The sequence below is a fragment of the Pteropus medius genome, unplaced genomic scaffold (assembly GCF_902729225.1).
Source record: "Pteropus medius unplaced genomic scaffold, Ma_sr-lr_union100, whole genome shotgun sequence".
In the NCBI taxonomy this organism is placed as follows: Eukaryota; Metazoa; Chordata; class Mammalia; order Chiroptera; family Pteropodidae; genus Pteropus; species Pteropus medius.
In genome coordinates, this window is record NW_024354499.1 from 15,722,160 (window position 1) to 15,866,338 (window position 144,179).

Here is a 144,179-nt window from a genome sequence, read left to right on the forward strand (position 1 = left end):
CTTTGTCCCTCTCTCAGCGTTGGGAATCCTATTGACAGTTTTCTGTGAAGCTCATGGAACTTTAAAAGGAACATGCTTTAACTGAAGCATTTGATTTTACAGTTTTCTGTGCAAGGTCCTTATAGTCCTGGACAGGATTAAGGCCAAAAATTTGAAACTCTTGATCTAACAATTTAATGTGAAAATTATTTGTTGTGACCTTTAACTAGATGCATGGATTTAAAAGTCATTGGTGACTAAATGTGAAGGAGAGGTGGATTTGAAGAGGCCAGACCTTAACCAAAGATACTGAAATACAACATGTTGTCTTTCCTGCTCTAGACACATCTTCACTAATGGTGTCGGGGCCACATCATTGCTGACACTATGGGTATCAGCAGTGTAGGAGGATGTTCTTCATGTTCTGCCTAGAGCTAAGATTTTTTACAGTCAGACTAATTATAATTACATTGAAAACGATTTCAGAGTGGTTTCTTAAATTTCTCTGGGAACCATTTCTGTTTTTCAGCCATGGACTGAGCTAAACTACTAAAACCTTACTAGATCCTTAGGTTCTGGTTTAGCCAGAGCATCTATGCTTTCAAGTACAATCTGAAGTACAGTGGTTAAGGTTGTCTTTAAATCTTTTCTCCTTTTTGTGATCACCAGAGATGCCATTTCTATTGTTTTAGTGGTGGTGGTATGAGACTTCCAATGCATAAATGAACGGGTATTGGTGCCTCTTAATTTTAAAAATTTTGAAGAAAAGAGCCACCTCATATTCATAGAGTATGTCAGTATTTTGTGCGTGTATGAGCATTTAATTGAACATAAGAAAGTTATAAAGTAAATCTTTTGTTTTGATTTTTCTGTGGCAGCCGATGTATACAGAGACACTAAAACCCACACCAAATTATGTGGGGAATGAGGATCCTTTTTTCTCTCCAGGTAGTCCCACAGGTTATGCAGTTTACGTGCAGTATTCTTTATGCTGTGAGTAATTTCCACCTCAGTGGTTTCAGCCTTTGGGATAATAGATACTACAAAAACCAAGAACTCTTGGTTACCCGCACAAGACAAGCCGCTGGTAGACATTAGCCCTCTGGTTTTCCAGCTCAACCTCTGATTGAGTCAACTGCTAGTCCATCTGGTCAGTTCGCTTAGTCAGAAGACTCAGGTTATTTTCAGGGAAGAAATGGAAGCATAGTTTAGTTAATTTCATCACTAAGGTGTATAAGGTGAAGACAAACCAAATACCTTTCATTACTTTACATACACTATCTTTGGTAATACTGGAATGCTGTAGTCTTGAGGGAATGTTAACAAGGAACACATACATACCTTCAGTACTTTGTAAGCCTGTCCAGCTGTCGCAGGTTTTATCTGGTACTGCAGTGTTTACCATAAGCAAGTACAAACTTCATGGACTGTTTATTGAACTATAATTGAATAGATACCAAAACTAGAATGACAAATGTATTTTAGTAACAGATGAGGCAACTAGTTTTAGGGCAAGTTTTCCACTGTTGATTTTACTTCAAGACATAGGGAGAGAAAACAGAGTTTTGTTTTCAAGACATTTCCCTCTGTAGTTTTAAACTGTAGTAAGCATATGCTTCATTTACTTCCAAAGAGGTGGAAGAAGCTGGAGTTGACTTAGAGCACATGCTTTGTTTCCTGTTATGGGTGAGGACCTACACTTTTATTTTAGCAGTCACTTAACATTCTCCAACAAACATTTGTGGGATTCACTAGGATTTAGTGCCTGATCTTTTCTTTTGGGAAAGGGTGGGAGTGAATGTGTTGGGGGAGGGAGGGAAGCAGGAGAAAAAAATGGGAGCGTGAGTGAGTGTGCATGTCTTTGAAATTCACCGTTATCCCCACCTGTGTCTAGCAAGAAACAGGTATTTAATGTATTTTGCTCATGACTGCAGTGTGCATGTTTTTTCCCTCCTCCAAGTTCTCTAAACTTAAAGGATTCATCAAATCATCTTGATCAGATGGCTCAGGATTGTATTTCTTTTGCTTACCCTGTGCTCTTGGGTTCTATAGTATTTCTATAATTATGTAACAAGAATAGTGTTGCACTGTAATCTATTATATAGAGCTATATGTATGGAAAATTTTGATCAGTTTTTTAAGAAATGTATCCTGTTTGCAAAGGCACAATAAAGTTGCATATTATAGACTATAGGCAATAAAGCTAACAATAAACCTGATTTAACACAAACCATATTCTCTGTTCATTTGATTTTGGAAAAAGTTTAGAATATCCAGTAATTCCAGGGATTTCATTTTAACTTCGAACGTTCTGATATATTAGAGTTTTGGGGAACTTTAAGAAATGCTTTGTTAATGTGTTTTCCTTTGTCAAATGCATGGCTTCTCCTGTGTATGTTTTTTAAAATTAAAGAAAAGCACATCTTAAAAGTTTTGTGGAAGCAGTCTGTATAAGTGTAACAGAGGTAGGAGGGAGGGTGTATGGAGGTGCCAGTTGTGAGAAGAGAATATTGCTGAATGTACAGAAAAGAGAATTTGCTAAGAGTCTGCATGTAAAGAACTTAAATTCTTTGTCACCTTTTTTCTGTGTTGCTAGCAGTATGAGGAGGGAAGGTGGCTCCAGGGCACAGTCCCGGTTTTTAAGTAGGTGGTTTCCTTAGTGTTTCCACTAACTCTCCCTGTGGGTGGCCAGGACCCTGCTCTGTTCTCTGACCAGAGCGATTGTGTATTACTAGGAAGAGGAGCCCAAAAGCGCTCTACCCAGGTTGCCGGTGGAGCGGGGCTAACACTCAGCATGGCCAGGGAGGAACAGAGGGTGAGTTGTCTCTCCTACTCAGTGACAAGATAAGGTAATAGACTAAGAATCTGTTTGTGCTTCTTTTGTATATATATATTTTTAGAGACTCATCTGAGATTTTAGAAGGTTTCCTACCAATGGGAACTAGTGGGTACTACCCAGGTTCATTGAGCTAGTGGCCCAGGTGGTATAGACAGAGCCTGGCAGGCCAGGCCAAAGATCTCATCACCTGTCCCAGCAGCACTTGGCGTTCTCTGAGACTCAAAAGCGTGGTCAATAGCAGTATTGGTATCGCCTGAGAGCTTGTGGGAAAGGCTGAATCTTGGGCCTCAGCCCAGACCTACTGAATCAGAACAGAATCTTCATGTTCAGGAAAAAATTGGCTTTCCTTACAAGGAGACTCCTGGATGCTCCCTATTTTTTGAAGTATTTTCCCTTTTAAATGCAGCAGGGTAAAGATCACGTGTACCGAACATGAGGAGTACATGTTTTCCCTTTTCTTGACGACTAAGTCCTGAGTCATCAAGAAAAGTTAATTTAGTGTTGCTTTCAATTCTGTTTTAGCCCCCCATTATTTTAAAAATCATTGTATTCTTTTAAGCATCTAGGTAATTGAGGGAATTCTAGTTGCAGCATGATCAAATGCATTTTCCACCTCCTCTCCACCAAAATGGGGAAGGATGAGCACCAGAGGTGTAAAATAATGGAATTTTGTAATGGCAAATGCACTTGAGACAAAACGATAACCTGGATGCCCCTCACCTCCCCATAGAGGAGCTTGGTAAACATTATCCCAGCAAACAGAAATGTCACTCCCCAGAGAACTTGCTTTCCTAACTTTCTGGCACCCATTAAGAAATAAGTTGAATATCATAAACCTGTATACACATAGTTATATTTCTGAAATAAGTTTTACAAAATTTTAATCCTTATAATGTGTGATGCACTCTGATATTTTTCATCTCTTACTTGTTTAATTGATTTCATGACTCGCTAATGGGTCAAGATCCACAGTTTAAAAAACCTTGTATTAAGGGACAATGATAAAACAATCCATTCACAAATCTACTTTGACATCTCTGTCAGTATGTGTATGATAGGAAGTATTTTTTTCCTTCCCCACACCCCCCATCCCCAAAAAATCTGAAAAAGCTTTTCTTGAGGTGGGGTTTTTCCTATGCACTTGTAGGTCTTCTAGTAAATATATCTAAACACTATAAGTATTACCTATGTAAGAGTTCTTTTGTGTCAAGGATTCTTGAGCTTTCTTACCTATGCTTCCAGCTTAGAGAAGTGTAAAGTGCTTCAAGCTAAATGTTGGCCTGTGCAATGAAATCATTTAAATTTGAAACGTGTTTTTTAAGTGCAGAAAATGGCACCTTCAGCACCTTAATGGGATTTTTTAAGTGCCAGGCACTGAGAAAGAAGACAGAGTCGTTGGCCCCCAGGAGCTTATGGATTGCTTGGTGGTTACCCAAGAGTAGAGCGCCAAGACCCTGTAGTGAGGTTAATTCCACCAGTGACCTAACTACTGGAGGATGATGGGAGGGAAGAGAGGGGAGAGACGGAATAAGTTGTGTGTCTTTAATACCCACTCTGGCTACTGTAGGATGAAAAGTGGTTGGGATGGGGAAGAGGTTAGAGCCAGGGAGGCCAGTACAGTAGGCAATGAAGGTGAGTGGTCGTATTTGATGAGCATTGTAGGTCCTGGGGATAGAGTGGTGAACAGCACTGACTTGGTCTCTAGTTGGTCTCTACAACTCAGGTCAAGATAATCTGAGAGTAAGAAATGTAATGAAGAAAACACAGCAAGTTAATGTTTTTGTCTCAGAGCTAGTGCTCTGAACCTTTTTGTAATTTAGAGAAACATTAAGGTGTTATTGTCTCTCAACTGATGGGCTTCTGTCTTTTAAAATAGCTTCCCATTTCTCTCATCTAGGAGGGTGGATTTCTAACTTTACCATACTGTCTTAACTCATACGGGTCTCCTGTATTATGTGGATTTTGTAATATTATGCCAGTTTCCATTCGGGATTGATGTTTTTACAGAGATTGCTGTTTTTATGCCATTTGTCCGCATTCAGCTACTGTGCAAGTACTGTCATTCAAATAAAGGACTTTTATGTCATTTCCCTTCTAAAGCAAAATGCAGCCCTCAAGTCTAATCATTTTGAGAGCTTTTCCCTTCTGAACAGATTAGAAATGCATGTTAAGCTTTCTTTTATTCTTAAGCACAAGACTCTGTTGCATTTAGTTATTTTAGATAAGTGAGCTAATCAGCCCTAAATTAAATTTCAAAAAACTTTGAGAGGTGGTTCAGGAAATTTGGGCTGAGGGCCTTTGTCTTTGCTGGTGTGTACCAGTTAGTGGCATGTGTAGAGTAGGCAGTCTAGGGTTTTTATGGTGGCTTCATGCCTCAGGGGCCCATGTTCCCGTCTTTCTGCTCCACAGCCTTACATGTGGCCTCAGTTTCACCCCTGTCTAATTATAACTTTTCCAGGCAGGAAGGAGGGAGCGGGTGGGAAAAGAAAAAGCATCCAGTTGATTTAGACCCTTTGAAGAGTCTTTCCTGGAAGCTCCACCCAGTGGTTGAATAGCCGCACTTGGCTGCAAGGAAGTCTGAGAAATGTAGTCTTTTACTGGCCATATTGCCTCTTGTAATAAAATGAGGGCTCTGTTAGTGCGGAAGAAGGAGTGAATGATTGTGACGAAAGAAACCTGCAAGCTCTGCCACAGTTAACTTCCATTTCAGATAGAAAACCGATGACATTTCATTCACATAATGGAATTAAGCCATCAACACCAGCAGTTGCCTCCGCCTTTCACCTGATACATTAAACAAATAGAGTTAGCTACTGACATATCTTTAGCTGCATTTCTCAGACCCTGGCAGTATTCATATTAGAAGCAGGAGCCTCTGCCTAACTCCAGACAGGACCCCTGCTCCACACTTGCTGTAGAACATACTCTTTCCTATTTACTTCACGTCACAGCGGGTGATGACCTTTGTTTTCTATCTTGGGCTGCATAGGTAAAAAGTATCTTTGATTTTGAGGTACTAATAGATTATTTTAGAGAATTTTAAAATGTTTTATTCACCCAATTAAAACAGACTATAAAATATTCAATATAGCAGAGCTATGTTAGAGACTATAGAGTTTGGCCTTGGGAATGTGGATAAGTGGGCCATATACTAAACCTAACAAGCTGAAGGGAGGGCCCGCATGGTGGGTCTTATAAACCCAGAGACCAAAAGTAACCACAGGGTGGTCTGTAACGATTCCTAACTAAAAGCGGGTCATGGATGGGTAGTCACATCCTAGGCCTGTAGCTTCCTTGATAAAAGTCAATCTCTACCTTTGAAATTGTTGTCTTTGAGCATCTAAGATAACATACCTTTGAAATGTCAGAGTTTTTTTTTTTCCAGGCCCCTGGAAGGCACAACTGCCATCACCAGAGCACGAGACTACGTTGTTATCTTGTTGCCCACATACCATGTACTGTAAATGTTAACTATCCTGTATCTGCCAATGTAAAAGGAGTTGTGTCTCTCCATTTTTCTTTTATCCAGTCCCAGAGATACCCGTGCTTTGTTTTCTCCCACCTCCCTAATCAGCTATCAGTGAAGTTCATGTAACCCTCCTTACGTCTCCTCCTTTGATTCTAATGTATAAAATAAGCTGCCAAACTGCCATTCTCCAGAGCTTTTTCTCAATCCATTGAGATTTTGTCAACAGTTTGTCATCAGTTTGGCTCAAACTCTTATAAGACTTTTTCTTGGGCTGGACATTACTTTGTCAACAGACCTGAGTGTAAATCCTGATCCCATCAAATTCTAGTTGTGTGATCTTGAGCAAGTGATTGAAACTTCCTCATCCGTAAAGTAGAATGATAATAGTTCCTATCTCATAATTTTGACAAGGCCAAAGTGAGATAGGTAGCTGGCCCACAGTGAGTGCTAAATAACTGGTAGTATTATTTTATTAAGTTAGTAAAATGTAAGACATCACATCTGAAGGTCATGACTAGTTAAGGGAGAGCAGAAAAGGGGAATTAGTAACTGGCATGCAAAGGTGAGAAATGCCCAAAGTGATGGGGGCAGAGATGGCAGGATGATAGCATGTGTTTATCCTGCTCTGCCAGCCTTCTCCAGCTGCTCTAAAGACGGTAGAGCTCTCTTGTGCTGTGCCTATGTGCCGTGGATGGGCACAGCTAACAACAGCACAGTGGAGTGGTGGCACTCATGTTGCAAGGCTGAAGGGAGCTTCAAATGACGTAGCAGCTTTGTCCATCTGGGACTGAGTTCTTGTGAGACGTGTGAAGGGCTGTCCTGTGCACTGGGGCACTGGGGTCCCTGAATGTATACAACAGCATGTGTATCCATTGGGACTGGGTACCGTGTACCCCTGTTTAAGAATAAAAATGAAGAGAATCAGACACGGGGGCTACATTCCAATAATTGTTATGATGCTAGTTTTGAGAAATTCAGTATGAGTTGATTTATTCAGCATTATTTGTCATTATGTGCCAGGTGCTGTTTAAAGCACTTAAAACATACATATAAGACATATATTCCCACCAACCCTTTGAGGTAGAGATTATTATTACTCCCATTTTATTTTATTTTTTAATTAAGTTTATTGGGGTAACATTGGTTAATACAATTATATAATTTTCAGGTGTACATTATAATTTAACATCTGTATATTCTATTGTGTGTTTACCACCCAAAGTCCAGTTTCCTTCAGCTACCATACATTTGATCCCCTTTACCCACTTCACCCTAGCCCCCTATATATGACCCCCTTATTACTCCCATTTTACAAATGAGGAAACAGATATCAAGACATTAGGTCACTTGCCACAGAATACAGTTAATAGAGCCTGGAAGCTGGTTTCAGAGCCTGTGCATTTAACCTAATCTAAGGTAATCACGGTCTCCTTTAGTTCTCTTTGGTGAGGGAACGCTGCTCACACCTGCTTTTAGGAGCAGGTTTATGACACCTACCCAAAGTGGTCATAAAATTGTGTACAGGGAAGAATTTGCACATGGCAGGGAGTGGGGAGGATGGTGTGGGGACAGCTTCCTACCTGTAGAAAAGGGAGACCTATTCCTGACCTACTGGTTGAAGAGGTGCAGAGTGTAGAGTAGGCTCTCTTAAGAGCAGTTTAACAGCTGGAGAAATAAATCACAATTTTATCTGTTCCATTTCCTCCACAAATAGGATATGTTTTTGTTAAACGAACTACATTGAGGCTGAATTTCAGCCAGCTGATATTAAGTTTACGGTGCAATAGAGAAGTCATTTCTCTACTTCCTTTTTTCAGGGTCCAAAAATGTATTGTGGGCATCTTCCTCATGGGAATATTTGTAGAACCGACACTTGAGAGTAAATGTTGGCAGGTGAAATATTACTGTTGGACCTGAGGCTGCCAGCTTTGAACTGCCTGGTGCTCCTTCTGCATGCGTAGAGCAAAGAGTCACCAGCAAGCACGGAGCTGAAATTCACAGCCCATCTTTAGCATATTTAAGCCTCATGGCCTACAGATTGGGTTTTTATTTTCTCCCTGGTCCTGAAGGCCAATCTAGTACTTTTTCCTACGTTGATATTTTTAGACTCCAAATTATCATTTACCATTTTTTATTTGTGGTAAATGAAACCCTTTTTTAGGGGTATGGCAAAAAAAAAAGTAAGTCCTTAACTCTCCGAAGCCTCCCCAGAGTGGCTCCCCAGCTGCTCACGACCTGAGCTGCAGGTTGAAGTACTGCATGTGATGGGAATGCCCTTTTCCTATCTTTGCCCTGGGTCAGATTCTTTGACATTGGTGCTCCACAGCCATCCTCACAAGTTTCTCCATGAGGGGAAGAGTTCCTGTTGCAGGACGTTCCTCCTCACTCTTTGCAGGGAACCCAGAGACAGCCCAGAGCCCAGGCCCTGTTTGCAAATGAAGCCTCGGAGCCTGGAGCTTGCTGGGGAGCTGAGCTTCAGTCCCTGGGGGTGTCCCTTGGTTCTGGTCAGCTGGATAGATTCAGGGAGGAGAGAACAAGAGCAAGATTTCAACTCATAGGAAGTGTTAAAAACTTTCACAGCTGAAAGCTTTTCTGAAAGAAAGGGTTTATTGAGCCACATGCTAGCCAGAAAAGGACCGGGTCCTGGGGCACGAAGTCTGAACCACCAGCAGCATGGCTAGGTGGAGAAGACATGTCCACTGTCCTGGAGTTGACAGCTTTTTTATACATTACGTCTCGGGGAAGAAGGATGGGAGTTGTTTTGAAAGAATTTACATTGGCTATAGATAGGGGAAAAGGTGAACTGGGCACAGTTCTAGGATAGGTGCACAGTCTATAAGGAAGAAATATTTACTATTGCTTGGTCCTAGGCAACAGTCCAAAAAGTTCATGCGTAAGCAGGATGTGGCGGCATCTGGTGATCTGCTACTTCCATTTAGATAGCCATCTGTAAGTTGGCTCAAAGCTCCAAGATATATTCAGTAATGTGAGCAGTCATTTTGTTAGTTGGCCCACAGCTATTAACTGGGTAATTCCTCTTATCTCTCTCACTCTCTGGCCTGCTGTAATTTAAGATATCAGAATTTTTCTCTTGTCAGAAGTTTTTCACTTTTCACTTCTACTTTCTCACACTTGGGATACTTTTTCCTCTCACTTTCTGTTCTCTAAAAGTACCTGGGTTTTAAAAATTAAGGTTATGGAAGGCAGTTTCTGGAGGACAGGAAAAGTTCTATTTTGACCTGGTGCTGGCTGAGTGTGTTCACTTAATGGTGTCTCAGAGCTGTACACTTATGATTTGTGCGTTTTCCGGTATGTATATTTTACCCCAACACAAGATTTTGTCATTTAGTACTAGAGGAGTATCAGCTCGTTTGTTATCAAGAGAGAACAAAAGAAAAGGTGATGCAAGGAGAGGCTAATCTGTTTTAATTGATGTGAAAATGGGGAGTCCAAGGTGAAATTGGGGACTGACCCAGTCATTTTACTTTGGGGTATTTATCTTAAAGGAATAAAGATGTGTGCAAAGTTTTAGCAGTGTTACAGTAGTGAAAAATTGGAAACAACTAAATGCTGAGTAATAGTTAAATAAATGATGGCACAACCAAAAACAGAATATTATTTTGCCGTTAAAAGGTATGCCATAAATGTTTATTAAAGCCACTTATAAAGAGCATAATGCAATCCCGTTTTTTTTAAAAAGCAAAGTATATTTTTTACATATATGCATAGAAAATAAGCAAAAAGAATGTATACCATAAGATTAACAATGGATTATACCTGAGGTAAAGAATCGTGAGTGATTCTTATTTCCTTATCTATTTAAGTTTTTTCCTCCAGCGAGCACACATTTCTTGTACAACGCCGTGGAGAGGAAATGCATTTTAGGGCAGCAGCTTAAGCAATTAGCCTCCTCCCCGGAACAGACTCTTTTCTACCACATTCTCACAACTGCTGGTCGAGGGGAGGCCAGGGCTGGTGCTAGCAGCTTGAACAATTCTGCTTTTATAAACGAAAAAGGTATCAATGATCCCAGGAGCATGTTCAAATATGGCATGTCAAGTTTAGAGATTCGAGAGGACCTCTAACTTTACTGATGCTCAAATCATATTTGTAAAGAGGTGGCTTCTCCTCTTTCATGGGTCCCTCTTCAATGAAGTGTTGGAGAGCAATTTTGCCTCCACTTCGGGATTTCAGAGATTTCCTTTAGAGATCGAGTTATACATTTTCCAGGATTCAGTTTACCCCATCCACCTTATTTGAAGAATTTCATGCTTGTTTATATAATAACTATACAATTTCATGCTTGATTATTAAAAAAAAAAAAAGTCTGGTACCATTCAACTACATTATAGAACTCTGTGAAAGGCAGAAGTTTTCATATTTCATTACTGTCTCAGGGTTCTGTGTGCAGTAATGGGTCTATCACATGTGCTCAAGAAATGACCTGTTCCCTTGCGCTTTGAAACACAGAACCCCATGCTGAGACAGAGGCACCTGGAAGAAAGGCCTGAGCGGTGCGGAGGAACAGCTCTGGCCTTGCTGTGACTCTGGTCAAGCTTCTCCCAATCTCTGGACTTCAGCCTTCTTCTTTGTAAAATAGGTGGGAAAAAGATTTGCACCAAGGGGCCATGAGGCCCCCACCAGCTCTAACGGCCGGATTCCGAGAACACAGCCCTTTCCCCCCATACATGTGCATAATGGCATTGTAATCCTTCCGGTGTACTGTAGACATTATATAGTTTTGTTTTGTGTCAAGGTAAAGGCATAAAGAAAAAGTAATCTTTCCTCCCACCCCCACCCACGAAAATAATAATGAGAATGAAAACCAAAAGAAGACCGTTGCTCTCCTTGTAAGGGGAGTTCTCAGGTTGGAGTCTTGAACTGGCCCATCGCCATGTTAGACATATCTCTCTGAAGGGCTCGGCTTGCCTCCTGGTCGGACGACGGGCCTGGAAAAGAGGCGACCATCATTGTAGCAAGAGCCTCTGTAATGCAGTGCAGCATTTTTTCATGTCTACCCACCCGCCCCTGCCTCCCAGCACAGGACTGGCTGGCTGACCTCAGCAATCTGCCAAGAGCCTTATTTGTGCCATCTTGTTTAATGCTCGCAGCAACCTGAGGGATAGGCACTGGTAATGAGAGGTTAAAGAGTGTGCCCTAGGTCGCATAACCAGGAGGTGAGGAAGTCAGGATCTCAACACAGACTGCTTCTTGGAGACTTTGTCGAGGTCCCCATGGAGGTGAGAGAAGGAGGCTGATAACCAAAGTCATCAGCTGACCTGATTCTCAGCCCCTGGGAAGGTCGCAGGGATAGGGGAGGATGTAAGCAAACCACCACCATTGGCCATTTTCTTCAGTTACCAACCTTCTGCTTCTCTCCTAAGTCACTATGCTGACTCTCTGTCCCCAGGACTCCAGGGCCATGGCCTCTCTCTAATAAAGGTTCTCACCATCTGCTGCTTGGAAAAGCTAGGACCTGAACCCAGGGCTGCCTAAAGGGTTAGAAGACCCAAATATTATAAGAGACTCACCTGGGACATTTGCAAACACGTCTTCGGTTCCCTGGATAAGGAAAAAGAAGGAGTAAAATGACTGCCCCACCCCCAATGATCCCCAAATATGGTTTCTCTTTCCCATTTCCTGTTTCTTTAAGATTATATATGTATAACTCTTGAGAGCCCAGGTGAGGGCTCCTTTTCCATCTCTCTTTGCATAATTAAAAAAAATGCAAATACAGTATAGGTGAGATAGGTTAGTACAGTCACTTGCGTGGGACCCAAAGCCGGGTAAGGGGTTCACGGGGAGGGAGCCAAGAGTAAACCTCAACCCGTGGTGGTTTAGACCCAGCCCTCTTGGGCACTCACTGGTCCTAGGGGCCAGAGGCCCCCTCGCCCTCAGGCGTTTGTAATAAGCCCGGACCTGTGCTGTCACCACTGGCTGCTGCGCGGACGGAACACACCGCCCGTGCTGCAGCCTGGGGTTAGATAGGGCTCCGTCTTCCAAAATCTTCCCAGAGAGTGGAAAAGGGAAGGAGAGGGGCTTCCCCGCGTCTTGTCTCCAGAAAGAAATGAGCTGTGCCGGGGCGTGCGGTGCAGCTCAGAGTCCCAGAAATCTCAACCCCATGTGCTCTCAAGGGCTGTCCGGAGCATGCAGCGCGATGGGCTGGAGCGAAGCCAACTGCTCCCCACCGTGATCTCCTAGGACTTACTGTGATTGCAGATGATCGTGATGACCAGAGATAGGAGAAGGACCACGCAGATCCCAGCCAGAGGCGCCCAGATGTAGATAACACAGGCGAAGTGCAGCTCCCTCGTGTCCGCTGACGACACCGAAGACATCGACATTTAGGAGCAGGGTCAGATCCTCCACTCCACCCCGACAGCCCCGGCACGTCTCCCGGCTCCGGATCTCGGTTTCCCCACGACCTGAACAGCCCTCGGCTCTACCTCCAGGATCAAGGCTCCCTGGTAGGGCTCTTCCCGCGCTCTGCAACGTCCCTGGCCACACCGTCTCGGGACCCTGCGCCCGCCTCACCTGCGCTGCCCGCTGCCGGCCGGCACACCTCCGGGCTCAGGGACACTGGCTGCGATGCTTTGGTGGGCACTCGCGTGAGTGGTCGCGGCGCGGGCGTCGTGGTGGGTGTCGCTGCAGGCGCAACAGAGCGTGGTTGGGGGCCGGGCTGGGGATCTGGACGCTTACCCTCCCCCACTGCTCCGTGCGCCTCTGCCCTAAGGGACGCCTTCTCCCGGTGTTCCCCGGAGGAACGACAGACCGTCCCCCGCGCTTCACTCTGCTCTCAAGGCGGGAGAGATGGGATAGGGACCTCCTGGCTCAGCGCTGACCCCTTCCTGGCGGATACGGTAGCCTGCCGTGTCCCGGGCTCCACGAAGTGCACCCGGCGCCTACGACTGGAACGCGGGAGCCCGCTCCATCCCCTGCAACAGCCTCTCTCCAAGGTCCAGCGGTTGTTGGCTCCCTTGTGGGCTCGGGTTGAAATCTACATTTACTGACGAGCCAACGGAGGCTCAGCATTTAAGTACCGTACCCGGGGTGCACACAAACACCCGAACTCGAGCCCAGATCGGCAGGACCTAAAAAGCGATATTCTGCCGCACAAACTTAGCCTCAGTTTCCTCGTCTGCGAAATGGGAACAATATCTAAGCAGCCCCCAGAGGCGCCAAGAGGCTCCAAAGCGGGCTTCTATGTGAAAATGGGTTCAGAGGTGAATCCCAAACCCCACACCGAGAGGAGCCGCGCCCTCGGCGCCCAGACCTGGCAGGAAGACGGGCACGAAGGGGCTGAAGTACAGTATCGAGTTCCCTACAACCGAGCAGAAATAGTAGCCTTGCTCCTCTTCGCGGAAGTTGTGCAGGGTGAGGCTGAAGACGGTGTCCTGGATCCTCTGACCCGACATCTGTTTGCTGTTCAGCCCCTCGGCCGTCTTGATCCGGATTTTGGAGATGTACATTAGGAAGACAGGGCTGGTGGCGGGTCCAGGAGGCTGAAAGAGCCACGAGCAGCCCGACGCCAGGCTGGACAGCAGCACTTCGCAGCGCAGCTCCACCTGCTTCCCCAGGTGCGTCTGCCCTGTCTGCGACATCCGGAACGACAGCTGCCCGAAGGTCGTGGCAGCTTCTGCGGAGGGCAGGCGGAGAAGTTAAGGCGGGAGCCCCGCGCCCCCCACCAAGCCCGCCCCCGCCTTCCCCAAGGGTCGCAAACTCACGCAGCAGGGCCAGGGGCAGGAGCAGCCAGGTCACCGGCAAGGCCATGGCGCACCCCTGCGGCGCGGCTCAGCTTTCAGCTCAGACGCGAGTAGAACGCGCAGGAGACAACGAAATACGGAGCCGGGAAGTTGCGCCCTCCGGACGGCTGCCGAGTCCAATTTTGCGTTCTGAGGATGTGATGTCATCTATAGTCCCGCTGAGGATAGAGTCGTTCTCATTTTCGCGGTTGCCACCTTCCAGCCCAGTGAGGGAGCTGGGGCCCATGAATGGGAGCCATCCAGGCAACCTTGTCGGCGGCTGGGGGCAGTTGAAAACTGCAGATTTGAGAACCAGGGAAAAGGCTTGGAAATGGCCCTTTAAAATGGCACTCTTTGTGGGAGTGACAGAAGGATAAAGAGAGATTAGAGATTTCAAGATGCGAGGGCAAACAGGAAAGCAGAGAGGAGTGACCACTTCCTTTGCCCTCTCTCAAAGTGTCTCTAGCACTGTTACCTTGGAGCTTTGTCTGCAAAATGGGTGCTAAGGGCTGAGAAGGAAGAGCCGTTAGTGACTTGCCCACCTCCCAGGGAACTCAGTCGGAGTGGTCGGTGTTCACCGAGGTAGGATCTTCTGCCTTCTACTTAGGAGACTTCAGTGAGGCCGCAACCACCCCGGCCTTCTGTGAGGCTAGTGGTCCTCTGCTAACTGCACCCTTAGGGGTTTCTCCCAGTGGCTAAACCTTTGCTACACAACGTGGTTACTTCTTAGGGTCATTGCAACAGCGTGCACACCAGTCTCTTTCCTGTTCAGTCCTCCAACCACCGGCTGTGAACATTAGTCTCATAAAGGGATCCGATAGTGTCTCTCTTGCCACCTCCCGTGACCTGCAGGACTGGACAGATGCTTAAACTTGGCTTGGATCAAAGCCTTTGTTTGGATGCTGGTTTCGCCCAGCCTCTGCCTGGTCCCCTACTGCATTCTCACAGAGCGTGAGGTTGTCTAAACTCAGGGCTCCCCTTGCCTTTGCTATTCCCTGTGCTTGGAAGGCTTTCTGTTTAAGTCCTGAGGCCAGCTCCAGTGCTGTGGGACTTGGACCTCATTTCTCTGTATCCTTGTCTCTGAGTGCCCGGCAGGGATGTGAGTAGTTTGAGTGAACATGTGAGTGAAGGCAGTTTCCCTTGTCTGGCCTTGACACACATGTGTTTCCTTCCTTTTTGTCTGTTGCTGTCCTGAAACCTTCCAGAGCAAGTGGGTGCCTTCCCTCAGTTTCTTCGGGGTTCCCTGGTCTTCCCACTTGAATCTTGTATTAGGTGATCTTCACATTGCTTGGTTCTAGAGTCAAGCCACCTGGCATTATCTGTTCCATGTGTCTGCCTCACCTGTGAGTTCTGTTCAGTGGGGACTGTGTCCCCTGGATGGCACATCACAGCTTGGGCCGAGCTGTGTTTATGGAACTGCAGTCCCTCTGTGCGGTCTGAACTTGTGCTGAATGGGCTTTAAAAAAAAAATTACTTTGATTTTGATGCTCTCATACCCCTTCTCGAAGCATCTAAGGAGCTTACTCTAACATGGAACATTTAACATTTTTTATTTAGAACAGTTCTTTAAATGTCTTTTAATTTAAAAGAATTAAATATTCTTGAAAAACTTCAGACAATACAAAAAAGAATACAGAGAAAATTCTCTCAGTTTTCCTCCTCATCATCCATTCTCCAAAGAAAATCACTGTTACATTTGAGTATGTTCCTCAGATGTTATCTGTGCATAAACAAATGTTTATGCATAGTTTTTAGACGCATGCAGTTATGCTATGTATATATTTTTTTGCAACTTTACCTTTCTTATCTAACAGTAGAAGAAAAGCTTGTCATGTCAACACATTTAGAACTACCCCCATTCTTCTAAATGGATGCATTTTCATTTAAGCAGTTTCTCACTTTTAAGCAAGGCTGTAGTAGATATAATGCCTCTGTGTCATTGAGGACTTGCACCAGTATTTGAAACATTTTCAAATTAAAGCTGAGGGAGGTTGGGGAAGGAAACTCTTTGTAATGATAGTTATGAATGGATCCCCTGGCGTGTGTGTGTGTGTGTGTGTGTGTGTGTATCCTTGGTTATGTAGACACAATGCTGTGTCTTAACTCACATAAATGAAGGTAACAGCCAAGTCCAGACAGGCCACCGACATGGCAATCTTCATTTTAAATAGCAGCTTCCTATTTTGCATCATCTCTCTGTTCCCACTGCAAAGAGGAGTGTTAAATGGCTCTGCTGGCCAAAGGATGCAATCAGGAGGGTGGTAAAGAGGATGGACGGTTATGAAAGTATATTTTGCCTAGTGGAGGATGCATGGAGAAGAGCCAGAGTCAACTTGCAGATATTTGGATCTTGAGAACTATGCCTCTGAGTATGATGATGGTCAGATTTGGGAGTGCAATGACTGAAAATAGAGTAGTCCCATCTTAGTCTCCTGGAAGTGAGCTGCAGCTGGCTTGGAGGCTTTCCAGCCTTACAGCTAAGAAAAGTACCAGCCATGGGAGTGGTAGCCCCTTTGTACAGAGCACGACGAAGGGTGAGGGGAATGCCAAAGAAACATGTCAAACCCACCAAGGAGGTTTTGTGACCCCAATGATATTTTTCACAGAACTTGGTGGATTCTCAATGTAACCACAACGACATCCGCTCTGTAGCAGGCAGGAGAGCAGATGCAATTGCAAAAGTTCTAGGGATGCTTGCTTGCTCTAGGACCAGATGTGAAAAGGGCTTGATGAGGCTTGCCCTTCACCTCCAGGTAAGTTCCCATCTCCCATGCTGCGACACTCACGCTGGATGGTGTGTAGAAATGAGAACCACTGTACTCTGCCATGCAAGCTCCTTATATTTGAAAACATCCAGAGAGAGAAAGAGTGTAAAAGACTAATCAGTTTCTCTGCTGAATTTAAACAGGTCTTTATTTTTCTGAAGATGTTTGTTCTTAAAACATGGAAATAAAATAATTTCAATTGACATGTATTTAGAATGCATAACCGGGCAGGGCCATGGTAGAAAATTAATCAGGGCTCTGCGCCACGGTTCCTAAGATGCTCATTCAGAGACAAGCAGGAATCATGGCTGTGGAAGTTGCCTGCTGTCTTTCCTTGTCTAAAGAGTCAGCTTGTTTGGGCCTAGAGTTATCAGGCCTTGCTTTAATTCAATCACCTCACTTCTGCCACTCCCCCTTTCTTCTTCCCTGGGACCTCCAAGGTCATCTAGGCTGCTTTCATCGCTTGCCTGGACTTTTTCAGGGGTCTCCCAAACGGCCATCCAACTTCTTTTCTGGTCCCTTCCATTGCTTCTGGTCTCTTCCAGTGAAAACCTTGTCCTGCCAATTCTCTGCTTCCATCTGCAAGGGCTTTGCATGGTCCCTAGGAGAACATCGGGTAGTCCCCAAATGTTGCCTAAGGCCCTGCACACTCAGCTCTGCAGCTGCATCTCAATCCTTTCCTGCTTGCCTTCTTCACAAGTCCTAGGCTTGGTATCTCTCTGTTTTTGAGAGGGTCCTTGATTCTTTCCACCTGAGTGCCACTGAACATGCTATTCCCTCAGCCTGGAATGTCCTCATCTCTGCTTAGTAAACGCCTTTTCTTCAAGACCCATCTCAAGCATCTCCTCTCTCTGGAGCTCAGCTCCTTGCCTCCTCCTGCTCCTGTGCAGTATAAACAACATCCTTCTCAGTGTCACCTGGACCTTAGCATCCCTGGACAGGAGTACTTCTTCTGCACAGCAATGATTTGTTGGTTCAACCAGTTTGATGACCAGACCCTTGGTTCCTTGAGGAAGAGGCCTTGTCTTTCTTACGTATATACTGTAATGCCTAGCTGAGGGTGTGACACACACTTGGTCTTCAAGAAACCATGTTTGGTACATGCTAATTGAAGACAAAAGCAGGGAGGAGCCAAACAGAGGGGGGCAGAGATAGTTAATACCAGGTAAGAGTGGTCAAGAAAAGCTTTACAAAATGGCCGGTTTGAAGATAAGGTTAGAATTAGGAAAGAAGTTGAATTGGTTAGAATGAGGCATTGGACTCGTGGTCAAGATGGTGTCAGTACCATGTTTTAACGCATAGTCATGGTATGACAAAGAAAAAGAAGAGGAAGGAGAGAATGTAGATGCATTCAAAGTATATATATATATATTTAACTCAAAGTATATATATATATATATATATATATATATATATATATATATATATATTTAACTCAAATTGGGATGTGAATTCATTCCAGAAGAGATGCAAATTGTGTAAAGTCTAAAAAAAGTTTAAAATAAAGAAAATAAGAACATGTACAAAATGCAGAAATTAAGAAAGAACAATTGAATAGTGATATATACTGAGCATACTGGAAATGAAAACTTTAGATATAAACCAGGATATACTCTAGATTGGACATAGTTGAAGGGGTAATTAGTAAAATGGAAGCTAGAATTAAGGAATTCACAGAGAACATAAAGCAAGGAGATAAACACAGAAGCAGTAAGGACAAAAGCAGTTTGAAAAGCTGTTGAGATGTGGAATGTGAAATGCTCAGTACTATGAAATGTTTAATAGGTTTTCAGAAAGAAGAGAATAAAGGGAATGTGAAGGTGGAATATTGGAAAAGATCACGGCTGAAGGTTTTCCACAATTAAAGACACAAATGGTCTCAGAGTGTCAAATAGGATAAGTAAAAATATACATATCTCTGAGCATACTAAAGTGAACCACAAGGCATCAAAAGCAAAGAGAGGAAAGCATCCCAGGAAGAAGGCATCTCAGGAGGAGGGCATCCCAAGAGGAGGGCATCCCAGCCAGAGGAAGCTGGGACAGTTCGAATTATGTTTTGGGGATCCTTAGTCGAAGCTTGGATGGGGTAGAGAGAGTAAGAATCTTGTCTCACCTAGCAATAAGTAATATGACCTTAGGGATTCATTAACTAATTGAACATATCCAACTCTTTAAGAGTTGAATTTCCCCTCAAAGTTACTTCTTAATGAAGCTTCTTATTTTGAGATAATTGTAGATTGACATTGCAGTTATAAGAATAGTGCAGAGAGATCCTGAATTCCCTTCACCCAGTTTTCCCCAAGGTAACATCTTGCTTAACTATATAGTACAATATCACTAAATGTTACTTTTTAGGTTTAAAATTAATTTTCAAAATTTGTAACTTGTTTATGTTTTTTGAATAATTGTACAAGTTTGAATAATGGAGTAACCTAAATAACTTTTTAATGCTTAGAAATTTATGGTTACAGGAAATTAAAGTTTCACCTTTTGTACATTTTTGGCAGAGAAGAATGATCAATAAAAGATCTTCCAGCATATGAACCTATTCCATTAGAATACACTTCTACGGAGGAAGTGGGATAGAATTCATCAGTTTAAAGAGAAAAAAGAATGATGAAAAATTGCCAAAAGTTACAGAAGCACTTGTTCTTGTATTTTTTAAATAGGCGATGGTTGAAATAAAATTGATAGGTTATTTATTTATAGTCTATTAGAAACAAAAAGAGTGATGTATAGGTTTTACTTTAAAATATCAATACGACACATTGGAAATGACATGTTTTACAGCTATTAATGATGAAAAGTGTTTGATGTTAATTTAAAACTGAATGAAGAGCACACCCAAGTTCATAGCAGCGTTATTCACAATAGCTAAAACATGGAAGCTACCCAGGCGCCCACTGACGGCAAAATGAATGAATAATTAAAATGTGGTATATCCATATAATGGAATATTATACAGTCTTAAACAGAAAGGAAATTTTGACATGTACTACAACATGGACGAACCTCGAGGACCTTATGTTAAGTGAAATAAGCCAGTAACGAGAAGACACGTAGTGTGTGATTCTACTTATCTAAGGTACCTAGAGTAGTCATAATCATAGAGGTGGAAAGTAGATTGGTGGTTGCCAGGGGCTGGAGGTTGGGGGAATGGGGAGTTATTGTCTAATGAGTATAGAGTTTCAGTTTTGCAAGATAAGAGTTCTGGAGATAAATTGTATAACAATGTGAATGTACTGAACTACGACTGAATTGTACACTTAAAAATGGTTCAGGTGGTAAATGTTATGTGTATTTTACCATAATAAATTTTTTTTTAGTAAATATAGGAGTACATCATAGCCTTTCATACTGTGAGAGAGGGCGATGCAAGAACAATAAGATTTAATCATAACTGCCACTGTTTATTTATCCATTCCTATGTTGATGGACCTTTAGGCTGTTCAGTTTTTGTTGTCATAAACAAATGCTACAGTGACCATCCTTATACATATTCCCTAGAGTTCATGTACGAGATTTTCTCTAGGATGTCGGCCTGGAAGAGGAATTACTTAAGGAGGATGCTTACTCAAATCATATGCTTCTCTTCAACCCTGTAGCTATTGGCAACTTTCGCTTCAAAGTGGTGATACCAGTTCATACTCACAACAGCCGCGGATGAATTTCTATTTACCCATACGGTTTATAACTCTTGGTTTTGTCAGACTTTCCAATTCTGCCAATCTGATGGTACGAGTTGGTATCTTGTTGTTTAAACTTGCATCTCTCTAAGTTTGAGAGTGAGCATCTTGTCATGTGTTGGCTGTTCAGCTTGCCTCTTTCTGCAAAGTGTCTGTTTGCATTCTTTGCCCACTGTGTAACCTCCAGAACTGTCCTCAACCTACCAGAACTCACAAATTTTGTTGGTGCTTAGGGAACCTGATTTTTTCCCAATAATTATGCACTACTAATTTCAACAACCAAATGACCTCTTTTTGTTCATGGTGGGTGCTGAGTCCTGTTGTAGTCACAGTTAAGGCTCTGGCAAAAAAACATTGTGAGACAAAATAAAATAAATCTGTCAAAAGGTTCATTTCTTATCTCTTTCATTGTCTCCCTCCCTCCCTCTCCCCTCCCCCCCTCTCTCTTGCTCTTTTTAGTTTACCCCAAATAGAAACTTTAAGAAGTCAGTGGAAATTTTTCTTTTTATACAAAATGGTTCATTCTTTAGTGGGCGCTGGTTGAGGGTCCATGAAGTAACCTCAACTCAACCATAAAGCTTTTCACTCTCACGTTTTATAAACTGTGACCTTGCCGGTGGGAAGCCTCTCCCCTCCCCCTCCCCTGTGCTACTTTCCGAGGGGATCTGAGAGGTTCTCTGGTTCTCTTGGGTGCCTGTGGGGTGAGCTGTGGAAGCTGGAGGATGCGACAGTGGAAACACCGCAAGAGGGGAGGGCAATTGTTTCCATCAGCTAACCGCCCCCAGCCCGAGGGAGGCTGAAAAGGCTCCAATTTGTCCTGTAGCACGGTGACCCATATTAAAAGAGTTTTCTCTTCTGGGAAGAGGAGGAGGGGGAGATGTCACCCTGGAAAGAGGAAGGCAGAAAAAGCGGATCTTGGGAAGGAAAGGAAAGACAGAGAAGCCTAGGGCTCCCCGCTCTCTTTCCCTTCGGCTAGTCCTTCAGCTCCTCTTCTTCCTCTCTTTGGATGGGGATGGAATGAAGGGGATGAGAGGATTTCTCAGGATGGTTTTCACTTTTTCCGTTTAGCAAAGGAGAGAAATGAGCTGCTTCCTCCATACCTCAGACACTGAGGTGCACTGTTCATTGGGAATGGCCTTACATGTGTCCAGAGGCAGAGCCATGAAATAGGATCTCCCCTATCCTCATAGTCAGCTTCTTACTTGGACTGTAGAGAATGTGTTTCCAACCCCGTCCCCCGTACCCCGCCCGCCACCCCCGCCCGCGGGTGTGTAGTGGAGAGGAACTACATGGAGTTGGGGCGCAGTGGGATTTGCTGTTCGTGTCCTACTTCATGGCATGCTACTGCCCTGGGCACTGAATCCAGTTTTGCAGGTGCCAGCAATGGGGACAAACAAGGGAACACGTGAAACCACCCGCTGTGGGGGTGCCAGGATGTGGTGAGTGCAGTGAGGACAGGCACAAAAGGAGCCCAGCTCAGGTTGACACCCTTAGCAGAGGAAGGATGGCTGCGGAGGACGACCAGCGAGACTAGGACCACCGTGCCTAAACTCGATCTTAAAGGAGGCAAAAAAGTAGTCCTGGTGAAGTAGGAGTGGGGAGCCAGGCAGCAGGCAGGCATCATTGCAAAGGCACGATGGCCAGAAGCAGCGTAGTGTGTTTGGGAAACGAGCACCAACCAGGCCCATCGAGGCGGAGTTGATGGGGGGAGGGGGCGGGAGGAGATGGGGGCCGGTCCACAGCAGCCCATGTCAGGAGCTTCCCCTGCTCATTTGCTCATTCTGTACGATTCTCTCGACTAGCCCTGGCCAACTCTAAGATACCCACCCTGGTTGATCCAAGGCCTTTATCCCTTCCTCCATGTCTCAGTGCAAGTTATTTTTCTGTGCAAAGCAAGCCCCCCTTCCCCAGTTAGAGACAGTCAGCACTTTTCCCCAAGAAACAGTGGCCCGGTCCTGGTCTCACACAGCTGCACCCTTAGAGCACCCAGGTCAGCGTGCAGCAAGCACTGAGGCAGAAACTGTCGTCCCATAATGGAGTGGAGGGAAAGAGGGAGAACCTCCTGAGAGTTCCTGGCCGGAGGAGGACAGAGGAGGGATCTAGAAATTCGGACTTGGAAGTGAACTCAGAGAAGCTCCAGTTCAACACATTCATTTTATAGAGGAAGAAAAACGGAGGCCCCAGGAGAAGGAACTTTTACAAGTAACTCAGGAAACTCTGATGGAGCTGGGACTAGCTGCCCAGACGCAGCCTACCACGCCCGGAGCGCCCGCCCTGAATTAAATGAAAGCTCCATTCAGTCCAGCAGGCGGCGACGTAGCTCCAGTTTGGGCCTAGTTGGGGTCGGGGAGGGAATCGGAATTCAGTCTGCGCGGGACCACAAGCAAAACTGAAGCATGTGCACGTTTCTTCCCAGCCAGCTGCTGCCAGTCCGGTTCACGTCCCCACTGAGCCCTTCTCCTCCGGCTGCGGCTCCGGCCCTTGCCTTTCCCAGGATGCCCGGCTCCCACGGATTCCTTGTCTTTTTACAGGCTCCTTAGCATCCTACTCTCTTTGGCGACTATGGTTACCATTGGGCGTAGGGGTGAGATGTAGGGAAAGATTTGCATTTTGACAGAGGATCAAATGACTTTAATCAAAAATGCAATTTCTAGCCCCAGATAGAGTGCGGAATATTTCGGATAGACTCGTAATCTCTCTTAACCCCTCAGTATCTACTAATTAGTCTTAAACTGCCTGTGCTATGCACCGTCCGCAGAAATAGCTAAAATGTCAACGCTTTAATGATAAGTAGGAGTCCCCGGTCTGAGAACTCTTCTTTGGGACAAGCTGGAAGTTCTCCCAACTCTCCTTCCCTCACTCGTCAGGAAATGAAAAGGTACCTACTGGAGATCCAAGGACCGTCGCAGACGCCTGGAGCCCCGCGGGGGCTGACTGGGTCGCTGCCCGCGGGTTCCCTGGAGAGGACCGCTCGACCCAGGCGCGGAGGGGCCGCCGCGGGCGTTTCCTCGCTGGTTCGTTCGGCCCTGCAGCGCCAACAGAGGGCACTGCGCCCCGGAAAGAAGAGGGGAGCATCAGGCAGGAAACGGACAGGGTCAGGGGGCTCGGGGATGTCCTGGGAGCAGGTGGAGTGTACCGACCCTGGTCCGCACAGGAAGCGGAGGTCGCTTCGAAGACAAAGGTCCGGGCAGCGGGTCCAGTCTCGCGCGCCTTTGGCTCGGGCGGGCCTGGCAGAGGGGAAAGCCTCGCGGCATTCAAGCGCAAGGTAGGTTTTAGGAACCAGGGCCTCTCTGAGATTCCTTTGGTCCACTCACCGATTTCACTCCGTTCTTATTCTGGCCTTGGAGGTGCTTGGAACCAAAGCCTCTTGGTCAACTCGTGTTCCGCTGTCAGCCACTAACAAGCCATTAGGCCCAGCCTTTTTCTTAATGATATGAATCATGGATTTTGGTTCACAGAAGTCCTGAGATAATTAGACACAGCAATGGGAGCGGGGGTACGGTGTGTGTGTGTGTGTCGGGGGCGGGGGAGCGCAGAGTGGGGTGGGGTGGGGGACGGCGCTAGGAGGTGCAGTGGTTGCCCTGGGCCCTGCTCTGAATTTGTGATTATAGCAAACCCCTAGATTCTTCTCTGCCTCAGAAGTGTACAATTAAAATTTAACCTAAAAAAGTTTGCCTTCTTTTTTGGTTAAAAATATTTTGGAAAATAGAAAATAGAAAAAAAAAATCGCTCATAGTGCGAATATAGAACTACACTCACTCATAGTTAACATTTTAGTGTAATTTATTATGTACTATTTTTTGTCTTTTTTGTTCCAGTCCTATAGTTATGCATTTTTATTTTTTTCCCCATCATTGTCATCATATTTCCTATTCAGGTTTGCAGGCTGCTTTTTAAAATTCTTACATCATACACATTTCTTTTATACGTAACATGTTCTTCATGAGTCTCACCAGATACCTACATATTTTGCCCATTTATTCCTCGGTCATTAAGTCATGTTTACTTTTTTATTATGATACAGTGATTTCTAAGTAAAATGTAATTTTAATTTTTATTTCTTAACCACCTTGAGTTCTTAAAATGTGTTACAGTTTTTTAAGTGGGTTAGGTCTCCCCTATTTGCTTTTAATTTTATTGCCCTGTGGTCTGAGAATTTGGACCGTATTTATGTTTTTTGAAGTGTGTTGTGCTTTTGTTCAATGGTTGATTCTGTAAATAACTTTAAGCATAGTTCTAAATGAATGATGGAGTATAAAATTCTATATATTAGATCAAGCTTAGTAAACTATATTATCCATACCTGCTGTGTTCTTTATTTCTATCTACTTGATCTGTTAATTTCTGAAAGAACTGTAAATTTTCAGAATATGTTTGTGGATTTATCATTTTCTTTTTATATTTCTAACAAGTTGTGCTTTGCAGATTTTATTTATTTACTAAAAAATTTCCAGCTTTATTGAGATGTAACTGACATGTAACATTGTGTAAGCTTAACGAGTATACAATGTGATGACTCCGCATATGTATATATTGCAAAATGATTACCATAATGTTAGTTAACATATCTATCACCTCACATAGTTACATTTTTTTCTGTTTGTGTGAGTTGAGAACATTTAAGATCTATTCTCTTAGCAGCTTTCAAACATAAAATACAACATAGTCACCATGTTAAGTATAGTCAACATGCTGTACATTATATCCCAGAACTTATAACTGGAAGTTTGTACCCTTTGCCCATTTCATTCCCATATTTTAAAGTGATATTATAAAGTGTAAAAATCACATGGCCGTTAAGATGATAAATAAAAATATTGGCCTATCTATCTTTTTATGCATTTTGAGTTATTTTCTTGGACTGGATTTTGAGAAGGAAATGGTCTTTAAAGCCAAATTGGCCTCTTAAGGATTTGACAAGTGCACAGTGTTGGCTGCCACATGGGAGTGCTTGCTTCATTGAACTCTGGTCATCGGCAGGTATAAAAAACCAAACCAAACCAAAACAAAACAAAAAACAGAAAACAAGAAACAAACAAACAAACAAAGAAACAAGACAGTGTGATTTCAAGAGAGGTAAGAAATGACAACACTTAAAAAATATTTTTTTCTTTGATGTTTATTGAAGTTAACTTTTTTTTTTTCCTGTAGGTCTGATAATCTGTTGAGTTTTCTTGTGTGTGGATGGTCTATTCTTGTCATTTTGTGCTTATGTTTTCTAACTTTTAACTTGAGGAGGTTACTCTATTCCAGTTCTTACGTTCTAGGAATTATGTTTATTCTACCATAAAACACTTATTGAAAAAGAAAAAAAATTAGCCCATCAAACCAGATACCTCAAGTTCACCCTGACTGCCTTCCTTCCCACTGACCTGAGCAGACCATTCAGTGTGGCACACGAAGCAGGGAGGGGTCCCGTGGGGCCTAAAGCATATACGGTGATGGTGGTGATGGAGGGGAGGGCTTCTTTAACTCTTTTTTGTTTGTTTGTTTCAGAGTAGTGAACATGTAAGGTGATTGGGCTGAAATATAGGGAAAAATTATGCCTTGGTGAGATTACATTATTTTCTTATCCCTCAGATAAAGGGAGTGTGGTGGGAAAGGAGAGGGATGCTGGAGATCTTTGCTTTTTTCAGGACTAAGAAAGAGGAGAAATGGTCTAGCTTATCACACATAAGTGCCCCTTCATTGACAGTATTCCTTCAGTATCCTTTTAATGTCCATGTGATCTGTAGAGATGGACCCTTCTTTCATTTTTGATATTAGTACTTTGTGTCTTCTCTCTTTTTTTCTTAGTTACCCTGGCTAGAAAGTTATCAATTTTATTGATGTTTTCTAAGAACTAGCTTTTAGTTTATTGATTTTTTCTACTGTTACCCTATTTTAAATTTCATTGATTTCTGCTCTAATTTTTTTCCTGCTTGCTTTAGGCTTAAGTTGCTCTCCTTTTCTTGTTTCCTAAGGTGGAAGCTTAGATTATTGATTTTATATATTCCTTCCTTTTTAATATATCCATTTAATACTATAAATTTCCTTCTAAACACTGCTTTTATGACAGCCCACAAATTTTAATAAGTTGCATTTTCATTTTAATTCAGTTTTAAATTTCTCTTGAGATTTATTCTTTGACCCATATGTTATTTAGAAGTATCTTGTTTAATTGCCGAATTTGGGGGAGATTTCCAGATATTTTTCTGATATTGATTTCTAGTTTAATTTCATTGTAGTCTGAGAACATGGTTTGTATGATTCTTTTAAAGTTGTTAAGATGTGTGTTTTTGTCCAGAATGTGGTCTGTTCTGGTGAATGTTCCATATGAGCTTGGAAAGAATGTGTATATTACTTTTGTTGGATGCAGTATTCTATAAATGTCAATTAAGTCAATTTGGTTGATAGTGCTGTTCCAGATAATTAACTCATTACTGATTTTTTCCCCTGGTGGATCTATCAATTACTTAGAGAAAGATGTTGAAATATCCAACTATAATAGAGGATTTCTATATTTCTCCTTGCAGCCCTGTCAGTTTTTGTCGCATACATTTTGATGCTCTGTTATTAGGCGCATATATGTTAAAGATTGTTAAATCTTCTGGGAGAATTGACCCCTTTAACATTATGTAATGCCTCTTTTCAATTCTTATACTTTTTCTTGTTCCGATGTCTACCCTATCTGAAATTAATATAATGACTCCAACTTTCTTTTAATTATTGTTAACATGATATAAATTTCTTCATCCCTTTATAACCCATCTGCGTCTTTACACTTAAGGTAAATTTCTTCTAGACCACCAATGGTTGGCCTTTTTAAATAAAATCTGACAATCTCTGTCTTTTGGTTGGTGTATTTAGACCATTCACATTTAAAGTTATTATTGAAGATGGAGAAAAAAACTTTTGACAAAATCCAACATTTATTTACGATAAAAACTCTCAACAAAGTGGGTATGTAGAGGAAGTGTAGCTCAATATAATAAAAACCATATATAATAAGCCTACAGTTAACATCGTACTCAAGGATGAAAAACTGAAAGCTTTTCTTTTAAGATCAAGAACAAGACAAGGATGCCCACTCTTGCCACTGTTATTCAACATAGTATTGTAAGTCTTAGTGATAGCGATTAGGCAAGAAAAAGAAATAAAAGACATCCAAATTGGAAAGGAAGAAATAAAACTGTCACCATTTGCAGATGACATGATACTACATGTAGAAAATCCTACTAAAGACTCCATCAAAAACTGTTAGAACTAACAAATGAATTCAGTAAAGTTGCAAGATGCAAAAGCAATATACAGGAAATTGTGGTGTTTTTAGATACAAATAATGAACTATCAGAAAGAGAAAGCAAGAAAAGAATTCCATTTAAAATTACGTCAAAAAGAATAAAATACCTAGCAATAATTTTAACCAAGGAAGAAAAAGATCTGTATACTGAAAACTGTAAGGCATTGTTAAGAGAAATGAAAGAAAACACAAATAAATGGAAAGATATTCCATGTTCATGGACTGGAAGACTTAATATTGTTAAAAAGGTTATACTACCCAAAGAAATCTACAAACTCAATTCAATTTCTATCAAAATTTCAATGCAATTTTTCACAGAACTAGAACAAATAATTCTAAAATTTGTACAAAATCACAAAAGACCTTGAATAGCCATAGTGATCTTCAGAAGCTGGAGGTATCATTCTCCCTGATTACAAATTATACTACAAACTTGTAATAATAAAAATAGTATGGTTTTGGCATAAAAAACAGGCACACAGATCAATGGAACAGAATAGAGATCCCAGAAATACCTAAATATATATGAACAATTAATTTATGACGAAGAAGCCAAAAACATACAATGGGGGAAAGGACAGTCTCTTCAATAAATGGTGTTGGAAAATCTGGACAGCCACATGCAAAAGAATGAAACTAGATCTTATACCATTCACAAAAATCAACTCATTTCGATTAAAGTCTTGAATGTAAGACCTGAAAGCATAAAATTTCTAGGAAAAAAAAAGGTGTTAAGCTCCTTGACATCAGTGATTTCTTTTTTTTTAAAATATAACTCCAAAGGCAAGAGACACACAAATAAACAAATGGACTACAGCAAACTGAAAAGCTTCTGCACAGTGAAGGAAACTATCAACAAAATGAAAAGGCAACCTACTGAATGGGAGAAGATATTTGCAAACCATGTTGCAAACGGGGTTAATATCCAAAATATATAAAGAACTCATACAACTCAACAACAGAAAAACAAAAAACCTGATTAGAAAATGGACAGAGGGTCTGAATAAACATTTTTCCAAAGAAGACATGCAAATGGCCAATTGACACACGAAAAAATGTTTAACCTCAGCATTTATCAGAGAAATGCAAATCAAAACCACAATGAGATATCATCCCACACCTGTTAGGATAGCTATTGTCAAAAAGACAAGAAATAAAAGTAGTAGAGAGGATATAGAGAAAAGAGAACTTTTGTACACTGTTGATGGGCATGTAAACTGGTGCAGCCACTATGGAAAACTGTATGGAGATTCCTTGCAAAAAATTAAGAACAGAACTACCATACAACCCAGCAATTCCACTTCTGGGTATTGATTTGAAGAACTCCAAGATACTAATTAGAAAAGAAATATGCACCCCTATGTTCATTGCAGCATTATTTACGATAGTCAAGATAGGGAAACAACCGAAGTGTCCATCAATAGATGATTAGAAAAATAAATGGTACATTTATTTGGAATACTGCTCAGTCATAAAAAATAAGAAAGTCTTGCCATTTGTGACAACAGAAATAGACCTTGGGGGGATGATGCTAAGTGAAATAAGTCAGATGGAAAAAGACAAATACTGTATGATACCACTTATATGTGGAACCTAAAAAAAATATTGACCGACAGCAATAAAAACAAACTCAGAGATAACAGAGATGGGTGAAGAGAATCAACAGTATGGTCATGTCTGATAACTAAACTTACAATGGTGAACACTATGTAATGTATGCAAATATCAAATTAAATGTTATACACCTGAAATATATGTAATCTTATATATCAATTTTACCACAATAGAAAAGAAATCAGATATTAGAAAAGTAGTGATTATTGATTGATGTAGCTGGATTAATACCTATCAGGTTTGTAATTGTTTTCTATTTGTTGCACTTGTTATTTACTTTTTTCTCCTCCTTGTTACTTATTTACTTTTTTCTGCTCCATCCATATAAAGAATTATTTATTAATGTTTTCCCAACACTTTCTTGAACAACATTATGTGTAGCTCTGTGTGCAGCAAAATGTGCTTCCTCATACCTCTACACAATAAAGCAGGTACAAAGATATTCATGCAACACTACCTATAAAGTGAATTTTGGGAGAAAACCAATGGGGGAGTGGGGACTTAAATTATAATTCATTGACCTAAAGGAATACCATGTAGCAGTTAAAAGTAAGCCAATACATTCATACGTCCTGGAATAAAACAAACTCTAACACATGTTATTAAGTGAAAAATAAAGTGCATAACAATACATACATCATGATTCTTTTATGTGAAAATTATATGTGTATGTGTGTATATGCACAGAAGCAGCTCTGGATGGTGGGTTTGGAAAAGCAAATAACTATTAGTTACATTTATTTTTGACAAAATTGTATTCAGATCTTTATTAAGCTTTCAAAAAATGAAAGGAGCATAAAAGTGCTTTTTGTCAGAAGGAGAAGGTCACCTGACATAAGCAACCTTTTCTAACTTTAGTGTTTAGACTGCTCATCTGAAATGGGTGCACCATACCTGCGATGGTCCAGTTCCAGAGATGCAGGGAGCAAAGATGTTCCCAAGTACCTGCCAATCCCAGTCTGCCCTTTCTTCCATTCTCTTGGACTTCGGGCAAATTTATTCAGGGTGCACACTCTGTAGTTCACAGAGATGGGGGCATGGCTCTCCAGGGCAGAGTGAGAGCCTTCTAGGATTCCAGGTGATAGTGGCAGGGAAGGCTTTGGGGGTAGGATACTGGAAGTGGGGCGGAACCCCTGATGGGAGAGGGAGGGAATCTGTTCAAAGCATGAAAGCTCCATTCGTGTGGACCTGCTCTTTTTGCCCCTGATTCGCAGAGACCCAGGGTCTGAGTAGCTTTGGTGAGGTCACAGCATGGCTATACTTTCTCTGCAGGCATCAAGAGACCGGAAAAACTGAAATACCTTCCTCTTGAGGCCCTGCAAAACACCAGAGGACTTCAATATATGCACTGAGTTGGCAACAGCTGTTGGTTACTTGCTAGCAAATGACAGATGATTTTCTCTGTGACATAGTTGCCTAGTCAGATGTGTCAATTTATTCATAAAAAGAACCAGGGTTATGGCACAAAATAGGCCTAGGATTACAATGGTATCCAGCTCGTTTAATTCAAGACTTCAAAGCCAGAAAACTCTGTTTCTGTTTCTTCTGAATTCTCCTAAGAGGAAATCATACACACAGAATCACTTATTGTAATTATGCCCCCAAAGTAAGCAAGTTAATCTCATTTGGGTAAGTGAAGTGAGGGTTTTATGCCTCCCTCTTGAGCATCACTCTGGAGTTTATTTCTGTGGTTAATTTCAGGAGTGTGCGCCCTGCAAATTAGTTCCCTGTCATTTGGAATCAAGGATGTAAAGGTCTATCGTTGTAAGACATTGCCTAATGCTTTTAAAATTTCTCCCAAAAGAGTTGCGAGGTAGTTTGATATTGTCATTTGAGGTTGGAAGACAACCCAAATGTCTGTCCAAAATGTCAGTGAGTTTGTTCTGATGGAAACTTCCTCTCAGAGGTACATTTTATTAGACATGAAGACTCAGTTTCAAGGTGTTCAATATGTCAGTTTCCCCAGGTAATGTACCCATTCAGTGTATACTAAATGTCAAGCATATATTCTTGACAAGCTGTTTATAAAATGTATCTGGAAGTAAAGGACCAAAAATAGGAAAGTTAATTTTGCTGAAGGATAAAGGAGTGCCTGCTTTTACAAATATCATATTTTCCAAATATGATTTATAAACTATAATAATTTAAATGGTAATAGCTCAATAGAAGAGAGTAGAAGGCCAAGAAGAAATATATGAAAATGTCAGAGGTCTCTGTTAACAGCAGTGAGTAAAGGATTTGGTCTGTGGTGCTGTAATCATTGGCTTTTCATGTGGGAAAAATGTAAAACTTGACTTCTATCTCAAACCATTCACAAAAGTGTATTCCAGGAAGAATAGAGAGTGAATGTGAAAAGCAAAGCTTTAAAACTTAAAAAAAAGTTTTTTATGACATAATGTAAGGACAGAATTTCTTGATCAAGACATAAAAATGCAAATCATAAAGGTCTTATGATATGTTATCATATTAAAAAAATTTTAAATTTATTTATTTAAATTAGTTTCAAGTATACAGTACATAGGTTAGATATCTCTATAGTTCATAAAACGATCCCCCCAATTGCTCCATCCCTCCCCTGGCCCTCCACCCAGCCATCTTATTAATGTTTACTGCATTTCCTCTGCCATGTTCCCCATCCCCATGACCATCCATCAACTACTTTGTACTTCTTTAACTCTTCACCCCATTCTCCCAGCCTCCAACCCCCCTTTCCTCTGTCTGTCACCAAATTGTCCACTATATTTGTGAGTCTGTTTTTGATTGATCTGTTCTTTTTGTTCCTTAGATTCTGCATATAAGTGAAATCATATGGTATTTATCTTTCTCTGTCTGACTTATTTCACTCAGCATAATAACCTCTAGGTCCATCCATGTCGTTGCAAATGGTAGGATTTCATTTTTTTAATGGCTGAGTAATATTCCATTGTATATATGAACCATAATTTCTTTATCCAATCGTCTGTTGATGGGCATTTAGGTTGCTTCCTTATCTTGGCTATTATAAATTGTGCTGCCATGAATATTGGGGTGCATAGATCTTTACGAATTATTGTTTTGGTTTTCTTTGGTTAAATACCCAGAAGTGCAATTGCTGGGTCAAAAGGTAGATCTATTTTTAATTTTTTGAGAAACCTCCAGACTGTTTTCCATAATGGCTGTACCCATTTGCAATCCCACCAACAATGTATGAGGGTTCCCTTTTCTTCACATCCTCGCCAACACTTGCTGTGTTTTGATTTATTGATCATAGCAATTGTGACAGGTGTGAGGTGATATCTCATTGTGGTTTTAATTTGCATTTTTCTGATGATTAGTGACTTTGAGCATCTTTTCATATGTCTAATAGCCATCTGTATTTCCTCTTTGGAGAAGTATCTGTTCAGGTCTTCTGCCCATTTTTTAATTGGATTGTTTGTTTTTTCGTTGTTGAGTTGTGTATGTTCTTTATATAATTTGGATATTAACCCCTTACCTAATGTTTCATTAGCGAATATCTTCTCCCAATCAGTCGGTTGTCTTTTTGTTTTGTTGATGGTTTCCTTTGCCGTACAAAAACCTTTTAGTTTGATGTAGTCCCATTTGTTTATTTTTTCTTTTGTTTCCCTTGCCTGAGGAGATATATCTGAAAAGAAATTCCTGTTAGTAATATCAGAGAGTTTACTGCTTATATTTTCTTTTAGAAGTTTTATGGTTTTGGGTCTTACATTTAAGTCTTTAATTTATTTTGAGTCTATTCTCGCATACGGTGTAAGAAGGTGGTCCAGCTGCTGCTGCTGCTGCTGCTTCGTCTTCTTCTTCTTCCTTCTTCTCCTTCTCCTTCTCCTTCTCCTTCTCCTTCTCCTTCTCCTCCTCTTTCTCCCCTTCTCCTTCTCCTTCTCCTCCTTCTCCTTCTCCTTCCTCCTTCTCCTTCCTTCTCTTCTCCCTTCTCCTTCTCCTTCTCCTTCTCTTCTTCTCCTTCTCCTTCTCTTCTTCTCCTTCTCCTTCTTCTTCTTCTTCTTCTTCTTCTTTTTGCATATATCTGTCTAATTTCCCCAACACTATTTATTGAAGAGATTGTCTTTACCCCATTGTATATTTTTACCTCTTTTGTCATTTATTAAGTGAGTGTATAGGTGTGGATTTATTTCTAGGCTCTCTATTCTGTTCTTTTGATCAATGTATCTGTTTTTATGCCAGTACCATGCTGTTTTGATTACTGTAACCTTGTAGTATAGTTTGATATGAGGTAATATGATACCTCCAACTTTGTTCTTCTTTCTCAAGATTGCTGTGGCTATTCGGGGTTTTGTATGGCTCCATATAAATTTTAGGATTATTTGTTCTAGCTCTCTGAAAAATGCCATTGGTATTTTGATAGGGATTGCATTGAATCTATAGATTGCTTTGTGTAGTATGGCCATTTTAATAATGTTGATTCTTCCTACCCATGAACATGATATACGCTTCCATTTATTTGTATCTTCTTCAATTCCTTTTTTCAATGACATAATTTTCCGAAAACAGGTCTTTTACCTCCTTGATTAATTTGATTCCCAGGTATTTTATAGTTTTCGATGCAATTTTAAATGGTATTGTTTTCTTAATTTCTCTTTATGAACATTCATCATTGATGTATAAAAATACCGCTGACTTCTGAATATTTATTTTGTAACCTGCTACTTTACTGAATTCGTTGATCAGTTCTAACAGTTTTTTTGGTGGAATCCTTAGGGTTCTCTCTATATAGTATCATGTCATCAGCAAATAATGAGAGTTTTACTTCTTCCTTTCCAATTCAGATGCATGTTATCTGGCTTTAGGTCCCTGTGGACAACGCTCTTCTAGTGGCAGGACTGCACAGCTGCCAGAAAATGCCTTAGGCCTCGTTCTCAGTCATGTGGCCATGGTTCCTGTAGATAAACATGTCCCTTCCACTAACATGCTCCATAATGAGGAATAATGTTTCCTCGGTGTCAGTAAGCTCAAATAACTTTATGATATTCTGATCATTAAAGGCCTTCATGCAGAGAACTTCTCAGAAAACTCTGGAGGAGGCCTGCTGATTAATGACTTTGACAGCCACCTCTGTCCTAGTCAGAATGTGCTAGGCCAACCTCACCTTGACAAAGGTTTCCTGGTCAGTGGTGTTCAGGAGTTCGTAATGGCCAACATGGGGCTTCCTCATCAGCAGATGGCTGCAAGGTCTTGCAGCATGGTGACCTGCTAACTCCACTAACTGACAACACTAATAATGCTAACTATGCTTACTAACTCTGCTAACAAACAGCACTAACTCTACTGTGCTAACCAATACTAACGATGCTAACTATGATCACCAACTATGCTAATAAACAATAATAACTATACTAACCATGCCAACAAAGCTAAAAAAATTAAAGAAAAAAATGAGAAAAAAAAACAAAAAAAATAAAAAATGAGAAAAGAACAAAAGATTGAGAAAAAGAAAATAGAAAAAAGAGAAAAAGATGAAAAGAATAAAGAAAGATGAGAAAAAGAACAAAGAAAAACAAGAAAAAGGAAAAAATTAAAGAAAAATGAGACAAGGGAAAAAGAATAAAGAAAAATACACAAAATAGAAATAGAAAAAAAAAAAAAAAGAGTTAACCGTCTGGTGACAGGTCACCAGAAATCAGCTTCCTGGGTTATGAGGACAAAAACCTCAGAGGTCAGAGCAAGAAATGGACCGATCATGGCTGGGAATTAACTATAGCAGTTTTCTCACTTTTTGGTCTCAAGACAGCATTACTCTGAAAAAAATTTCAAAGAGCTTTTTGTTTATGTGGGATGTTAAAGACTCATATTTCCTTTATTAGAAATTAAAATCTGTGGGCCTTTTTATTTATAATTTGAAAATCTGTAATAATTTTTGTCTTTTAATAAAAGACCTCATAATATACTTAAAATATTTAATTCCTTTGAATTTCAACTTAACCGACATCAGGATACTGTAGGAAAATATTCTGCTGCATAAGACATGATAAAATATGTTATGTACATTTATAAAACTGAGAGAAAGATAGCTTTCATCATATTTTTGCTAATAAGACCATGAGCAGATTTTCATACAAAATCCTGGAGATGAGAGGGCAGGGGGTTGATGTATTCAAAGCATTGAAAGAAAATATCTTATATCTGATAGAACTGTCCTTTAAAAATGAGGGAGCAAATAAGAAATTCTGAGAGAATTCTTTACCACTAAACCTGCCCTGCATGAATGAAGTCCTTCAGGTCAGAATAAAAGGACATTGGACAGTAACTCAAAGCCTTATGAAGAAGGAGTTCTTTCAATAAATGGATGATTATAAAAGCTAGTGCTATTGTAAATTTTGTATAGCTCCACTTTTTTATTTTCTACTCGATTTAAGAGACTAATGTATTAAAAAAATAATGAAATGCATAAAGATGTAGTTTTGTGACATCAATAACTGAAAGGAGATGGGGTCAGAGCTCTGTAGAAGTACAGTTTTTATATCTTCTTGAAGTTAAGCTGGTATAAATTTACATAAGAGTTTTATAACTTTACAATGTTAAGTCATTCAAGTGACCAAAATGTATTTGTCATATGTATTTGGTCTTCATCATGTGTTCCTGGCTCACAGAACTCCAAATCCTGGAATATCCTGAGCAGTAAGGGCAATGGGAACATATTATATCACAATATTTGGCTTCTTGTCCTCAGTTCTTAAAAACTCTTCAGAGCCATAAAGGTGATATTGGTGTCTTGTTATTCATAACAAGTCCCTTTCTACAACAACTGGGTTTATGTAAATAAGGTGACTTTCAGAAAGCATCTAGGGATGAGGGCTGATTACCAGGAAAACAAACCATGAATAGAGGGTTGGAACTTTCAGTCCCACTGCTTGATTTCCAAAAAGAGGAGATGAGAGTTGGAGGTTGGATCAATCATCAATGGCCAATGAGTAAATCATTCATGCTCATGCAATGAAGACTCAAAGAAATCCAAAAGAAGGGGGTTCAAGGAACTTCCACACTGAGGAACCAGAATGCTTCCATGAGCCACCACGCCTGGCCCCAAATGCCACAGGGACAGAAACTCCTGTTTTAGACCTCACTGTACATATCTCTTCATCTAGCATCTCGTCATCTAGATTTGTACCCTTTAATATCCTCTGTAATAAACCAGTAATCTGGCAAAAAAAAAAAAAGAATATGAAACAAACCCAGTTAAGTACAAAGTTAAAGAACAAATCTCAGATCAGGAAAAGATATTTATAATGCATAGAAACAACAAAAGATCATTATTCATAATACATAAGAACAACACAAAGAAATAAGATAAAGACAAATAATTCAATTAAAATGAGCAAAGGATATGAACCAGCCAATATTCATATAAAAAGACACTAAACCTTATTTGAATAAAGGAAATGCAAATTAAAACAACTGCTATACTTTATAACCAGATTAACAAGACTAATTATATCAAGCATGAGTGAAGAAATGGCCAAAGAACTTTTATGTAATATAGATGATGTAAAAACTTCACTTCTTTAAAATGACTTTTCTCTTTTCTTTCTCCTTGATTCAGACTGGTTTTGTTTTTTCTAATAGCACCATAACTCATATGCTTTTTTTCTCTCCTTATCCTTCCATCTTTGCATGTACTGCAGGACCACTCCCTTAATTATTAAGCCCTTTAGACATCAGATTCTGGTCAGCATCAAACAATCTTAGGAACAGGGCCTCAAGTCTGTTGACCAAAGAAACAGTTTCAGTCAAACTAAAGATTTCATCTAGGCCTCGGCTACGTTTCAGCTCTAGACTCACGAAGGCAGAATGACCCTATTGATCACATCCACTCAAAACCAGACAGAACTATGCTATGACTGACATTAGGACCTGATGCCATTATCAACTGCCTCCTACTCTAGCTCTGACTAATCAGTAGAGCTCACAACTCCAACTCTCTTAGTTACCATGACTGATGAGTTTTCCCCTATATAACTTAACTCCTAGAGACCATCAGGGAGCCAGATCTTTGAGCACTAGCTTATTTGTGGCTCTGGGCTTGGCACCATGTCCTTAAATAAACCCTTAATTCCTTTCCTGCAAACCCCTGTTTGTATGTCGTTTGGCTTTGATGCATGTAGGCAAGTGAACCCCTTTTGGTTAGGCTACAATGGGAATATAAATTGTTACAACCACTTTGGAGACAATTTGGTAATATCTACTAAAAATAAAGATGCTCACCATTTCTCCAACTCCTCAACCCCAGCACTTCCACTTTTAGGTTCATTACTCAGAGAAATTTTGAAGTATAAGAATGTTCACAGAGGTTCAAAGAACAGAAACTGGAAATTTGTAATAACAAACATTGGAAAAAAACATAAATATTGAATAATAGAGGAATGAATAAAAAATAGAGATAAATGAAATAACACAATGAATGAGATAGATCCACAGGCATCAAAAATAAATCTCAAAAGTGTGATGTTCAAAGAAATAAGTAAATTTTTTAAAAATAATTTTTATTTTTCAATTATAGTTGACACACAATATTATATTAGTTTCAGGTGTACAACATAGTGATTAGACATTTATATAACTTCTTAAGTGATCACTCTGATGAATCTAGTACCCATCTGACACCATACATAGTTATTACAATATTATTGACTATATTTCTTATGCTATACTTTGCCCTCCCTTGACTATTTTGTAACTACCAATTTTGGCTTCTCAATCCCTTCCCCTTTTTTACCCTTCAAAACCTCTCTCATCTAGCAATCATCAAAATTCTCTCTGTTTCTATAACTTTGTTTCTGTTTTATTTGTTCATTTATTTTGTTTTTTACATTCCACATATAAGTGAAATAATATGGTATTTGTCTTTTCTCTGTCTTATTTCACCCAGCATCACACCCTCTAGGACCATCCATGTTGTTGCAGGTGGCAAGATTTCATTCTTTTTTTTTATGGCCGAGTAATATTCCATTATATATATATGTACCACTGCTTTATCTGTTTTTCTATTGATGGACACAGTTTGCTTCTATATCTTGGCTATTGTAAACAATGCCGCAGTGAACATACGGGTGCATAGATCTTTTTGAATTAATGTTTTGAATTTCTTCATATAAATACCCAGAAGTGGAATTACTGGGTCCTTTGTTGTCTCTTGTTAAAGCCTTTATTTTAAAGTCTATTTTGTCTGATATAAGTACTGTTACCCCAGCTTTTCTTTTTCATTTCCATTTTCACAAAGTATCTTTTTCCATTCCTTTTTTTTCAGTCTTTGTGTGTCTTCTGATCCAAAATGAGTCTCTTGGAGGCAGCATATGTAAGGGTCTTGTTTTCTTATCCATTCAGCCACCATAAGTCTTTTGATTGGTGCATTTAATTTATTTACATTTAAAGTAATTGTTGGTAAATATGTAGTTATTGCCATTTTATTATTTATATTTTTGATCTCCCCCTTCCTCTCCCCCTCCCCTCCCCCTTCTTCTCCTTCTCCTTCTTCTTCTTCTCAAAGAAGTCTCTTTAATATTTCTTGTAATACTGGTTTGGTGGTGATAAATTCCTTTAGCTTTTTCTTGTCTGGGAAGCTCTTTATCTATCCTTCGACTCTAAATGATAGCTTTGCTGGGTAGAGTAATCTTGATTGTAGGTCCTTGCTTTTCATCACTTTGAATATTTCCTGCCAATCCCTTTTGGCCTATAATGTTTCTTTTGAGAAATCTGCTGACAGTCTTATGGGAGCTCCCTTGTAGGCAACTAATTGCTTTTCTCTTGCTGCTATTAAGAGTCTCTTTTTCTCTTTAACCTTTAGCATTTTAATTTTGATATATCTTGCTGTGGGCCTCTTTGGGTTCATCTTGTTTGGGATTTTCTGTGCTTGCTGGGCTTGTGTGTCTATTTCCTTCAACAAGTTAAGGAAGTTTTCAATAATTATTTCTTCAATTAGTTTTTCAATTCCTCGCTCTCTCTCTTCTCCTTCTGGTACCCCTATGATGTGAATGTTGGTATGCTTGGTGTTGTCCAAGAGGCCCCTTAAACTATTCTCATTTTTTTTTGGACTATTTTTTCTTGTTGGTCTGATTGAGTGGTTTCTGCTATCTTGTCTTTCAGATTGCTGATTTAGTCCTCTGCTTCATCTAATCTACTATTGATTTCCTCTAACAAATTTTTCATTTAAATTATTGTATTCTTCATTTCTGACTAGTTCTTTTTTATGTTTCTATCTACATTTTTTATGTTTCCTATCTCTTTGCTGAAGTTTTCACTGAGTTCATCTACTCTTCCTCTAAATTCATTGAGCATCCTTACAACCAGTGTTTTGAACTCTGCATCTCATAGATTATCTCCATTTTATTTAGTTCTTTTCCTGGAGCTTTGTTGTGTTCTTTCATTTGGGACATGTTCTTTCTTTGTCTCCCAATTTTGACTACTTCCCTATGTTTGTTTCTATGTATTAAGTAGAGTTGTTATTTCTCTTGGACTTAGTAGAGTGGCCTTGTGTATTAGGTTTCCTGTGGTGCCCAGTGTCACAGTCTCACTGGTCACTTGAGCAGAGTGCCCCAGGTGTCTTCATTGTGTGGGTTGTGTGTGCCCTCCTGTTGTTATTAAGCATTGATTGTTTTTGGCATGTCAGTGGGAGAGATTGACCTGAGGCTGATTGGTTCTGAGGACTGGCCATGACTACAGTGGAGGAGATTTGCACAGGGGCTGACCTTATGAGGCAGGATTTGCTTTAGCAGGACTCTGGTGCCTGCTGAGTCTGCCCTTTGGATGTGTCATTTGTGGAGGTGGTTGAGTGGTGCTCTGTTGTAGTTCAAAGCTGGCCACGGGATGTGTTGATTCTGGGGTCTCTTGGGAGAGGCTGTGGTGCAGGTCAAGTTCAGCTGCTGCCTGTGTCCTGCCCAGGGCCACTTGGTACAAGCTACAAAATGATCTTCAGATGGTTGCCACTTGTACTGAGTTTGAAGGTGCCTGGGAGAAGCTGGGCTATCAACTGAGGGTGGCTCTTGCTACTACTAGGCTTGGAACTACTTAGCAAGGGGTGTGGGGCACACCAAGGCCAGATGCTGCTTGTTTGGGGTTTTTGAATCTTTGAGTGATTTTAGAAAAGTCTGCAGCTCAAACCAAGACAAGACATTTGTAAGAAAAAGCCAGTGGAAGTAGCTTGGGTAGGCCTGCAAGTTGGGTGGGGCAGAGTCTGAGGGAATCACCAGGGTGGGGCAAATGGTGTTAGCCAGGTTGATGGAGATTCAGATATGGTGGCTACCTGCATGCTTGGAGTGGGGAGGGCTCAAAAGAGAACCAATGCTTTCTGCCAGCACTTCTCTCTGAGGGAAAGGTTCTCCCCTGCTCAGCATTTATCTACTCCATTATCTTGACATGAAGCCAGCAAATTTCTTAAGTATACATGCAATCTGACATCATTTACAAAAAATAAAATGACATGTAAATAATGCTATATATAATTTATTATTATATCATTATTTTTAAGCATATACTTATATAAGTATTACAAGTGTAAAAGTATAAAAGCCTGGACAGGTAGAATCCACAAACCTCAGGATATGAATTACCTTGGTGGTGAGTGGTAGTGGAGGATGAAATGGTGATAAAGTAAGTACTAACATTTTATTTTTTATGAAATAAAAAACTGAAGAAAATTTGACAAAATGTTAAAATTTGCAAATCTGATAGTGGGTATTTGGGCATCTATTATATAACTTTTAGTTATATAAAGAAAATAACTTGTCTTTACATTTGACATATTTCATACTTAAAACAAAAATTTAAAACTGTCCTCTTTAGAAGATTAATAGAATAATTACATGTAATGAATACCTGCTGTATTCCAGGCAGGATTAAACTACTAGTTATACTTGGATTTCAATTCTGTGGGAGATTGGTGCCCTATTATTACCTGCCTTGTGCAAGGGGCAACAGTACTAGAATTTTGAAGATTAACTAAACATCTTTTGCTTGCCTTGAGTGAGGGTGAGATTTAGGCTATTCAAAAGTAACCAGGCAAATCATACATCCTTTAAGAGATTAGTATTCAAAATATGTAAAGAACTCATACAACTCAATAGCAAAAAACCACAAACAATTCTATTTAAAAACAAGCAGAGAATTGAATAGATATTTTCCCAAAGAAGACATACAAATGGCCAGGTATGTGAAAAGATTTTCAACATCACTAGTCATCATAAAAATGCAAATCAAAACCTCAATGAGGTATCACCTCAGAAGTGTTAGAATGGCTATTATCAAAAAGACAAGAGATAAATGTTGGTGAAGATGTGGAGAAAAGGATTGTTGTGGGAATGTAAATTGAACAACTACTATGCAAAACAGTATGATGATTTATCAAAAAGTTAAAAGTAGAAATATCATATGATTTATTACTTCCACTTCTGGGCATATACTCAAAGGAAACAAAATTGCTATCTATCTTGAAGAGATATCTGCATCCCTATATTAATTGCAACATTATTTATAATGGCCAAGATATGGAAACAACTTGTGTCTATTGATAGACGAGTGGATAAAGAAGGTACATATATATAATGGAATACTATTTGGTCATATAAACAAAGAAAATCCTGCCATTTGCAACAACATGGACAAATCTTGAGGGTATTATGCTAAGTGAAATAAGTCAACAAGTAAAGACAAATATTATATGATCTCACACGTGGAATCTAAAAAAACTAACTCATAGAAATAGGGAACAATTAGTGGTTGCCAGAGATGAGGGTGGGCGTGAGAAAAATAGGTAAAGGGGGTTAAAAGGCACAAATTTCCAGTTATAAAATAAATGTCATGGGGATATAATGTACAGCATGACAGTTATAATGTACAGTGATTACAGTTAACGATGTCATATTGCATATTTGAAAGTTGCTAAGAAAGTAGATCTTAAAAGTTCTCATCACAAGAAATAATTTTTTAACCATGTATGGTGATAGATGTTAACTAGACTTATTGCGGTAATCATTTTGCAATATATGCATACATCAGATTATTACGTTGTGCCCTTTAAACTAATACAGTGTTATATGTCAATTATATCACAATAAAACTGTGAGAAAAATTGCCAGGGTCACTTGCCCAGGGTCACACAGGCTGCCCAGGTCTATCAGGTACCAGTCGCTGCCCTAACTACTGATCTATCCTGTCTGCCCCATTTGCTCCTACCCACCTTCCCTCTTCTCCTGAACCACTCTTTGTAGCTGGGTTTACTTGGTTTGAAAGGGCCAACTTATTATTTTTTTCCCCAAATAATCCAATAACTCTGACTTTTTACCAGGTTACATAGGCCTTCCCCTATGCTTTCCTCCAAACTCACAGGCTTGTTGCTCCTTAAAATCTCAAGGAACAGCTGTGCTATTTCTGGCACCTGTGTAGGAAGTAGGTAAGGCATTGTTGTCAGGTCACCTGGGATTGAATCCTAGCTCTCCAATTTATTAAATTCTGTAGAGCCTCTCTGAGCCTTAGTGTCCTTACCTGTTAAAGGTGTCACTGATATTTGTTGTATTAGGCTGTTAAGAAAGTAAACAGAAAAAGGGATGGACAGCTCCCAGTATGGTGCTGGCACCTGGGAAGTACTTGGCAGATGGGAGCTTTATTACTCTTACGTCTTGTGATGAGGAAGAAGAAGGAGTCCAGTCCTGTCAGGCACACTCAAGCTAAGACGCAGCAGGGCTCTTTCACACTGTGGCCCAGGCTGGGATGCAGGGCAAGTTGGAGCCCATTGCAGCGGGGCCTGAAAGCAAGTAGAGTGATTGTTTTTAAATCAGCGTGGACCCCCAAGTGGAACATCTTCCTTCTCAAGGAAAACCCCTTCAAAACCTTTGGAAAATCACAGTTTCACTTTTAGCAAGCCCCTGCTGCAGTGAGGGAAAGCCCCCACAGTAACCAGTCTCCTCCAAAGGAAGCGTTCTCTTGACAGAGCTGTGCTTACTCATGCCTCCTGCTTCCTGCACCCTTCCCTTCCCACTGGTTAATTCCTTAGCTCCACCCTGTCCTGACTCCTTTATTCTGTTGCATTTCCTGGTCCCACTCCTCTTTCATTTGGGAGGGATGCACTTTGGGTACTGCTTTCGGATTCTGGATTATCCATTTGCTGCAGCCTGAGTGAGGGGCCTCTGCCTGGCAGCCTCAGTGAGGTCTCCTTTGCTGCCTTCCCAAGCAACTCTGTGCAACTCAGCACTTAGATTAGGGTTTCCGAATAAGCCTGCCCTAATATGCCCCAGGCACGTGGTAGAGATGAAACAGGTACCTTATCTAGGGTTTGAGTTCCTGCCATATTTATAGCATAAGCTGTATGCTTTATCTCTATAAACACAGCTGGCAGGTCTGTGCACTACAAGGAAAGATATTCCACTTGGGAAACATAGAGTTTTAAAAGGCTGCCTTCTTCTAAGAAGTGAAAGAAACGATTGATAAATTGAACTTCATTAAAATTAAAAGCTGTTGCTCTGTTAAATCAATGTCAGGAGAATGATCAGACAAGCCATACACTTGGAGAAAATATATGCAAAAGACACATCTGATAAAGACACAAAAAGCTCAACAATAAGAAAACAAACAAGCTGATTAAAAAATGGGCCAAAAGTTTTAACAGACACCTTACCAAAGGAGACACACAGATGGCAAATAAACATAAGAAAAAATGCTCCACATTATAAGTTATCAGGGAAAGGCAAATCAAAACAACAATGAGATACCATTATATGCCTATTAGAATGACCAAAATCCAAAACACTGACAATACCAAATGCTGGTGAGGAAATGGAACGACAGGAACCCTCGTTCATTGCTGGTGGGAATGCAAAAAGGTAGAGCTACTTTGGAAGACAGTTTACTAGTTTTTTACAAAACTAAACATACTCTTATACGATCCAAAAGTCATACTCCTTGTTTTTCATCCAAAGGTGCTGAAAACATATAGCAGCTTTATTCGTAATTGCCAAATTGGTAGCAACCAAGATGTCCTTCAGTAGGTGAATGGGTGAATAAACTGTGGAATATCCAGACAATGGAATATTATTCAGTACCCAAAAGAAACGAGCTATCAAGCCATGGAAAAACATGAGGGAACCTCAAATGCATGTTACTAAGTGATTGAAGACAATCTGAAAAGACTCTATACTGTAGGATTACAGCTATATGACATTCTGGAAAGGACAAAACTGTGGAGACAGTAAAAAGATCGGTGGTTGTCAGTGATTAGAGGGGAGGGAGAGATGAACAGGAAGAGCATAGAGGATTTGTCTAAAACCATAGAATGTACAACATCCAGAGTGAACCCTCAGGTAAATTGTGGACTTTGGGTGATAATTATGTGTCAATGTAGGTTCATGTATTCTAACAAATGTACCACTCTGGTGGAAGATGTCGATAATGGGGAGATTACGCAAGTGTGGGACCCAGGAGTTTATGAGAAATCTCTGTATCTTCCCCTAACATTGCTCTAAAAATAGTCTTTTAAAAAATGTGGCAATCTTCTATTACAAAATCATATCAATGCTTACCAAGTATTTCCCACCTATAACCCAGCAAGGGTTAAAAAAGGTGATACATATTGTGGGTAAAAGTGGGGTAAAACTGGATACAAGCTAGTGGCCTGGAACGCAATTTGATATCAAGTATTAAAAGCTATAAAAATGTTTACACCCATATGCTCAGTAATTCCAACCTGGAAAATTTCCCCAGTCGATATAATCTTAAACTTGGCACAATGTGGTATGAATAGAGATGCTAAATATTGGAAGCAAGTGAAATGTTAAGAAATAAAGAATTATTTAAGTAAACTCTGATAATCCTTTCAATATAATTTTAAGCATTAAAATTATAAGTGTTATAATTATGAACCTATGTAGGAACAAGAAAAATACTATGATATATTTTATAAAAACCTACATTCAGCATGATTAAACTATGTAAAAAATGTTTTGAAAACATTAGAAGAAAATACATGGAGATGCTTTTCGTTTGCTCTTTTTTTCTAGTTCCTAAATTTCTTCAATGTATTTTACTGCAATTATATTGCTTTTACAAATGGAAGACTTAAAAATAACTCACTTCCCTTTCAGGGGGAGAAATGCTCAGTGCAAAGACGCATTCCACTGCAGACAGCCTTCAGAACTGGGCATTTTTCTTTTGGGGGCTGAATCAAGCAGTGTGTGTGTCACTTTTTGTCCCATACTATCTATGCCATTTATTTATATGTTGTCTCATAATTCTCCGGGTTCATGTATTTATATCTTTCTCCACAACTATTAAGAATTTTTAAAATTGTGGTAAAAGAAGTAACAAAATTTACCATTTTAACCATTTTTAAGTGTACATTTCGATATCATTATATATATTCACACTGCTGTTGCAAACCATCAGCACCATCCATCTCCAGGACTTTTTCATCATCCCCATTTCTCTTCCTCCCAGCCCCTTGCTACTACCATTCTGCTTTCTGTCTCCATGAATTCGACTATTTTAGGTGCCTCATATAAGTGGAATCATACATTTGTATTTCTTCCATAACCATTTTTAAAGCTCTCTGAGGATAAGGACCAGTCCCTGATTTGTTTTCATTTTACGATGTTTATTTGCTCATCATTGTGATATTTATTGTGCTAGGCCGGTGGTTAAGCAACACTCAAGAAGCATATGTGGTCTCTGAGACTGACAGAGTAGCAGAACAGAGATAACAAGGAAAACACAGAGAAGAAAGAACAGAGTGTGATAAGCTCCTAAGTGTGGTGACAAACAACCCCGTAGGGCCTTCTGGAAAATCTGAATGTTTGTAGGATGCACTGGGGAGTGGTCCCTCAGGAGGGTGAAGAGGAGCCCTGGGGGCCCGGTCAGAGGGAGGGGAGCACAAAGCCTGAAGAGGGAGAGGCCTTCTTGCAGTATGTGCATTTGTGTGTGCATGCATGTAAGTGTGGGGGGAGTCTGTGTGCAGAGGTCCTGCGGGAGATGGCAAGCCTGAGAAGAAGAAGGAGGGTCCTGGGCTTGTCCGAGCATACAGCAAGATGAGAAACAAATGCCAGCACTTCATGCTGGGCACTGAAACTGCCACACTTTGCACCCATATGACTTCTTGGGCCAGGTACCCAGTAGCCAGGCTTCTCAGACACTGAGGCTGAGGCTGAGGCGCAGATCAGTGCAGCCTCTCCACGGCTAAGTGGGCTCGTGCCGTGGCTACCACTTTGTTCTGTGTCTTTGTGCATTGCTAGGCGGCTGTGTGTACAGTGTCTGGCATTAAGCAGGGAGACAATTGTTATTTCCAATTTGTAGGAGTGGAAACCGAGGCTTAGGGATGAGAAGCCAGCTGCGCAAGGTGAAGGAGCAAGTAAGTAAAGAATGAATGTGTGATTGGATGAATCGGGAAATGAAAAGAATAAAAAGGTCTGCCCCCATCCCCAACTATATCCTCCCAAGGTCCTGGGCTAAGGGGCTTCTCATCATTCCACTGGCCTGGGGAAGAGAGAGGAAAGCCGGAGGGTGGAGGAGGGGAGAGGTGGGAAGAGCAGGGCCCAACACAGAAGATGAAAAAAGATTTTAGTCTCTTTAGAGCAGGCTCAAGTGTGCTTTCTTGTGCTTCTTTCCTAAAGCTTTGACCTAACTTACTGTAAATGCAATGTATGTCCTCTATTTTCTTTAGTTATTTGCATAAACATTCTCTGAGTCTCACAAAACCTTTATGACCACAGTTTTTGAACTTTGAATAACGATCTATCGAGTAAATGGAAGACATTTATTAAAATTCCCGCTTACTGTCGATCATTTAGGTTGTTTTCCATATTTCTAAAATACATAAACAGTGCTATTAAATAATGCTAATAATACTGAAAGTGATATTTCCTGAGGCTTGACCTCCAGACTGGGTTTCAAAAGTCTGAGCAATTTCTTTGGGCCCTGTGGGTTTCAAAAGTCTGAGCAATTTCTTTGGGCCCTGTGGGTTTTGACCCTCCGCAGTGCTTTAGGCAGCTGCGGACGTGCTGAGGAGGCTAGGGACAAAACCCAGATGACACCGCATCTGTGTTTGTAAGTGAACTTGTTCCTCCGGTCCCAGGCAGGTGGTTAGGGGCGGGGGTGCTGGAGGAGGGAGGGGCTGTCCTACATTACATTCCCACATGAAAGGGGCAGGTGCTCAGGTGGGACCCAGGGTGGCAGCAGCTCTGCCTGACACTCCCGGCTTGTGAGGGGTGATCACCTGCTTCAAGCCATCCCCTCAACTCCTCCTTGGGACATTTCCTTTAACTTCCTCGAGAAAAGGCCCGGGGCTCAAGGCCCAGGGAGTTTTATACATTTTAACCTGATTCTATTTCAAGTGTAGCCGGAGACCGTCACTGTTGCAGCAACCCCCAAGCATGTAGGCAGAAGGTTGTGATCAGCTTTTGGTCACGGTGATTACTCTGGACTCTGAGAATGGCTACTCTGGCAGGCACCACCCAGCACCACCCTCCCAGGTGGGAGAAGCTCTGAGCTAGATGGACGTCTCAAAGCTCAGGGAGAGACCCCAGTCCTGGGACCCTGGGGTCCAGCCAGTTCAGCTTCCTATTGGCTGATCCCCATTGGCCAGACACCTCGGGGAAGAAACCAACAGAAAATGTGTGCAGAAGCAACGAGAGAGGAGAAAAGTACTTGACCACTCTTGGCTTCCACCTCCAGGTCTGAATGGTCAGCAGACCATAACTAGAGCTTCCCAGAAAGGGCTACTTTCTTCTCATGCTACTCACCTCCTGCCCATCCAACTCTGCTCTTTATTGCCATTACCTGACTGTGCCAGGCTGCATGACTCAGCACGTGTCTGTCAGCACCTGCAGAGACACACCGTGGAGAGCAGCCGCAGACCCTGTCCTCAGGAAGGAGACATGAGGCACATGCTGTCATGAACACGAGCGTATACCTGGATGTGTAGATGTGGACGGCTAAAGCTCTTGGAGGAAAAGGTCCTAGACAGCTTCTCCAAGCTTTGGTAAATTTGTAGACCAAGCAGGCTGAGGCACTTGTGTTTTTAGGTGGTTTTTAGAGAGTCTCATTTATTGACGTGCCCTTGAAAACCTGGAAGGAAGTGTGGTCTTGTGGGGGAGCGCTGTGTAGGCAACCAAAGGCCTGTACTGTCTTCTGAGCTTTACTCCTTATTGTCAGAGGGGTCCATGTGGGCCACTGAAGTGAAGAGGCAGTCACACCTACCCCCTGCTTAGCCAGGGACATCTCCCCAGTTGTATGGCAGACAATGGAGTTATGAAGTCAATGTGCACCTCCCTAAAACAAAACAAAACAAAACAAAAAGTGACACTAAAAGGTGCCTTCTTGCAAACAACAAAATATTCTGAGAATCTGTGACATTAATTTGTAAATGAAGAGGAAACAGGAGCCACTGATCAATTTATAATGATATCATTGACATGGACTGAAGGAGCACCAACAGACTGTGCTAGCAGTGGGTACGTTGCTTGAGCCCTGTCACGTGAGAAGAACTGCAGCGTGCCTTCTTAACGTTCTCTATATGGTGGCTTACTGTGTCACTGCTGGGTGAGAAGTGTGACAATTAAAAATACTCTCTTCTTGTAAAAAAGAAGAGCAAGTTCAGATTATTTCTATAGAATACAGTGGCATTTGCTGCCTTGCATTGTTGGTAGCTTCCTTGAGTGGGCTAGCGAGGGTGGAGTGACAGCTGGCACACTGGGAAATGTCAATGGAAATGGTCACACATGAACAACACTGAATTTCACAGCATCAAAAAGGTTGTCTTGATGCATTAGTGATTCAAAACTGCAGTCAAGTGTAAGCCATTGAGTAGACTTGCTTTTGAAGAGTTCTTGGAAACTTGCAGGGCTTCCTTAAAGAAAAACGCTTTCTGGCAGAACTAGTTAAATGTGAATTGGGTTGCCCAGAGAATGTGAGTTCCATGCCACAGGAGGTGTTTAAATCCGGGTGGATGAGCACTTGGCAGGGTTGTCATAAAGTATTACTTGGGAAGGTGAATTAGATAGACTTTAAGTTCCTTTTCCAACATGGAGGTCTATAACGCTAAAGGATCAGATTTAATCAGTCACAAAGATTTTTGAATTTTAATTACATCTTGCTGCAGCTTCAGCCACAACTAGGGTAGATAAAGAGCAAACAGGATGGCTTATATGCAGGGATTACGAGCTCTGTAGCTTCATATAGTGAAAAGATTATGTAAACTTGCGCAAAAGCTAAGATTAAACTGCTCTTGCTCTTGTCTGCATGTGTCAGGATTAGGGGATAGGACATTTCATCTTGGGTGATGATGTTTGGGTAAATCCTACCTCTGTCTTTTGCTTTCCAGCCTAGTGACTTGATGGAGCTTAGGCTTACAGTCCTGCTCATAAAATGGCAAGAGTGCAGACATGCAGAGGGGTTAACTGAGAGAATGCAGGTAAAATAATACAGTAACAAGCACATAAGTGCTTAATAAATGGAGATGGTGGCTGGCAAGTGAAAGTAAATGTCAATAAACAATGTGTGAAGGGACGGGTCATCTGGTTACTTTAAAATTTTAGACATTGAACATGGGCAACCTTTCTTTGAACACAAGGAGAAATGTGTGTTTCTGTGTGAATGTGTGTGGTCATACCCACGGACAACCTTTTAAAATAGATGTATAAAGTAAATAATCTCATTTATATTTTAAACTTATTTTTATTGTTTATTATTTGATGATCAATTTTTTCCTCACCAAGGACATTTGCAGCTGCAGGGGATGCTGTAGTTGAGCTCACTTCTGAAGGTCAGATGTCTTTTGAACAGCCCTGGACACAGAAGTGAAACCCTCAGGGCAATGGGAAGCCTGTGGTATTTGGAGTCAACGTGTAAGAGTAAAGTTCTATTCAAGTATGTTTTAAATAGTTACAGCCATAAAAACATTATTTTCTTATTATCAAAATCATGCATATTTTTAGAGAAAATCCAGGATATAGCAAAGCAGAGAGAAAAGGAAAAGAAAATATTTGTAGAGTCTTACCCCCAAACATACAACTGGCAACCTCTGATCTATTACCTTCCAGATTCTCTTTTTAAAATGGGACTGTACTCTAGTTGCTGTAATAACATTAAAAAACTTTTAAACAATACCTTTTCTTGTCATCACAATTCTCCTCATACATATTTTTTTCAAAATTGAAATTTCTTTATTGTTTTGCCTGGCTATAAATGTAATACACAGATGGAAGTCATGCTCATGCATAAACAAGAAAGTAAAAATTACCTCTAATCTACCTCCTCCCCCAGCCTCTGTAACAATCAGAGTTAACATTTGGGCATATATTCTTTCTGACTATTTTTTCTAATGCATGTGTCTTACACACAGATAATTCCTCTCTCCTTAAAGATTGAGTTCATATAACATCTAATGTTTTATAACCCGATTTTTAAATTTAAAAATACATTGTGAATATTTTCCAGTTATTAAATATTCTTGCATAGCATTATTTTAATGGTTCTCATTACCTCGTATGGATGCATTATCATTTATTTCACTGGTGATTTTTAGCATGTTCTCAATGCTCACAATAAAGTGATGCATGTCTTTGCTGTTAAAAGCCTGTGCATAACCATAATAATCTTCATATTAAGTTTGTAGAAGCAGAATTGCTAGGTCAAAAAAATATACACAACTTTAAGGTTCTTGATACGTATTACTGAATTTCCCTTCACGGTAGTGGTACCAGTCTTCACTCCCAGCGGCAGAATGAGAATGGGCTCATTCGTCAGCACTTTCGTCTACTTGAAATATTATATTCTAGTATAATCTGGTAAAATGTTTTTTTGTTTGTTTGCTACTCAACTCTTTCTCTTTCTGTCTCTCTGTGTGTGCATGTGTGTGTATATATGTATATTAGAAACAAGTTTGTATTTAATTTTTATTAGAGTTTATTAATCTTTAAATTACTGACTTTCTGGCTTCTTTCTTTCAGTATATTTTTAAAAACATCGATTTATTTAAACCACCTGAAATTTCTTTTGGTGTAAGTAAGATGTGAAAGCTAAACTGATTTTTTTTCCAAAGAGTTAAACAATTGTCTTACCACCCTTTATATAATCCATTCTTTCCCCATGTATGTGCATGCCACTGGTATCATGTAATCCATATATGCTGATGGGGTCTATTCCTGTATCACTTTATTTTAGTCATTGGAAACAGTAATAGTAAATTGACCAGTATGTATCTAGTAGCTGATAATCCCATTGGGAGGGAGAGGCCTTTGAGAAAGGAAACCTTTCTGATTAAATAAAGATGGACGAGTCACATTCCTCCATCTCTGCAATTTTTTTTCTCTGCTAGGACCTAAGGATGGGAAAAACAGAACATTGCAGTGGGACACAGAAGCGAAGCATGCAGAACATGGCCAACCAGGAATGAAGCGTGTGGGAAAATTGTCCTTCCCCCTGCCCCAGGGGTCATAGTAGAAACTGAAGATCAGCCTCAGAGATTCTGACACTTTGATAAGTCATCTAAGTTCTGGGACCCTGGTAAGAAATCGAAAACTAGCAGTTTAGGGAGGTAAAGGAGGTATTGTTCTCAAGCTTTCAGAAAAACAAAACGAAACAAAACAAAAAATCCAGAAAGAAACAAAAAACATAATCCATAGAGCCATGCCTCAGTAAGCCAATAAGTTGGTTGTACCTATGTTTGAAATGCCATCTTTTTAAATATAGAAACTAATAATAGGCTTGGCTACTGTAATAACAAATTATACTTCGGTGGAAAATGTTTAAATGAGTGGAAATCGTTTCCTCTCATCTAACTGTACTTCTGAACAACCCGGGTGTTCACACCATGAACCCACAGCCAGAGCAGCATGGTGTATCTGAGGTGGTGGATTGTAAATTGAGGTAAATATAGAGGAGAAAATAAATTACCTTGAACAACCAAAAACTAAAAGTAGAAATTAAGAGGAGATATATAAAATAAAGTAAAGGGCACAATAACATTAAATTTTTGTGTAGTATCAAATGAACTGGCTTCAGTGGGAAACGAACGTTGAACACTGACAGGTGGTGTGCCATTATGATGCAACCGTTTCTCCCCCACCCTCCATTCCACTGTTGTTTTGCTCTTATTTACTGCTCCCTTTGTATGTAAGCTTGGTAAACTGCTCCAAATCCTATTTGGAATTAGGCAGTGCAAGAATAAATAAAAATATTGACTCTTAGGCATTTTCTAGTGTATCGTAAAATTGAATTTTCACAGTCAACAATCAAAATAGTGGGGGGAATATTTTTGTTTTAATCTCTCATTACTTAAGTGAAACTAGTTCCTTTTCCAGGGAAACTTTGGCTTTTTAACACTCATACCCAATGTCGGCCGTCAGGCGAGTGTCCCATAGTGGCATTTGCCTATTCATGCAGTCATATATGCTCAGCTATAGATGTGTATAAGGTTTTCTGCAGGTGATTGTTTGCTTTACAAAAATGAATCATATTTTAAATACGTTCTGGCATCCTGCTTTTCCTCCCTAAGGATTCCTGGCAATCTCATCAAATCATTCTTTTAAATTATTCTTTTGATGGCTGAATGATATGTTAAGGTGTGGATAGATCACAATTTATTTAGTGACTCCCTATTGATGCACTTGGAGTTGTGTCCGGTTTTTATTTTGCTCAAACAAATAAAATTGAAATAATCATTTTGCATCTTCTTATATAACAATGCTTTTCTTTATAGAGACATATTCCCAGGAGTGCTGGATTACAGTACGTGGTTTAAGTCAGACGTTACTAGATATTGCTAAACTATTTTCCAAAAGGCTGTAGTGTCTCATGATACCATCAGCAACTCGCATGAATGCCCTTGTTCGCACCCAGTGAGTGGGATCACTTTTTTCACATTTTTCACCCACCCAGTGACATTTGCATGCAAATGACAAATTTCCATTTTTCTGGAAAATGTATTCTTAACCTTGACTGAGTCACAAAGATGAAATTTTGGGAGAAGACTGAGAACATGTGAATCAACCTTCCTCTCTTAAACATGCAGATACACTTAAAGGTCTTAATTTAGTCTGGATACTAAAAGCAGGACAAGGAACAGGGTGGGGAGATTTTGAGTGAACATCATCAGGGTCTGATCAGGCTCAACTAGGGGAAATTTGTCTATTGAAAGCCATGTATGTCACAACAATCAGGAGTAGTTTATAAGGCAAACATCCCTGCCCCACCCTCACTTGCCAAACGCAGGAACACACTCACCCTGATATGACATAGATAAAATCCCAATAGATAAAATCCCAAATTATTCTTTCTTCCATTGATAAGCTCCCTATGTGCTGGGTAGGCTGGCAGAGTCCTGGAAGAGGAAGATGTGAGGAGCTGTTAGAGCAAGGACTGGTTTCCATCCGAGCCCCAACACGTGTTTCTTCTCACCACCTCAACCCCCCTACACCACAAGACGGGCTGCCGGGGATGGGATTTTGAGCCTCTGGGGTGGCGGGCTTTGGGGACCCAGGAAAGGACCTCCACACAGGCCTTCTTCTCTTATGGAGTCTACCCTTCCTCCCCTTCCTGAAACCAAAGCATCAGCGTGGCTGTAGGGAACACGATGGGGCGGAAGGGACAACTTAAACTCTGCCTTCCCCTGCTCTGCCCACCCAGAGGTTCGGTGATCTCCAGCCAGTCCCATCTTTTGTGCTGACTGAGTCTCCCATTGCTCTTTTCTCCACAGGCCCCCAAGCTTGGCTGAGGTCTGGAGTCGGGTGAGGGTGGAGGGACAGGAGTCATGGCCTCCCTTTTGCTTGGCCTGGTCCTACCCAGCCAGCAGATCTAGCCAAGTAGCAACTTTTGGCCAACAGGATGCTGAAGGGGCACCTGTGAGGGGTATGTTGGGGAAGGTGGGCCTCTGCCTCCCCGCCAATACTTCAATTCTTCCCCTCTCTACTTTGCCCTCACCCAACCACAGAGACCTCCACAAAATCTACTGTGAGAAGCTGCAGACTATTTTTTTTTCAGCAGAACACAACTTTTTTTGAAGAGGCAATTCATGCCTTCTGCCTGTTAATATAATCTAGGTATTCACCTATTCACTTATCTATTGTCTGTCCAAGGCCGGCATTAGAGTGGGGCAAGTGAGGTGCTGAGGGCATGCACTCTTAGAGTCACAAAGGTGCTAGTTTTACATCTGTGTCCCCAAAAATGATGTAGCCCATGGGACAGTGTCTGTCCATGTGTTCACATGTTAGTGTCAAGAACACAAGAGGTGCTCAATTAATATCTAATTCGTTGAACTTGTGTTCTCCAAGGTGTTTGTGGACTGTGTTTGGCAGAGTAAACATTCAGAAGTGTGGGGAATTCGAGTCTACACAACCTGGAGGAGCCTGGAAAGGTTGGGTAGGGTCGCCAGCGAAGGGGCGCTGAGAGGGGCACCAAGGGAGGGCAAGGCCCCCAGCTCACTAACATACAGAGCAGAACCCACCTGTGGGAGCCTGAGGACCTCTTAGATGAACCTTCTGCTTTCTTTATTTATTCATTCCGATTCTGGCCATAAGGCTTGGGAATGCTGACCATTTGTATAGGCAAGACAGGTCCAGGGGGCTCCCACAGGCCTTGGTCCCACCAGGAGATGAGGGATTGGTTAGTAAGGAGGGAACTTAGGCCTAGAAGCCTCTTTGTTAAGTGCAATGAGCAGGACATGAGCCCTGGGGGTTGTTCTGTCCTGGCCACCCCCAGATCCAAGCACTGGGTGGGCCAGGCACATAGAAGTTGCCATAAATAATTATCTTTGAACTGGCAGCAAGAAATGTATGAAAGAGGAGCACTAACTGTGGAGAGGGTGGGCAGAGTGAGTTGTTCACTCATAAAGGAGGGACAGAATGAGAGATGGTTTGCAATTAAAAATATATGAAAAGAAATGTAGACGGTTTCGGCTCAAATTCAGAAGCCTAAGCTGAGCTCTAAAATGGGTACTTGCATGTAAAATACAGTAATTTAATGGGAAAAAAATTCAGTCCTGGCTAGCCAATAATACTGTACAAGACTAGAAGTGCCTTTTCAGTACTTCTGTGCTCATCTTGATAAGAATCACACCTCTGTGTTCAGCTCGATAAGAATCACACGTGTCATGCATATTTCTGTAAATCCCCAACTGATGTGGTGTTGGGGAATATGGTTTCCCTCTGTTTGAGTTGATGCACTGAGTTATGTAGTCAGGAGGTCTCTAGGAATCAGTGACTCATGGTCACCAAGGAGTGACGCATCTGAGGAGGTTTCCCAAGAAGTGACAGAGGAAATCTCTTTTGTCTTCCACACCTGGAAAGGCTTCTGAAAACAGGGCTCTTTCTCTCTTTTCTTTTGACTGGGTGGTAGATTCGGATCAGCTTTGCAGCCCACACAGGGCTGGGGATCACTTTCTGAAAACAAGTTGCCCACTTCCTACAGGTAGAGACACACACGCCGCTGGGGCGGGGGTAGGCATGAGTAAGGATGAAAGAAAGAAGGTGGTATAGGAACCCTCTTCCTCCTTTGAACATGGCCCTGCTGGGCAGCACAGCTGTGGGCTGCTGCCCAGAATTCTTCACTCTTGTTGAGAGGCAGGGAGTAGAGGAAACCAGTCCTGTTCCTAGACTTTCCTATCTATAGACATTCAAGGCTCACAGCAAGACAGAGAGGGGAAGCTACTGGTGTTCCCATTCCACAGGAGAGAACAGAGGCTCACATGGATTAGTAGCTTGCCCAAGGTCGTACAGCTAGTAGAGTTAGGCCACCTCAGCATGACCACAATGATTTCCATGGTAGAGACTTTAAAAAATTCATAGTTTATGAACAAGCCTGTCACAGATGGATATTTAAGCTGATTCCAAGTTTTTAATATTAAAATGAACAGAGCCTCTTTTAAAAAAGGCTGTTTTTTTTTTCTCCAAAACTTTTTTCTTCCGCAGTTACAAAAGTTGTTCACTGAAATGAACAACTCAGAAATGGAAAGTCCCCATAGTAACCGCTATTAACAGCTTAGAGTATATCTTTTTAGACCTTTTTCTACGTTTACACAAATATGTTTACAGGCTTCGATATACTATTAGAGAAAAAAATTAAATTTGCAGAACACTATTATAAGACCCAATTTTCTATTCTATATTTAATGTATTATATATTGTAGTTGTAAGATTGCAATTTTCTCTTTAAAAAAGTATATGCAGAAAAAATCTTAAAGAGCAAGAAACTTTTAAAAACTGATTTTACACATTTCCTAATGTTCTGTACTTGAATTTTGAAAAAATCTCCTTATCGAAGTATAATCTATATTTATATTCATATCTATATTTGAAAGTCGACAAAACACCAGTGTACAGCTTGATGACTTCAGAAAATGAACGCACCCTATAACTAACTCCCAGATGGAGAAGCAGAACATGCCTATCCCCAAACCTTGTGGTCCCATATTACAATTACCCTACACCAAGGGTAACCATATCTTGGCTTCTAACGTACATTTGTTTTACCTGTTTTTATCTGTGCTTAACTATTAACAGTATTGGATTTAAAATGAAAATAATCAGTACAGAGTGGTTAAAATATATGCATATATAGTGGCCATCATTTGAGGCCAACATATATAGATCTAGCTCATTCCTTAATAAGCCCATCTAGCATGGACTCCCTCATAAGGCTGTATCATAATTAATCTAATTGGCTTCTTTTGATGAACATTTGAATTGTTTCCAATTATTGACTAATATGCAACATTACAAGAAACAATTTAATGTGTATTTTTTTGTGCATGTAACTTTGATGTGTGTGTGTGTGTTTTAAGATAAATGCTTACATGTAGAATTGATAGGCAAAAGACAGCTAGATTAGAAAAAATTTTTTTAAAAAAATTTTACCATAATGGTCCTCCAGAAAGAAGTAACAGCTCTGTTTCTTCTTCAAAACAAAATTCAGGTGCTGGGTGCAGACCTCTTCACCGCAGCCCTTGCTGCTGGCAGCCAAGCCTGCTCCCTGGGCAGGCCGAGCTGAGCCTGCCTCCGCAGGTGCCTGCTGCACAGAAAACAGACCAAGGAGCATACCACCTCCACTCCCTGCCCCCACAAACTTGCCCCCCGAGAGCTTGTAAAGAACCAAACACAACTGCAAAGACAGCAGAAAAGAGACACTGTAGTGAGACGAGGGGCCTGTTCTTCCTTCCGCTGTGGACTGGGTGTGAGCCCTCAGGGAGGGCAGTCCGCCCTTCTGGGCCTTAGTCTCTTATCTTTTACATGGGACGCCTCTGAGCAAGGAGCCCACCTTAAAAGTGAGCCCTGGAAGAGTCTGGTCCCAGTGACCCTGACCCTTTCCCCCCTCCCCTCAGCCTTGGCGGGGAGCCTGTCCTGTTGCCTTTGAAGCTGATAGGCAAAAACCATTTGCTTCTCTTGAGCACCTCCCGCATCTACACCCTTCTAACCCCCGCCCACCATGCCTAGTTCTGCTGTGCCCTCCAACCCCACAGGCAGCGTCTCAGATGCCGGGAGAGGGTCACACTGCCCCTTCTTCACATTCTGTGGCTGCCAGAAGCCTCCGAACAGAAGCTGTTTTGCTAATGCCCTTCTTAAATTGCACCTCCCAGTCCAGAGCTGGGCTGGAAAAGCACATGGGACACTCTTTTCCTTTGACCTGGGCATGGTGCTTCTGTTAATGCAGGCTAAGGTTGAATTCTTTTTGGGCTCAATAGCTCTTACGCTGCTAAAGCCCAGGGTAGGCAGCTAAGAGAGGATCCCTGGACTTTTTCAAAAGGCATGGGATCTTTACTTCGACTCCCCTCTCCAATTTAGTTGTTTTTTCCTCTCATTTTCCTTCTCTGATCATCAAAGCTGAGAGACAGTAAAAAAATTAAGGGACATCTGACAGAGACCTTAATGCCTCTCACCTTGGCTTGAGGCCAGGAGTCCCTGGGGATCCACCCTCAAAAGAAATGAACAGGTGCTGGTGAAGGCGGCTTGGGGGAAGGCCGGAGGACCTTGGCCCCTGAGGCACATGCTGCCTGGCTCTGGCTGCCCTGGTGCTTACTAACCTCTCAGGCCTTCTCTACACCTATGACATGGCAGGAATATGGCATGTTGTGGGGGCAAATGAGGAACTCGGACACAAAATGAGGATACACACATTTTATCCTTATTTCTTTTCGACTAAGCATCGATGCCTTTGCCATATAGATGGGCTTTTGTCCTTTTACATCACATGAGCCATTTTTGTCTTTTACTTAGGAATTTATTTTTACCACCAAGATATTTTCAAAAAAAGAAAAGAAAGTGAAATAAGAAATATACAAGCTTGGTAGAGCAGAAGTAAAAGCTGAGGACTTCTGTATGGGAGATGAAGTGAACTCCTGCACCCAAAGCCACAAGTTCTCAGTCCCAGAGGAAGTCCTCTGGGACTGTGAGAGCTAGGTCAGCCCTTCCTGCGAGCTTCATTTTCAGGCTGGGTCTGGTCTCCGAAGCTCTCTGTGAAGTCAGCCCACCCCAGCCTGGGAAGAACAAGGGGAAGCCATCTGAGCACAATCCCATGACTCAGAACTCAATGTCACTGCTGAGAGCAAAGCAACTTGCTAGGCGGTGGCTGGAGAGCCAACACCAAAGGTCCCAGCCCAGCGAGGGTGGATACAGGAGCTAGAAGTGGTATCACGGGTGGCATTTCTTGCTCAATCTTCCAGTGTGCCCCTGAGTTGCAGGAAGTGCCCCTGGGCTCTGAAGCGTTCTCTCTAAGTCTCCTGACGACCATTTATCAAGTTGCTTCCGTGTATGAGGCCCACAGAAAGAATGTGCAGTAGTTAAAAGCAGGCAGTTCTTGTAGGTCAATGACATTTCCATTCAGTGTGTTCCTTTTCTGTTTTGTTCCAGATCTTGCTCATTACTTGACCAACACTATCTTTGTAGCAAGACACTAAAAGCGTATTCTCTGCTCATTTATAAAACCTGAAAACAATAGCAAGTTTTGAAACCACTTATTATCAGGCAAATGCTATTGAATTTCCTGTAACAGGGACAAATGGCAAATGAAGATGCAGGGCTCTGCTCCAAGTTAGCACTCTGAGGCCTGGAGTTTTGTGTTAGTACATGTTTAGGGCTCACTGTAGTAATTAAAAAAAAAAAAAAAGGCAGCCCAAAGGACTCTAGCTTTGAAGAGTGTTACTTCCCGTAGTACCTTCTAAGATAAGCTATTCACAAACGCACATCAAGGGGCCAGAAGAAGGTGGCCTGCTGATAAGACGATTTCCTAAGGCTAGTTAGAGGCTGGGGAACATCTGCCCCAAACTGTAACTTGAGTTTGGAACAGCTTATTTGTGAGGACCACGGACTATTTGGATCAAAATAACTAAACCAGAAGTGGTTTTCAAACCTTTTTTTAGCCACAAATCCTTTTGTTCAAATGATATCTCACAGGTAAGTGTGACTATTGGCAACAGATGAGAGAGCAGAGCTGTGAGCAGAGGATGAGGGGTGCTCAGGGCCTCCCTCGTGACCACCCTCAACCCCTTCCCTGCCTCAGCTGATCCTCAGAACCCTCGGGTTTGCCAAAGCATGAGCTCCTGCATCCAGCTCCCCAGAAACTGGTGTCAAATCACTGGAGAACAAGTTAAAATGAAGGGGCGATGGGAATAGAAGGACAGGCAGTCCTCCGAGGTCTTTTTAGCCCCTGTGTCTATGGGAGAGAGTCAGGTCATTGGTTTGCCAACTCCTGGGACCCAGGTGGGGTCTCGGGTGGGAGATGGAAACAAGGCAGCGAAACACCCAGCACCAGCGGAGAAGGAAGCAGCTGCTGGTGGAGGACACTCGCCCTGGAGTGAATCCACTCGCTTTTAAACCCAATTCTGCTCTTTACTATCCCAAACGCTTTGAGTACCTTTTTCAACTGGTCTGTAAAAATAACCCTCCTATGTCATGTAGGACCAAGTCAAATGAAATAATGGGCAGGGAAAGAGCTTGGGATCTCCTGCTGGGTTCTATGCTTGCAAGAGTTGCTTGTTATCATCAGGAGGGCTAAGAGCTAAGTTTTACTGTACTTGAAATACACTTAAACAACTAATCAGCGTTTTTGTTTGTTTAAGTTATCTCTTTTCCTGAACTTGATCCTCCCTTACCCCCGCATTGGTTAATACATTCCATGGTGTTTTTGAAGGTGGCATTTGGCTTTGGCTCCTTGCAGTTGGAGGCTGCGAGCAGCAGCGGGGAGGCTGAGGAAGTCAGGACCACACCCAGCGCCACTTACAGGCAATGTTCCAACCTCCAAGCACTTACTGTTTCATGAGGCGAAGCCGGGCTTTCCTCCGCAGGCCTAAAAGAAGAAACCAAGAACATCAGTCAGCACAGGCTGTGGGCCAGTGACACCAAGCCCCAGAGAGCAAGGAGGGTGATGAGAGGGACAACCAATACCTGAGACCACTTCCCTGGTGCCAGGCTCTGCTTCGCTTTCATGTGTTTTAACTCCTTTCATGCTCGCAGCAAACCTACGAGTTGGATACCTATCTTTCTTTCGTATTATGAGGGCTCTGAGGCACGGAGCAAGTGTGGTCCTGAGTAACTTGCCCAAAGTCATGCAGCTAGCAAGTGGTAAAATCAGAGTTCGAACTCAGTTAGTCTACTCCAGTCCGTGTATCTTTAAACAGGCCATCTTGCCCTTCACGGCAGGTCAGGAATGAGAGGTTGTACAGATGGTGGTCTTAAACTAGAGCATGTGTATTCAGGAGATATGCAAGATTTCCCATCGAGATGAAGGAAGAAAATATGAGCATGGCCGTTTACAGGTTTATCTCATCCTTTATTACTTTTTATTTTTGAAGCACATTTAATAACATACATAATATATTAAATAAATAAATACAGCTAATTGAAGTGTTTATTATTTTTAATTTTTTTACTAATGAGGTCCTTGATCAAAAAAGTTTGCAGACCACCGAACTATAGAACACAGTAAATGGATTCCTTCGTGGATGGGAATTGTAGGAAAAATGTGCCTGTAATACGTTTCTCTAGGGAGAGGGTCCATAATTGTCATCACATGTTCAAAGGAGTCTGTGATCTACAAAACAGCCACTGATCTCATCCATGCCCCTTCAGGCTACCCTCTCTGATCTCTGATTTTATATAAGCCAAGAAAGGGTAAGTGACTTGTTCGAGGTGACACAGATGAACCTGAAACTTTGGACTCTTAGGCAGCTGTGTAGGCTTCCCCTGCAGCTGGGGGCCCATAGAAGAAGATGATTTTTCTTCTATGTGGCTGAGAGCAGCAGTCATCTCTGAGTTTCCCTACATCTTCACGGAGGGGAAAAATTTCTAGCTTCTGGGAAAGTAACCCAAACCCCACTTCAATCTCTATGTACTGCGTTCACCACAACTGTTCACAGGAGTTCCCATTTACTGAGCATATATCCCAGCTTGGCATTTTGGGCAGGACTTTGCAAACAGCAACCTTGGGAGGTAGATAATATTGTCTTTGGGTGGGACAGCCAAGGCTCAGAGAGGACAGGGCATGCACCCAAGGTCTCTGAGTCAGCATAGTGGGTTCAAACCCAGTTTTGTCTGACTCTAGAGACAGAATGGTTCCCTACTCCTGCAGTATAGCCTCAGGCCAAGAAGCATTCCGCAACTACCTCCAGTTCTCAGGGGGCAAACTTCCATCAGGCTCACATCTGCCTTGCTCCCCTAGAGAAGGAAGGACTCTCAGGGACACCTTTAACAGCAAAAAAGGGTCACCATGACTGCCCAAGAGGAGACAACTTACAATATAAGTGGATAGCCACACCCAAGGACACCAGAAGAATCAGGACACCAGCCAGCAACAGACCAAGGATAACGGGGCCACAAGGTGGGCCTGGAAGACAAACATTGAACATTTGAGACACACAAATAAATATAAAAAGGGAAAAATCAACTGGAAGCCACCTCTCAGAGAACACTCCTGTTTGTATATTTCCTTCTAGTCTCTTTTCTAGGCACTTTAAATACACTGAGATAATTTTATATGTAAAATTTCATGTCTCATGTCCAAATTAAAAAAAAAACTAATTAAACTCAGAAGCTATTTATGTTCAAAGGAAATAGACAACTTTTATGACTAATGAGATTTTTACTATTTATTTTTTAAACTTATTTTAATTTCATAAGAAATAGCTGAATATATTTTCACTGTAAAAGATTCCCATATATAAGTGCCCTTTGACATCCTTGCTCCTTCACAGCAGCAGTAAATGCTATTAATTTGGTATCTTTGTCTCTGTATTTTCACACACATAATTTACATAGACACATATAATCTTTTAAAAAGAGAGGATTATATTGTACGAATTGTTCTGCAACTATTTTCTTCACTTAAACATTTCAGCACACTTTTTTTCTAGCAGAGTAACATCTGAAGTATAGATATACAATAGATTATTTCGCCATCAGAGGACATTTTATTTCCTGTGTTTTATTTTTACAAATAATTTTGTGGAGAACATCCTGGTATGTTTCTTCTTATGCAGGGGCCTGCCTGACACAGATACCGAAAACAGGAACTAATAAACCATAGACTATGCCCATTTTAAATTATAACAGATACTGTCAAGTGCCTTCCAAAGAGGCTACCTCGATCTCCATTTCAACCGCCAATTGTATACCCTGCCGACCCTTGATATTATCAAGGATTAATTTTTGCCAGTCTAGTGGGTGGAAAATGATATTTTACTTCAATTTCCTGATTATTTGTCAGCTTCAGCCTATTTTTATATATTGGCTAGGTTTTTTCTTCTATGAGTTGCCTATTTGTTCCTTTGTCCATTTTGTATGCTATTTAAACAGCAGAATTTATATTATCAAAGCCCCAATCTTTCTCTGACACCCTCCGTGCCCCTATGGTTGTGCGGGTGACTGAGGGGCAGAACCAGGACACATGGGTGAAAAAGGAGAGGTTGCAGATTTGGGATTGAGGTTTAAAAAAATTAGAAAGAGTTTTGGATGTCAGGAAAGGGAGAGAATTTTTACTGAATATCTATTACGTGCCAAGTACAATACTAACTGCAAACTTCCATCTTGTGAGGAAGGAGGGTATTACTATCATTTCTCTCTCTCATTTTGCAGTTCAGAAAAACCAAGATTCAAAGAGATTAAACGACATGCCCAGGGTCGCCCAGGTACTGAAAGGCAGAGCCAGGCCATGAACACAGATCCTCCAAACTCTAAAGCCCCTGCTGGTCCCACCAGGACAGCTCATGGCTCACAGCTAATAGCACAATAGCACTGAGAGGCAGGGAGGGAATGGAGTGGGCCCCTCCAGGGGAGGGAGCCGGCCACTGCCAGGGCTGGACTGTGCACTGTGGAGGGGAGGCTGGGTGAGAGGCCCTTGAGAGTCCTTCTCACCTCTGAGATGCGAGGGTTTCTATCTGCCTCCATCTTAACCTCCTTCGTGTTCTCCCAGCCTGGATGAACCTCAAAAACATGATACTAAGTAACTAGGCATGAAAAACTGCGTAGTTTTTTATTCCATTTATATGAAATGTCCGAAAGAGGCAAATCTATAGAGGTAGAAAGCAGATTAGTGGTTGCCAGGGGGTGGGGTGGGAACAGAGACTCGCTATAAACAAGTACAAAGAAACTTCTTGGGGTGATGGAAAAGTTCTAAAACTAGATTGTGGTGATAGTTGCATAACTTGGTAAATTTAGTAAAATCATTGAGTTATGTGTTTAAAATGGGTGAATTTTATGATCTGCAAATTATAACTCGATAAAGTTTGTTTTGCTTGTTTTGTCTTTTAAGTACTGGAGGTGGGTGAAGGCTGCAGGGTGGTGCAGGAAAGAAGGTCTCTTCTTTCTGCGGGAGGGTGGGCCAGGGAAAGCTTCCTGAAGGGTGGTCATAACGGAACTGGAGGCAAGCAAGAAATCTGCGTACAGCACGGCCATCTGCCCAAAAACGTGACTCCTAGAAAAGCTGTTGCTTCTAATAACTGCGGTGAAAAGTCTGCTTGGGCAGGGAGCTGGTGGCCAGAGCCACACACTGACACATCACCCGGCTTCCTTGCCTCACTTGGGGGTTGGGGGCTCCTAAAGTCTGGACCTTACCGCATTTCTCCTGAGACAGTGGATTAGAAATTGTTCTCAATGTCTTTCAAAGGGCAGTCCTGAGCCTTAGGGAGCAGCTCCCTCCCTATGGGGGCCATGTGGGTTTCATTCAGAATAATAAGCTTTGAGCTCTGTCGGAGTGCCCTGCCAAGCTGAATGCCTTATAATAGTATCTCATTTAATACTGCCTTCTTTTTAGCCAGGTAAACGCCCGCGTTTTACAGATGAAAAAAATGGAGGTTCAGAAAGGCTGACTCACTTGCCTAAAGTCCCACAGTATAGCCTGGATGACTTACCACTAGGCAACACTGTCCCACGGTCTCCACCTTAAATGCAACCTCCATTTACTCCCCAACTTCTCCACTCCACTTGGCTATCTTCACCTATATCCTGGTTATTCTAAATAGGCTACTAATGCTAGCTTTTCATTTTGCCCCAGGATTTTACTGAAGGTTGAAATAAGAAATGATGCAAGAAATGCAAAGACCTTTCCTCCATCATTTATAAAATTGTTACTGAATTTGTTTGCATCCTCGTCTTCATGGCCCTATTGTATTTGCCCTTTGTGTCCTTTTTTTATGGTACCCTCCCTGGAATCTTTAGGCAAAACTATAAAATGAGGTCCATCTTGATGTTTCCCAGGATGCTGCCCTCTGCATCTGGATTCTGATGTTCTTTTCACTGTGACCTCACATGGCAGCTTCTCACTCTCATCTCCTAGATCCTGTTAGATGCCTCTTCCAGACTCTTTCTGGTACTTCATATATCTTTAAGACAAAGCAACCCCAGCAGCACGAGGCAGTCTGGTGTGGCTGCTGGTGGTTTATTCTATGGATTGGAGTTGATGGCACTTTCTGTTTGTCACCAGTAACTTTTGGGGAACAGAGGTCAGTATTTTCCCACATTCGGCTGATAGGTTCAAGAAAAGTGAGTGTGTATATGTATTCCAACTGCAGTGTCTGGTGCTTATAGCACAGAGAGGCAAGTTTGCTCACTCATTAACAAACATATTAGGCACATACTGTGTGTTAGGTCCTCTGTTAGCATCAAAACTGGGAAAATTTAAAGTTCTGGTCCTTCGGGTTGGGTTTTTTGTTTGTTAGTTACATATTGTAAAGTTCTCCTGTTTAAAGTATATAACTTAATGTTTTTTGGTAAATTCGCAGAAATATGCAACCATCCCCACGATCTAATTTTAGAACATTTTTATCCCCCGCAAAAGAAATCTTGTACCTATTAGCAGTCACTCTCCATTTTTCTTCCAACTAATCTACTTTCTGTCTCTATGGAATATCATATTCTGAACATTTCATGTCAATGGGATCATATTATGCATGGTCTTTCGTGATTAGCTTCTTCCACTGCATAATATTTTTGAGATTCATCCATGTTGTAGCATGTATCACTACTTAGTTCTTGATTATGACCAAATAATATTTTATTGTATGAAGATATTATGACCAAAAATATTCCATATTTTGTTAATCCATTTATCAGTTGGCGGACATTTGAGTTGTTTCTACTTTGGGGCTATTATGAATAATACTGCTAGGAAAATTTGTGTGCAAGTTTTGGGTAGAAGTATCCTTTATTAAGTTTTGTCCTGTGACAATTGGTGAGTGTGTCCCTCACTAGACTATGAGCTGCTGAAGGATAGCACTGCTGTCATACTCAGCTTGCTTTCTGACCCCTGCTCAGGGCCAGAGAAACAGGCTCAAGAGTTTGCATTTGGGAAGAGCTTATAAAAGGAAGGAAGGAAGGAAGGAAGGAAGGAAGGAAGCAAAGAGAATGTCTGCTGTGCTTCTGACAGTCTAAGGGGATGGGAGAACTCACCCTTCTGGGTCACTGTGCTTGGGAGCCGGCACCTTTTCTTCTTGGGGGTGGACTTCTTGGTGGGCTGAGCAGTGGTGGGAAGGACATCGACTACAGAAAGCAAGCAAGACATATATTTTAGTCAGATAAATAGCAGGTGGACTTAGTGACAAAACTTAAAACTCCATGTCTTACCTCCAGGTACTGAAGTCCTTATGACTATTCTTTGGCTGCTATAGAGCTTGAAGGTCACAGAACAATAACATTTTTGATCTGTTTCCCCAACTCTCAGATCTATCTGTGGGCCTAGGGACAGGGGTCAGGTTGGTGTCCTGGAGAGAGAGAGGCTCTGGAGCTAAACAGACCTGAACAGAGAACCGGCACCCATGATTAACCACTGTGTGACTTGGGGAAAGTCCTATCACTTTTCGGTTCCTCAGTTTCCCCACCTGCTGAAATAAAGATGGTCCCCACCTCCTTCTTGGGGTTGTTGTGAGAATTAAAGGGGGCAGTGTTCCCAGCAAAGTGTGAAGTAGACATGGCTCCATCTAGCTGAAGACATGGCTCCACTTGAGCTGAAGCCAGAGTCCCCACGCCCTTGACATGACCTGCCAATCCCTAAGCCAGTAGAGGAAGTTCATGGAAAGGAGGCGAGTGCTTTTTTCTGCACGTACAATGCCATACACATTGTATATATTGGGATTTTCTTTCCTGCTCAGGTGTCTTTAAAAATTATGTACTATCAGAGTCAGAGAGATCTTTAGTCTAGTCTCAACTTTTAATTTCAAAGAGAATGTCTGTGAAATTAAGGGGAGGGGCTGACCCCAAACCCCTCTCCTGACTCCTGGATGAGTCACTCCTCTATTTTGTTCTAATTCAGTGTCTCATGCTGAAGTATTGTAATAAAGCAGTGGGATAAGTACACAGGGTAAAGTGAGATGCCCAAGGCACAGAGGCACTACTTAATTCAGCTTTTGCCTGTGGGTTGAGGAAAGACATTTCACTGAAATGATTTTTTACAAAATAGGGCTACACCATGAACTTAAACTCTAGAGTCAAGGCACAATGGCGGGGCAGCAACCGGCCACTTTGGGGCTGGCTTCTTCCATATAAAAAGTGCACACTTCGAGCCCTCCCTGCCTTGAGCCTCCCGAGGAAATTGTAGGTAACATGCACCGCTCTGCCTGCTTCACGAGGCTTTGAGAAGAGCCCGCTAACTAGAATGAACACTTACTAAGCTTCTACCATGCACTAGTGGCGGTGCCAAGCACTTCAGCGTGTTTATTGGATGTGACGGCTTTTGGGACTATTATAGGCAGTACCATCCCCATTTTACCCCCAAGGAAGACTAGGTGCATGGAAGTGAAATAACTTGCCCAAAGTGTGAGAGGCAGGAAACAGCAGAGCCAGAATTCAAGTCAGAAGATTCCAACTCAAGGCTCTCATTGTGCCACACTGCTTTGGGTGCGAGTGCTTTTTTCACAAAAAGTTATGCATGTCAGCAACCCAAGATCCTGGTCATCAGAATGCTGGAGGAAACTAGTGTAAAAGGAAAAACAAACCAGTTATAGTGCTCTAAGGGTGCGTGAGGGGCCTGGCCCTTTGCCAGTGGTGTTGTAACATTCTGTTATCTCTCTCAATCCTCAAGGCCCTAGGAGTGTTCATTCTTCTTACTTTATACACGAGGGGACACAGAGGTCTCTCCATGGGTCAGTGGTGAGCCAGCAAGGGAGCCAGATCTGTAGGACCTCTGTGCCTTGGCTAAACACAGTGGCCTAGGTCTGATGGGGGTTTGTAGACAGGCTTGCTCCATTTTAATTTCTTCTTGCCCAGAACCAGACCCCCTTGATTCCTCCTGACACCATCCGCCCCCTCTGGGTTCCCTCCTCCCCTGCACCAAAAGACAGGCCTTTTGAACCCATCGTGTGCTTCAGGGGCCTGAAAAAGGCCCTGTCTTTCCCCAGATACTTTATCATCTGGCTCCTCCTTCAAAATGCACTGGCCTCCGGCAGGAGGTGGGCTCTAGCTCTGGTTCTCCTGCCCCTGCAGAAATAATGTGGTCACAAGCACTTGCCTTGGGGAGCGACTGCCATTCCTGAGAGCTGGGCAGCAGGAGGGGTTTGAAAATGTCAAGACCAGGAGTGAGTGGGTGGCGATGGAGGTGGGGGAGCTTCTACGAACCAGTAGTGCTAATTTTATCATCCACCTTTCACGGACCCTGAAATCTCATGAATGAGAAGATGTGGGACTCACAGAGACAAAAACAATAAACCAAACCAAAACCCCAGCTACCTAAAGCCCAATTTTCAATACAGGAATTAGTTGACAACCCTCAAATAATGTTCAGATTCTTATCTAGAGATCTCGTTCCTCCCACCCCTCAACTTCCTGATTTAAGGCCCATGGCTGATGAGATGTGGCAGAGCATCACTGATTTTTTTCTTCCTAATTGCGCTGCTGTCCCCAGCTATCCTTGTACCTCCCATGCTGAGTGGTCTAATTCCTGGAGGGCCCCTTTGTTGCTCTCAGTGTCCCCAGTGTGAGAAGAACCCACATGAGCAGGAAGCAGGATAGTAGGAGGGAGACCTTCAGAGGATTTGCCCCGGCCATGAGCTAACCTGGGGACGGGGCTAAAGCCAGACGTAGGCCTTCGAGAATTTCTGCCATGACTCCTTTGTACCCTTGATAGTTTAATCCTCACAGTCCAATATGGCAGCCATTTGCCACGTGTGCTACTGAGCATGTGGAACACAGCCAGTCTGACACGATATGTGCTCTATATGTAAAACATACATGGAATGCTTAGTACGAAAAGGGAATATGAAATATTTCAGTAATAATTTTATTTTGCTTATATTTTGAAATGATAATATTGATAAACCGGGTTAAAATGCATTATTTAAATTAATTTCAGTGTTTCTTTTTAGTTTCTTAAATGTGGCTGTCAGAAATTTTTAAATTGTATTTATAGCTCACAATAAATTTCTACTGGATGTGCTGACTTAACTTATGCAGAACTGTAGCTTCTAGGGGCTGGAGGGGGTCCTGGAGGCCATCAGTAGCCCCACGATACAGATGAGAAAACTGTGGCCCAGGGAGGAGAGTGACCTGCCCAAAAGCACACAGTGAATTTGCAGTAGAACTTGCAGCTGGGCTTGGGGTCCAGTCTCCTCATTCCCTGTGATTTTGGGTGTGGGTTCAAGCCATAGGCGTCCCTGCAGAATGTCAGGGCACCTACCCCTCCACTGGTCCCTGTGTATATACTCTGAAGGGATTTCTGAGACCATCGTCAGGCCTGGGGACGCAGCTCAATCTAGTCACAGTTTCAGCTGGGCCTGATGTGGATGAAGGACAGTGTTGTCCTGTCCCTGTAAGAAGCAATGATGCTTATCGGCACCACATTTACGACGAGATCATAATAGCATCTCCCTCCTAGGGTAGTTGGCAGCATTAAGCGAGATCAAAAAAAACATGAAACACTCGCATGGGCTTGGCCCTGGGCAAGTCTCAAAATATATTTTGTTACCATTAGCTATAGTGCTATTGCTCACGCTGTCGTCCCTTCCTGCAGAGCTGGGCTTGCTGAGAGTAGGGCAGCCCCTGTGTCTGAGAGCCACCTGCAACATGTGGGCTCTCAATGCTCATCGCTAGTATTGGACCAGAGTCTTACCCACATTCAGCTGAATTCTTTTCCAGAAGGTCAGCTCGGGGTTCCCGATGGTCATGCAGAAGTAGACACCACTGTCGGAAATCTTCACACTTGTGAGATTGAGAATGGACTGGCTTTTCTCCTGAAGCACAATTATCTTCTCCTGTTTCACACCCTCACCGTACACAGCCCCTTTTGTGGGATCCCAGAAGGCCAGGAACTCATGGTGACTCTTTTCGCTTGGGGCCTGGCGCTGTCTCAGCCAGTAGATACGTGTGTTGCTGGAGGAGTATTTGGTTTCACAGTACAGCTCCATCTTACTGTTGGTCTCAGTCGTTTTGTGCTCAAGAATTGGCTGGAGTGCAGAGCTGTCATGGAGAGCTACGAGAAACGGAAGGAGCAGAGACTATCAGCACGTTTTCCTAGGCCACAGTGCTGGGACCCCACAGTCACCCTGAGTCGAGTATCAAAGGAAAAGCCATGGAAGAACCGGCCCAGTTGCAGGGTCCAAGGGCTGTTGTAAATGCAGCTGCTGGCTCCTGGACTCAAGAGCTCAAGCATCCCAACTTCCAGGAGCTCATCTGTAAGGTGGGTGTTTACTCTGTCCAACTTTATAAAGGGAACAGGGGAGAGAGCTGCTTTTGTTGACGACATGCTTATAAGCCTAGCTCTTTGCATAATTATCTCAATCAAGCTTCAAACTCACTTTAAGATTTTTGTCCCCATTACACAGATGAAGAAACTAAGGCATGAAGTTACTTGTTTAAATTTCCACTTGCAGCTAGTTACGTGACCTGGGATTCAAACTCAATGATTTGAAGTCTGAAGTCAAGGCCTTTCACCTTGCCCTGCTGCCACTCAATGTATACGGCTTCAGTAGGCTTCCGGCAGCTGAAGGAGACCCAGGGCAAGCTGGGAGAGGAGTTCAGAATCACAGGCAGAACACAGGGATGATTTGACCAATATAGAAGAGGGGCAGCCTCAGTTTCTAGACAGCAATGACAACCAGTAAGAGGAAATCACTATCCCCTGGTAGGCATAATTAATGCCTATCACTTGCTAACCCAACAATTGATAGGTCACTGGATCCCCTTCTTGAGTGGAAGGACAGACACCTCAGAACCAGGCCTGAGAGTTCATTTTAGTCTCAGACAGGAAGCACTTCAAGTAAGGAATTGTTCAAGTAAGAAAACGAGGGCAGAACTCACAGACTTGGCCTTGAACCAAGCCTCTGTCTCACAGCAGCTGTGGAACCTCAGGCAAGTCATGGAGCCTGTCTCTTCTCTTTAAAAGAAGGGTGAATTGAGGCTGTTGGTCTATCTGCCTCTAAAGGTTAGAATGTCCGAGGAAGCCAACGGTAAAGCACTATATAGGTAAATCATTATCCATGTGTCTCACATATCAGAGGTTGTTACTGGCGGCAAATGAAATCTTAAGGAGAAGGATTAGAATGGGTCTGTCGCAGCCAAGTTCAACAAACTAAATCTGACTTAGTGGCCTTTCACCTTAGCTGTGGGGCAGAGAGAGAGCTTGCAGGCCAGGGCAGAGACCCAGGAGCAGCCAGGCACAGACTTGAGTTGGCAGAAGAGAGACCAGAGTGTGTGTGTGTGTGTGTGTGCTGCAGTTACAAGCAAAGTGGTGTGTGTGTGTGTGTGTGTGTGTGTGTACCTAAGGGGAGCTGGCTTACTGAGGTGGTGGCTCATATTCACAATCCTACCTATACTTGCTCCATGGCCCCTCAAAGGACTTCTCTAACACTGATGAAATGAACTTAAAATTTTTGACTCCACTCACAGACCACTCTAAGCTTCCATTTGCATCAAGAATGAAATGATACCTGGGGCCCAAGCGGCTGCTGGGCCTTTTCTTTTGTCCCTAAACACCATACTGCCTTTTCAGCAGAGTAGAGATTCTTCAATGTTTTGGGTCACTGGCCCCTTGGGGAAGATAATAAGAATAGAAAATGCCAATATTTATTGAACTGTGCTAAGCATGGTGCATGCATTATACCATTTAATTCTTACCAAATCCTGTTTTACGCCCATTTTACACATGAGGAAATGGAGGCACAGGAAGGTCAAGGTCACACAGCCTGTATGTGGTAGATTCAGTTTGAAACCCAGGTCTGCAACTCTAGAACCTGAGTTTTGGGCCACTCCCTGAACTGAGGAAACCTCTGGTTCCAGGATCTCGGTCACCTGCTCGTGTACACATAGTGGGGCCACAAGTACACGGACTCATGAAAACCTTCCAGGAATGCCCAGATATGGCGCCTCAAAGGGTAAAAAGATGAGAAGAAGCACCAGGTTGTTAGTGTATGTTCTCCCTCCTGCGTCCTGACATGAAGACTTCCTGGCTGACATCTGCCCTGGTCTCGCTCTCGTGACCACTTGCTTTTCAGTCCCTGGGGACTGAACACCGAGCCATGATCGAGTCTCATCTATGTGCTGGACATGGAGCCAGGCCTTGCCACATGTGTGGTCTCATTTGATTCATTTGATTCTCTCAGTAACCCAGTGACTCCATTCTCAGAGGGACCTGCTGTTTCTAAAATGATTGGCAATAACTTTAGGAGATTTGAATGGCCTGGAGTAGCTTCTACTTCAGATGTTATTAAGCTCGCTGGGTGAGAGCCTGGGCTGGCAGGACTTATCACCGCTGGCAGGATGACCAGCTTTGGGTTTTTGTACAAGAGAGCAAATCAAGCACAGGTTGGTGCGCAGTTTGGGGGCGAAGGGGCTTCTTCTAAAAGGTGATCTGACAAAGCTTAGTTAGAGAGACAATCTAGACTCTCTCCTCCATTCCACTTCCAACATTTCAACTCCAACACTGCTCATTACTGGAGTCACACTACATACCCAGCCCCAGGGACTATTGGGGAAACAGGGGACCTGGAGGGAATATCGGGCCATACCTGCCGGGTAAGTGGCAACAAGGCAACAGCCTGGTATTTGGCAGATTGTATTACAAAAACTTGCCCGGAAGTAATAAAAGTGTACCTACAGAACCCTGGGTCAAGTGTGGGACGCCAAAGACAGAAGACGGCCTCTGGCACCTTCTTGGACCCTGGGCAAGAGCATTTTTCCTTCCTCTCTGGACCTCCACCCTCTTTCTCTTTTCTTCTTCCTATCTTCTTCCATCCTTCCTTCCCTTTTCCCCTCTCTCTTCTCTTCCTGAGTCTCCGTCTCCTAGCTCCAGACTTTGGGCAGAGGTGCCCTCAGTCCTGGAGCCCCGCAAACCTCCGAGTAATGAGCTCTCGGGAGGACTTTCCTTTCTACCCTCAGGGATCGTGGCTGCCGGCTGCTTCCAGGTGTCCCGCAGCCCCGGGCTCTGGGATCTGCATTCCACCGGGACAGTCCATCATAAACTCCACCGCTCGGGCTCTTCCCGGGTGCAGCGCAGACTACCCGCCCCAGCCCCGCACCTCGCTAGTCTTCCGGACTTACCGGCCAGCTGTGCGGCGAGGAGGAGCCAGGGACGCAGCTGCATCTTGGCCTGGACACCTGGTCCTCGACTGAAACAGTACCCGCTGGGGCGGGGGGCGGGGAGGGGGGGTGGAGAGGGTGGGGACCCAGACAAGGCGGGACTGGGAGGGGCGGGGCCCGGTGGGTGTCTGGTGTGAGGATGGCAAGGTCTCCGCCCTCATTCTCCCCGCCTTTCAAAGGTCTTGGCTGCGTTTGCAAAAAGCCCACTAGAATCCCTGCTTTCGGGCAAGACCTGCACCAAGCACTTCCACGTGTGTGATCGCCTTCTGCCTTGGGAGGTGGTCAGAATAGAGTCATGGCTCCATGGGACAGTTCAGGCAACTGAGGCTCGGAGAAGTCAGAATGTTTAAGGGCCCGTAGGAGTGAGTAGTGGAGCGGGACCCTAACTTGGGTCACTTTTCTTTTTGAGTAGTTGTTGGGAGGCACTCTCCTGGGTGCCTCTGGCTCAGCCGAGCCTAGAGTGACCAAGACCTGGGCCCTGCCCTTAAGGGCACACACTTGTGAGGGACAAAGGAAAGTTAATTGACTGTGACACATGGTATGATGCTTGAGGATGGTGAGCTGGAACTGGGGAGGGGGTCCCCAACCCTGCCTGGGGGTGGGTGGGAGCCCAGCATAGCCCTTCAGAGTAAGATCATGGGGCCTCCTACCCTTCTCACAGGTGCAATTCCTGTTAAAATAACACTAAAATGAGAAATTAGCAGATGAACAAAGTTGCCTACTTTGAAACTATGTGAATGTGTGCGCTCTGCTTTCCTGCTCTGTGCATGCCCTGCAGCTGTATCTGCAGGTTTTGTCCTCCGGCCCTAGGCAGGGAGACTTGCCGGGCTAGTCTTCATGCTCAAATTCGGGTTACAGAGGAAAGAGGCTGGGGAGTTGGGAGAGGGCATTCTGAGGAGGAGTGTGAGGGCCTGCAGGGGAGAGGGAGCCTGGGAAAGGCTGTGGGAGTGTGGGAGGAGACCACAATATCAACAAGGACCTAGACAAGCAGGCCCTGTGGGTCACCCTAACAGCTTGGAGTTTGTCTAAGAAGGAATAGTGAGTCACAGGGGGTGGAAAGCAAGCAGTGGGGCAGGGACACTGTCAGCTTCAGGGTCCAAAGCCAGTATACTTTCTATCCCATCCTGCCACAGCTCCTTTGCCCATTGCTGTTAGCAGGCACTACTGAGCTAGGTGCAGAGAGCTCAAAGTCACTAAAGGGGAAGGAGCAGGTATGTCCTGAGCTCCTACAGCCCAGTCAGAGGCCAGAGTCTCTCTTGAAATTTTCCTTGTTCCTGGGAGCTGAGTCCTGTGCATACACTGGGCAGACAGCGAGGGGAAAGCACAGGCTAGTGTGAGCTTTTTTTTTTTTTTTTTTAATTGAACTGATAATCATGAACACAAAATTAACCATTTTAAAGTGCACAATCCAGTGGTATTTAGTACATTCACAATGCCATGCAACCACCACCTTTATCTAGTTCCAAAACATTTTCATCTCCCGCCCCCAAATCCTGTACTTATTAAGCAGTCACCCTCTATCGCCTCCTAACCCTCTTCCCAAATCTTGATATATATATACAGCCACTATATCTATCTATATATATCTATATAGATATAGTGGCTATATCTATCTATATCTATCTATATAGATATAGCGGCTATAAAGTGATATCTTATTGTGCTTTAGATTTGCATTTCCCTAATAACTAATGATGTTAAACATCTTTTCATGTGCTTCTTGGCCATTTGTATTTCTTCTTTGCATGTCTATTTAAATCCTTTTAAAAACTGGGTTATCTTTTTATTGTTGTTATAAGAGTTCTTTATATATTATGAATACTCTATGATTTAAAAATATTTCCTCCTATACAGTTGATTGTCTTTTCATTTTGTCGATGATGTCCTTTAATGCACAAAACTTTTTAATTCTGATGAAGTCCAGTTTATCTATTTTTCTTTTCTTGCTTATGCTGTTGGTGTCACGTCTCAGAATTCATTGCAAAATCCAAGATTTACCTTGATGTTTTCTTCTAAGAGTTTATAATTTTTGTTCTTATATTTCAGTTGTTGATCCATTTTGAATTTGTTTTTATATGTAGTATGAGGTAGGGGTCCAATTTTATTCTTTCACATGTGGATATTAAGTTGTCCTGGCATCATTTGCTGAAAAGATTATTCTTTTCCCATTGAATAGCTTTGGCACTCTTGTTGAAAACCAGTTTATAATAGATGTATAATATAAGCTTATTTCTAGACTCTCAATTCTATTCTTTTTACCTATATGTCTATTTTTATGCCAGCAGCACGCTGTTTTGATTATTGCAGTGTGATGGTGAATTTTATGTTGGCTTGACGAGGCCACAGATGCCCAGATAGCTGATTAACCATTATTTATGGGTATGTCTGTGAGATTGTTTCGGGAACAAACTAGTGTTTGAATTGGTGGACTGAATAAAGCAGATGGCCCTCCCCAGTGTGGGTATCATCTAAACCTCTGAGAGCCTGAATAGAATAAAAAGGCAGAGGAATCTTGGACTTGTCCTTCCTCTACCTGTGTGCCTGATCTGGGGCACCAATTTTCTCCTGCCCTCCTCACTCTTTGCTCTCAGGCCTCTGGGCTTACACTGGAATCTACACCATTGGTCCTCTGGCCCTAATAGGGCCTTCAGACAACATTACCAGCTTTCCTGAGTTGCCAGCTTGCAGACAGCAGTTCAAGGGAGTTCCCAGCCTCCATAATGGCCTGAGCCAATACGTTTTAATAAATCTCTTATATGTATCTATTAGTTCTGTTTCTCTGGAGAACACGAATACGAGCAGCTTTGTAGTAAGTTTTAAAATCGAGAAGTGTGAGTTGTCCAACTTTGTTCTTTTTAAAATATTGTTTTAACTATCTGAGATCCTTAATACCTCCATATGAATTTGAGAATCAGCTTTTCCATTTCTGCAAAAAAAAAAAAAAGTCAGAATTGCGATAGGGATTGCATTGAATTTGTAGATTGCTTTTAGTAGTATTGCCATCTTAACGATATTAAGTTTTTCAACCCATGAACACGGATGTCTTTCCACTTATCTAGGTCTTTTAAAATTTCCTTTGCAATGTTTTTTTTAGTGTTCAGTATACAAGTTTTTCATGTTCTTGGTTAAATTTATTCTTTTGTAGTTTATTATTTTGATGCTGTTGTAAATGGAATTGTTTTTATAATTTCCTTTTTAGAGTATTTGTTGCTGGTGTATAGAAAAACAACTGATTTTTGTGTGTTGATCTTGTATGAAGGTGGTTGGAAAGAACAGTGGCTCAAGCCTGAGCATCTTAGTTGGACCATTATATCACTTGGCTCTTCCGGCCCCTGGTGTCTTGATTTCCTCATTTGATCAGTAGCGATAAGATACCAGCCTTGCCCGTCTCATCGCATTCCTTTAAGGGACAAAGGAAACCAGGGACTTGATTGTAAAATATTTGTTCAACTGAATTCTCAGAGGCTAAGCCAGACATTCTCAGATGGAGCAGGAACCTCTGGGAAGGGGCACATTTCATAGATTTATGGGCATCTATGTTGATTGTCTCAATGTTTGGGTAGGGAGAGGGAGCTACTAGCACTTAGTAGATGGGGACTAAGGATGCCAGATGTTCTACAACTGTAGGGTGGTACCAAAGAGCAAACAACGAACTCCCAAAACTTGCAAGACTCTCAGAGTTTTTCCAGACCTACATCCAGGTGAGTTATCTGCTTGTCTTGACTCGAACTCAGAAACGAGCTCCATTTTATACATCAACAAAGCCTTCCCTCCTTTCCTTCGTTCTATCTCATTTGTATTTTATTCTCGGCTTTATCCTAGTGCCCAGAACAATGACTGGAATTCAATATTTGTTATCTAAATGAACAGGTTAATGCCTATTTTCCAACTGGGTTGTTTATAGTTTCTTATTAATTGGTAGAAACTGCCTATTAGGGCTATATCAATCAGGGCCAAATCAGGAGACAAGCCATACCAGTAATATAAACAGAGAAAATTAAATTAAAAAATTTTTAAGTAATAAAATATGGTTAACTATCAAAAGGGTACAAGAAGACTTTGAGGCAGGCATTGGCAAAAGCTTTTTCCATAAAGGGCCAGATACTAAATATTTTAGGATTTGTAGAACAGGCGAAATCAAAGATATTACGTAGATAATTACATAACAACACAGAAAACAAATTTCCACACCTTTCTAAGTACACGCTTTGGAATAAAGTTCTTTAATGAGCAGAATGGGATCCACTTAGTTGGGATAACATTTTGCTTATTGAGGTTCAAATGTAAAAACATTCTTAAATGAAGGGCAATACAAAAACAGGCAGAGGGCAGGACTGGGCCTGTGGGCTGCAGTTTACTTACTCTTGGCCTTTGATGGAGGTGAAAAGGAAAGAGACTGAGAAACTTAGAAGAGGGGCTCCCCCACGTGACTGAGATTCAGACCTCTGCAGAGAGAACATGGGTGTCACAAGTAACAGAGCCCACCAGTGACAAAGAAATTTGTCAGAGGACACGTGCTGCAGCTAGATCACACACACGGGCAAGCACACACACAGACTTAACGCACAGGAAAACTGGCGATCCTGGAAAAGGAAGGGAAAGTCCCTCCTGCTCCCAGTTTACGATGTTCCTCTGGCGCCCTCTACTGGCAGAGACTAACATCAAGCCAGTTGGTAAAGGAGACAGGGTCCAGTTTCACAGAGCCAACCATAGAAGCAGCTTGGAGGTAAGAGGCAATAATTTGATAACTGGCACAAGAGATATTAATACAGAGTGTTGCAAATATTTCCCTAATATGTTGGTTACCTTTAAAAATATTTATGTATGGGAAAGGTAACAGTCTCATATAATATAGAAAGAAATGTACACTTTGGAAAGTTAGTCCCCCACCCACTCAGTTCTTGACTCCCAGAGCTCAGAGTTATCAGTATTTTGTGTATCTTTATGGAACTGTTCTATGCATATGTACAGTGCTTGTCTTTTATTTTTTTTAATTACAACAAAGTCTTTTGTCATACACAAATTGTAAATGTTTCTGCAATTATATTTATTAATTTTTCTTCTTTTCTAGCCCCTGGCTAATGTGTATTGTTCAGGAAAGCCATTCACACTCTAAGATTAAAAACCATTTTCCTCTAATAGTTTTATATTTTAATTTTTACATTTATAGCTTTAAACCATCTGGATTTTATATTTGAACAGAGTCAGAGTTGGGAATCTAAATTTGTTAACTTGGTGGCCACTGAATTTCTTCAATGTCATTTAATTCAGGCTTTCCAACAGATCCAAATTGGTTAATATCAGAACAATATTGCTCCTGACTTCATATCAGTAACAACTGCTGCGCGCTTTCTTTGCTGGGTGGCTGCTTCTCTCGGCCAAGCCTTCTTCCCTCTTTGGTGGTCCTGATCTCAGTAGCTCTTCTTCCTGTGTTGGTACTTTTCTGCGCTTCCTGGCTCCACCTCAGCCTTTCTCCAGTTCTCCCTGTAGGGCCCCTGATCCCCACCCAGTGCTGCCTCTTCCCCTCTGCCTGCTCCTTCTCTACATATCCTTGTCTTTCCTTCTCCCTGAACCTTCTCTTCTGGCCTGCGACTTGACCTCCTGCCTGATGGACGCTGGGGCGGCCCTCTGAGAGGCGACTGACATCCTCGCTGCGTTGTGTTGCATGGCGGAGGGGGGCGGGGGCAGCAGTCTTTCCTTGCACAGGTGGGCTTGGCAGCCACGGGTTTTCTTAGTTGAGATGCTCTATTTTGTTTTCTTAGTTGAGATGCTCTATATTAAGAATATGGCCATACTATAGGGTAGGAAGCAAAGTTTGCAAAACAACATCCAGTTGAAATCAAACTCCCTAGGGCATTGCCTTCTGTTTAGGGCTCTCTTCCCAGAATCCAGAAGGTTCTAGTCCACCCTTCTACAAGGGAACCTGTGGGAAGTTTGAGGAGCTTGCTCTTCCTCAAGCTTTCCATCCGAATCGATACCCATCCTTCTTTCCATTGCTCAAATCAAAAACACAGAAGATACTCGCTCTTTATTTTTCTCACAAATGTTCCATTTGTATGTATGTACCACTCTTCTTTATCTAATTGTGTATCGATGGGCACTTAGGGTGCTTCCATATCTTGGTTATTGTAAGTAGCACTACAGTGAACATAGGAGTGCATACATCTTTTTGAATTAGTGTTTTCGTTTTCTTCGGATAAATACCCAGAAGTGGAATTGCTGAGTCATAAGATAGTTCTATTTTTAATTTTTTGAGGAAACTCCAAACTGTTTTCCATAGAGGCTGTACCAATTTGCAGTCCCACCAACAGCGCACAAGGGTTCCCATTTCTCCACATCCTCGCCAACACTTGTTGTTTTTTGATTTATTGATGATAGCCATTCTGACAGGTGTGAGGTGATATCTCATTGTGGGTTTAATTTGCATTTCTCTGAGTATCTTTTCATATGTCTGTTGGTCATCTGTTCTCTTTGGAGAAATGCCTATTCAAGTTCTCTGCCCATTTTTTAAATTGAATTGTTTGGTTTTTTGTTTTGTTTTGTTTTGTTTTTTGTTTTTGGTTTTAAAATGTATGTGTTCATTTTCATGGCTGTATTGTATTTTATTCTATGAAAAATATACATACATACACAATCACAGATCATTTACCCATACATCTGCATGGTGAATGCTGCTAGTCCAGGGCCATTTTAAACCACATCTCCTGATATACATAAGTCTGCATCACTATAGACTCCCTAGGAGTGGGATTTCTGTGTTGTATGGTATTGGGTATTCAGCTTTAACAGACAGTGACACCAAATGTTTTTCAAGAGAGGTTCTACCAGGTTAAATTCTCCCTCAGAAATGTTTGAATACTTCACATTCTTTCTAGTACTCAGAATTGTCAGACCTCACCTTTTGTATCTAATTGTAATAATTAAAATCAAATTCAGAACAACAACAACAACAACAACAACAACAACAACAACAAATCGATAGGCATATTCTAGTTTACAATGATCCTGAGTACCTTTTCTAATATCTATTGGCTATTTAGATTTTCTCTTTTCTGAAGTTCTGCCCAGGTCTCTTGTGCTTTTCATTTTCCCTTATCTATGTTTTGCAAACAAGCCCTTTACTGGCTCTATGTGTATGAGATCTCCTACTCTTTGCCTTACGTTTTCATTCTCTTTGTGGTACATTATGTACAGGGACAATATTGTCCCTGGTTGAAAACCACTGCCATAGATCAGAAAGATATATTGTTATATGATGTTTTATAAAGCTTCATAGCTATGTGATTCAACTGGAACTGATTTTTGTGCAAACTGTGAGGTAGGTGATGGGCTTCAGGGAAGGTTCCCCCAAAATGTGACATTTCAGCATGCAGGTCATTTTGAGCTAAAGACAATCAAAACTCAACAGACTAAAGAAAAGCTTTTATTGCCTCCTTAACTGCCTAACGAATTTGGACAGGGAGCCTATACCTGGAAGAGAGCTATTACCAAAGATAATTTTTTTTTTTAACATAAGAAAAAAACACATAGTATGGCAAACATTTGTTTACCAAATATCTGCTCTTCTCATCTCCCTAGGAGTTGTTTTTCTCCCCTTCGAAATCCCAGACCATACCCCTTCTCCTTAGCTCAGGATGGCATATACACCTTAATAACCTGACCGTTGTGAGGACTTCTCCTGTCTTTGTGGGGCTCCTGTATGTCCAAAACTAAATTTGCTTTACTCATGTTACTCTGTCTTATGCCATTTTAATTGTTAAGTCAGCCAAAGGACCCCAGAAGAGAAGAAGGAAAAGCTTTTTCTCTCCTATGGTTTTGACGAGCCAACCAGGAGACTCCGGCTGGACACTGCTCGCTCCAGGGCTGCTGCAGCTAAGAGATCCTGGGACCTCTGACAAGCACTAGCAGAAAGAACTCATATGACACCAGTCTCCTGGTTCTCCACCTGTGGGGTTCAGTGGAAGAGAGAATAGTGAAAATCCTTTTCGTTTTTTAAATTGAGATTAGCAGAAAATATTTGTGTGAAAATTCGTTTTTCTCCTGTTAATGTACCTTATGTTAATTTGATTATTAGACCAGTTGAAGAACCTAGAAGCGTATAAGGAAGAATTTTTTTCTCCCACATAGGCATTGTTCTGCAGGTTCGGAGTACCAAAGCTTGGGGTGCGCCATTCTGGAAGCTGGAAGAATGCGTGAGGAGCCAGTGGCAGATGTGATATAGCTTTATTCAGGCATAGCAGACACAGCCAGGCACAGGCACACTTCCAGCTCAGTTGGGGCTGTTCTTATAACAAGGTGCATAATAGTGGCTTAAGGCCGGGTACTATAATCAATCACAATCTACAGGTTATATAGGATGCTTTATTTAAGGTTACATAGGATGCTGTATCTAAGGTTACCTGGGACGCTGTAGCTAAGGCTGTCAGGAAACCGTATGTCAGGGAGGGAGCTGACTGCATCCATTTTGTTTGTCAGTTCCCTCACCCAACAGGCCTCCTACTTCATTTTGTAACTGGAGGGCAACTGAGTCCAGGGCTCGTGCTGCCTGTGCCGCTCAGCCAGTAGACCAACACAGGAGTTGGGCTATTTAGAATAAGTGTTTATTGCACGGGTGATCTGAGAAGGCAGCATGTTAACACCTTCAGAAACTGCCTTGCCTTCTCAGTCCAGCTTAAGGTGTTTAAGGGAAAATCTAGGCATTATTCTAGGAGCTATGCGATGTTCTGGGAGTTCTGTTATGCTTCATGGAGACTTCCCCCTGGCCATGTGGTCCTCCAGTGGCATTAGCAACCCAGGAATAAAGATGGCAGTTGTCTGGAAAGAATGCTAGACCAGAAGGATTGTGATCAGTAAGCATAAGGGTATTAATCATAAGTTTCAGGGCAACTTTCTATGGCAGGGATGTTCCAAGCCCCTGGGGACAATCCGTTAAACTACGGGGTAAGGAAAAGTGAAGCCAAGGATCCTGTGAGGCCTCTACTAAGGGAGTCTCAACCGGGTCCTTCTTCAATTTGTTTTCCCCTATAAATATTCACCATTTATTGAAAAGTCTGTCTTTCTCACTGCTCCGAAGTGCTGCCTTTATTATTAATTAAATGTCCATCTGTCTGTTCATGGTTCTGTATTCTGTTGTTTCTTTGCACCAATACTGTTGCAGAAAAATCAGACCAGAGAGAAACCAAGCACCACTCAGAGAGTTGGAGAACTCAGATTTCTTATGCTGGTGGTCCCAGAAGAGCTAGCACTCTGAAGTTCTGGGCCCCAAGCTCAGGGGTAACCTTAGTTTTATAAGGCTTATCCGCAAACAAGCAAAGGGGATACATCTGTTATCTAGACAGAACAACCAAGACAATACATCTGTTATCTAGAGAGCACAAGCAAAGGGGAGGGTGAATCTTCAGTTGATCTTGAGGTCACCCTGCCCTTTTTAGCCTATGTGGCAAGCATGTCTAGAGGAGCAGAACAAAGAACTGGTTACAAAGTTAGCCATTTGAGTGGAAAATTCCTCTTCAATACCACTCTGTCATAATTACTATGGTTTTATAATATGCCTTTATAGCTACCAAGCAAGACCTCTCCTTATCTTTTATTCAACTGTGTCTTAATTATTCTTGGCATTTTGTTTTCCACATAAATTTAAAAATTGTCTTGTCAATTTCCGAAAACACTTGGGATTTTGCTTGGGATTCCCTGAATCTATAGACCAGTTTGAGGAGAGCTGACATCTTTTCAATATTATGTCTTTCAATACATGGACATAGTTAATGTCTCCATTTATTTGGGGATTCTGCATTATTTTGTCTTCTCTGAGAACATTCTTTATTCACTAAACCTCTCCTAGTTACAGGATCATGAAAGGCCAGAATTTATAAGCCATAGACCCAACAGTATATGTGATGCTTGTGAAATTTGTGAGTTTGCTTACTTAGTTATGTCAGGCTTTGTTTCAAGTAGCTGTGAACAAAAGGAAGGCTACCTTGGCAAGCCTGACAAGCTCAGTAACTGAAAGTAATCACGTGAGATGTTTTAATTATAAAAATATTCCTAACTGAGCAGGTTATAATGGGCAGTCACATCCTAAGGCCAATGATAGATTAATCTTTACCTTGAGCAAGCCTTAATCCTTTGTTTTGTGCCTCTGGAATAACATACTGTGTAGGGGTGGGCGGGGGAGGGAAGGGTTCTATGGAAAGTAACTTCACAGGGTGATTTAATTTTAAATTCAAAACTGGGTAGATCACAGTGGGTAGTCATACCCCAAGTAACTTTTTAGTGAAAGGTTTATCTTTGCCTTAAACAAGCCTGTTCATTGTTTCTGGGCATCTGGGTTAACACACCTTTGAAATAAGTTGTAACCACCCGCAAGAAAGCATATAATCTTGCTAACTATCCTGTAATCCAATCCTCACCTTACTTTTCCCACCTCCATGTAATCTTCCTTATGTTCTCTCCTTAATTTCAAATGCATAAAAGAAGCTGCAAAACTTATTTTCAGAGCATTTGAGAACTTGTTCCCCGAAGTATGTCATCAGTTTGGCTCAAATGACCACATAATTCTCTACAGGTTTGGGTGTTTCTTATGTCAACAATACTTAAAATGTCAGAATGATCTCTCCTCCATACCTCCAAAAATAAACAGCCCCGTATAGGGTGAGACAACCCAATATTCCTCATTATTATCTTTTACCCGCATGCCTCTGTAAACTATGTATATTAGATGTCAACTATCTTGCACCCGCCAATGTATAAGTATTATCTCTCCATTTTATTTTCATCCTCTCTTAGATTTCCCCCTTTAGCTTCCTCTGTATCCTTGATCTGCCACCAATGGATTTCATGTAAACTTCCTATGTCTTCTATTTTGATTCTAATAAATAAACTGCAAAACTTCTATTCCTTAGAGCACTATTTCAATTTTTTGAGATTTTACTTTTGGGACTGGCCCCCCAAATTTGGCTCAAATAAACTCTTTCTTTAGGTTTGGAACATAGCTTTGAGGCAGTTAACAAAGACAAGAACTTTATGAAAAGAATGTAAGGTGGGTCCCACTCTGACATCAGTTCCTATGTGTGTTATTTTCCCCACACCACCAAACAATTAATTCTGACACTATCTACTGGGAGTTAGCATCAAATCCCGCAGGTTAAGGGCTCAGTGTTTCAAGATCCCTCACCCTGCCCTTCAGATGCCAATCACAAGTCCAGGTTGTCATCCGTGCTTCTGACCAACTGGCTATAGATCAGAGATTCCAACTCCCTTCTTGGGTTACATTAATTTGCTAGAGCAGCTCACAGAATTAATTTTACTTACTAGATTACCAGTTTATTATAAAAATATATAACTCAGGAACAGCCAGATGGGAAAGATGCGTAGGGTAAAGTATGGGGAAAGGGTGAGGGGCTTCCATGCTCTTTCCATACACACTACTCTCCCTAATCTCCACCTGTTCACTAACCTGGAAGCTCTCTGAACCTCATCCTTTTGGGATTTTATGAAGGCTTCGTTACATAGTCACGATTGATTAAATCGTTGGCCATTGAACTCAATCGTTGGCCATTGAACTCAACCCTCTCTTCTCCACAGAGGTTGCGGGGTAGGAGTAGGGGTGGGACTGAAAGTTACAACCCTCTAATCATATGGTTGGCTCCAGCCTCCATCCTTAGGTGACCTAAGGGCCTTCCAAAAGTCACTTTATTAACATGAAAAGGATATCTTTAATGATCTCAGCACTTAGGAAATTCCAAGAGTTTTAGAAGGTCTTGCCAGGAATAGGACAATGACCAAATAATTTTTCTTATTATCAATATCACAATACAACAGTGGGAGAAATAAGATGAGGTGGAAGACTGGGGCCCCTGCACCACCCAGGCCTTTTCGGGATCATTGCCGCAGGCAGCATGTCTTGGGCACCGTTTCACCTTTGGGCAACTCTGACTCTGGCTCAGCACCATGAAATTCACACTTTATTATTGGCTCCCTAATGTTGAGCTCTAATTATTTGATATTCTGATGTAATGAACATGTATAGTATGGCACTGACACATTTCATTTTCAGATAACCTCCTGAGGTGAGATTTAAAAAAAAAAAACATTTTAAAGATGAAGAAAATGAAGGCTTAAAGAGGTTAAGCAGCCTGCCCTCAGCCACCTACAGTAATCTGAACATGTTCAACCCTGTCTTCTGATTCTGAGGCCAGTGCCTGCCCTCATTCCATTCTACCACCCTATTCTGGGTGGGGTTTTCCTCCTGGTGTTTTGTAAACTCTGGCCACTGAGAAGGTATCTGATAAACAGAAGGCTGGTGCTACTTACTGGCTGTTGGACTAGCTGAAGCGAAAGCAGGGGAGGGCTCAGGAGTCACTTCTTTCTGGTGTTGCCTAGGTGTAGATGCTGAAGCCAATTAGAAGGAGTATTCTCTTTGCTGTTATGGGACAATTCCTGCCCTATCCCCACCCCTGAATACTCTCCAAGCCCTGAAATAAATCCTGGTGTGGAGGATTTATAAGCCGAAGATATAACTTTCTCACTTTATGCATTTTTCATGACTCTCTCTTATCCTTTCAGCTGCCCCTGTGCCTACAGACTCACCCATTACCCTTGAGTTCAACCAACGAAGAACAGCTCTTGCTTAGCTCATTTCATTTGCAAAGGGAAACAAATACCGCATACTTCCAATATGGACTTTTCTTTTGAGAGTATTGGAGTACCTGTGGTATGAAACTTAACTTGTTTCTTTTATAACAGGTGAGGTGAGGCTGCTGCACAGCTTCTCTTTTGAAAAAGGACTATCCAGTTAGATTTCCATAACTGTTCTTTCTTCAATGGACAACTCAATGTTTTCCCTGTCTTCCTTCAGTCATGTCATAATGTACCCAAGGATGATACAAACCCATCTCCATGAACAATAGAAGATGTAAAAGCACTACCCTTTAGCAATGTCTGTGTACTTGAATACTTAATTATGAATGAGCTTTTGCAAAAGGAATTTTATTTTATCTATAGAAACATCAGCAGGCTCTATGGGAAATACCTTTTAATGCAGAAAGTGATTTCGTAGATTCTACCCCAAACCAGGTGTAGTACAGTTGACCCTAAACAATGCCGAGAGGAGAGTTACGGGTGCAGATACTCACAGAGTTGAAAAGTTCCCTATAACTTTTGAATCTCCCCAAACTTAAGTTGTCCCCTGGTGCCCCTGGGCCTCTGTAGGTCCTTCTTTCACTCCCTGGGCGCCTTACTTATAATTATATCATTAATTCATCTTTAATTCATGTTGAGAAAACTTGCTCATTTTAAATCTCGCCTTTCTTATGAGAATATATTGAAAACATTAGCCTCTTTTGTAGACATTTTTATTTGCCTCTTGGTTTATTAGTGACTTTTCACATCCTTTTTTTTTTGCCTGCAGGTTGCCAGGGCTGAAGCGCCAGTAAATTTACACTCCGCGCATTCCTAGCCACCCTCCCCCGGGGGAAGGGTGTGGCTCCCGGGGGTCCTCACCAAGAACACAGACAGGCTCCTTAGGAGAGACCGGTTTGGAAAGCTGTCGACCAGTTAAGTGCGGGATAAAATACAAGTTTTGCCCAGAACTAAAGGGAATTAGGGGTTGGGTGGCAGTAGGAGTGGGGAGTGAGGCTGTTTCTGGAAGAGCGGTCAGAATTTACCTGAAGAAAGTGTGTCACTAATATGAATTAATGATGGGGAACAAGGTGGCCTCGCCGTATCTTCAGTCTGGGAGGGACGACAGAGAGCAGAGAGATGGAAACAAGGCTTGCCAGTCAGCACCGAGGGGCCTCTCTGGAGCGGGCCCTGTTATTTGAGCAAAGGGGACAGTCCGCCCACTGGAGGCGCAGCAGAGCCAACACTGAACACCAGTTTTGCAGCGGAGAAATTAAAGCAGTGTATTGGCAGGTGCCAAGCCAGGAGACTTGTGAGCTAGTGCTCAAAATTTGAACTCCCCTATGGCTTTTTTTGTTGTTATTGTTTCGTTGTGTGTTTGTTTTTTTCTTTCATTGTTCCCCTGTGACTTTTGTTCAAGGGTTTTTAAAGGTGGAGATAGAGGGTTAAGGATGTTGGATGGAAGGCGAAGCTGAATGGTTAGTTCTTGTGTAAGCTTCAGTGGTTTTGCTTAGCCTGATTAATTCAGTTCCTGACATCATCTTGTTTGGTGCGTTTGTCACTGTGGTCGAGTGATCTAGCTAGGTCGAGGAACCAAGATTCTGCAAAATATCACATGATTGTGCATCAGTGAGGTTAGCTTTAAAGCAAAAACCAAAATAATAATAATTATAACAATAACAACAACAACAACAATAATAATAATAGCAAAAACCATAAAATAAACATCTTTTGTTATTGGTTAAGCTATCATGTTTTGTGCTTACCTAGCTACATTTTTCTATTATACAAAGTATACTTTTAAATATTTTTCCTAGAACTTGCTTTACAGGCAGACCTCTAGGACAGGGCTAACATACTTTATAATCTTTGACTATAAGTCACTAAGATTTTCTTAATCTTTGGCTATAAACCAGGTGACAACCAAAGCAATTGAGACATGTAGTTAAAGCCTAGGCCTATGTCTTTAGTCCAGCGGTCCCCAACCTTTCTAGCACCAGGGGCAGGTTTTGCGGAAGACAATTTTTCCTTGGACTGGGGTGAGTGGATGGTTTCCTAATGATTCAAGCACATTACATTTATTGTGCACTTTATTTCTATTATTATTACCTTGTAATATATAATCAAATAATTATACAACTCACCATAACATATAATCAGATGCCACCAAATGCATCTGTACTATTGAAGTACGTCAACTCACTTGCCGCTCTAAAGCCTGCCACCAGATGTAGCTTAATTGTCTTTTGCCACTCACTGGTAGGGTTTTGATATGAGTCCTCAAGCAATTGATTTATTATGGTCTCTGTGTAGTCAAATCTCTCTGCTAATGTTAATCTGTATTTGCAGCTGCTCCCAGCGCCAGCATCACCGCCTCAGCTCCACCTCAGAGCATCAGGCATTAGATTCTCATAAGGAGCACGCAACCTAGATCCCTCACATGCGCAGTTCATCATAGGGTTCGCTCTCCTTATGAGAATCTAACGCCTAGTGATCTGAGGTGGAGCTGAGGTGGTGATGCTAGTGCTGGGGAGCAGCTGCACATACAGATGAAGCTTCGCTTGCTCACCTGCCACTCACTTCCTGCTGTGCGGCCAGGTTCCTAACAGGCCACGGACTGATACTGTTCCGTGGCCTGGGGGTTAGTGACCCCTGCTTTAGACTCAATGCTCTAATATCTAAACATGTTTATAGTTGACTGCTGGTTTCAGACCTTTGAGACCATCCAGTCCAACACCCTCTTTTTCTGCCTAGAAACTGCCTGTTACCCCTTTTCCTATCAGACCAAGGCTATAAACTCACTTTTGAAGGCTCCCCAGGTCTCTGCCCACTGTTCTCTGAATATTCTCTCATATACTCTGAGGCCAGTGACTCCCTCCTTCCTTTCTATGGTAAACCCATTTTCTCACCCTTGGTCCCTCCAGGAAGCCCCTAGATGCCCCCTGGAGTCAAGCCAGCACCCATCATAACTCCTCCTGGATTCTATTCCAGCTCCCCAAAGGGGCGAGGTTCTAACCTCAGACCTGGAAGGAGACAGTGTAAGCCTTGATAAATTAGTCTGTCTGAGCCTCAGCCTTTTTCCACATAAAATGGCCAGAGCAATGACAGTTCCCTTTGTGGCAGCTGTGAGGATGAGATGTGCAGCGATGTTCGATGTCTGCCGAAGCCAGGGCTCCGTCAACATCCATTGTTATTAGAGACCCTGGTCTCCAGGCATATGAGATACAGTTGGATATCCATCCGGCCTGTGAGAGTTGTGAGAGTTGTCCTTTTCTTCGTTTTTTTTTTCTTGTCCACAAGAAAGAGTACCATACTTTATGCCCCTGGAGGAGCCATACTTTATGCCCCTGAATCACGGAGTGCTCCTGCCTCCATTGTTTTCCAAGGGAAATAGCATGTTGTGGGGGAGCAGGGAAGAGCCTAGAGTGCTCCCCACCCCCAAAGTGATTAGTGCTGTGACTTGGGGCATGCAAATTCATATCTTGGCTTCTGCTGCCCCATCCTTCCAGTTCTTCCACATGCTCTTCTCTGGCATTCTAGATTGCTTACAACTTACTAAAGCAATGTGCCCCAGCCTGAACGATGACTCCATTTCAGCTTGCAGAGGTCATTTTATTATGTTGAGTATTTACACTCTGCCAAGCACTTCACATATATTCTCTCATTTAATCCTAAAAATAGCTCTGCAAGGGTAATTGTTTTATCTCCATATTACAGATGAGAAAAACTGAGACTCAGAGAGATTAAGACATTCACCTAAAATCATGTAGTGTATAAGTTAGTTTTTGCTTCATCATAAATCACTCAACAAGTTAAGATTTAAAACAGTAAACGTTTATTTCTCACAATTTTGTAAGTTTTCTGGTTTGGCTCAGTGGTGGCTGCATGGCCAAGGGACCTTGTATCTCAGGGTTGTGGTGGAAGGAGGAGTTTAATGTCAGCTGGGTGGGGAGATGGCCATGAATTTCTCATTATTCAGCAGGGCTTGTACAAGGTGGCTGAGTTCCAAAAGTAGCATGAAAGCAAGCACAGGCACTGCCTAAATCTAGCTTGCATTATATTTGCTATTGTCCCATTGGCTAAAGCAGGTCATAAAGCCAAGTCCTTAAGGAAGGGGACTACCCAAAGGGTGGATACAGGGACAGAAAATTATTGCTGCATTTTTCCACAACAACAAATCTATGATATATTATTATCTGGAAATGTTCAACTGGAATTCAAAACCAAGTTGTCAGGTTTGAAAGTTCAAAACTGCCTTGGATTTATTGCCCAAGGTTTGGTAATCTAGAACACTCCATGCATTGCTGTACTAAGTCGACAACCTTTTGGGTGCGCGCGTGCGCGCACACACACACACACACACACACACACACACCCCTGCAACTGTTTTGCATACTGTTGTAATTAATAAAAATTACAGCTTTATTTATTCTGCTTCATTGATCATCTTCTTCTTTAGATACTCCAAGTATATTCGGATCTCTTTTGCTTATCTTTTATCATCTTCTTGCAAGATTTTTCTATTATTATCTTTACTTTTGTTGAATTATCATTATTCTTTCTATGGTGCCTATACTTTCTTATTCCTGTTAACTTTTATTTCTGAAATTATATTTTTACTTTTTCTGTGTTTGTCAGTCATTGTTAAGCAACCATGTCTGGTTCAATGAATATTTTTGACTGAAAAATATAATTACTTTTTCTTTACTGCACTATATGCTATTTTCCCTGGAATTAATAATTGTCTTTTTTGGCATTTTACTTGAATTCTTTTTCTGCTTTATGCACTTCTCTCAAAACTTTTACTGTTTTCTTATTCTCTTTCAGCCTTGTTTGAAGTGTTTTCATATGCTTTGTGTCTGCATTTTACTGGTGTCTTCTTGTCAAAGTATTTTAGTTCATTTTTCTCTTGTAACACTTTGTGTGTGGCTAGATCATATTCCCTGTCTCCCTCATCTTTTTCAAAGTTTAAATGAAATGTATTAACCTGGAAGGACATTTCTGTGGAGAGAATGGCCTAGGGTACCTTTCCTAGCTTCATGGCTTGAGGGCTCCCTCTTTGTTATTGTGAAGGGCTCAAAATATGGCTACTTCTCAGAGCTACTCCTGGCTCATAAAGGTTCTTCTGCTCTCCTATAGGCCTACAGGTCTTGCCTGCCAAGGTAGTAGCCTTACTTTGGATGTTGTATTTTGCTGTTACAGTACTATTGGGGTTCTGTTTCATCTTGGACCTTTCCCTGCTTCCTACTATTTGAACCATCTCTTTCCCTTATTCCCAGTGCTACCTCCCTGCTCAATTTGGTTTCTCAACCTAGTACTTTTCTTTTTAGGCAAGGCTTTGTCTTTCCGGAAGGACATATTTGCTGGATATTTATGAAATCCTCAGGGTTTAGAAGACCACAACACTATTCGATCTCTCGATGCTTCTGTTACAAGTTTTGCACTCACCAACTCAAAGCCTGTGATGACTTCTTTGTTTTGTGGTTCTCAGACCTATTTGTCCTGTTTGGTACAGGAATAAATGATGGCTTGAGAAAGGGTGGTAGCAATAAAGATGAAGAGAATTGGATAATATAAGCAGAATTTGGTGATATAAGCAGGAGGAATTACGGTTGGGTCTGATGTAGGAAAGGAAGGGTCAAGTGTGATTTTAGTGATTTTTTTGGCATGAACAATTGAGTTGGCATCATTATTCGCAAATATGGGGAAGACTCGGGGAAGAATGATGAGTGATGAGGGAAACAAGTGCTCTTGTTGGTCTAAGTGGAAATGTCAACGAAAGCAGTTGGATATGTCTAGAACTCGGGGGAAAGATCTAGTCCAGAAACAGAAATTTATAGATGTCATCAACTGTCTTCATCAGTTTGGGCTAAGATTGGGTAGCTAAACTAGCATGCTGGCCTCTTATAAGGGCAGTAATCCCATTCATGAGGGCTCTATCCTCTTGATTAATTATATCACAAAGGCCCCACCTCCATATACCATTACATGGGGGATTAGATCTCAACATATGAACTTAGGGGTGAGGGAATATTCAGTCCACAACATCAACATACTGATAAATTTAAAGCCATTGGCCTGGATGAGATCATTTATAATGTGCAATTAGAGTCGTGGAGTAGGACTGGCTCCTGATGCAATATACATGATGTGTTTATAGGTAGATGGAGGCAGAGCCAGTATAGGAGATCACAAAAGGGAGGAGCTGTGGACGTAGGGAAAATCAGGAGCAAATGATGCTATGAAGCTGACTGAAGTTTATTTCAAGAAAAGGGACTGACCAATCCCAGATGGAAGCTGTTGAGAGGATGAACTGAATACAAATGAAAAATATCCACTGGATTCGACAACATGAAGGTCACTGGAGATCTTGACAAGAGCAGCCTCAGGAGAATGGTAGGGATAGAAACCAGATTAGAAGAGATGGAGGAGAGAATGAGAGGTGAGAAAGTGTAGACAGCTGATGTAGGCATGTTTTGATGTGAAAGGAGACAGCTGAAAGATGTAGGGGGTCAAGGAAGTTTTTTGTCATTTTGTTTTCTGAAGAGAGGTAGCAGAAGCATGTTTGTATACTAATGGTGCAGGAGAAGTCCTTGGGAAGTAAAGGGGTAGAGGGTCCAATGCTCAAGGGAAGGGATTAATAAGAGCAAGGACACCTATATTGGTAACGGGAGAGAAATCAGACAACACAATACCAGAGGGAAGTTTATAGATCTGGTGGTAGGACAATAAGTCTCCTTCTGAAGGCTTCTGTCTTCTCACTTGAGTATAAGGTGAGGTCATCGGCTGAGAGAAAAGGTGCCTATATGGGAGGCAGTAGGGAAGAGGAGGTTTGGGGAGAGAGGAAATATAAAAGACATCTTTGAGAGTAGGAAACTTACTAGGGAAACCTCGATGCATTGAAAGTTTGTGGTCATAGTTTAAAAGAAAACTATGTGCCACCTATCCCCTCTCCCTTCCTTGTTATTTGGGGCCTAGCGAGGTAGGAGGCTCGGCAAGGTGGTGACCTAGACAGGGGTCAGGGATGAGTACTAAGGGGAGAGGAGAGAAAGTGGGTTTAAATATGAATAAACAAGGCACAGCAGATAAGGAATTTTTTAGAACTGTAAAGTGTGACCTACCCCAAAGATCTTGCCTCTCAAGTACAAACTGCTCAGTTATTGCCTTCCAGAAAGAAAATCATCATTGAATAGGAAGAGATCACTGATACAGAACAACAAATGTAGAAATTGGCACACTTTATTATAAACATGTCCAGAATATAAACCGATTTTGTATCAACTCTTTGAAACTTTTAAAACTATATGTAACCTAAGCTTATTATTATTATGTATTTTATTTTCCACTTTCCAATCGAGAAAATACAGAGCTTCAAAAAACAAAACACAGATCTAACATAGAAAAAAAAAATCAATCTAAATTGCTTCACAGAGAAAACTAACAAACCCAATTAAGATTTGAAATCCTATTAACCCTCAATTTAAAAATAAATGACTTCCCAAGGGAAAAATACTTCCATCATTGCAATTTGATGGATAAAAGCGAAGCCACTTTCATTAAGGGAAATTACATTATATATAAGCAAAATGTAATAATGTTTTTAGAAACTGAGAAAAAAGTAATTTCCATGTTGGAGATCAAGCATACTAAATACTTTCTGTTCACTTGGCCTTTGTTAGAAGTTAAAGTACCTGTTTACATGAAAAAAGTGATATGAACATGAACATCATAAAACCACGCTCTTCCTCAACTTTTCTTCAATTTAACTTCAGGAGAATCAACTCAAAATCCAAGAATAGACTGGTCCCAAAGCATTTCCTCCTCTGTCCTTTCTTTGCCTTGTTCCTTTTTCTCTTTTCTACGCTTACGGTCCTCTTTCTTAGAGGCTATATCTCGGCTTTTTTTCTCCTTTTGATTCTTAAGCTTTTCTGTACTGATCCAGACTGTTTCCCCCTCTGTTTTGTTTCTTTGGATGCTCTTGTGTTTGTCTAAATTTATTTCCTCACAACCTTTTTCCCTCTTATGCTTGGGCTGCTTCTCTGGTGTTTCTCTGCCTTCTTCTGGGTGCCTTTTTCTCTTCCGATATATCTGTTTATGACTGGCTTGATGGGCACTGGTAGTGTTTTCTGAGGAGAGGTGCTTGTAAACTCCAGATTCTACACTGTATGAGCTATAATTATACTCTCGCTGACTAGGGTTCAGAGGTACTGGTTTTTCTGAGAAACAGTCCCTGGTGAATTGACAATAGCTGAGGGAGTCTAGTTTCAGCCTGCTGTCATGAACTGGAAGCCACTGAGGTAACTGGTTTTCCGCTGTCTGTGAAATATTGCATGATGTTGAGTAGGTCTGGATGGTTTCAGATGGGAGTCTTTGATCGAACAGTCTATACCCGGGTCTGGAATCAACCTCTTCTTTGTATCTACAGGTTTTCAAATAGTCCTCTCTCATCTGTCTGAAACAAGTTTTTGGTTCTAAGCCTCTGGCTTTCTGCACTTTGATGTAATCTTCAAGTTCATCTTGAAAAGAGTCATATGTCTTCTTTGAATGCTTCATTAGGTTGACAACATGGGATTCTCTGTAGAGAAGACAGGAGAAAATTTTTACTCAATTATTTTATTCTGAGTACATCCTTTGTTCTTGAAGAGAGCTTTAAAAAAATAGAAGCTCAAACAAATTAAAATCTAATTCAGCATGAAGTTAAATATCATGACATTATATGCCATTATATGCCAAAAAGGAGCATCAGGACAGTCAAATACCTGCCAGGCCACTCACAAGGAACTTTATCCTTCTCAGAAGTGGGATAAGATGGCAGAAAGTTGGCTGACATATTGAATTTTGCTGTAGGGCTAAAAACGTAAGGCACGTAGAGATGTATGAATTAGGACTACACATCCATGATGGGTGACCTGATCTAAATGTTCATTTATTTATTAAAGTTTTGATTTATCAGTTTCTTGTATATTACTTTCTAAGAGAAATAAAAGAACCACAAAGAAGTAATTTGATCTTTAAAATCTTCAGTTCAAACAAAATTAAATAAGCATACATACTCACCTAACTAGAGTACTGTAGGACTTAATAATAAAGGGATGTTTATAAAGTGTTTGGGAATGCTAGAAATTAGAAATTCAGCTGTGAGATAAAATTCTTAGTATAGGGCATGAGGGAAGATGAGAGGACAGAGTTCTGTCTCTTTTGTATAGGACTTGGATTTCATTCCGCTACTTATGATTGGTGAAAAACGCATTCTAGAATGCCTGCTGGTTTGCTCTCTCTCTCTATTAAACTACTGGTGAGAGGGTTAAAGGAGGAAATGGAAGTGAAAGCTGAGAGAGTAGCTGGATTGATAGAGAGAAGTTTCAGAAGAAATTTAGAGTACATATACTAGTTTTTGTTTGCTTGTTTAATTTTTTTGAGATGAGCAGTACTATTCCTGATTCTTTTCCTTTACCTTGCCTAAAATCCTGCATAAGTACAATTACAGCAGAAAATATATGTACAATGAGATGATAACACCCTAGATATTTTGGTGATACATTTTATCTCCAAAAATTAGGAGGTAACATAACCCATGCAGAACTAAACATTTCTTCCCTTTAAAAGTAAAAAGAGCCTGACAGCATTCTAGAGTCACTAATGATCAGCTATCTTACCTGAGGATTTGAGATTGAAAAGAAAGTCTACGTGAAGTCTAATTTGGAGTCAAAAAATTTAGTTACTATTCAAATTAAATAGTATAAAAATTCTGAATAGAATAAATAATGTAACAAATATTTGATTAAATATGGGCAAAAGATATGAACCGACACTTTGGAAAAGAATACATGCAAATGGCCAACAGACACATAAAAAGATATCATTAGTCATCAAGTCAATGTCAGTTAGAACCATAATGAGATACCACCATGTACTCACTAGAATGCGAAGCGAGCACAGAATGACAAAAATAAAAAAGACTGACAATACCAGTGTTGGTAAGGATACAGAACAACTGGAATTCTTATATGTTGTTGGTGGGGATGTAAAATGGTACAACGACTTGGAAAACAGTTTGGCAATTTTTGAGGAAGTTAAACATATACCTACCACATGATCTAGTTATTTTACTCCTAGATATTTAGCCAAAAGAAAAGGAAATAAATACAAAGACTTATACATGAATATTTAGAGCAGTTTTGTTCGTAATAGCCCCAGAAAGGAAAACATCTATATGTTGATCAACAGGTGAATGGATAAATCAAAATAAATAGTGGTATGTCCCTACAATGGAATGTTATCAGTGATAAAAAATAAACTACTGATACACTCAACAAAATGGATGAACTTTGAAGAAATACTAAGTGAGAGAATCCAGTTCCAAAAGACCACAGATGGTGCAGAGATCAATAAAGAGGTAAATGGAACCTTACCCTTATCAGGCTGAGAACTTGGTGGAGAAATCTGATCATATTCAACCATTAACTGCTTCACTTTCCTAGCATAACTTTCCCCAAATAGTGAGATTCTGCAACAATTACGGAGCTAAAAAACATGATACAGAGATTACAATATTTATTTTTGTCCAATATTCCACTCCCAGTTATCCGAAACCAACCACAATCTTGTTATAAAAATTAAATTATTCAAAGTTTAGAATTATATCATCAATATGGACCACTTATCTGAAAATTTACAAAATCCATCTTCAATTTATCATTTTGCTTCCTGTAACTCTGAAAGTAAAGCTCACTTTTTGAGCATGCATTTTACCCTGGAAAAAAATATATTTTCTTTATTTTAAAACAAAGTGACCCCCAATGTACACCTATAAATTTAAAGATGGCACTCATAATTTTTAATATATTTAGTCTGAACTAAGAGTTTAAGAACAGTTTTGCTTGCTTTCAAATCAAAGCATAAGCTTCAATAGAAATAATCGTGATTCAGAGGCCCTGTATTTTAGAACCTAGTTTAAAATGTGAAACCTCTGTGATTCAAACTATTTTAACTACTCCACATATGCCTTTTACAAAGGTATTATTTATAAAAAGTTCAATCTTTGTTCATTCAATGTGATATCTATGAACAAAATAAAGACAGGGTAAGGTAGAAGATCATATTAAATATTTAAGGTAATATTTTTAATCTTCAACTAGATACCATTTCACATACCACCTCAAGTCTTAATTTCCTGCGTGCTTAGAAGACTATAGTACTAGTTTTTGCTCGTTAGAATTTTAGTATGAAAATATTTAGTAAGCCTCTAATATTAAATATGATAATATATTTTTACTTAGTCCAGAAAATACCATTCTAAAGGAGAAGTTACTGGGGTGCCAGTAGTAGTCTGAACTTTATAGAAATTGTCTGGGATACCAGTACTGAAAGGCTGGGCTGAGAAATCCAGCCTTGGAATTTTGTATTCTATAAAAGACAATCTCAAGAAATGCAGTCCATTTTAAGACAGTCACTGATTCTAGTTATACCACTAATGTCACCTGAGGATCCCATGGGAGAACCACAAACTTCCACAATTGGTACAAACACGACCACAAGCAAGGTTCACTAAACAAGGCTCAGACAAGCCACTCAAAGCTTGTCATAGTCATATTCATAGATTAACTTCTAGAATTTTTGCTAAAAGTGTTTCTCACCACAATAAATAATGTCAAAATTACTACATTTACACTTTAGGTCTATACTACTATCTAAAGTTCCCAACGGTTGAAATTTTATTTTATAGACCTTTACTAGTTTATAAATACAATACTAATCATGGAACATCAAAATACTTTCTATGCAGCCATTTAAATGAATGAGTTGGAACCACATGTACTGTCATAGAGATACATCCATGACACATTAAGAGGAAATAGCAAGATGCAGAACTATATCTACATATCTACCTACCTGCCTATTGATCTACTGATCTAAAATACAATTTTGGTATAACACTCAACCTACAGAAGCAAAAATTAAATATATACATATGTATTTACTGTAAGGGAGGAGTTAAAGAAACTAGACTATACTCTGTTCACACCTGTTCCTGGAGAGCGGGGAAGAGTGAAGAAGGCAGGTGACCTTTAGACCTCTGAGTAAAGAGCCTAATGATATTTGCTAGGTGGAAGGGAACTTATCTCTGAAATGTCTTTATCAAGATATCCCTGGCTAAGACTGAGAACTAATCTCCTGAAGACTATCCCATAAATTAAACAATTCTCTGGGATATAAAATGTAGATGATTCCTAATTTAAACACTCCCACTGTGTGTAGTGACCTTCACTTAGAAACCTCATCTATTATTCTGGGCCAGAGATGCATGATCAATGTAGGAAAACATGATCTGAGGAGCCAACTTTTATGTACTAGACATCTCTGCTTCATTAGAGTCTCTTGATTGCTTGTATCCTTGAAATAATTAGCATTTAGAAACTAGGTAATATTACTGATTCTTATAAGACTGACTTGATCGTCTGTTCTTGTTAGCTCAATACCCATAGAAAAAAATCTGAAAAGAAACATGCTAAACTTAATGGGGTTTGGGAAGTGGGGTTATAAAAGGTGTAGGGGAGAACATTTAATATTTTGCTCTCTGCACATGTATGTATTTTTTTATTTTTGCAAAGAACATATATTACTTTATAATTAAAAGTTCCAAAAAAAATTAATTTAAAGGTTCTACAGGATATCTTCAAACTAAGCTTAATTGTTAGTACCAGAGTATAGATTAAGAGATTTACTTAAATATATTATGTTCAAGAACTATAAATAAGAAACATTTTAGACAGAACTTGAATATTTTAAAATATTTCTCTATTATATATAGTATCTCTAAATTATTTTTGTTTTAAAGTATATAATGTAATTACGTTTGACTCTAAAGTCAGAAATTTAAAAAGGCCTTCAGAACTTCCCTTATTCAGAATACATACAACCTGACCATGCTGATGTGACACTGATTTTTCTATTAAAGATCTTTAGTAAGAACAGGTATATACTGTCTTTTGTGACAACCAAAATTTAGTATATAGATGGAAAGTTTACTGAAGAGTAGTCATTTAGAAGCTCAAGATACCCTAAAATAGAACAATGATTTCCCTCTCCATTCGACCCTTACTACCAGATTTCCCATTTCTAAAAGTCAATGTTCTAAACTATGTGGATGAAAAAAAAAGGGGGGTTATCTGAAAAGTAACCTCACAGGGTGGTCTGATCACAGATTCCTAATTGGGCAGGTCATTGTAGGCATGTAACTTTTAAGTAAAAGGTTTATCTTTGCCTTAAGCAAGGCTTGTCCACTGTTTCTGTGCATCCAGGTTAACACACCTTTAAAATAACCACCCTCTAAAAGATTAGAACATAATCTTTTTAACCAACCAGTAAACCAATCCCCGCTTTGCAACCACCCCCCACCACCTCCATGTAATCTTCCTTATGTTCTCTTCTTAATTTCAAATGTATAAAAAAACCTACAAAACTGTTATTTTCTGGAGCATTTGAGATCTTGCTCCCTGGCCTGTGTTGTCAGTTTGGCTCAAATAAACTCAAAAATTCTCTATTGGTTTGGACATTTCTTACATTGACAATTGACACTAAGTTACCTTTAACTCCTTCACCCACCAAGTTCTTACTTTAATTTTTAAATCTCCATTAAATAGTATCTTATTCCCAAGATTAAAATCTCATATTTCTCTCTATCAAGTTCTGACTTATGTCAATTCTAGCTTTATAATGTTTTTTCAAATCTATCCCTCTATTTTGCAATTCCCATAACACTACTTAGTTCAAGTTCTTCGTGCCTTTGGGCTTTATTTATTAAACTTTATCACTATTGAGTTTTGTCTTCCAGGTACCATGGTGGGTACTTTGGGACTGGAGAGGGAAAAAAGGAGATAAGTATTTATTGACTATTTTTATGCCAAACAAGAGATTATTCTTTCAGTCTTTTACCTCTGCAAGGTAACTAGAATTCCCCACATTTTTGAAGATTAAGACATCAGGATTCAAAATTAAAATAACTTGCCCCATATGTTAATTGATCAAACTGGATCTTAAACCTTGGTTTGCCTGGACTCTTTCCATTATATATACATAGTTGTTCCACACACTGGGTATTATAAATAAGGGAACAAGACAATTCCTAATAACAAGGAATTTACAATTTTGTAAAAATGATATGCAAAGAACTATAATGCAGGACAAAAACGTGTTAAGTGCTATAAGACATAGAAAAGTACAATGTCTTTTTGCTTAGGTGTTTGGGAAAAGCTTTGTGGAGAATGAGTTTAGGCTGATCCTTAGGAGATGGGTAAAATTTAAAGAAAAAATGAGTGAAGAAGGGGTATTCTGGATGAGAGGACATTTGAAAAAACATATCTGCTTGAGAAATAACAAGATATGCATGAAGGTAGTGAAAGACAGTGCAATAAAGGTAGAATGGGGCCAGATCATAGTAGGTCTTATTTGGGCATTTGAGTTTAATTCTACAGTCAATAGGGGAACAAAAGAGACTCAAAATGGGGATATTGGTAAAGAGGGTGTTGCAAGCAAAAGATTACTGGGCTGAACCAGAAACATGGTAGTGAGAACAGAAAAGAAGAGAATAATTTAAGAGATATTCTATGGGTAGAATCAAAGGAATTTTTGATAGCTGGTGAGAGAGAAGGTACAAGAGTGGGGAAGCATAGATAACTAAGACTTTGATCCCAGGTAAAGTTATCTTTGTCAGAGAGAATAATGAAAAGAATAGAGTTATTGTTATTGCTGTTATTATTCCCTTCACCCACCAAGTTCTTAATCAATTTTTAAATCAATTATTGATTTTAAATTAATTATTGATTTTGAAATAAATTAAGATTCTATCAATATCTTTCACATCTGTCTTTTCTTTTCTTCTATTTCCCATTTCTTTATGTGTTCAATTCCTCTATGTGAAACTGGGTTTAAATGACTTGAAGGTGTTTCTATGTGCCTTGAAATTCCTTACAAATTAAGATTAGAAATTAACACAGTTGGGCGCTTGAACTAATTGTATATGTACCAAACTTCCTGAACATGGTGGGCAACAGGAACCATTAAAGAAAGAAGACATGGTAATAACTTCTAGGTGTTGCAGAAATCCTTTCTCAGAAAATTTTGATGCTACCTCTATTTTTTTATTTTGTATATTTTCCATAGTGAATACTATTCACTTGTTTTATTACAAGATTGTAGCATTCTTTGAAGAACACAGACCATGATTATTGTGTAGTACGGTGAAATTATCATTTCCCCTGACCTGTATACTTTTCATTACCATTTTATTTAGCTTAGCTTTTTTAAGTAGGTGCCACATTATAGATTTCTACTGACCGCTGTAATTGCTAAAATCCTCTCCTATTTTGGCTATCTTCTCCCTACTGGTACTTAATGTAACTGATTACTTTTTCTAAATGCAGGACTTTATATTTCATCATGTCATGGGTTTAGGTCACCATTCCAATAAATGAGGATCTTTAAAATTCAAATCCGCTTTATCTTCTTATAGTTTGACATTTGCTACAGTTTCCACACATAGTTTTTATATGCATTCAGTCTATGCCTTCACTCATGTCACTGGTGAAAACTTTGAGTAGGACAACAAGATGACACCTATGGCATTCTACAAATAATCCACCCTTTTTCTGCTTCTAGGATTGATCTTTTCATCAGCAATCTTTGGTTCTAATCAGAAAGATATTAAGAATTTGATAGACTCTTGAGTTTATTTGAAAATTAAATTCAGTGTCTTTCTGAACACTAGATGCTTCCCCACTCTACTCCTTACTTCTCTTTTTCTTATGGATCTGATTACTCAAATCTATTTGCACTACATAGAAGTCTTACTTTTCATTGATATTTGAAAGATACATGAGATGTCCTTCTAAACTATAACCATTCTTTATATAGCAATGGTTCTCAATTTCAATCATTTTGACCAAAGTATTCCATAGGCAGACTTCGCTTGTCTTATTGCCAAGAGGTCTAGTGGATATACAGCCTAAAGAGACCAATCACCAAAAAAATGTATTTCAAGTTTCATGGTTAACCTTAAAAACTCACGATCTTCTTGAACTGTAGTCTTAAGACAACCATTTTAAATAAAAAGTCTTTAATTAATTTTTAAATAAAACATGCCATTTAAATTTCAAGTATGTTTTGGTACACTGCTGAATACCTCAAAAACCTCATGGAAATCTGAATATCTTCACTGTGAGAAACATTCCTCTGATCTACCAGATTTTCATAAGAGAAAATGAGACATGGCATCCTTTGTGCTTTCACTAAATCCACATTGCTTTTTAATGTTCATTAAAACTTATCCAGCATTGCTCTTATCATGTATGTAGCAGATACTGTTTAAGCACTTATAAAAAGCAACTAATTTTATCCTCCTGAGAACCCTATAGGCTAAGTATTATTATGAGCCACATTTTATAGAAGAAAAAACTGAGGCAGAGAAAAGTTAAGTTAGTAAATGACAGAAGCGGTCTAGCTTCAGAGTCTGTTCTTAACTGTTATGCTTGGTTACCTATATAACTGACCTAAAACTTCTCAGTCCACACATTCTGAAATCTACTTCTGTCTTTTGAAAATAAAAACATTTTCTAATCTCTAGGCTTTACACATTCCTCTATTAAAAAAATGAAAGTCCAGCCATAATGGGAGAAAACATTCCCATTTCATATATCAGACAAAGGATTTATATCTAAACTATATAAAGAACTCTTATGACACATTCAATTCAAAATGAGTAAAAGATTTAAATGGACACTTCAGAAAATTTTACGTATACGTGTATATATGTGTATGTATGTGTGTGTGTGTGTGTATGTGTACACACGCACACACAGCCAAGTTGAGATACCACTACACCATCATTAGAATGACTAAAATTAAAAGGACTGAAAATACCAAGTGTTGTTAAAGATGTCAAACTAGAACTCCTCTACATGACTAATTAGAATTTAAAATGGTACAACTTTAAAAAAGTTTGACAATTTCTTTAAAAGTTAAATATCTACCACATGGCCCAGTTATTTCATTTGTATAAAAACATATGTCCATGCAAAGACTAGTACATGAATGTCCTTGGCACGTTTATTTGTAATAGCCCCAAACAGAAACAACCCTAATGTCTATCAACTGGTGAATAAACAAAATGTGGTACCCATACAATAGAATTATTCAGAATAAAAAGGAATAAAATAGCAATGCATACAACATGCATGAATCCCAAAATCATCGTGCTGAGTGAAAGACACAAGAGTATCTAATGTGTGATTCTACTTATAAACAGTTCTAGAAATGCAAAGTGATAGAAACAAATTAGTGGTTGCTGGGGATGGGGTGGAGGGAGGAATGAATTTTAAGGAGGCATGATAAGACTTTTTGGGTTGATGGAAATATTTGGCATTTTGTTTACGATGGTTTCATGGTAGTATCACCTGTCAAAAACGAATTGTACACTTTAAATATGTCCAGTTTATTGTAAAGTATACCTTGGCAAAATGTACTAAAGGAGCTTAAAGATCTATAATGGATGTTTTGGAAAAAGAAATAATTCCACCCTAATTTTTTAAAGTGGATTTTCAAATGTTAGCTTTGTTTCTAGAAAGGTTACCCACCTAGCCAAGTCACTTATGCCAAGCTATTGCCTGCCATAACATATATCATTGCTCCTAGGAGCCAGACATAGGGACTCCATAGAGTCAGTTCTGGTATTTATTAGCTGTGTAGGCTTGGTCAAGTTTTTCAACCTCTCTGTGCCTTAGGTTCTTCATCTCTAAAATAGGTATGTAAAAAATACCTCAAAGAGTTGTTGTGAAAAGTGCTTAGAAGAGTGTATGGCACATAGTAAGAGTCATAAGAGTTCTTTATATCATTTAAATATAAATCTACATGAGTGAACTGGTTTTAGTGTTATTTAGGAGTTCATCTATTTAACTGACAGTGAAATGTTTTCCTAACTAATTACTTTAGTAACTACAGAAAGCCAAATAAAGGTAAACACGACAGGAGTGCCAGAAAGGATTATCTAATTCTTTGTATTTCGAGATAACTCACATTTTAGAGGGACTTTTTAAAATGAAAGCTGAAAGCTGGACTTGATCCTTGCTGTCTTTTCTGATTGCTTTGATTTTGAACCAACTCTGAGGATTTCAGTTTATGTCCTGTTTTAATGTGTGCTAGATATACCTTAATAAGAAGAGTATGGACTATCAAACAGAAACAAAGAGGGATTCTAGGTATTTTATTAATTATTTATAGGCTAGCATTAGGTACCAAGCAAGAAATAGTTTTTCTTGACTGAAACTCATCTGGAGTATTTTTTAGATATACCTTTTAAGATTTTGGGTGAAAAAAATGCAGCAAAATTCTGAAAACTTGATGTTCCTATTTGAACTGCACCTATACCACAAGCCTAGTTATAGATGAACACCCACAAGGCCATTTACTTGCTCACTGACTTACAGGAATGACATCATAGTAGAAAGAGAAAGAATACGGAATCTTTTATTTTGGAGAAATGAAACTATTCAGGTTGTTATTCAACAGCTGTGCAAAGCTTGGCCTTTTTTACTTCAGTAAATATATGAAAGTTAAAAACACTGCACTTAAACTACTGTGTTAAATATGAAACACATGAATAATATGAATTACTTATAATTCAAAACTATCTAAAAAGAGCTTCATATCTTAATAAAATACTAAGAACCACTCTACTTTTCCTAATTCTAGACCTGTCAGAGAATTTGTTCCAATCCAACAACCCATTTAGAAATCTCAAAACCTGAATCTTTGCGTTGCATGAACTGTTTTTTTTAAATTTATTTTAATTAGTTTCAAGTATACAGTACATTGGTTAGACATTTATATAGTTTGTAAAATGATCCCCCAATTGCTCCCTCCCTCCCTTGACCCTGCACCTAGCCAATGTATTCATGCTAACTGCATTCTGTGCCGTGCTCCCATTCCGTGACCATCTATCAATTTCTGATTTGTACTTCTTTAACCCTTCACCCCATTCTTCCAGCTCCCAAACCCCCTTCCCCTCTGTCATCAAATTGTCCACCATATTTGTGAGTCTATTTTTGATTAGTTTGTTTTGTTCCTTAGATTCCATATATTTCAATAAGTATCAGATTTGATGAATAAATCTACTGAATTTGAGTGAAAAATTTAATAAAAATTTTCAAGCCCCATAGCACATTATGTGTTGTGACATGGCATTTGAATATAATACAGCATAAAGCTTTTTTATGTTTATTTTTAAAAATGTTTTAAATTTTTTAAAAATGTTTATTAGAAAATGTTTATTGATTAAATATTTTTAATTTTTAAAGAAAAAAATTTTGAACAAAATTAGGATGTTAATTTGGTCAGTATTAGGTATAACTAGCTCAATTCTTCCTCGTTAATCAAATAATTGACATGGTCTTATATTTTTAAATCTAATTCACTAAGAAGCATTAGAAAATGTTTTACAGCTTTCCATTACTGGCATCTTTTTTACTCTCAGCAATGTAATGTAGCATTCTCTGTATTTTGTTAAAGCTACAAAAAGTATTCTATGTTTTCTGATGCAATATTAATAGTATTTTTAAAAATGTCAAATTCTAATCGCTTGTTGCTAACATTTAGAAATGCTATTTTGTATATTGACCTTGTATTTTGTGCCTTTGCTAAATTCACTTATTATTCTAGTAGCCTTTTCCTAGATTCTTTGAGGTTTTATATACAGATGATCTTATCATCTACAAATAGAGTGTTATTTTTTCTTCCCTAATCTGTTTTTCTTTTTCTTGCCTGACTGTATGGCAAGGACCTCCAGTACAATGCTGAACAGAAGTAGTAAGAATGTACATCCTTCCCTTGTTCCTGCTCTTGAGTTTTACAATCTTATAATACCATAATAATCTCAGGAAAGACTAAGCAGAGCAGGGCACTAATTTTAGGACTAGATAGCTGATTCTGTTATCTTTGCCAAAATATGTTCTTTTATTCCTTTTTACTTGAAGGTCAAATGCCATTTAAAGAGTTTTTAGAGATCTTCTTAATTGTGTTAGAAACGAAGCCCAATACCTGTCAGCATCATGAATACTCTTAGCTATATTAGTTATTAAGCTTGCCTTTTCAGGAAGTGAGATAAGCATCTGACCTATGAGTTTCCCAAGCTCTAGCTATTTCATACTAATACAATAATCACAAAAATAACTAAAGGCTTACTATGGCATATTTCCAATGACAAAATACAAAGGATTTAACGAAATCATTAATCAGGAGTACTTGCTACACCTTTAATATAAAATTTATGTTTTTCACTGTCTTTGAACATCAATATTGCTAAGTATTCTATGGCTAGCTAGCTCAAGAATCATGCTTGTTAAATTGATTTTACTTGAATCCAAGGCAGGTATCTTGCATAGAATGCCATCCAATGCATGGTACTCCTTTCAAAGGGTAGTAAATGTGAATGGGTCTCTAAGAAGGGGGAGTAAATGTGAATGGGTCTCTAAGAAAGGGTAGTAAATGTGAATGGGTCTCTAAGTATCTCTTTTTAAAAAAATAAGATACTAGTTAAATAACAAGCAACAGTTTTTTTTTCTCTTCTTATGTACTTTAAAAATTAAATTTATTGGGGTAACATTGGTTAATAAAATTATATAGGTTTCAAGTGTACAATTCAATAATACATCATCTGTATATTGTTCACCACTTTGTTTATGTACTCTTAATTGGCAATTATTTAAGACATAAATATCTAAACTAAAAATATACTGAGTCTTACTAGTGTTTTAAATAGTATATCGAATATTAACCATTTGTTAAGTAGCTGTTAACTGAACAGTTACTGAAGGATACTTACCTGAAATAAAGTTATAAGAGGTAATTTTTTAGGTACTAAATTATATTGTTTTTCAAATCCTAGTGAACAGTCTTAATCTTAACAGATTTCATTACTCTGTCATCCTGTGGCCATTACAGATCAAAGTTTCATGTGTTATGAACTGCCATTCTAGTACACAGTCAAGCTGTGAAATGATTATCAATATGGAACTGTAGATCAGTTGTAAAGTTGTAAAGCTGTCAAGGACCTGAGTTTAGTTAGTGCAGAGTTCCTCAACCTTAACACTACTGATGTTTTGGGTAGGAGAATCCTTTGTTGTGTGTGTTGGGGGCTGCCCTGTGCATATTAGGATGTTTGCAGCATTTCTGGCCTATACCAGACAGATGCCAGTAACGCCTGCTTTCTCCATGCCGTTCCTTGCCCAGTGGTTAAAACCAAAAATGTATCTAGACATTGCCAAATGTATTCTGGGTGGGGTCAAGGGGCAAATTTACCCCTGGTTGAAAACCATGCAATTGGGCTAATCCAATTTTTCCTCCCCACAGATGACAAAACTCAAAGAAGAAATGTTTTGGACTTTGAAAGGTTGAAAGAAAAGTGTGGGACTTACTCGAGGTCATACATTGGAGAAACTAGAACTAGATCCTATTTCTAGTCAAGAGTCCTATTCTAGAATTCTCGTTATACTACTCAGACATGGTATAGAAAGGTTATTGCTAGTATTGCGTGAACTGACATTGTTAAGTCTTTAGTGATTTTGTACATATTCAGTCATCACAAAAAAATACAAAAAGAAAATGCCAAGTCAGGCAAAAAACTGTTTTCCATGAGAAACTGTTTCTAAATCTTCCTATGATCTGGCTATGGGAACCAAACTAAATTGTGGACTTGCCACCTATAAACTGCTCAGTCTTACTTGGTGAGAGGCAGGATGTTTGGTATGAAAACAAAAAGCCTAGACTTTATTTTTCTATCAGAACAATGATATTAACCCAGGCTGATTGAAGACATTAAGTCTAGTCTTACAAATTGCCCAAAGATACTTAATGGAACATCATTTGGTTGTAATGAATTTCTGATTTCCATTTTTAGTGAATGAAATTTACATTTCACACACACACAAACACAAAATCGTGGAAGGTGAAAACGAAATTATTTTATGAGGTAGTATTTATTAGTGTCCCTCCAGGAGAAAGAAATTTTAATTATTCTACAATATTTAGGCATCCATCTTTCACTCTGGAGACAAAATGCAACTTAAGGCAATACAGCAAATGCTAAGGATTAATTATTAAATATGGCTAAATGTTTTACTGAAATAATGTGCCGTGGGATCAAGCTCCATCTAAAAACATTTCCACTGCCTTACAGCCTTATCTCACTTTGGAATAAGCATGCTATGTGCAGGTAGTCTTGTAACTTAAACATCTCTTAAGACTGAGATGATCAAGAAATAGCTTTTCATTTTAAGGGAAATGTGTTGGTGAGAACTTTAAATACATTTTTGGCAAGATCACTCCTTCTAAACCCCTGAACAAATAGACTTGACCAAATTCTAATCATGGCCTCTAGGAGCCTAAGGAGGAATCCACCCACCCCTCTTTGAGCTCTGTTAGGAAAAGCTCAGGGTTATCAAAAGAAATTTACTGTTTCAGCCAACACCTGATGACAGGCTCCTGATCTCTCTCTTTTTAAGAATACTTAACTAAAAACGGCTTTCAATTGTAAATCTTTCCTCTGACCCTTGAAGACGAATGTGTATCTCCTACAACTCAGAGGTGTCTTGAGGACCTGAGTCATTTCTTTGAAATGCAATCATCAGGAAGGATGGGCCTCAGCCTCCTAGTCACTGTGGCAGGGCGGAATCCTAATTTTCCTAAACACCCGCAAGTAGACTCCACTAACTAACTGCATTCCCACTGACCAACCCTTTGTAATCTTTCACTTCTCTGCCTGTACTGAACCCCACGTCTCTTTCATTCCTCATTTTCCCGTTAGAACGCCCAGTCACCTCTGAGCAAACTGAATGGAGCTCAGCTCTTTGGCTTGCTGTCAGTAGTTACTGAATAAAATGTTTTCCCGGCTCTAATGTCCGGCTGTTATTTTGACATCGGTAGATACATATTAAAAGTCAGACCAGTATCAAGGTAGGCCTGTAAATCTTAGAAGCTTGTTTTGCAGGGTGTTATCCTCGAAAAGCGAAGGAAAACTCTCGAAAGTGATCTCTCAAAAACCTCACCCCCTCTTTCCTTCCCCCAGGGTCCCTGCAACTTTATTCTCTCATGCTACTTTCTACTCTACCCAAATTCCTAACTCTATTTCTCCCTGATTATCCTATCTACTTTCCAGGATGTCAAATTTCACCCAGCGGAGGTTTGCGCCCTTCCACTTCTCGGGCCTTTTATCGCCATCTCTGTGCCCAGTCTTCGGGTTTCCTCACCAATGCTCCTTCCTGTTCCCTGACATCTACCTGGCCGCCTCTCTTTCCCACTCACATCTCCACACTCCACTTGGGGTCCTGGCGCCCCTGTCCGCGGGCGGCAGGGGGCGAAGGGAACGAGGGACTCGGGCCCCAACCGAGTCGGCCATTTCGTACATTCGGGGCGCGCCCAGCTGGGCCTCGGCGCTGAGGGGCTGAAGACGGGGCTGCCCCCGCCGCCGGGGCGGGAACTCACCTTCTCTGAGGCAGGGGCGGCCGTCTACAACTACTGTCCCCCACCCCGCCAAGGCCGCCGGCCGGCGGACAGGCCGAGGTGGAGGTGGCGGAGAGGCAGAGACAACCGCTGCCGCCAACACCGCCTCCGCCGCCAAGCAGGCGGGGTGTTGTGGGGGAGGAGGCGGAGACCGAGAGTCCAGAAGGGAAGTTACCACCACCACCCGAGGTTGACGGGACAGCGCCGGCGCCATGGCGGCGAGGCGCGCTACTGCGCCTGCGCTGCTCTTCCGTCGCGTAAAACCCGGTGGGCCCCGCCTTCCTGTTGCGCCGCCGGATTCGCCCGCCTTTCGCGGGCCCTGCTCTAAGCCGGCTTGCGCCACGCGTTCCCTAGCAAGCCCTCCGCCATCACGTTGGAGGGAAAGAGAAGCACGTGGGGCCTCTCACGTTTCTGACAGTGAATCTAAAACCAACTAAGAAAAAAAAAAAAAAGGCCGGAATCTTTGGCTTCTACCTCCAGAGCATCTGAAAATACACAGTTCTTTCTTAGAAAAAATGCTTTCTCTTCCTTTCCTTTGCTAGGGCTTTTAGTACACAGGGTAGGTTAAGCAAAATCCTTGGTCATGATATGCTATCATCAGTGGTTAATAAACGATCTTTCTCTTGCTCGCTCTCGCTTTCTATCAAAATATGTATAGGTCCATAAACGCGCGCGCACATATGTAAATCTCAAATTATTCTCCACCTCCCAAAGACATCACTACCCTGCTTTGTAGTAATCATTTCCTTACATATAAATCTTTATCACATATACATGTAGCTAAAAGAAGTTTAGATTGTTCTTGAATTTCATAAGATTTATGTCTTTATGCAGTCTTACGGGACCGTTTCACTTAACATTTTGAGGTTCATCCAAGCTGTGGTATTTAGGTATTATTTATTCGTTTCATTGTTGTACAATATTATACCCGTTTTCCTGTTGATGGGCATGTTTTCTGAGGCACGGTACAAGTTACTCTTGGGTATCCTTTTCTGTCATACTGCCGTTGCTAGTTTCAGGTTCTTATTATCTTTTGTTAGAGCCATGGTAATAGCTGCCTAATTGATATCCTTCCTCTGACTTCACCACTCCAATCTACTGCATATTGCTACCAAAGAGTTCTATCTAGAAGTCATTCCTGGCTTCCTATTGTCTGTTGGAGATGTCAAACATGAGGACTACCGGGTTTCTTTGCACCTCCCAGATCTCATTATCCGCCTATTGCCCTCATCTCTCCACCCTTTTTTCACTTTATGATCCAGCAAGTTAAACCTTTACTGATTCCTGTAAATACCAAGCTATTGCATAACTCAACTTGTTATATATGTTGCTCCCTCTTCCTGTAATGCCTCATCCCTACTTCTTAATAAACTCCTCCTCTCCTCAGAAGTAAATACTATCCTGAATTCAGCATTTCTCATTCCCATTACACCTCTACTACATATGTATATATCTCTAAGTAAAATGAAGTATTGCTTTGTATGATTTAAAACTTTATGTAAATATTATTATATGTACTATTTATTCCTTTCCTATTTATTTTATCACTCGCCATTTTTACATTAATGTATGCTGAGATGTGAGGTTTTAATTCATTCACTTTTACAGCTCTATAACATTCTGCACTGTATGAATACACCACGAGCTATCAGCTCTCCTATTGATAGATTTTGAGCTTGTTCCCCATTTTTGCTATTACAGACAGTGCTGCTCTAACATTCGTGGGCAGTCTTCTGTGTATGTATGTTAGAGTGTCTCTGAGAGATGTTACTTAGGAGATACTGCTGCTTTTTAACTAGGAGGCTTTGATAATACCCACCTCAAAGGGTGTTGTGAAAGCATATGAAATATTGTTAAGTAAAGGACACTTAAGCATTCAAAAGGTTATTGTTGCTGTTAGAATAGCTTTGAAATGTATGCCACACACTAGGACATAAAAGGCAATAATCTGGTCCCAGAATGATAAACAGAAGTTCTTCTGTAGCTCCCTCCAAACCCAACAGATTGTAGTTGTCTGCACATGTCATGCTGTTTACCACCACATCTCTGCTCATGCTGCTATGTCCTCAGGCCTGAAATGGTCTCCTCCAGTTCTGGTTCTCCTCCTCCCTACTTATCTTCGTTGACCACTTCTTCTCTGAAGCCTTCCCTGGATACACTTTCCCCTTTGCCTCCTATATCTCTTTCACCATTTTCACATGCTCTTCCATTATCCTCTCTAAATGGCCAGTATCTTGAAGACAGGGCCTGTATTTTATTAATCCTCGTATCAGGGCACTCGCTGAACATAGTGCCTGATACATGTGCTGAAACATGCATGTGGAATGAGTGAATTTAGGAATTCTTGGGAGAAAAGCAATTGGCAGCTATGAATATCTTGGAGCCAAAGGAGGAAAGATAGAGGCAAGCATGCTATTTTAGTAGGAACGCAGAGACCAGAGAGAGTGAAGTTTTATGGACTATTAAATAGGGAACCTACTCCTATCATCCTGGAATGTGAGTGCTAAATATGTACAAGCACTTTTTCTTTGCTCTTGTCACTCACAGTGATTTTGAAATGAATGGGTGATGAATGTATATGGAAGGAGAGAGCTCCTCCTAGCCTATTTAACATTGCCAGGCATTAAGCTATTATTATTATTATTATAAAGCAGGGGTTGGCAAATATTTTCTGAAAAAGGCCAGATGGTCTTTGTTGTAAATATTCGACTCTGCTGTTGTAGTGTGAAGGAAGCCATAGACAATATGTAAGCAAGTGAGTATGGCTGTTTTCTAATAAAATTTTATCTATGGTCATTAAAATTTGAATTTCATATAATTTTCATTTGTCACAAAATATTCTTTTCATTCCCCGCCCCGCCCCCCCAACTGTTAAAGAAAGTACAAACCATACTTGGTTCAAAGGCCCAAAGGAACCTTGTTGAACCTGGCCTAAATGAACTTTGTCTCCAGGTACAACAGAGGTCACAACCAGTGATAAGGGGCTGTTCTTTTTTTTTAATTAGTTTCAGTATAGTACATTTAGATATCATCATAAAACGATCCCCTTGCTCCCTCCCCTGACCATGCATGCCCCTATTACATTAATGCTGACATATTCCTATACATGCTCCCCCATGACCATCCATCATCTACTAATTTGTGCTTCTTTAACTCTTCACCCCATTCTCCCAGCCCCCAAACCCCCTCCTCTCTGTCTGTCACCAAATTGTCCACTATATTTGTGAATCTGTTTTTGATTAGTTTGTTCTTTTTATTCCTTAGATTCCTCATAGAAGTGAAATCATATAGTGTTTATTTTTCTCTGTCTGACTTAAATATCTTCTAAGTCCATCAAAGCAATATCTTTTTCCATCCCCTTCCTTTTAGTCTATGTGTGTCTTTTAATCTGAAGTGAGTCTTTTGTATTTTCTCTTCTTAAAGAAGTCCCTCCAACATTTCCTGTAATACTGGCTTGGTGGTGGTAAATTTCTTTAGCTTATTTTTGTCTGGGAAGCTCTTTATTCGTCCTTCAACTCTAAATGATAGCTTTGCTGGATAAAGTATCCTTGGTTGTAGATTCTGGGTCTTTATCCTGTCGAATATTTTGTGCGAAGCCCTTCTGTACTGCATAGTTTCTTTTGAGAAATCTGCTGCCAGTCTTATGGGTGTTCCCTTAAAAGTAACTGTTTTTCTCTTGCTGCTTTTAATATTCATTCTTTGTATTTAACCTTTGGCATTTTAATTATGATGTGTCTTGATGTGGGCCTCTTTGGATCCCTGATTTTTGGAATTCTCTGAGTTTCCTGGGGTTTTATGTCCATTTCCTTCACCAGGTTAGAGAAGTTTTCCATCATTATTTCTTCAAACAGCTGTTCAAAAATCTTGATTTTCTTCAGTTACGCCGATCAGATGGATATTTGGACCCTTAGTAGTGTCCCATATACTCCTTAAATTATTTTTATAGTCTTGGCATTTTATCTCTTGCCATTCTGATTGCTTGCCCTTGGCTTTCCCGTCCTCTAGATAGGACATTTGATCCTTTTCTTTATTCACTTTGTTATTCCTTTGTTTATTCCTTTTAATATACTTCTCATCTCAGATAATGTGTTTTCCATTTCTGACTGGGTCCCTTTTATAATTTCCATTTCTATTTTATGTTTTTTATCTCTTTGTTGAAGTTCTCACTGAATTTATCTACACTTCCCAAAAGTTTACTGAGCATCTTTATGACCAGTGTTATGAACTGGTCTGGTAGATTACTTGACTCCTGCATCTGGTAGATTACTTGACTCCATTCTATCTGGATCTCTGTTCTGTTCTCTCATATGGTTTCTGCTTCTTTGTCTTCTCATTTTGGATGCCTTTCCATATCTGTTTCTATGTACTAAGCAAAGCTCCTAAGTCTCCCGGTCTTCTCAGTGTGGATTTATGAAGTAGGTGTCCAGTGGCACAGTCCTGAGATGAGTTCAGCTGCAGGCCAAATTTAGCCCAAGCCTCTACTCTTCCAGGGCCACCTGTTAAGATTCAGCAAGCAATCCACAGATGCTGTGCTTATAGTTGCTTCAAAAGGCCACACCAGAAACCGAGGCCAGCTGCCTCCAGTGTCAGTCTAGGTGCTGCTCAGCAAGGAGCACCTTGCTCGCTGAGGATATACCTGGATGTGGCTGAGGTGGGGCCATGAGTTGGGGGAGGCAGAGTTTCAGGGAATCCTCTGGGCAGAGCGACCTCTGTTATCCCGTTTGATGACTTCCCAGCTATGGCAGTGATGTGTCCACACACTGGGAGGAGGGAGGGCTCAAGAGAGAACAATGGATACTGCCGGCACCTCTGGACAGAGCGAATTTCTACTCGGCCCTCACTCTGATAATGTCTGCCTGTAAGTCCCTGGTGCCCTCTGTGCACAGCTTAATTGGCACTGGTGCTCAGAGCGAGCAGGTCTGTCACTGTGAAAATCCACTGGCGGATGAGGCCCCTTTAAGAGGTGTCTGCCACTGCCACAACCTCCGTCTCACTCAGCTGCTCAAGACCAGGCAGCCCTGCGTCCTTGCCCTGTCCTACCTTCTGTAGTTGCAGGGTGATTTCTTGGACTTCTCCTTAGTTGTAAGGCTTGTTCATCTAAATCCCAGGTGATTTTTCCTTGCTGCTGCTCCTTGTTTCCATCACAACTTTGATTGGTCGCCAGAGGGATGAACAAAGCCTCTATTATCTACGCCATTTTTTTCCCTTTCTAAGGGCTGTTATTTACTAAATCAGGCTTTAAACACTTATTTCTATATATTTTCAGAATTGCAACATGTCCAACTGAACGGAACACAATCACTCCCTGAAGGCCTCTTAGATTATTTGCTCAAAAGGGCCAAGACAGCAATATGAGTACAAACTATGGTTAAAGATTTGGAGGCTGCAATGTGAAATCTGGTAACATATTCTACCCAAGATGCAGGTTAACAAGTGGAGTTTATAGTGAGAGGATACTTGAAGTCTGTGTCAAATCTTGTGAATGATAACTCTTTCCAAAACAGCTCCCACTCTTGGCCTCTTCATGTCACCTTCTTCTACCTTTGAGGTACATGACTGGGGACCTGGCATTACCCTTGCTTAGCATTACCCTGCAACAGTTGCCCCACTTTATGTATGGGAGTACTAGGTAGTCATAGCAATGTTCTTTGCACGTGTGTAGGGACTGAAGTGGGAGAGAAGTTCGACTGAAATTGAGGTAGATAGAACCATAGTAGTCATCCTTGTCATTTCCTTGTCTAGAATCTCCCAGCTCAGACCTTTCTCCTGGACCAGTTTGAGCTTGAGCTATCTCATTTTCTCCCTTCCTTACCACCTTCTTTATCCAGACTCATGAAAGAAAGAGACTGCAGGGCTAGTAAAATCATTAACGATGGAAAAAGTTTCCTTCTTCTTGGAGTGGAAAAGGGCTCAACAGAAACATGATTGTGAAGGGCTATGAAGCTCAAGTCTACAATCTTAACCACTATACCATTGTCACATGGTTATTTCCACTCTGGCCCCAAGTTTGATCTCATGGGAAATGCAGAATGAATGTACTTCTTCCATACATCAATGTATGACATTGAAGAAAGCTCTCATGTCCTTCCTGATTTTTTTTCTTCTCTGGCTAACCATCTCCAGCAAGGCAATAAGAAATTCTTTTGAAATTCTCGATGTACTTTTCCTGATGACTAAGACCAGCAATTATCAATGGAAGCAAGTACCACCACTTAGGGGGCATCTTAGAAATGTAAGGGGAGCTATATGTGGTTGTCACAGTCATTGTGAGGTACAACTGGCATATTGTAGGAAGGGTCAGGGCCATTAAGAAATATTTGTATTCCAACGGGGGAAAAAATTGGACTGGGAAGACAACAAGGGCAGATGAGCAAAAACTTTTTACATAGAATTTGTATTGATACAACATAGGAAGGCCCCATGTCTCTTTTCCCATTACCAGCCAACAGCCTGATAGCTAACGCCAACACTCCTGGTCTCGATCTTGGACAGAGATGCCAGATGTCTTGCCAAGCAAGGGACACCTTGAAATAGTGTAGAATCTTTGCCCATCCTGCACAGCCTCAAATATCCAGGTGCTCATTTCAGGTAGTGAAAACCGTTTTTATGATTATCTTAGTCTGGAATTCTATTTTATATTTAATTAGAGAGTAGTTTTTATAAAATTTTAAAATACACTAAAATTTTCAGGAATTCAACTTCTTGTTAACTGAAGGAAGATTATACTTTATTTCATTCAGAACTTGACTAAGAGTCAGTCATCATTTCAGAAAACCATGTCACAGATATCAGTGCCCTTGTGGTATTTGTGTTTCCAAATTCAACCTACATTTTTAGCTCTCACTATCACAGTGATTCCACTTAAGAGCAAACATCTGACTTTATCATATTTTCTAATGTAGTTGTACCCGCTAGAGGCATAGTGAGCACTATATTTAATTTACAACAAACATATATAATTTTATTATAAGTAACTTTCATTATATTTCTCTTTTATTAGGTTAGATTAGTGTCTTAGTTCATTTAGGTGGCAATGACAAAACACCACAGACTGAGTTAGCTTATAAACAACAGAAATTTATTTCTCACAGTTCTGGAAGCTGCAAGTCCTTGATCATGGTGCCAGCAGCATGGTCTGGTGAAGGCTATTTTTTAGGTCACAGACTTCTCATTGTGTCCTCATAGAAAGACCTAGGGATCTCTTCAGAGCCTCCTTTATAAGTCATTAATCCCATTCATGGGATTATGAGGTTCTACCCTCATAATTTAAGCACCTTCCAAAGTACTAATACCATCATTTTTGGCGGGGAGGAGAAGGATTTCAACTATTGAATTTGGTGGGGGACACAAACATTCAGAAAATTGGAGTTAGTAATTTATGTCTTTTAGGTATGAACTAGTAGATTATATTATGTATGAATTTCATTTTGAAGTAGCAAAAGATGTTACATAATATTTACTATAATGAAACGTAAGTATAATACTTTATGTGTTAGTTTCATGTTGCTGCTGTAACATTACCACAAATTTAGTGGCTTAAAATAACACAAATTTATTATCTTATAGTTTGGCCCCTTCCTTCATTTTCAAAGCCAGAAATAATAGCATATTCAAATGTCTTGCTGACTCTGACCCTCTTGCTTTTATTGTCACACCTCTTTGTCTGATACTGACACCCCTGCCTTCCTCTTATTCAAATTCCTATGATTCCATTAGGCCCACTTAGACAATCTAGGATAATCTTCTCTTCTCAAGGTCCTTAATTTAATCGAAAAGTCCCTTTTACCATGTATGGTAACATGTTCACAGATCTAGGGATTTGTACCCGGACATCTTTGGGGGACCATTATCCTGTCTATCATGCGTTAATAATATAATACCTGTTCTGATAAGGTTGAGACTCAGAGATAGAACTGAAGCATTGGGCTTAATACTCTCTCTCTTTCCGTTCTTAGGACAGGTAGATTTTGTCCTCAACCTTGGTTTGGGCTGAACCTGTTTCAGGGGTACACTGTTTAGAGTAACATAATCCCTGCCAGGCTGAGGGAAGGCTCTGGTTGTTGCAAGGCCCTGAGTTGCCAGGCTATATGGGTCTAGGCATTTATTTGAAGCTAACCCGGATTAAATAACTCCTTTTAATATATATTTTTTGAAGCATGTAATGTTTACTTTTTGGGGTACCCAACTTTAAATGTCTTAAGTTTTTTTGCTTTTCTGGATACATTGAGAGTCACTGAGATATTCTTTAGCTCTAGGGGCTATGTGTTCTGACTTGTAAATCAGGATATATAGTATGTCAAAGGATATTTGATCTGCTTCTAAGAGTCAAAGAATTTCAGGAGATGCAATTTGGTTGAAGACATATTAGAATTTCTAGCACATCTTGATAGTTTTGGGAAGACAATGTGACAACAATTTTTTAAAAACTAAAATAGGTATCATTTAATGAGTTCTTTATGAAGTACCAAGTACTGTACTATGTCCTTTATACATATTATCTCATTTAATATTCATGACAATCCAGAGAGGTAGAAATTATTACTCTTGTTTTGCAGGTTTTATCTCAAAGTTGTAGTAGTAGGCTCAGAATTCAAATACAGATCTGACTCAGAAGCTAATGCTTGAGAATTACTATACTTAGAGATCTAGAGCACAAGGTTCCCATAAATAGATGCATCGCAGAAACTAAAAATATTACATTGAAGATAAGCCATAGCTCCAGATCTGCAAGTGTCTTTTCGACCTGAGTGAGAGTTGGTATTTAGTTCACTGGAGATTTTAGAATTATCTCTCCCATGTTTTCACTCCTGCATAAGAAGGGCAGGGCATGTTGGTATTTTCCAGGCAATAATAACAGGTTAAAGGGAGATTTGATAGAAAGATAGAAATGAAGGTTTTTATTTTCAGGGCTGGGGTGCCTTGGGAACTGCAGGTAGTACTGGAGAAGAAGAATGCCCCTTGGAGTCTAAATAGTACTGTTATGTGTATGCCAAAGCGATAGTTTAGTGTCTACAATCCACTTTTAATTTTCTAAAAATAGTCCACCCTGGGGGAGAGAATAAGGGGACAAGGGGCCATCTCACTTGAGAAAGTATTAGCCTGACTGATGAAGAGTCCCAGAGCAGCAGGCATCACCTCTCCTATTAGACAATTACAGCTGTCTACTTTGGATTGACAGAGGCATCTGGCTGCTAAAAATACCCTATTGACCAAGTGCTCTCTAATCCAACCAAAGCTGAGCACCACTGCCATCTTAGACTGAACTTCTTCAAAAGGAACTTTTCAAATTTTCAGGCCCAATCCCGGAGCCACACAGTCAGTTTTTGCTCTGTCAGCTTTGCAGGGTGATGAATGACACCCTTCCCACATCACTGTTGTCTTCTTGCTTGACCACCTCTGCCTCCAGGAAAAGTGACAGTGGGGGGAGGTGAGGGCCCAGCGGCGAGAGGGGGAAGGGAAGGGGAGGTGGCTTGTCCATTTATAGGCTTGCTCTTTGGGATGCTGAAGGTGCTGAAATAGCCGCAACGACAAGCGACTTGGCTCAGTGTTAAATATCTACAGTGCTGCCTGAAAGACCGTGAGATGACAATAGGGAGAATGGAGAATGTGGAGGTCTTCATTTCGGATGGCAAAGGCAGGAGTCTGAAGGCCACTAAGGAGTTCTGGGCTGCGGACATCATCTTCGCTGAGCGGGCTTATTCTGCAGTGGTTTTTGACAGGTATGAAATGTGGGGAGTTGCCTTTTTTTCTCCTTTTGGTTTGGTTGGTGCCAAAATCTAAAACTCCTTGCTCTCAAAATCATCAGGACAAGGATAAAATCCAGGTGATCATTTTAAACGAAATGGCATTTCTACCAGTTTTCTGACATAACTTTCTACATAGAGTCATTGCCAATGTGATTTGCTCTGGTCCCTAAGAGTGTTGTTAAAGTAACCAAAGTTTTGGGGCGCTTTCTCACAATATCAGTGAAATTGACTGAGTGGAAGTGCTGGGTGTGGTGAGGGTGGAGAGAAAGGAGTGGAAAAGTGTGTGTGGTGCTGTAGGAAACACTTTCTTACAGAAGGCTCCATGTTTTAACTTCTGGGATATAAGAAATGTATTAGAGGATTAAATAATTGACAAGAATTTAAAAAAGAAATTATAAACACACAAGTAACACTGGGATGTATTTACCTTTGAAAAATTAGAATATCACAAACAGTGTTAGAATCCCTTATCCCTGTCCCCTCCATCTTTTCCCAGGGGTAATTCTTGTTATGATTTTAATGTGTTTCCTTCTAGAATGTTCTTGTTCTATTACATACATATATATTTGGACTTATCAAAATTTAAAGCTGTCTAGTTTCTCTATTATTATTTTGGAAAAATGCTATTATTCTTCAGATGTCATTCTAGAATTTGCTCTTTTCACTAAACATTTTTGATATTTATTCCTATGAAACTGTAAGTCTATAGATGCTTCTTTTAAATATCAAATATCTATTTCTTTAACCCACATATAGATTTATCCATGTTGATTCATATGCTATGTGGATTGCCAATTTTAACCACTGTAAATATTCTGCCATACAAATATGTGAAATTTTATTTATCCATTTCCCTATTGAAAGACACTGTGGGTTCCAATTTTTCATAAAAACAAACATTTCTGCAATTAAAATCCTTGACTATGTCTACTTGTGTACATGTGTGATTATTCTCTAGGATATATGGCTCGAAGAGGAATTGCTGTGCCATTGGGTGTGGTATTTTCAGTTTTAATATGCTCTCCAAAGTGGCTCTATTAAATTTACATTCCCATTTCCCTACAACCCTGTCCATACTTGACTACCACACTTTTAAAGTAGTATAAATTTTTTATTTTTTTTAAAAAACCTACATTGTGATTAAATCATGACAATATTCTCTGATCTCAAAGTTGAGGTGACCTGCCTGACTTTTATGCGGTCTGAATCATGATGGCCTTTGACAATCTAAGGCTTTGTGGTTGGCTCACTATACTGATCATCCTGAGAACGGGCACTGCTTTTCAGAGATAATTTGATATGTTTTATTATGAAGAAATTCTCCTTTTCTCTTGCCTACCAAGACTTTCAGAGAAAAGGCAGTGAATGGGGCATATGGCTGACTACCACCTGAAGAATATAAGGAGGCTTAGGTGATAGTAATAGCTCTTCAGAGAAAGCTTATCCTACTTCATTAATTTATGTGTGTGTGTGCGTTGGGGTAGAAATGAGTGCAGTTAAGTGGTTGTTTGGATTCAAAATTAAGACATAAAAAGCTAGAAAGACAAGATCTCTGAACAATGATCTTGGTGCTGCCATCTTGCCTTCCATAGAATACCACCACTGGGGTCTCTAATTCCCTAAAGGCAATATAGCCAATCGATTTCCTTTCAAGAATGTTTGGAATTGAGTGAGTTTTCCTTCCATTATAAAAATAAAACTTAGGAAGAAAAATATCTTCAGATGAAGATAGCCACTCTTTAACATTGTTGTACATTTCCTTCCAGCTTGTTTTAAAACAGATTTCATTTGTTTGTACTACACAGCTATAATCTTATTATATAAACTATTATTTTTATATAATAATTTAATTGTCTTCTATATTACTATATACACTTTTTAAACATAGTATTTAATGGTTGCATGCTATTCTACTACTCCTTTATGACTGTCCATTTAGGTTATTTATATGTTTTTGTTACTATAAATAATTCATCATTCATTTGAAGTAATAACTACAAAAACAACCTTTGTGTACATTCCAGATAAACTGCTACATAAAAAGTTATTATTATCATAATAGTACTGAAAATTAAGATGATTAGGGTAAGTGATCTTTAAAATGATTTTTAAAAATCTAAAAGAGATACTTTCTAAAGGTGATTTGCCCAAAATTGTCACTGCAAAGATGAGGATATACTTTTTATTTGGATATACATGTCATAGACTGGGGAGATGTCAAAGGAAAACTTTTTCCATGCTGTCTACACTCTCATTTTAGGCTCCTGGTGAGACTCTACACCTGTAGAGGAGACACCTGACTGAGGAGGTAGGACTGAGTTACCCACAAAAGTCATTCTATAAAAGAGGCATGTTCTAATCTATGTGTTAACCTAAAATAAAAGGCCAAAGTGAGAGGCAACAAGCATTTATTTGAGATAAAAAAAAAAAAGAATAGTTATTCAGGGCACACTGATTCAGGCAAAACCCAAATAGTATTCCTATTAGGAGACAAAGGGAATGGGTATTTATGAGAAATGGAAGGAGAACAATTACATCAACAGAAGGAAAGCATTTTTATGGGTGCAGATAAGCTAACATAATGATACTAATTCTAAAGAATGTTTTTAATTTTCAGCCTGGTAGTCATAAAATCTGCTTTCTTGTTATCTTTGCAAACAATTCTTTTGGTATAATGTTGTTTTAGGCCCAGGCATAGGACATGCAAGGCAATTCCTCTGGGATGGTAGCTCTGACTCCGTTTCAGAGTGGCTGTTCATATATATATATTTACACATGTTATTGTAAGCCAGGCTTACTTAGTTCATTTTATGTCAAATTGAATAAGAAGATAAATGATTTTAATCTTGAGAGTGCAAGGACTTCAGCAAGATTAGATCCTTATCTTTTCTCTGCTTGGTCTTGGGAGGACTCCAGGCTTCTGAAGTAGAACTTCCATTTTTTCCAAATTGGAAAATCAATCAGTTGGTTAATCCAGTTGACTCATAGACTGAGATCCAGGGGGCACAATTTTTCACAATATGAATAAAATTGCATCATCACCCTCACCATCATTGTCATTCTCTTCAAACAATACTCACAGCCACTAGATACATGGCCAAACTGGAATAGATTCAGAACTGACCAGCTGATGGAATTTGAAGCATGTTTTACAGTAACATTGGAGAATTTCTCCTAACAGCCATCTACAAATAATAGCTGTCATTTATAGTAAAGAAGATTTTGAACTTTTTTTTTAATTGATCGAAGGATGAGAACCAGGCATCTTAAGCAGAAGTTATAGAGTCAGATTTCAGGTGAAAATGGGGGTGGAGGTGTGGGGAAATGCTAGTCAGAGCCCAAGTCGTTTAAGAATTAATTAGGCCTGGAAACCCTTACCTTTAGAGGCATTGCCTTATAATATGTCAAAACATAGTCTTTGCTTATCACTTCTGAATGGATTTTTGTAACTTTGCTTTTGAAATTGTTATTAATTTCCATTTTGCATTTTTTGTTTTAAGAAATTTTGGAACCATTAAAAGGTATTGGTCCCAAATCGTTTCCTGGTTCACCTACAAGCTTTTAGTCCCTTGACACTGAGCCTCTGTTGTGTAATGAGTAGAATGGGACTTGCAGTGCTGTCTGGAGATGGAAAGGGCTATTTCCAAGATTGTGACAACCTGGCAGAGATGATGTATGTGGAAAATTGGACAATAGAGGGGATTTAAGTCATATAACTCTGAAGATCTTTTCCAGCCTGAGATTCTATAAGTTATAGTCTATGTGCAGCAAGAGATGAGTGCTAGGCTAATATAGGAATGGAGCTTGTTCTGATTATTATTTTATTTAAAGATCAAATACAGGAAAGAGCATGGGAATAGTGCTTGTGAGCAGTACCAGGAGCCAAAAATACTATTTGATTATCCTTTTTAACAGTCCCAGATATCTTGAATTTAGAGTGTATCTAGCTTATAGTTTTCTAACCTGGGTCCATGGATCCTTAGCTAGGGAAACACCTATAATTAGAGAATCAAAGTTTATGTGGATATGCATGCATACTTTTTATTTCTAGGGAGAAAGTCCATAGCTTTCATCACTTTCAAAATCACTTTTAATCCAGAAGAAGGTTGAGACCCATTGGATTTATTCAATCCTCTCTTATAGAGGGGGAAACTGAGGCATAGTGAGGTAAAGAGCCTTCCCCAGGTCACACAGGGCTTAGTTTTCTGGGGCAGAACTGTCTTCTGGGATTTTCTTCAGTCATCATCTCTTACTAACTGCCCTCCACAAGTGAGCCTAGAATTGCATATTTATTTATTTTTTTGTTTTTGTTAGTCCAATTAATAATATTTAATCTTAATAAAAGAAAGGGTATCCATTCATCAATTTCAGAAAAATCAAAATCTGGTTCTGGGGCCTGAAAATGATTAGATCCAGAAACTCAGGTAAAAAATAGGTATATACATTTGATTACATAGGAAAAAAAGTGCTTACAATAACAAACCAATGTATTAGCTTCTTGCTGTTGCTGTAACAAATTACCACAAATTTTGGTAGCTTAAACAACACAAATTAATTATCTTACACTTCTGGAGGTCAGAGATCTTGAATGGGTTCACAGGGCTAGGTTTCCTTGACTTTTCTAGCATCTAAAGTCTGTCTGCTGTGATACGTGATTTGTAAAAAAAAATAATGTAGTCATACATCACATGAAGTTGGGAGGGGTTGGGTATATAGACTTGTGGGACTGAGCCCTTGGAGGATCTGATGCTATCTCCAGGTAGATAGTGTTAGAATGGAGTTGAATTGTAAGATGCCCAGCTAGTGTTGGAGAATTGTTTGGTGGTGTAAGAAACCACCCCCCGACACATTAGAATTGGGTGCAGAATTGAAACTACATTCCTGGGTTCTATAATCAAAGCCAGCAGTAAAACATCTTCTTCCCCTCTGACCTCTTGCCTCCTTCTTCTAAGAACCTGCCTCCTTCATATTAGGTCCATCCCAATGACTCAAGATTATCTCCCCATCTCAAGGTCCTTAATCTTAATTACATCTTCAAAGTCTCTTTTGCCATGTAAGGTAATATATTTGCAGTTTCAAGAGATTAAGAGGACTATTCAGCCTACCACAGCCAATAACATAATTTCTTGTTAATCCAATTTATCACAAAAGATGTTAAGAAGGAGCAAGGGAAAAAAGGAGACAGGGCAGTAAATTATTTTTAAAATTCCTTAGATAAAAATTTGAAAAGCTAATAAAAGATTTTGTTTAAGAAGTTCAAAGTGCCCAAGACATTATGTAAATGTGTATGTGGGTAGGGGAAAACAAAGACGAGAACCTGAGAAAAGTAGAGTACTTTTAAAGAAAGTACTGTTGGCAGGCTTTTTTTAAAAAAAATATCAAACCAGTCATGAGCTTCTTCAGAGTCAGTGAAGACAGCTAGGCTTTTAGCCAGTGTAATTCTAGGTGGGCCTGTGGGAACACCAGAATTAGCCATGGCGTATGCACAAATGCTTGTGTTGCCTTTAAGCTGGTAACAGCTGGTGAATGTGTGGTAGGGGACAAATGATGCTATAAATGAAAGTCATTTAATAAAGAAATTGAAGAAATGCCTGAACAGACCGTTCAGAAAATGAATGAATAACTATTATGTTAAAGTATTCAGGTTACAACAGTGAACGTTTGTACTTGATTATGAGGCTAAGGATAGTAGATTTAGAAATATGTCCTTAATTTGGCCCTTGTAGTTGTGAAGGTAAGACAAGTTGAAATGTCACATGACCTGTTATGAGTTTTATTGCTGAATTTTACCAAATAATCTTTAAATAAAAAAGTTTCGGAATAATTGCCTTTAAACATAGATTAGATCAAATGCCATGTTGTCCCCATAATATTGTCATTCTCACTCATTTGCATCTGAAGATGTGTTCTGAGCATGAGAAGTGGGGTTTGGTTGCAGCTAGAGTGTGGGAAATGCATGTGGATCTGAATGTGGTGTGTGAACCTTGTCACGTGAGTTGTGGCAGATAAATTCTTAAGACTTGCTATTTTAATTAAAAAAAAAAAGATGTTAAAAACAGGCAACTTCTCAAAACTAGAACAATCCAAAAATTTATATAAAACCACAAAAGACTATGAATAGCCAATGCCATTTTGAGAAAGAAGTACAAAGTTGGAAATATCGTGCTCCCTGATTTCAAACTATACTATAAGGCTATAATAATCAAAACAGTATGGTGCTGTATAAAAACAGACACGTGAATCAGTGGAACATAATAAAGAAATAAACTCTCACTTCTATGACCAATTAATCCCCAACAGAAGAGGCAAGAATAGAGAAATGGAAGTGTCTTCAATAAGTTGGGAAAACTGGAGAGACATACAAAAAAAAAAAAAAAAAAAAAAAAAAAAAAGAAAGAAAGAAAAAAAGAAACTGGATCACTATCTTATACCATATGCAAAAATAAACTAAAAATGGATTAAAGACTTAAATGTAAAATCTGAACTCATAAAAATCTTAGAAGAAAATATAGTTAGTAAACTTTTTGACATTTGTTTTAGCAGTATCTTTTTGGATATGTCTACTTAGGCAAGGAAATTTAAAGCAAAAAAAGAATGGGATTACATAAAACTAAAAAGCTTCTGCACAGTGAAGACAATCTATTGAATGAGAGAAGGTATTCACAAATGATATCTCCAATAAGGGGTTAATGTCCAAAATACATAAAGAACTCGTGCAACTCAACATAAAAACATCTGATTAAAAAATGGGCAGAGAACATGAATAAACATTTCTCCAAACGAGATATACAGATGGCCAACAGACTCATGAAAAGATCCTCAACATCACTAATTATCACGGAAGTGCAAATCAAAATCACAATGAGGAGGACTAGTCAAGATGGCATAGAGGGTAGAGTCTTTGTACATCTCCTTGTGTGACCACACCAAAATTGTGACAAAACCACAGAGCAAAGAGCAAGCAGAGTCGCTTCGGGTATGGGTGAACAGAAACCCTATAAGTAGAGAGAGAAATAAGAAATCACCTTAAAATGGTAGGAGATGCGAGGCTGCCCACGCAGGCTGAGAGAGACAGAAGCTATTGAGCTGCAGCCAGCAGGAGCAAACGTTCCTCTTAAAAGAACCATGACCATGACTGGACTTTTGTGACAGACTGACTTGCTCTGAGTTCCGGGGGTGGGGGGGAGGGCGGGGTAGGCGGGAGGGTGAGGGGAGGTGGGCACCAGGGATATATAGTGAGACATTGAGTTGTTGGGCTTTGGGGTGAAGGCTAGAGGGAAGTCTTTCTCCCATGCAGAAGTGCTGCTGGTATCCATTGTTCCTTTGTTGAGCACTCCTCCCTCCCAGCATGCAGATGCAGGTGCTGCCATAGCTGAGACATTATCAAACTAGACAACAGAGGTTGTGCCACCCAGAGGATTTCCTGAAACTCTGCCTCTCCCAACTTGCAGCCCCACCTAAGCCACATCCAATGGTGTCCTTGGTGTGCCCTGTGCCCCTGTTGAACAGCTCCAAGTCTCATACTTATAACAGCTAACCTTGGTTTCTGGCGTGGCCTTTTGAGGCAATTATAAGCACAGCATGGGTGGGAACCATCTGTGAATTGCTTGGTGACTCTTACCAGGTGGCCCTGGAGGGGCACAGCCTAGGGCTAAATTTGGCCTACAGCCATACTCCTCTTAGGACTGTGCCACTGGGCCCCACAGGACATTTATTACACAAAGCTATGCTACTAAGACCGGGAAACTTAGGAGCTTTATTTACATAGTACATAGAAACAGACACAGAAAGGCAGCCAAATGAGGAGGTAAAGAAGCTTGTTTCACATGAAAGAACAGAACAGAGCTCTAGAAAAAGATTTAAACAAAGTAGAGTCAAGCAAGGTAAGAGATGCAGACTTCAAAACATTGGTTATAGAAATGTTCATGAACTTAGGGGAAGAGTAGATGAACTCAGTGAGAACTTTAACAAAGAGATAAAAAAAAAACATAAAAATGGAGATGGAAATTATAAAAGAGAACCAGGCAGAAATGAAGAACACAATATCTGAGATGAAAAGTATATTAGAAGGAATCAACAGAGTGGATGAAGAGGAGGATCAAATCACTGCTATAGAGGATCAGGTAGTGCAGGATGTCCAATAAGAACAGCAATAAGAAAAAGATTAAAAAAAACGGAATAGTTTTTTATTTATTTATTTATTTTATTTTTTTATTTTTTTATCTTTTTAGGCAAGGCAACCCTTGGTTGACCTCACGGATTGCAAAGATCTTGTCAGTTTATAATCTCTTATTGTTTAGTTTTTTATTTTTTACGCCTATAGCATCTGGTCTTCCTAGATGGTCTCCCATCCAAGTACTAACCAGGCCTGACTCTGCTAAGCTTCTGAGATTAGACGGGATCAAGCTTGTTTAGGGTAGCATGGCTATAGACAAAAATGGAGATTGTTTAGGGAGTCTCTAGGACCACCTTGAGTATAACAATATTTGCATCATAAGGGTGCCAGAAAGAGAAGAGAGAGAGAGCAAGGAACTGAAACCTATTTAAAGAAATAATGATGGAAAACCTCCTTAACCTGGTGAAGGCAATAGACATACAAGCCCAGAAAGTGCAGAGTCCCAAGCAAGATGAACCCAAAGAGGTCCACACAAGGACACATCATAATTAAGATGCCAAAGTTTAAATGCAAAGAGCGATCTTAAAAGCAGCAAGAGAAAAGCAGTTAGTTACCTCCAAGAGAGCTCCCATAAGATTCTCAGCCTATTTCTCAATAGAAACATTGCAGGCCAGAAGGGTTTGGCACAAAATATTCAAAGCAATGAAAAGCCAGGACCTGTAACCAAGATTACGCTATCTAGCAAATCTATCATTTAGAATCGAAGGACAGATAAAGAGTTTCCCAGACAAGAAAAGATAAAGGAGTTCATCACCACTAAGCCATTATTACAAGAAATGCTGGAGGGACTCTGTAAGAAGAAAAAAATATGTATCAAAAATATCAATAAAGAATGTCAATAGCTACATATCTATCAACAAGTATTTCAAATGAAAAAGAATTAAATGCTCCAATCAAATGTTAGGATGGCTGAATGAATGAGATAACATAGGCTATCTACAAGAGACTCACTTCAGATTAAAAGACACACAGATGGAAAGTAAAAAGATGAAAAAAGATATTGCATGATGGACCTAGAGGGAATTGTGTTGAGTGGAGTAAGTCACACAGAGAAAGATAAATGCTACATGATTTCATTTACTGGTGGAATCTAAATAACACAGTTAACAAAAAAATGACAGAAACAAACTGATAGATACAGAAAAAATTTTGAGGGTTACTAGATGGAAGGTTTGGGGGGGTTAGTGAAAAAAGGGGACGAAATCAAGAAGTACAAATTGGGAGTTACAAAATAGTCATGGAGATACAAAGTATAGCATAAGGAATATAGTCAAAATGTTATAATAACTATGGATGGTGTCAGAGAGGTACTAGATTTATTGGGGTGATCACTTTGTGAGTTACATAGATGTCTAATTACTATGTTGTACACCTGAAACTAATATAATATTTTTGCCAAGTATAATTGAAAAATAAGAAATATTAAAATAAAGAATCCATCAACAAAACAGAGAGGTAACCAACTGAATGGGAGAAAATATTCATACACAATGCCTCTGATAAGAGTTTAATATTTAAAATACATAAAAAAACTCATACAACTCAACAACAAAAAAAACAATCCAATTAAAATATGGGCAGAGGATCTGACACTTATCCCAAGAAGAAATATAAATGGCCAATAGACATGCGAAGATGCTCAACCTCACTAGCTATTAGGGAAATGCAAATCAAAACCACAATGAGATACTATCTCACACCTGTTAGAATGGCTGTTAACAAGACAAGTAACAACAAATGTTGGAGATGTTGTGGGGAAAAAAGGAACTCTAATACACTGTTGGTGGGAATGCAAATTGGTACAGCCACTATGGAAAACAGCATGACATTCCTAAAAAAATTAAGAATAGAATTACCGTATGATCCAGCAATCATTCTTCTGGGAATCTATCCCCAAATTTGAGAACATTTATCTATAAATATATATGTACCCCGATGTTCATTGCAGCAATGGCCAAGACAACCAAAGTGTCCTTAGATAGATGATTGTCCTAAAAAGATGTAGTACATATATACCCTAGAATATTACTCAGCCACAAGAAAAGATAAAATACTGTCATTTGTGACAATATGGATGGATATTGAGGTAATCATGCTAAGCAAAATAACTCAGACAGAAAAAGTTGAGAACCACATAATTTTACTCAAATGTGAAATATACACATAAACACTCACACAAGAAGGAAAAAGTAATGACAAAAACATAAATGTAAAGAGGGTGAATAAAAATGGTAGTGAATGTGTTTGAACTTAAGTGACCATCAACTTAAAATAGACTGCTATAAATATAGCTTGGTACATATGAAGCATGTGGTAACCGCAAAACAAAAATCTATAAGAGATATACGAGAAATGAAGAGAAAGGAATCCAAATACAGTACTACAAAAAATTATCAATATACAAGAGAAGAGAGCAAAAGAATACAAAAAGGAACAGAGAAAACAGTCAGAAAACAATTAATAAAATGGCAATAGCTATTTGCCTATCGCTAATTACTTTAAATATAAATGGATTAAATGCCCCAATCAAAAGACACGGGGTGGCTGAATGAGTTAAAAAAACAGACTCATACATAGGCTACCTACAAGAGACCTAGTTGAGATCAAAAGGCACACACAGACGAAAGTAAAGGGATGGAAAAAGATATTTCATGCAGACATTTTATAATGATAAATGGATCAATCTGATAAGAGAATAAACACTTGTAAACATTTACACACCCAGTGTCAGTGTACCTAAACATATAAAACAAATATTGACCAACATAAAGAGAGAGATCAACAGTAATACAGTCATCGTATGGGACTTTAACATCCCATTGACATCAATGGATAGATCTTCCAGACAGAAAATCAACAAGGAAACTGTGGCCTTTAATGGCACATTAGACCAGATGAACTTAATTGATATTTTTAGGACATTTCACCCCAAAGCAGCAGAATATACTGCTTTTCAAGTGCACATGGAACATTTTCCAGGACAGGCCACATGTTAGGGCCACAAAAAAATTCTTAGTACATTTAAGAAGTTTGATATCATATCAAGTATCTTCTCTGATCACAATTGTATAAAACTAGAAATCAATTACGAGAAGAAAACTGAAAAACACATAAACATGGAAGCTAAATAACATGACACTAAGTAATAAATGGGTTAACAATGATATACAGAAATACAAAGGATTATTAGGAAATACTACCAACAATTATATGCTAACAAATTGGACAACCTGCAAGAAATGAATAAAGTCCTAGAAACATACAATTTTCCAATGTTGAATCAGGAAGACACAGAAAATATCAACAGAACAATAACTGTTAATGAAATTATATTAGTAACCAAAATATCCCAACAAACAAAAGTCCTGGACCAAAGGGCTTCACAGCTAAATTTTACCAAATTTTCAAAGAAGAATTAAAACTTATCCCCCTCAAACCATTCCAAAAAAATTGAATAAGAGGGATGCTTCCCAAACTCATTTTACGAAACCACCAATACCATGTTACCAAAACCAAAGACACTATAAAAAATATTATAGACCAATATCCATGATGAACATAGATGAAAAAATCCCCAACAAAATATTAATGAACCAAATTCAGCAATATGCTAAAAAGATCATACGCCATCATCAGGTGGGATTTATTCCTGGGATGCAAGTTTTGTTCAATATCTACTAATTAATGACACACACCACATAAATAAATTGAGAAATAAAAACCATATGATCATATCAATAGAAATAGAAGGAGTGCTTGACAAAATCCAACACTGATTTATGATAAAAACTCTCAGCCAAGTAGGAACCCACCTCAAAATAATAAAAGCCATATATGACAAATACAGCTAATGTCATACTCAACAGTGTTTTTCTTTAAAAGCTTTTTCTTTAAGATTGGAAACAAGACAAGGATATCTACTTTCTTTACCTTTGTTCAACACAGCATCTGTAAATCCTAGCCACAGAAATCAGACAAGAAAAAAAAATAAAGCCATCCACATTGGAAAGAAATAAAACTGTCATTATTTGCAGGAGGCATAATACTACATATAGAGAACCCTAAAGAGTCCACCAAAAAACTATTAGAGCTGATAAATTACTTCAGTAAAGTAGCAGAATACAAAATTAATATTCAGGAATAGGGTACATTTGTATACATCAAGAAAGAACTATCAAAAGGAAAAATTAAGAAAACAATCTCGTTTACGATTGCATCAAAAAAGAAAGAAAGAAAGAAAGAAAGAAAGAAAGAAAGAAAGAAAGAAAGAAAGAAAGAAAGAAAGAGGAGGGAGGGGAGTGGAGGGAGGGAGGAGGAGGGAGGGAGGAGGGGAGGGAAGGAAGGAAGGAAGGAAGGAAGGATGGATGGAAGGAAAGAAAGAAAGAAAAGAAAAGAAAACCTAGGAATAAATTTAACCAAAGAGGTATAAGTCCTGTATTCATAAAATTATAAGAAATTAGAAAAAGAAATTGAAGAAGATACAAATAAATGGAAACATATACTGTGCACATGGATGGAACAATTAACTTTGCTAAAATGACTACAATATCCAAAGCAATCTATAGATTCAGTACAATCCCTATCAAAATACCAATGATATTTTTCACAGAACTAGAAAAAATTATCCTAAAATTTATATAGAACCACAAAAGACCCCGATTAGCCACAGCAATCTTGAGAAAGAACGAAGTTGGAAGTGTCATACTGCCTGATATTAAACTATACTACAGGGCTATAGTAATCAAAACAGCATGGTACTGGCATAAAAACTGATATAGATCAATGGAACAGAACAGAGAGCCCAGAGATAAACCCATGCCTATATGATTAATTAATCTATGACAAAAGAGGCAAGAATAACAGTGGGGTAAAGACAGTCTCTTCAATAAATGGTGTTGGACACATACATGCAAAAGAATTAAACTGGATCACTTTATTATACTATATACAAGAATAAACTCAAAATAGATTAAAAACTTAAATGTAAAGCCCAAACCATAAAACTCCTAGAAGAAAACATAGGTAGTAAACTCTCCAAATTGCTCTTAGTAATATATTTTTTTCTGATATATCTCTTCAGGCAAGGGAAACAAAAGAAAAAATAAACAAATGTGACTACATCAAACAAAAAAGTTTTTGCACAGCGAAGGAAACCATCAACAAAAGAAAAAGACAATCTACTGAATGGGAGAAGATATTTGCCAATGATACATCTGATAGGGAATTAATATCCAAGATATGTAAAGAACTCACACAACTTAACATCAAAGGAATAAACAATCTAATTAAAAAATGAACAGAGGATTTGAGTAGAAATTTCTCCAAAGAAAATATACAGATAACCAAGAAACACATGAAAAGATTCTCAATGTCACTAATCATCAGAGAAGAGCAAATTAAAACCTCAGTGGATAGCACTCATACTTCTCAGAATGGCTATATCACTAAATCAACAAACAGCAAGTGTTGGAAAGAATGGAGAAAAGGGAAGCCACGAGCACTGTTGGTGGGATTGTAAACTGGTGCAGCCACCATAAAAAACAGTATGGGGTTCCACACAAAATTAAAAATAAGAGCTACCATATGATTCAGTAATCCAAATTTTGAGTATTTATTCAAAGAAATTCAAAACACTAATCTGAAAAGACATATCCCTATGTTCATTGCAGCATTATTTGCAATAGCCAAGATATGAAAGCAACCTAGGTGTCCATTGATAGACAAATGGATAAATAAGAAGTGGTACATATATATAATGGAATGTTAGTCATAAAAAGGAATGAAATCTTACCATGCAACAACATGGATGGACCTAGAGAGTATTATGCTAAGTGAAATAAATAAAATAGAGAAAGGCCCGCCATATGATTTCACTTACATGTTGAATCTAAAAAAACAAAATAAATGAACAAACAAAACTGAAACAAAGTCATAGATACAGAGAACAAACTCATGGTTGCCAGATGGTAGGGAGGTTGGGAAGCTGTGTAAAAAAGGTGAATAAGTACAAATTGATCATTATAAAATAGCTATGGGAATGTAAAGCACAGTATAGGGAATATAGTCGATAATATTGTGATGGCTATGTATGGTGTCAGGTGGGTATAGACTTAGGGGGATCACCTTGCAAGTTATATAAACGTATAACCATTATACTGTATACCTGAAATTAATATAATATTGAACATCAACTGTAATTGAAAAAAAATTAAGAGATTTTTAAAAAAATAAAAAACATGACAACCTTTGTTCCCCAACTTGCTTTTTATTGGATCCACAGTGTTCTTTTAGGTGGCAAACAAACAAACCAACAAACAAACAAGTAGGCAATCCCTAGGCCTATGTGAAGAGGCAGAACCACCTAACTTTTTACACTAAAGTATATAATAGTGCAAATGTGAATCCAGTGATGTTCCTAAATGGTTTACATGAGCCATTTAAAAAGAACATTGGGTAGATATCATGGGAAAAGGAACCAATTCTGGCCATATTTCTCTTCTCTGCAAAAGCCTTCAATGGCTATGCTTGTCTGCAGAATAAGGACATATTACCGAGAGTTTCATTCCAGGTCCTCCACAGTCTGGTCATCTTTCCATTATTTCCCAATATGGTGCATCCTATGATCTCATCAAACAGCTACTCCTATCTCCTATATATATCTGCTCCCCTACCACATGAAGCCTTTGACTCACGCCAGTGTGTCTCCATTGGAAGAACTTGGCATTCTCTGAGTACCGACTCAGCCCACCTTTAGATGGTCAGGATGGTGTTCCCTCCCCTCCTAGGTGATTGCCTGCCTGAGTTCCTTGCCTCTCCCAATTCACTGGAAGTCAGGTCTTTCTTGATCCCTATAGCAAGTTACCAGCACTCTTGGACAGCATGCCTCACCTTGCTTACACGTGTTTATGTCCCAGCCCAACCTGGGGACTGCTCAAAGGCAAGATTTGTGTCTTGTTTATCTTTAAGACTCTCTATCATTTAGCTCCACGGAAGTACAGAATGAATACCCAATAAATACTCGTGAAAGAAAGAAAAAGTGGAAAGAAAAAGGAAACGAGAGAAGAAATTTAAAATATTGTATAGTTCTCTGGGATGGGATCTTTTTAAAGACATGCCTCCTCCTTCTACTGATTTTTGAGGAGAGACTTCCTGGCTAGCTGAGAGTTTTTATGCAGCCAAGAAAGCCTGAACTGTTGATCCTATTGTCTCTGGCTGTGTTTGTGGAGGGTTTGTCCAACTTGTAGGCAGCTTCTCTTTATGTTTTCTGTCCAGTAACTGGTTATTTCCATACAAGGAGCTGAGCAGCAGCTGCCTTTCCATCCCTCTTGACTCTGACAGATGACATAACCCAGAACTGCAGAGCAAAGCATGAGTAGGGACCCACTGGCTGAAGCAGAGCACTCTTATGCAGGCAAAGTAGGTGGGCTTTGCTCTCTGTACTGGGAGCAGTGTCAGGCATCAGAGACCTCTATGAGAATAACATTCCTGTGAAGATATTGGTCACTACTTTAAATGGTTGTTGGGAAGGTTTAACAAAAGAAAATTGCTAAAACATATCTTTGCAAAGTGGGTCTTTTGGGACTAGAAAAATGAGACTAGGAGGAGAAATGAAACTTGCTGAAGATTACCCGGCCAAGCTGTCTGGTTGAAGCATTCTTTCTTCTGGAATCCAAAAAGTGGTTTTAGGACTTCATTTCTTTTGGATTCTCTCACAAGGGAAGTAAAGAAGGGGAAATATTTCTGTCAAGGAAGTACCCCTGGCCGCCTACAGGGATTCTTTTCTAGTCCGGAGGTCTTCCTCTCTGACAGATGCCTGAGAAATAGTGGATGCTAGAGATCACCTGGCCCAACCTCCCTATATGACAGATGGTAATGGATGGGTGGACCAAGCTGATGTCTGCTGAGCACTCATCCTGTGCCAGGCTCTGAGCTGCCTATTTTATTTGTTATTTCATTTAACCCTCAAAATCACTTTGAGACAGTGGAATTTTGAGCTTCTTTGTAATTTTCTTCTTGCTTGAATTTTAAAAAATAGTATGTTCCTTTAAAAAGTTATAGTCATTAGTCTAGGAGATATCAAGATCTAGATGTTGCTATTCCCATTTTCACATAAGAAAATGAAGGCTCAGAGAGATTAGAGTGCTTGCTTGAGGTTGCACAGCCAGTACATACTGGAATCAGGAGTTGAACCCAGCTGTGATTTACTGCAGGCCTGACCTTTCATAATAACTGCCAACATAAGGAGATGGAGACCAGAAGGAAACACTTTTTAAAAAAAGTTTCCCAGTCCTGCCTACCTGACACTTCCCTGCATACCCCATCAGAAGGAGCAGGATTTAGGTTTTCTCTCATCTCTGAAATTCTTGCTAGTCAAAGTTGTAGCATCAGCATTACCCAGGAGATTGTTAGAATCTCAGGCCCTACCCCAGACCTACTGAATTAGAACCTGAATTTTAAGATCTTTGGTAATATACATGCACGCTAAAGTTTGAAAAGCCCTGCTTTGCATCAAACCTTCCCTCTTCCTTCTTCCTAGTTCCAGTCTCATAGCTAAGCCTTAATGGCAGATGAGGTGATAAAGAGAAAGGTCGGCCTTATTCTAAGGAGATGTAAATTAGGAGAGAACTCACAATGCTTGCTGGATTTCATCAGCTTTTGAAACTTGACTCTAGGCCCCAGCAATATTGTAGAATGGAATCTAAAACAGGTATGTGAGCCTGCAGAAAATAATTTGGTAGTTAACATTTGGAATCCATTCTGAGTTCACTATAAGAAAAAAAAAAATCATTCCAAGTTGATCACATTTTCTTTTTCTGAAAAGTAATTAAAAGTTTACGATTGTAAAAGTGTAAAGAATCTCATGAGCTAATATGGACATGAGATATTATTGAACTAACAGTCGAATTGATTCAAGACCTGATAAGTTGTTATATATGTGATTGTAAAAGTCTATCACCCAGTCTGGGGTGAAGTCTATATTGCATCGCTTCAGGGGTCTGTCTCCAGCCTTCTCCTGGTCAAAGTGATTATTAGTGACTTTGAAGACATGAGGGGCATTCCACTAGAATTTTCTATGGACAGAACTACAGTTCAAGGCAGCTAAATTATTCTATAATCAAGCCTTGTTAGAAGTGTTTTAAGTCAGTTCATGAGAGCCTGGAGGCAAGCACCAGGACAGGTGTATTCTCTCCCTTTGTGCCAGGTTAAGAAAATTTCCCCTAGTGAGCCTCATAGGCAGTGTGAACCGAAAAGAGACAGTGCCAGATGTTGATCCTCAGTGCAGACAGTAAGGGACCATTGTCTGCACAGAATTTGAAAACATTAACAAAACTAGTAAAAGTCAATCTTTTTTATTATCACCATGTGCCAGCAATTCTAAACAATGTCGGGGATAAAATACTCTTCCTTGAGAAAAAAAAGATGGTCTAAGTTCTAAATGATTATTATTGGGTAAATTTCAAATTAGCACATTTTAAAATTACTTATCCTTTAATAAACACTGTATCCTGCCTGAAAGTTAATTCAGAGGACTCTTAGTTGTATATCCAGCCTCTTACATATGTGCATTCGGCTGCATGTATTTCCTGTGAGAATAAGTTTTTAAGATTCAGAATTGTTTGAGCTTGCATTGGCCAATTATCATGTCTCTAATCCCCATGACACTACATCTTCCTACATTTTAAGTAGATTAGAAATAAGCAGTGATTATAAAAGATAAAGAAGCAGAACTTCTGTTATTCTAAAACATTTAGAGTTTTATTAATATTTAAATTTTAAAACAATGAAACAGTGTGAGAACTATGAAGTGTAATATGTTTGGTAGGTACAAATTTCAGTTTACGCACGAAATATGTATATGAATGTGAATATATGTGAATAAATATATGAGAGTATTGTACTAGGATATTCTAAAAATATCATTCTTGGTATAAAATACTAGAGTAGTCCCAGTATGGGGTTGTTCCCTGATGGGCACCCCTGAGGGAGATAGCCATGGAGTTCCAAGTGACAAGTTATAAGTGACAGCCAACATGATTGTGCTTGCTTCTAACATTTCCTCTCCAGCCCACTTCTTGGCTGTCTCCCCTTTCCTTCCTGTCTTGGATTTGTATTCCTGGTCTGGGTTCTGATACCCTAGAGGTGGGCATTCTCTCCTTCTTCCTCTTCCAATCTAAGACATGCTCTCTCATTTGCAGATGACACAAAGCTTAACATAGTGATATAATGGTGACAGAATAAAAATTCAAAATTATCTTGACAGCTTGGAATGCTATACTGAAAGCAATCAGATAGGAATGAAGGTGAAAACCCCATTTCAGGTTAAAAAATTCAGTGTCATGAAGAAATTTGGGGGGTGGTGGTAATGGATATGTTTACTATCTTGATTGTGGAGATGGTTTCATGGGTATATGTGTATGTCAGAGCTTATCAAGTTGCATGTTTTAAATATATGCAGTTTATGTATGTCAATTATACCTCAGTAAAGCTGTTTTAAAAAGGCAATGCCATATGGACAAAAAGAGGGAATCTCTGACGTGGCTATAGCACCTTTGAGAAAACCTGGGAAGTTCTAGTGACTATATTTGTTATTTGACCTTAAATAAATGCGATTTTTTTGCTAAAGAGGCTAATGGAAGCACAATGTCCAGATCTAGGAAGTGTGACTAGCACCACACCTGGATACTATATTCTATTCTGAGCACCATAATTTAAAGTGTGGTGACCCAGGGTCCCATCCTTGAGTGGCCAGGAGACAAGATTTGAAGCCTCCTTGGTATCAAAATTACTTGGGTTCTTCAGCAACCCAGTCCCTGCTAACAAACTTCACATTCCTTCCATCACAATCCTGATGAGACAGATGTGAGAAATTCATAGCTCCCCTTCTCCATGGGTTTGGAGATTTCACTAAATGGTCAGGGTCCCATGTGAGTTCTCAATACTCTGTTCTGCTGGACACTCATGACAAACAACCTTCTCAATCAGGGCTGCCCCCCTCTGTGACATAATAATGACGAACTGTGGATTCTATGCAATTCACTAAGTATGCCAGTGTAATTCTATTCTTCCGCTCTCATTAGGAAAACTTAAGGGAATGCAAGGTAGTGAGAAGACATTATTATGTGAAGAATCTTCAATCTGCTCTAACTTATAAATAAGCACTAACCTTTCATGCCCTTGAATATTATGATTATTAACAAATTACTGGCAATACACCTCACAGCTATAGGCACACAGCAGTCTATTGAGTTGACCACCCAGAGGCTGAAAACTGCCTGGATTCCAGGAAGCCTAGGATCTAGCTTAGAGCATTAGCTCATGCAGCACCCTTAGCTTGGCTCTGTACCTGTCTCTCCATCTTTTGATGCTGTTGAGACTGCTGGGCCTAGCCTTTGGGCTGGTGCTTGAGCCTGATGCACTAGCATTGGCTGCTGGATCTTGCTTGATTGCCTTACTATGCTCACTTTCCTTTGGCTGCAGGGATGTGCTGTTGGCACATCGGAGATCATCAAAACAGTGTGAGATTTCCAGAAACTTGTTTAAGGAACTGTTGAAAGAGCAGGGAGTATTTAACTTGGAGAAGGGAAATGAAGGGAAAGCATGGCAGTGGTCTTCAAATTTTTGAAGGCCTGACATGACCCGGCTTGTTCCATTAGACAAGGATACAGAGGGCCAAATTCAGGTATAGAAGTTTGTTTTTCTGGAAGGCAAACTCGAGCTTAACAGGAGGAAGTCCTTGGCAATTAGGACTGGTCGCTGATAGACTAACTGTACTTGGAAGCAGCAAAATTGTTTCACTGTGGGAATTAGAAAATGCATGGTCAGGGGTAGACACAAAGGATTTCTGTACCTGTATATTCTGTTGAAGGTTCTTCCTTCAGGCTCTAGAAGTCTCTATTTCTAAAAACCTCTGTTTTCTCATACTTTAATAGCCCTATTTAGACTGTCACTCCAATCTGAGTTTACAGATCCACTTTCTCCCAGGGAGCTCAGCACTTCCCTGAAAGTTATTGAACTTCTTTTTATAATTTCTCTGCTTCAGTGGCTAGGATTTCTCTTTCTCGCATTGCAGGAGCATGCAAGTTGGCCCTAGAGATATTGTGCATCATATCAGATTTCACTTTCTGGGTGTTAGGTTATGTCTTGAAATATATCTCCTTCATACTAGCCTATGACCTTGCCTGCCTTAATTGCAGCTTTAACATGGGTTTACTCTCTAATGGGAACACTTGGAGGCCAGAGCAGGGGGTAAGGAGCCTCATCTTCCTACATCTCTCTCCCTCACCTGCCGAATGGGCATGCATTCTCCCACATCACTTCCACTCTCTCTGAGCCAGTAGGCTAAATTAAATAACATCAGTAACCTTGTAATTCTTTTTCATTAATTTTTAATTTTTCAAATACAGTTGGTATACAATATTATATTAATTCCAGGTGTGCAACATGGTGATTAGACATTTATATAATTTGCAAAGTAATCACCCCAATAAATCTAGTAACCCTCTGACACTATACATAGTTATTACAATATTATTGACTATACTCCTTATGCTATATTTTACATCCCCATGATTATTTTGTAACTACCAATTTGTACTTCTTAATTGTGTCCCCCATTTTACCCACCCGCATCCCTCCTCCCATCTGGCAACCATCAAAATATTCTCTGTATTTATGAGTTTCTTTCTGTTTTGTTTGTTTGTTTGTTTTATTCTTTAGATTCCATCTGTAAATAAAATCATATGGCATTTGTCTTTCTCTGTGTGACTTATTCCACTTAGCACAACACCCTTTAGGTCCATCTATGTTGTAGAAGATGGCAAGATTTCTTTTTATGGCTGAGTAATATTTTACTGTATCTATGTACCATCTCTTTTTTTATCTGTTCATCCATTAATGAACACAAAGGTTGCCTCCACACCTTGGCTATTGTTAATAATGCTGCAATGAACATATGGACTCACATGTCTCTTTGAGGTAGTGTTTTGGGTTTCTTTGAATAAATACTCAAAAGTGAGATTACTAGGTCCTTCTTCATCTCTTGGTTTAGCTTTTGTTTTAAAGTCTATTTCGTCTGTATAAGTATTGCTGCCTCAGCTTTGTTTGTTTCCATTTTCGTGAAATATCTTTTCCCATTCCTTTACTTTCCATCTGTGTGTGTCTTTTGATTTATTTATTTATTATTATTATTATTTATTATTATTTATGCTTACAGCACCTTGTCTTCCTAGGGTCTCCCATCCAAGTACTAACCAGGCCCTATTCTGCTTAGCTTCCAAGATCAGACACGGGGTTGTTCAAGGTGGCATGGCCGTAGACCATGGACCGTGGCTCCACTGGGGTGTGAACCCAGGACTTTCTGTGTATAAAGCAGATGTGCTAACCACTACACTATGGAACCAATCCATGTCTTTTGATTTTAAGTGAGTCTCTTGTAGGCAGCATATTTGAGTCTTGTTTTATTCATTTATCTATCTTTTGATTGAAGCATTTAATCCATTTACATTTAAAGTAACTGTTGCTAGATATGTTATTATTGCCATTTTACTTTTCATATTCTAAGTCTTTTTTTTTTCTTCTTCTTAAAAATGTCCCTTTAACATTTCTTGTAATACTAGTTTGGTGGTGATAAACCCCTTTAGCTTTTTCTTGTCTGGGAAGCTCTTTATTGGTCCTTCAACTTTAAATTGTAGCCTTGCTGGATAGAGTAGTCTTGGTTGTAAGTCTTTGCTTTTCATCACTTTGAATATTTCATGGCAATCCCTCTGGCCTGAAACGTTTCTGTTGAGAAATCATCTGATAGTCTTATGGGATCTCCCTTATAGGTAACTAACTGCCTTTCTCTTGCTGTTTTTAAGTTTCTCTGTTTGTCTTTAACCTGTGACATTTTAATTATGATGTGTTGTGGTGTGGGCCTCTTTGGGTTCATCTTGTTTGGGACTCTATGTGCTTCCTGGGCTTATATGTCTATTTCCTTCACCAGGTTAGAGAAGTTTTCCAACATTATTTCTTCAAAATGTTTTCAATTCTTTGCTCTTTCTCTTCTCCTTCTGGTACTCCTATGATGTGGATGTTGTTATGCTTGATATTGTTCTAGAGGCCTCTTAAGCTATCTTCAATTTTTTGAATTCGTTTTTCTTGTCACTGTCTTGATTGTGTATTTTCTGCTACCTTATCTTCTAAATTGCTAATTAAATCCTCTGCTTCATCTAATCTACTGTTGATTTCCTCTAATGTATTCTTCATTTCAGTTATTGTATTCTTCATATGACTGGTTCTTTTTTATGCCTTCTATCTCAATTTTAAGGTTTTCTATCTCTGTAAAAGTTCTCACTGAGTTCATATACTCTTCCTTATAACCAATGTTTTAAACTCTGCATCTGGTAGATTGCTTGTCTCCATTTTGTTTAGTGCATTTTCTGGAGCTTTGTTGTGTTCTTTCATTTGGGACATGTTTTTTTTTTTTGTCCTATTTTGGCTGCTTTCCTATGTTTGTTTTATGTATTATGTAGGGCTCCTATGTCTCCAGTCTTAGTAGAGTGGCCTTATATTGTAGGTGTACTGTGGGGCTCACTGGCACACTCTTTCCTGGTTACTTGAGCCAAGCGCTTCAAGTATGTCCCTTGTATAGGTTGCGTGTGCCCTCTTGATGTAGTTGAGCCTTGGTTGCTGTTTGCACATCAGTAAGAAGGGTTGACCCTCAGGCTGATTGATTGTGAGGACTTACCAGGGAAGGGCTATACCTCTGGAGCAGGAATTGCTTTAGCAGGGCTCTTGTGCATACCCAGTCTGTTCTTTGGGCTGATTGTCCTTGGATGCAGCCCCAGGTGGTGCTCTGGCTTGGGGCAAAGCTGGCCATCAGCACGCCAATATTGGGGCCTCCTGGGAGGCCCCTTGCAACAGGCCAAGTTCTCAGTTGCAGCCTATGCTCTTCCCAGGGCCACCTGGCATGAGCAATCCACAGATGGCCACCACCTGCACTAGGGTTAGAGGTGCCTATGGAGGCCAACCCATAAACCAAAGCTGGTGCTGCTAGTGCCAGGCTGCTTAGCAAGAGGTACGGGGCACGCTGAGGCCAGTTGCTGCTTGTTTGGGTTTTGTGAACCTTTGAGAGATTTTAGGAAAGTCTGTAGCATGAGCCAAGACAGGCCATTTATATGGAAAAGCCACTGGAAGCAGCTCAGGTGGACCTGCAAATTGGGTGGGATGAGGTTTCAGGGAATCACCAGGGTGGGCAAACAGTGTTAGCCCGGTTGATGGTGACTCAGATGTGGTGGCAGCTTGCATCTACATGCCGGAAGGGGCAAGAGCTTAACAAAGAAACAATGGTTTCTACAAGCACATTGGTCTGGGATAAAGTTGCCTCTCCAGCCCTCACCCTGAAGCCAGACAACTCAATTCCTCCCCATATGTCCCTGGCGCTCTTCAAGCACCTGCCCCAGCACTGGAGCTCAGAGTGATTGAGTTTGTCAGTGAGTAAGTTCATGCATGGGCCCTTTAAGAGGCATTCCAGTCACCCTTCATCTCACTCTGCCATGATCTCTGCTGGTTTTCACAACCAGATGTGGGGACTTCTCTTCCTAGGACTGGAACCCTGGTCTGGGGAACCTGGTGTGGGGCTGGGATCCCTAGCTCCTCTGAAGTGGGGGGAAACCTTGCAGCTGAGATAGCACTCCCAATTTTTAACTGCCATATGCGGGTGTGGGACCAGTCCGTTATGCTTCTTCATTTCTCTTGCCAGTGTTCTGTAGGAGGTAGCTTCTTCTGTGTGTCCTTAGTTGTAGGAATTCTGTTTAACTAGACTTCAGGAAATTTTCAATGACAGTTTTTTTGTAGTTTAGTTGTAATTTTGATGTGGTTGTGAGAGGAGGCAAGCACAGCATTTACCTTCCGCCATCTTGACCAGAAATCACCTTATAATTCTTAATGTTCCAAAGCACAGAACTATGACATGTGTCATAGTGTGGAGATCTCATTTTGTGTAAAATATATCATGTTTCATGTTGCATCATATTGTGGGTAGTTATAACTTTTTATTCTTTGGGAAAAGGGACAATATATTTCAACAATGAAAAGGGCATGTCACACAGAATGCCCCTCCATGCCATGGTACCAAGGACCTGTGACTTTTAACAAGGGACCTATGAGAGACTTCCCGGGTTCCTCAAGTATCCTCTCCAATGTGTTCCAGGAACACCTTGTCTCCCCTTATTATAGGGCTCCTCACACTGCATGGTGCTTGCAAGTTCAACTGTTCCTTTGACAACGTGTGGTAATCCCAGTACCTATAGGTAATAAACCTATACTTGCTAAATTAAATTAAAAGGCTTATAAGCAGAGATCAATAGTGTTCCCATTTGGTTCACTTTAAAATATCTGCTAAAAGAATAGTTACAGCTAAAAAGGAATTTTGAAGCCCAAGCCCCTCATTTTGAAAAGTGGAAGTTTGAAACTTAGAAAGACAAGTATGGCCTGCTGAGCCAGTACTTAACCCCTGGTCTACCAAAGGCCAGTGTAGTCCCTTTCCATGGTGCTCTGCATCTCACCTTAATCACATGTTTTCTCCCTTTATTTCCAGCCTTGTTAACTTTGTGTGCCACACCTGCTTCAAGAGGCAGGAGAAGCTCCATCACTGTGGGCAGTGCAAGTTTGCCTATTACTGTGACCGTACCTGCCAGAAGGATGCTTGGCTGAACCACAAGAATGAGTGTTTGGCCATCAAGAGATATGGGAAGGTGCCCAATGAGAACATCAGGT

General features: G+C 40.3%; 6 protein-coding genes and 1 pseudogene across 10 annotated transcripts in view; 3 read left to right on the top strand and 4 right to left on the bottom strand.

The window, feature by feature from the left end:
- Window positions 1-2,209, top strand: part of RMND5A (required for meiotic nuclear division 5 homolog A) — a 59,216-nt gene extending 57,007 nt beyond the window's left edge. For all 3 annotated transcript variants that reach the window (XM_039852740.1, XM_039852741.1, XM_039852742.1), the window contains one exon: window positions 1-2,209. This exon is cut by the window's left edge. The gene's annotated coding sequence lies outside the window, so the exon portion shown is untranslated.
- Window positions 2,210-9,902: 7,693 nt separating this feature from the next.
- Window positions 9,903-14,942, bottom strand: CD8A (CD8 subunit alpha). The gene is made up of 6 exons (XM_039852743.1): window positions 14,012-14,942; window positions 13,561-13,923; window positions 12,822-12,932; window positions 12,496-12,606; window positions 11,819-11,849; window positions 9,903-11,236 (listed from the first exon to the last, which is right to left on the bottom strand). Exons 1-6 carry the CDS (start codon window positions 14,055-14,057, stop codon window positions 11,185-11,187), a joined length of 714 nt encoding a protein of 237 aa, XP_039708677.1. The 5' UTR covers window positions 14,058-14,942; the 3' UTR covers window positions 9,903-11,184.
- An 8,100-nt stretch (window positions 14,943-23,042) lies between these two features.
- On the top strand, window positions 23,043-49,405 carry LOC120594493 (uncharacterized). Its single transcript, XM_039852519.1, has 4 exons — window positions 23,043-23,064; window positions 23,348-23,745; window positions 46,654-46,708; window positions 48,031-49,405. Exons 1-4 carry the CDS (start codon window positions 23,043-23,045, stop codon window positions 48,252-48,254), a joined length of 699 nt encoding a protein of 232 aa, XP_039708453.1. The 3' UTR covers window positions 48,255-49,405.
- A 9,784-nt stretch (window positions 49,406-59,189) lies between these two features.
- CD8B (CD8 subunit beta) lies at window positions 59,190-73,377 on the bottom strand. Its single transcript, XM_039852562.1, has 6 exons — window positions 73,299-73,377; window positions 69,874-70,233; window positions 66,225-66,314; window positions 62,077-62,166; window positions 60,594-60,630; window positions 59,190-59,270 (listed from the first exon to the last, which is right to left on the bottom strand). The coding sequence occupies exons 1-6, from the start codon at window positions 73,339-73,341 to the stop codon at window positions 59,258-59,260; spliced, it is 633 nt and encodes a 210-aa protein (XP_039708496.1). The 5' UTR covers window positions 73,342-73,377; the 3' UTR covers window positions 59,190-59,257.
- Window positions 73,378-93,176: 19,799 nt separating this feature from the next.
- KRCC1 (lysine rich coiled-coil 1) lies at window positions 93,177-109,745 on the bottom strand. Of its 2 annotated transcripts, XM_039852485.1 has the most exons (3): window positions 109,485-109,745; window positions 96,368-96,479; window positions 93,177-94,530 (listed from the first exon to the last, which is right to left on the bottom strand). In XM_039852485.1, the coding sequence occupies exon 3, from the start codon at window positions 94,506-94,508 to the stop codon at window positions 93,738-93,740; it is 771 nt and encodes a 256-aa protein (XP_039708419.1). In that variant the 5' UTR covers window positions 94,509-94,530; window positions 96,368-96,479; window positions 109,485-109,745; the 3' UTR covers window positions 93,177-93,737. The 2 variants fall into 2 exon arrangements, with proteins under 2 accessions (XP_039708419.1, XP_039708420.1); XM_039852486.1 differs by lacking the exon at window positions 96,368-96,479.
- Window positions 109,746-118,957: 9,212 nt separating this feature from the next.
- Window positions 118,958-144,179, top strand: part of SMYD1 (SET and MYND domain containing 1) — a 60,815-nt gene continuing 35,593 nt past the window's right edge. For both annotated transcript variants that reach the window (XM_039852397.1, XM_039852396.1), the window contains exons 1-2: window positions 118,958-119,221; window positions 144,001-144,177. In XM_039852397.1, the coding sequence (XP_039708331.1) occupies window positions 119,085-119,221; window positions 144,001-144,177 (314 nt within the window). In that variant the 5' untranslated portion in view covers window positions 118,958-119,084. The remainder of the gene's footprint in view (window positions 119,222-144,000; window positions 144,178-144,179) is intronic.
- LOC120594702 (uncharacterized) lies at window positions 127,563-127,681 on the bottom strand (annotated as a pseudogene).

What these genes read in the sequence shown, in the direction of transcription:
- CD8A (XM_039852743.1), bottom strand. Translation starts at nt 14,057, where the DNA reads ATGGCCTTGCCGGTGACCTGGCTGCTCCTGCCCCTGGCCCTGCTGC. An exon ending in CCTGCCCCTGGCCCTGCTGC is followed by an intron (nt 13,924 to 14,011) that starts GTGAGTTTGCGA and finishes TGCCCTCCGCAG; the next exon opens with AAGCTGCCACGACCTTCGGG. An exon ending in CGTGTTTGCAAATGTCCCAG is followed by an intron (nt 11,237 to 11,818) that starts GTGAGTCTCTTA and finishes CCTCTTTTCCAG; the next exon opens with GCCCGTCGTCCGACCAGGAG.
- LOC120594493 (XM_039852519.1), top strand. Translation starts at nt 23,043, where the DNA reads ATGGTTACCATTGGGCGTAGGG. An exon ending in GGTTACCATTGGGCGTAGGG is followed by an intron (nt 23,065 to 23,347) that starts GTGAGATGTAGG and finishes CTCACTCGTCAG; the next exon opens with GAAATGAAAAGGTACCTACT. An exon ending in TCGCGGCATTCAAGCGCAAG is followed by an intron (nt 23,746 to 46,653) that starts GTAGGTTTTAGG and finishes TCCAATTTGTAG; the next exon opens with GAGTGGAAACCGAGGCTTAG.
- CD8B (XM_039852562.1), bottom strand. Translation starts at nt 73,341, where the DNA reads ATGCAGCTGCGTCCCTGGCTCCTCCTCGCCGCACAGCTGGCCG. An exon ending in CCTCGCCGCACAGCTGGCCG is followed by an intron (nt 70,234 to 73,298) that starts GTAAGTCCGGAA and finishes CGTTTCTCGTAG; the next exon opens with CTCTCCATGACAGCTCTGCA. An exon ending in TGTGGCTATCCACTTATATT is followed by an intron (nt 60,631 to 62,076) that starts GTAAGTTGTCTC and finishes TTCTTCTTTTAG; the next exon opens with GCCTGCGGAGGAAAGCCCGG.
- KRCC1 (XM_039852486.1), bottom strand. Translation starts at nt 94,508, where the DNA reads ATGAAGCATTCAAAGAAGACATATGACTCTTTTCAAGATGAACTTGAA.